Genomic DNA, 144179 nt, shown 5'->3' on the forward strand with positions numbered 1-144179 from the left:
CTCTGACACTCTATAGACACATCAGACTGTAAGCCAACAAGGTGCAGTGAAAAAATTTAAAACAGTCTCCAAGGGGATGACCCCATGTGACCGTAACAGCTGAGAATTTCACAACAAAGGGAAGAAAGAGGAGGAACTGGGGGAGGAGGATGGAGGGAACAGGGGAGTATCTGAGACAGAAGAACGATGGAGGGGAAGTAAAACCACATAGACATGGTTGTTAAAAAAAAAGTGTCCTTGTGAGAATGTGTCATTCTGCTTGTGGGGTAGTGTCTCTGACCATCAGGTCACCTCGACTCCTGTTGAAGACCATTGCATTGGCTAAGGAGAGTTCAAGCAGACAACTTCTTGAAACGAAAAAAAAACAAATGCAATGGCGCTCCAGATCAACACGTAAGAGCATGTTGATCTGATGCTTCCTTCAGCAGGATGACATCATTTGTTGGTTATGAGCTCATAATGCTATGCTCAAGGTTTGGTTAAGTTTAAGCAGAAAAATAACTTGGTTAGGGTTATGGGAAATTAATAGTTTGGGTTAAAATAAGTTTAAAAAAAAAAACTTTATTACTTACTTCATTAAGGTAAGGAGACCTTTGACATCCTGGTTGTAATACTTAACAATCGTTGTCCGGGTTAGAAGACGTTAACGCTGACTGTTGGAAATAAAGCAGCAGCAAACAGTGATCTTCCGTTCTGAAGTCATTTTCATGTCCCATCCATCCACCCTGACCTCCTCCATCTGCTGACTTTGTGGCTCAAAAGAAAAAGTCACCCAGCTTCCTCCTTCTCTCCTGAGGGGCAAGAATCATAATTACTACAGCCTCTAGAGAGCTTTGTCACTTGAACATAAACAAATATTTTAGGCGCTTACTGAAAAAATGATGCTGTCATTTGAGGACAAGCTAAAAAAAAAAACACAGGTTTTAGGCAAATATGTCTAACTGCAGATTCATGTGACTAAACCTTGTACACACCCACACCAAGGCAGCCGCTGTCATTGTTTTTACAGTTTAATGCTTGAACAAAGCCACGGCAGAGACCAGGAATATACCTGGAAGCCTGAGACACTTGGTGGAGATTTAATTTTTGGAAGGTGGCAAACAAAGCTTCTGCATAATTGATGGTATAGTGTATTAAAACATAAAGGCAATGGCAGCTGCGCAACATATTTGGCGTTCCAGGTTTGTTCTGTTCATATTTAAAAATCTGTGATAGTTTCTTTTGTACTTGATCTATGGATAAAAGGCAGAAAGGGAAGAGTGAACACCTTATGAAATCTAATGAAAGCCACAAACACTATGTTTCCTACTGTACTTCACATGCAGCTCATTAACCGCAGCACGTCCTGATCACACCCATCTTTTTTCCATAAACGACTTACTTCCTCTTTCCTCTTCAGTTGTGGGACTTCTCTTCTCTGCCACGCAAACACACGCACACACACAAAACCCTTTCTGTTAATCCTTATAGAAAAAGTGTGAGTTAAGTTAAGGCTAGTGTGTGTGCGTGTGTGTGTGTATGTGTGTGTGTGTGTGTGTGTGTGTGTGTGTGTGTGTGTGGCATTGTTCCCAGTGTGATGACTGCTTTTGCAGTCAAGGCTTAACTTTTGTGCTGAGTAACTCTGTGACCAAAATCTGACCTGAGTCCATTAGTGTGTGTGTGTGTGCGTGTGTGCGTGCGTGTGTGCGTGTGTGCGTGTGTGCGTGTGTGTGTGTGTGTGTGTGTGTGTGTGGTGTGTGTGTGTGTGTGTGTGTGTGTGTGGCATTGTTCCCAGTGTGATGACTGCTTTTGCAGTCAAGGCTTAACTTTTGTGCTGAGTAACTCTGTGACCAAAATCTGACCTGAGTCCATTAGTGTGTGTGTGTGTGCGTGTGTGTGTGCGTGTGTGCGTGTGTGTGTGTGTGTGTGTGTGTGTGTGTGTGTGTGTGTGTGTGTGTGTGTGTGTGTGTGCGCGCGCGTGTGTGTGCGCGCGTGTGTGTGTGTGTGTGTGTGTGTGTGTGTGTGTGTGTCTGTAGACCACTTGCTGAATGGACAGAATGTGTCTGACTTCATGATGGGCTATCTGCTCAACTGAACACTGCGTGTGAGTGCGTGTGTGTGTGTGTGAGATTTGACAAGTGATGTCATTGCTCATTCGCATGTATGTGCACACAAGCACACTAGCACACAGCATTTAGAGTTAATGATATGAGTACAACCCACAGTTTTATTAAGGAGATGCTCAATACTTATTACACATACATCACTTTTAGCCACAGTAATGTCGGTCTATTGGTCAGACCGCCACGGTGGTTCAAACTAAAACATCTCAACAAATGTTAGATTGACTGCCATGAAATTTTGTACAGACATTGATGATCCCCAACGGAATAAGAAAATAGTTCGACATAAGGATCTACCTTATTTGCTTACTGGTGAAGACTTAGATGGGAACGCCGATACAAATCTAATATGTGTCCATTAAATATATCGCAAAAAGGTTGAAAACATAGGAACTATTTTTGAGCACTTTCCAACCAACGGAGACTGAAGGAAGCTGTTGCTCCCAAGAAGTAGTTCAACACACAGCTTCCTGGAGACACAATTTAAAAAAACAACATATAATGGACTAAACATTGAGCTGTAGAAATGCTGGTAAGATGATTTTATTTCCTTTGGACAGAGCCAGGATAACTGTTTCCCCTGTTCCCAGTCTTTTGTGCTTTGTATCATATATGAGGGTGGTATTGATCTTCCGTGTGGAACTTTTGTTTCGTTTTTAGTTTGTCTATATTCCATTGTCAACACCAATGTCCTCCCTGCAGTGTTTTCATATGTTTACACCTCACTAATCAGGTTCGGCACTTTTCAAACACAGGTTAGTTCTGGTGGAAAATCTAGTTTCTTTTCAACCACAGTCTTGTTTTCATCAGTTTGGATGTCCATTTATTTACTTTCTTCAATTCTACAAATATGCAGTACATAGGTTATCTAATATATATGTTCTGCATACACATGGGCATTAACGAGTTAAATAAAGTCAGTGAAATATTTAGGGTTTTTTTTTAGATTCAGTATTACACACTCTCTCTGTCTTTTTCTATTCAAAGAGCCAATATGACCTTTTTAGCACTTCCATTAAAGGGTGTGGAGAGGTAGAGGAGGAATACCAGAGAAAGAGGAAGGATATTATAGCTATTTCAAAAACCACTCCTACAGACTACAGCCTCCAGCTGTGCTGTCGCTTTTGTCTGCTTAGACATTCATGTAGCCTCGAGGAGTGAATTACACACCTAATGACGCCCTTATCTTTGCTCTCTGTCTCTCTCTTTCTGTGCTGCAGCCCTTGCTCACTCTGTTCATGTCTTTGTACGTGTCTCGCCGTCTGTCCCTGTCTCTCTTTTGATGTCTAATTTAAACGTTCTCTCCCTGCTGTCACTCAGGGATTTTTCTCATTGTTTTTGTCTTTCTTCATTGGAAACATCTCTAACTCAATTTATAACTGCCTCATCTGTAACTACAATCAAGGACAAGTTCATGCAGCCATGATATATCAGACATGTTTTATGGAAATTTGTCAATGTAATTTTAACTAATATTTACTACCTGTGTTCTTAATTCCATTTCTAATCTTGAACATTATCTCTACCCATATATCAGTGCCCAGAAACACTGTGCTCTAACAACCTACCACGAATGTGAAAACAGTGATAAGCTTGTTCATGGCTCGTGTGAATAAGTTTGCCAGTTAGTGATGGCTGGGCTGACACAAAGAAAATATCACATTACACTCTTGACAGGGCAAACAGCTGGGGGGGAGAGGGCACTTAACACACACAGACACACACTTACACATTCACACAGGCGATTTAATATGTTACACACAAAGGGAGAGAAATGTTTATGAAGGAACATACTGACAGACATTTCAGAAATCTGCTCATGCTTTTATTGGATCAAGGGATGTTTTAGTCACACACATAATGCACAGATGTTCCTGAACAGACACACACACACACACACACACACACCCACACACACACACACACACACACACCATTCTTCTTGGGTCCCCTCCAGATCACAGCATCATCAGGGCTGCCGAGCAGGAAACCAATAGACATGACTGCCAGGTGACACACACAGGTGCATCTACCACTTCTCTTTGTTCTCTGATTGCAAAGCCAGAAAACTGATACTCTTCTGACCAATCACCATTTTCTAAAATGCCAATAAGCCAATAAAACAGTTTGTTCACAAAGTTTAAATGTGTTTGAATAGAAACAACTGTGGACTACCAAGACCCACATAAAATGATATGCAATACACACACACACACACACACACACACACACACACAAATGAAATGAATGAAAAAAGAAAAAGTCAGAGAAGTGGAGAGAGATGCCACAAATTTAACACATTGAAGATGTTGTGTGCATTTCTTTAATTAAAGAATCATTCTTAACCTGTTACCTCATCTAATTAAGTAAAATGTTTACGCAGCAGTAACTTATGCCAACTGTATTGCTGATACTTCCTGAGGATATTACTAGCCTTTGCTCTTTACACTTAATGTTCTCTGAGATCCCCCTAAATTGCTGAATTCCTCACTTTTCTAAATGTTAGAAATAAAATTTCTAAGATCATTAATATTTCCATGAATTTTAATGACATATTAATGATGTTAAAATGCCAAATAGAGCAGCTTTAAAATGTTATATATTCAGTTCAGCAACTTTAATTTCAATTTCTATAAAACTTGAATGTGTATTATACAACCCCCCTTCTCCCTGATTCTTTCCTTACCCGTGTGTGTATGTGACTGGAACTTTTCCAGGCATGACTGAATCAACAGCACCCCCCAGTGGGAACTCAGTCATCCGGCACAGATCCGGCTGAAGTGCGATCCGACTTGTTTTCGGAGTCCAACAACCCATAACCAGGTTTGAAGCACACACGGACAGCCATTACTGTTCTGGCGGTGGGCCTGAACGGCGTTTGTTAATTTCCTGCTATTTTCCCCATGCCAGCCCTTCCCTTAGATGCAGGATGGAATCTGATTACATAACATGTTGATTTATTAAAAGACTGCTCACATTCTCATGGACACAGAGTAAACCGGCATGAAGTCCACAAGCAGCAGCAAAAATCAATAAACTGCAGTGGTAAGTGAAGGTAAACTGCAAGTATAAGTCCAACAGCAGCTGTGCACGAAGTTCAAGTTACTAATAAATAATAATCACAACATTCATAAACATACAGTTCATTAATTTGAAAACAATTTTGACTAATTGAAAGGCTTAAATGTCACATATGGTACTCCTGGGCCCAAGGTCTGAATTATCTGTCCCAAAGCTAGACATCAGAGAGAATCCATAGATTAACACAAGGGGCACTGACTTTGTGAAGAATCAACAGATGTGTATTCCAGTAAAATATTGATTAAATGTCAGAAGTGACAAATGAAAATGTGGAATCCAGGAATTGCATTACTCTTCGGCTAGTAGTCAGGCTACTGAAGTTATGTAGCTGAAATTACTTTGAGCCACTAGATTCCCTCACCAACCCCATAATCTATAGTAGCTGTGTAGTGTACCCACTAACAGATCTCATCCACATTTTTAATTGGATATAAAGTTTAAGATTTGAAACACTCATTTTGATGATAGCAATGTAATTTACAGTACATGTTCAGAGTTGTTAAGACATTTACTCTGCGTTGTTGTGGATCCATGTCTGTTCATTTAGAGCAGCACATATTATTATGGTCTGGATTTAAATGTAGATTTTTCATCTTAACATTAATTCTTTGAACTCTACTCCAGCATAGTGTAACAAAAATAGCAAATTCATTCCCCACCTCTGTCATCAGACAACTTATGCCTCTTTTTGTGTGGCAGTAGTGAAAATTAGTCATTGTCAAAAGTGTTGTGGTTTCAGAATGATGGAGACAATTAGATTCAAAATATGATACAGGCTTGGGATGATTTTTTTTCCTCGGCAACTATCATGTTTTTCCCAAATGATGTACAAATGGATTGATGCAGTAAACAGTGCATGTAGCTGCCATGAATGGGGGAAAAAATTCCCGGGGGAGCATGTCCCCTGAATACAGACCTAAGTTTGGGCTAACAGGGGCGGAGCCAGACATTGTTTACAATGGCTATTTCTTTAGTTTATATTATAGGTTCATTTCGTGTATACTTTGATATACTTGGACATTTGCAGAAGCGGACTGAAAAGACTAGAATTAACTGAATAAAGCACCGAAAACCAGTTTAGTTCGGCTGAATCATAAATGTAATGAATCGTATGAGCCTGACGTGTTTACTCTTTAATACATTATTATCATGTTATTTCACACAGTCCATGTCTCAAACAGATGCGTTGTTGCCAGAGAAGGAGGTTTATAAACGACGCCACAGAAGTTTCCTGTTGTGCGTATCCGGAACCATCAACGAGGGAAGACTTTCATTGACGGACGCTTGTGTGAAGATGTCGGACGTACCAGATAATGCTAATGAACGTAAGATTTTTAAAAGTTAAATTTATGTGGATTGTATCTACTAGACCATAAACCTATTGGTTCGCGATTTGGCGTTTTGTAATAACGTCTCACTGGTTGTGGTGTGTTTTAAACAAACGTCTGTTTTACTGTTGACAAGACTACACTTAAAATATTCCTGTTATTTTCCAGGGTTTTTACATCCAGGCAGGTTCATCAGTTATAATATCGCCACCTGGACGTGCAGTGCTGGGACATTTTAGTCAGAGCGAATAACAAATTGCTTCGTCAATTGTGAAGTTCAGTGACGCAGTTATTAAAATGTTAGTTAGATAGTTAGATTAAATTAGATAAACATCAGCGGATTAATGCCAAAACAGAAATTTGTCTGGACAAGTACTAGTAAATAGTAAATACCGACGGTCAGTTAAACAGTATTGAATGAGTTTGTAATGAAGCGCCACAGTGCTGCCTGAAATTGTGCTGATTCACTGTGACACAGTTTTCAGGGTCCAGAAACACAGTGAAAAATGACCACCTGGTGTTTCTCGATAGAATACCACTTTTAATCATATTAATCTGCAGTATGGAATTGTATAATAAAAGCAGCTTCCCCTTTTAATTGACTTTGTTAAAATGATCATATTCCTCTCTAATCTGTAGCTGTGGGATATCTGCACAGGGTGAAATATTCAAACCCGAAACCTCATGTTTTTGATGGCCACACCAGTCCATCAAATGGAAATATTCCAGATGTTTTCTGCAAGATTTTTTACACATTTCCTCAAGATTCTGTTTGGCGCGTTTAGTGTGTTTGGAAGCTAAAATATATCCTCTAGAATCAAAAAGAAAGTCATGTGAGTTTTTCTGCACAGCTGGATTTTGAAATGACATGCCAGTTTCCAGGTGGGTTAATGAGGTTAAAGAAAAGAAGCTCAACTGTAGAGTTGGGTTTTAGCCACCTGAACCAGGCCCAGAACATACTTTGGGTTCAGATTGTTTTAAGATGCTCTGATATAGCCATCACAATAATAACTGGATTCCTATTACTCCTTTCAGATTGTCCAGGTACAACAAGTGAGCAAGCAGGAAAGACATCATCATGTCAGGGCTGCCCCAACCAGAAGTTGTGTGCTTCTGGAGCCACCAAGGCCCCAGACCCTGGTAAGATTGTTAACACACCTTGATATTATGGTAATTTGATATATACATTGGGGTTAGACAGTTCAACAAATCCACGTGGGATTAGTGGGGGACTTAAATTTGAATTTAGTGACTCATGGTGAAGCTGATTCAAACTCAAGAGGAAAAGTGAGGAGTCTTGTTCTGCTGCTTCACACATCTCCATCTTTCAACTCCTCCCCCTGTTTCTCATCCCAGCCATAGCAGAGATAGGACTGAAGCTGTCAACAGTCACACACAAGATCCTTGTGTTATCTGGAAAAGGAGGAGTGGGGAAGAGCACATTCAGTGCCCATCTGGCCCACGCCCTGGCAAGTGACAGCACAAAGGAGGTAATGTTTGTGTTTGCATTTTACATCTCTCTCAAGCGTCTCTCTGTGCTGCCTGTGCTCTAGTAGCTACTAGCTCAGTGGCAGAATGGCCACTTGGTCTTGTGTAGTTAATAAAGTTAAAACAACAAAAAACAAAGGTTGGATGGTGGGTCCAGGTGAGCCGTGCTATATAGCTGAGGTGGTGACAGTTTCGTTGTGACATCACAAAGTTACAGAAGTCCCAATGGCTCTTTTTAAGGCAGTTTGTGAATATGAGCTGTGTGGATTTCTCTGTGGATTGAGCGCTTTGATACTTTCACAGTATTTATATAGAACCTAGACCTGCTTTGTAATCAAAAAAGACATGGAAATCTCAGTCACCTTCCTTTTTTTTTTTTTTTTTTTTTTTTCGGGCTATTTGTGCCTTTATTGATAGTGCAGTAGAGAAAGACAGGAAATGGGGAGGCAGAGAGAGGGGGAATGACATGCAGCTAAGGGCTTGTCCGAACCGGGGCCACCTGCAGCGAGGACTGTAGCCTCTACACATGGGGAGGATGCTCATCCAACTGAGCTACTCGACGCCCCCTCACTGTCTACTTTAAGATGCGTTTAAAACTGTGTTGTTTGTGTCTATTTACCTCCTGCTGTGCCTCGTTTACACTGGCTGAGGTTTAGTCTAAACTCAGTCGCCTTGTCCTGCAGAAATCATCAAAGTGCCACTAGAGGTCACTGTTGACATGGTTCAAGGGCATCAAGTTAAGCATAAGGGAAGATTTCAAACCACATTATTAATTCATTATTAGTTTCTAAAAAGTTCAAAAGTCACCATGTATAAACTTATTAAGGCAAAACTTTTACCAGTGTGTCACTACTTATATTGTGTAAGTACATTTAAAAGATGCCACATCTGCATCAAGAAAGAGGGTTATTGTCTATTTGACAAACTGAAGGGGTCAATTCAGAACAGCCACACACTGTATGAGTCACCTGAGGAGAAAAATATTATATATAGAACATAATGTATTTAACAGATTGAATTGCAATAGGGTCATTATTGTAGAAGCAATGTTTCCAGTAACAGGGTTTAAATTTGTTTTTGATTAAAAAAAAAAAAAAAAGTGTCTTTGTGATAACAAAATGTGCAGCTTCCTGATAAAACCTCTGTAGGCTCTGTTGTTATTCCTGATTTCTTTCTGTAGCACTGACTAATCTGTTCTCTGAACTGCAAAATTAGAAAAACAGTTTGTTAAATTGCCATTTACCAAGTTAATGTACAACATTACCCTGTACCCAGATTAGCTGCTGTAAATCTGTGGTACAACAAGTTATAGTTTAGCTAAACTGCAGCTAAGCTAATCAGTGAAATGGCAAGAGCACCATTCAGTTCACTGTTTAACTTAAGATAAGTCAGTGTGTATTGTGGACACAGTTACTGTAAACCATAGACCTTGGCTAGTTTTAGGATGGAAGGCCAAACCAGTTCAGATTTAGCTGTGTTAATGTGAATAGGAAAAACACCTGTGTTTTTCTTCCCCACCCCACTGTCCTGATGTTTACCACATTCCCTCACACTGTGGGATGTGTCACTACTTATCAGTAGAAGCGAACCCTTCACAGTGTGTCTTGTTAAAACTACTTGTGTGCATAACCATGTTCAGCTGTATAAAAAGCTGCTGTAGTTCAAAGACAATGGATAAAACCTTGTCAGTCCTCCTCCTCTCTGATGTCTTCTTTGTAGCCTTTAAGACATTTCAAGAGGTCAGCGTCCTCACCCTCAATGCTTGTTGCAGACAGTTGTTCAGAATTAAAAAACTGAGCCTGAGTCTGTTGCAGACTCCACTGCACTAGAGACTAAAGGGGGGTTTGTTTTTCTGCTCTCTGCTCTTCTCTTTCTAGGTTGCCCTGCTGGATGTAGATATCTGTGGTCCATCCATTCCAAGGATCATGGGCTTGGAGGGAGAGCAAGTAAGCTGTGGCTTAGTTAATGGGAAAATGAATAATAGTACAGGTACAACACATAATAATGAGTAAATATCACAAATCTGTGCAAAGGACGGTGTCCATGTTCTTCATTTTACATAAAGTATACGTGGTAAACTTTTTTCCAACCACATATTGTATTAATTCTTTGTGTGCATATCTTGTTTTAGTTTGTTTTTTGTTTTATTTTTTTGTGTAATCAAGCTTTAACGTTGGACTACACGTGCCTAATCTGTTGTTTTGTGCGCAGGTTCACCAGAGTGGCTCAGGCTGGTCTCCTGTGGTGAGTCACTTCAAACTATGCTGCTGGAATTTTTTTTATGTTTAATTCTTCGAAGAAATTATTGTTGCCTATATCATAAATATGTGTTTGTGTGTTTGTGTGTGTGCGTTGCAGTATGTGGAAGACAACCTGGCAGTCATGTCTATTGGTTTCCTGCTCAGCAGCCCTGATGATGCTGTGATCTGGAGAGGACCCAAGAAGAATGGTGTGTGTGTGTGGGGGTGTGTGTGTGGTGGGTGTGTGAGAAAAAAATTGTTTTACTTTTTCCATGTCATGCCACTATAAATTGTGTGGTGTTCGTCTCCAATCAGGGATGATCAAGCAGTTTTTGAGAGATGTGGACTGGGGGGAGCTGGATTACCTCATTGTGGACACGCCCCCTGGCACCTCTGACGAGCACCTCTCTATTGTCCAGTATCTAAGCTCCACCCACGTTGATGGAGCTGTTATCATCACCACACCACAGGTACACACATGGACAAGCATATAACCTATAACAGTTGCTGCAGTAACTAACATTGGGCCTCATTCACCAACCTCTCTTAAGAAGAAACCCAGTTACACACTTTTTTTACGAAGATTCTGACTTTCACAAATGTTTTCTGATTTGGGATTTGTTTCTAGATAAGAACAGAATCTACGCACACTTAAGATCACTCTTAAGCACATTTGAGTACTGAGATTTTTGAGCAAAATAAGTGGTTATTGCGTTTTCTTCTGTTCTACAATTATATATTATATTATTTATAATAAGATAATATTTTTGTCATTTATAATATATATTTTTTTAAATAACCTTTGTTATTTTATAAAGCATTATGGTCTTTTAATATAAATTAACATTACATTAACACTTAACGGCTCGTTTGCAGCTCACCTCCTGCAGCAGTACCTCCACTTCAGAACTACTAAAGTTCATTTTGCGTTTTGATTCCGGTGCTCCATCTTTAGATTTTCATTTTTGGCATTTTCTCAACTTTCCCTTATGGTATCTCTTTGTGACGTCTGTCTGTGCCTGCACAATTCTGCAGTTTAAGAACATGAACCTGATCTACAGGTGCATTTCAATAAATTAGAATATCATGGAAAAGTTCATTTATTTCAGTTATTCAATTCAAAAAGTGAAACTCATATATTATATAGATTCATGACACACAGAGTGAAATATTTCAAGCCTTTATTTCTTTTAATTTTGATGATTATGGCTTACAGCTAATGAAAACCCAAAATTCAGTATCTCAGAAAATTAGAATATTACATAAGACCAATAAAAAAAAGGGATTTTTAATACAGAAATGTTGGCCGACTGAAAAGTATGTTCATGTATATGCACTTAATACTTGGTCGCGGCTCCTTTTGCTTGAATTACTGCATCAATGCGGCGTGGCATGGAGACAATCAGCCTGTGGCACTGCTGAGGTGTTGGAAGTCCAGGTTTCTTTGATGGCGGCCTTCAGCTCGTCTGCATTGTTGGGTCTGGTGTCTCATCTTCCTCTTGACAATACCCCAAAGGTTCTCTATAGGGTTCAGGTCAGGCGAGTTTGCTGGCCAATCAAGCACAGTAATACCATGGTGATTAAACCAGGTATTGGTACTTTTGGCAGTGTGGGCAGGTGCCAAGTCCTGCTGGAAAATGAAATCAGCATCTCCATAAAGCTTGTCAGCAGAAGAAAGCATGAAGTGCTCTAAAATTTCCTGGTAGACGGCTGCGCTGACTTTGGACTTGATAAAACACAGTGGACCAACACCAGCAGATGACATGGCTCCCCAAATCATCACTGACTGGAAACTTCACACTGGACTTCAAGCAACTTGGATTCTGTGCCTCTCCATTCTTCCTCCAGACTCTGGGACCTTGATTTCCAGATGAAATGCAAAATTTACTTTCATCTGAAAAGAGGACTTTGGACCACTGAGCAACAGTCCAGTCCTTTTTCTCCTTAGCCCAGGTAAGACGCTTCTGACGTTGTCTCTGGTTCAGGAGCGGCTTGGCAGGCCCATGGCCTGGATACATCTGTGCGCGGTGGCTTTTGATGAACTGACTCCAGCCTCAGTCCACTCCTCGTGAATCTCCCCCAAATTCTTGAATGGCCTTTGCTTCACAATCCTCTCAAGGCTGCGGTTATCCCTATTGCTTTTGTACCTTTTTCTACCACACTTTTTCCTTCCACTCAACTTTCTATGAATATGCTACAGCACTCTGTGAACAGCCAGCTTCTTAAGCAATGACCTTTTGTGGCTTACCCTCCTTGATGACTGTCTCCTGGACAACTGTCAAGTCAGCAGTCTTCCCCATGATTGTGTAGCCTACTGAACCAGACTGAGAGACCATTTAAAGGCTCAGGAAACCTTTGCAAGGGGGTTTTCTGTTAATAAGCTGATTAGACTGTGACACCGTGAGTCTACAATATTGAACTTTTTCACAATATTCTAATTTTCTGAGATACTGAATTTTGGGTTTTCATTAGCTGTAAGCCATAATCATCAAAATTAAAAGAAATAAAGGCTTGAAATATTTCACCCTGTGTGTCATGAATCTATATAATATGAGTTTCACTTTTTGAATTAAATTACTGAAATAAATGAACTTTTCCATGATATTCTAATTTATTGAGATGCACCTGTAGAGTTTTCTTAAGAACAACTTATGAAAGTTCTTAAGAAAATACTTAAGACGATATTTGTGAATGACGCCCACTAACTGCATTTACAGCAACCGTAAAGGGGAATTCTGCCATAACCACCTGGATTTGTTCGTTTAGTTGGTGGTTTTTACCTTAATCTACAGAGTAATAGTGATAGTGACACTAAAAACCACAACGAGATTATTAGACAACAAACGAGATCTGATAATAAGATCTGATGCTGCGGTTAAACACGGGTATCATGCCATATACTCAAAACGCAACATTGCTACAGCTGCATTATATTTTGGCATCTCTGTTAAACATTAGGTTTTGTTATAATGTCTCTAGTAATCAAAAGCAAAGACCTTATGTCTAGAATTCACATCAGAATATATTAGCAATCATAAAAGAAGAAAACCAAAAAGAGAAAAAAGAGAGGGGGTGACTGTATAATGGAAGACCATGATAGAGTGTAGTAGTTTGTCACAAGTGGAAAACCCCTCACTCCCCATACTCCTGTAAGTGTCACCAGTCGTCTCTCCACCTACATGTGTAACCCACAGCTAAATGCAGTAAGTAGCCAACCATTGGGGGTTAGTGGAAAATAATTCTGAGAAGATTGAGAGAAATTGGCACAGCTTTCAAAATGACATATTTTGTTGGTCATTGAAGTGAAATGAAGTAAATTTAATCTCTGCAGCAAACAGACATTGAAAAAAACTGTTACTTTCTCCAGTAAAATCCAACTGTATTTGTGGCATGTGCAAAAGTTTGAACAATTTGCTACTTTTAAATCATCGGAACTTGAGGAACTCATTTAGCCTTAATTGTCTTGTTACAACTTGTTTGCTGATGACATTTCCAGAGTTGATAAATTCTCTGACTCTAAAAAAAAAACCTATGCCCAACTGAGGATCTGAAAATGAAGCTAACTGACTCCTACAAAGAAGGAGCGGTTATTAAAAAAAACAACCATAGCACTTCCAGTTTGAAATGGCTACTGTCTGAAATGGCATTATGAAATGACAGTTAAGGGGAACTGTCTAGGCCAGACAAGATCTGAAAGATCAGGAACACTTACAGAAAATAAGACTGCATATCTGCTGTGCCGAAAGGCAAAACAAAACCCCCATATGACTGTAACGTATCTGTCGGACACGCAAGGGATGGGGTTTTAAGTTTGATGAGTGTTGAAGCTTGCTGAGGGACATTTTTCTTATTTTAGCATAAGGCTGCAACATGACAAAATGTGAAAACTTTGATGATCCCTGTAACTTTTTTGATAGTGCTTTCATTTCACACAATGTTTTTACCAAATGGCAACCAACAGAGGATGCTATTTTATCATGAACTCATAAAAGTTTAAGCTCCACTGCCCACACTAACTGCCATGGCACAATATAAAGTTGTTTAATAGTTAAGTACAAAACACAAAATTGTAGCAACACCCAACATGAAATACAGAACAGTTAAGCAGAAAAATAATAAACCCTGTGGATTTGCAGGTGTCCTCTCCTGAAGTATACATTATATACTATCAAAGCTATAGGTTGTATATAGATGGTATGTATTCATTTTACAGACACGCGTATAAACCCAACACAATACTTTGAGGCTTGGTTGCTGACTGCACATTATTTCACACCTGCTTTGATAAGGAATGCTGGTTTGTTTGTATGACAAGGACAGACTAACGTTGGTGTGTGGACTAAATTGGCTACAGACCTTTCAACACACTAATACACACACATTGACCATCTTATAAATATAGACATACACACTGTGAATTAACCCATGTAATCTCCAATTCTAAGACAATACTCAGTGGTCCTTTGAGCTAATACTGGCTAAAATATGAAATGCCATACTGAAGGTTCTTCTGCAGTTTATGCACGGTATCAAGCAGCAGCTAACGTTAGCAGTTCGCCATTATCATTGTAGCTATAAAGAAGTCTTAAGTGTGTCAGCATGCCAACATTCCTGTGTGCTCAGGGTAACGGCTAACTGTGCTTAACCTGCAGTGTTTTGGAGCAGACTTTGGACTAAAGATTTTTGAAAAAAAAATCTGTTCTGCTCTTGTTTAAGTTGTTTGTCCTTTTCATTCTAAGAAAATATGACACTTAAATGAAGTCAGGACTTACGAGGTCAGACAGCAGTTGAATCATTTCCTCATTCCATCAGCTCTCGCTTAACCAAAAGTCACCACCTATGAGGTGGGAATTACCCCTGGAAAGAGGCCAGTTGCCTAGCTCTTGATATCAAAGAGTATTTTTTTCACACTCTAACAACTAACACATTTATATGTGAGAGCTAAACACACAGCTTTTTCTCAAGGGAACACTGATAGCAGACGTGAGTGAAGGGAAAACAATATTAATGGATCCTTTCTCTTTCGCTCTTCTCACTCTGTTTCTTCCCTATCTCTCTTCTCTCCTGTCTGCCTTCTACCTCACCCTCGTGTCTTGCATTGCCTTTCTTTTTCTGTTTCGCTATTTCCGTTTCCTCTGTCTGGTTCTCTCTCTCTAGGAGGTGTCGTTGCAGGATGTGCGAAAGGAGATCAGATTTTGTCAGAAGGTCAAGCTGCCAATCATCGGAGTGGTGGAGAACATGAGCGGTTTCGTCTGTCCGAAATGCAAGGTCACTGACAGATTCACATGCACGTACACTTGTAAAGAACATAATGTCATGGCTCTCTTGAGTTTCCCGTTATTTCTACAAGTCTGATTTTTCTCTGATAGAGTGACTGGAACAGATACTTCTTTGTCACAAAAAACATTCATGAAGTTTGGTTCTTTTATGACTTTATTATGGGTTAACAGAAAAAATCATCAAATCTGCTGGGTCAAAAATATACATACAGCAGTGCTAATATTTGGTTACATGTCCCTTGGCTATTTTCACTTCAATTAAGCGCTTTGGTAGCCATCCACAAGCTTCTGGCAAGCTTCTCGTTGAATCTTTGACCATTCCTCTTGACAGAATTGGTGCAGTTCAGTTAAATTTGATGGCTTTCTGACATGGACTTGTTTCTTCAGCATTGTCCACATGTTCTCAATGGGATTTAAGTCAGGACTTTGGGAAGGCCATTCTAAAACCCTAATTCTAGCCTGATTTAGCCATTCCATTACCACTTTTGATGTGTGTTTGGGGTCATTGTCCTGTTGGAACAACCTAACTGCGCCCAAGACCCAACCTTCGGGCTTCTTCATTATCCCATTTACTCTCTGTAAAGCACCAGTTCCATTGGCAGCAAAACAGCCCCACAGCATAATACTACCACCACCGTGCTTGACGGCAGGCATGGTGTTCTTGGGGTTAAAGGCCTCACCTTTTCTCCTCCAAACATATTGCTGGGCATTGTGGCCAAACAGCTCGATTTTTGTTTCGTCTGACCACAGAGCTTCCCTCCAGAAGGTCTTATCTTTGTCCATGTGATCAGCAGCAAACTTCAGTCAAGCCTTAAGGTGCCGCTTTTGGAGCAAGGGCTTCCTTCTTGCACAGCAGCCTCTCAGTCCATGGAGATGCAAAACACGCTTGACTGTGGACACTGACACCTGTGTTCCAGCAGCTTCTAATTCTTGGCAGATCTGCCTTTTTGGTGGTTCTCGGTTGACTCTTCACCCTCCTGACCAATTTTCTCTCAGCAGCAGGTGATAGCTTGCGTTTTCTTCCTGATCGTGGCAGTGACAAAACAGTGCCATGCACTTTATACTTACAAACAATTATTTGTACTGTTGCTCTTGGGACCTGCAGCTGCTTTGAAATGGCTCCAAGTGACTTTCCTGACTTGTTCAAGTCAATGATTCACTTTTTCAGATCCATGCTGAGCTCCTTTGACTTTCCCATTGTAGCGTTTGTGGGCGTTTGTATCCAATGAGCCCTATTTAAATGGCCTCAGAGAAGTCCCCAGCTGTAGTCACTCATAATCACTCACAAGAAGTTAAGAGGCCTTGCTATGAAGCTCATTTCATTGACACAACTTTCTAAGTCACCAAAATTGCTAATTCATGTTGCTGTATGTATATTTTTGACCCAGCAGATTTTGTCACTTTTTCTGTTAACCCATAGTAAAGTCATAAAAGAACCAAACTTCATGAATGTTTTTTGTGACAAAGAAGTATCTGTTCCAGTCACTCTATCAGAGAAAAATCAGACTTGTAGAAATAACTGAAAACTCAAGAGAGCCATGACATTATGTTCTTTACAAGTGTATGTAAACTTTTGACCACAACTGTAATGCTCAGACACACTTGTATACAAACACAATCAATCTGGATGAAAAGCATGGAAATGTACAGTACATGAACTGGGGAAGCATCTGGGCAAATCATGCATTAAAAAAAAATTTAAATATTAGTCATTTTTATCTTTCTGCATCATCCCTCATTAAAGGACACGATTTTTAAAGTACTTAAAGGGCCACTCCACCAATTTTGCACATGGACATCAGTTTATTTCTTTTGAGGTGTACTGCTCAGTCTGTGAAAACAGTTGTATGAATAACCCTGATGATGTCATAGCGATGTCATTAGGGTCGTCTTGGATTGGTTTTATGTGTTTAAAAGACAGTAAGAAAGAAAGGGAGCCTGTGTTTCGCAGTTGGGAGGTTTAGTTTGACAGATGTCAGTATTTACCAGACAAGTAAGATCTAACAAAACACACTACAGAGTTGCATTATGGGAAATGTGTTCCAGTAGCTTGACTCATACTAGGGACTTAAAGTCAGGATATATTGGCCTCCAATGCCTTGATTTTGACCATTCTCCTTTTTTCATCTGTCCCATAATAAGCCGCTTGAACAGAGAAAGAAACATTTAAGTATCAAACCGCTCCAGATTCAGAGCCAATACTATATTGAAAACACTGTTGAAGGTGATGTTTTTCACAGTTACACACAAGTCAGACTCAGTTTTACTGTTTGCACATTCAAACCACCATTGTGATTTCATTTGTTATTGACATTAAATGATGAAACAGACTACAAAAAAAAAAAAATTCATGGTGATTATGACAGTGACCTCACAATGAAAATGTGAACATCTAATCTAAACATTTAAATATTTTCCGTTCCTGGACTCGACATGTAAACAAGCAGCACCTGGATCCTAGGTCGTTTAGGCCCCCTGAAAACAATCTGAAAATGCAGCCAACAACTTTGGTTTTTCTTTGTCCTCTCTCTTGCAGAACACATCACAAATCTTCCCTCCCACCAGCGGAGGCGCTGAGCGAATGTGTGCGGATCTGAATCTGCCTCTGTTAGGAAAGATACCTCTAGACCCTCGGATTGCACGTAGCTGCGACGAGGGCAAATCTTTCTTCAACGTAGTACCCGACTCTCCTGCTGCTAAAGCGTACCAGAGCATTGTGCAGAGTGAGTGTTTACAAAGAATCCATTCACAACACAGACATACACAAACATGTCCCGTGCCCATTTGTCCACCTCTTTCATCATATTGTGAATTTCGATAGATTTCTGAGTAAGGGACATTTGACGCGCGACGATATATTTTGACTTCCATCGAAGTCCCTCCATTGTTTTTGATGACTAGATGGTTTACTTGTTGGTCCAATTCCTGATTAAACGTAATGAAAGGGGAAGTGATATCTTTACAAATGGGAACCAGTCTCATAAAGGGGAAGAAAGGTTTATATCGAAATTAAATAACTGTGCTGCATGAGATTAAAGTTGAAGCATCAAATTTGTTTTTTTTTTAGTAGTGGATGAGTCACCAGGGCTTTTGCCTCGTGCATGCAAACACAAAGATAAAAAACAGAAGTATAGTTATCTGTTTGGAAATCTTAAAAAGTTAATCAAAACTACTATTTTCTTTAACACTAGCTCCTCTCCTCTGTCCTCCGCCAGGTATCCAGGACTACTGTTCCAACCATGTGACAGAGGAGCAGAGCACCACCTGAAGACCCTCTGATGGCGGCCATACTGAACCACAGCACTAGATAGATATGAATATGCTATGGTAGATATGAAACACGCATAGGAAAGCCCATAACATCAGTATTGCTACGTTTATTAAAGCTACAACATAATTGTAATTCGTGACAGGCAGCGACGTTGGTATTAGTTTGGTGAGGTGGCCAAAATAAGCACTTCGGTCCATTCTTCATTTTCGATTCTTGCATTACAAGTTGTTCCTACTGAAGATGTAAATCTCTGAAAACAGGTTGCAAATATAGAATTTAAATTTCAAGGTGGAATAAATGATTTTCCTAAAACAGCTGGGCACTGTAGTTGTTACTAAACATAACTCTAACAGGAGAAAGTAGTATATTTGTTGGGGAGTCTTTTCAGCTGCGGATTAATACACATGTCCTCAAGTGAGTATTTACAGCTGCAGAATAGTGTTTATGGGATTGACTCAAAATAACCTTCAGTGCCCACGTTAATGGGTAATAGTAAAGGAACATGCCACCCAGTTTAACGGTGTTGCTTATTGATGTGTTAACAGCAAACAGCAAAATAGAAAACAAAGCTCTATGGCACAGAGGGAGAAGATATATTAACCCTGGGTTACACGGAGAGTGATTAATCATGGAATCAATTCATTGTCTGTTTTTGTCTTTTTATGGGATTCATTGACGATAAGAGAAATATAGAATATCACCAGACTTATCTTTATGTAAGTTAAAGTGCAGGCGGGGGACCAGTGCAGTGTCAGAGGCTCAATTTGGCACAATCATACATATAAACTATGTGACTTCCTTTGTAAGATGATACTGGCAAATACTGTCACTACTGTTAATACATGGTATTTGGGGAAGTTAAAGCTTTGATCATGTACTAGTTCAAGCAGTGGAGACGTTTAACCATTTCGCACAAGGACATTTTTCGGCTATCAATCCACTGGCCCTCATTGACCCTGGTTGCACAGAATCAGATCGTTCCAAAGTCTGACCATAAGGAGGAAGAGACTCACATCCTTATTGTGGAGGGCTTCCTGCTTTACACCTACGGACCATTGATCGACGTGCTGAACCAACGTTACTTTATTTCCATCCCATATGAAGAATGCAAAAAGAGGAGGTACTCTAGGAACTACTTGGTGCCAGACCCCCCCGGTCTGTTTGATGGCCACGTCTGGCCCATGTATCTGAGACACAAGAACAGAGAGTCAAATGTGGCACCAATAACTGGGGATTGAACCCATGTAGGTTAACCACTGAGCACACATTTGATTTTGCTCTGTCGTTGATTGTAATCATTCCACCTTTCAAATCAGCAGAGTTTTATAGAGAGATGTTAACCTTCCATCTAAAGTTAAGTTTACATCACATTTACATCACGATTTGAGCGACTCTTCCTCGTATAGAATAAATATACCAGCAACAACATAACTTGTAAAGTTGTATTCCCTGTTTTGAAATACTGTTGTCTATGATTCCATTGATTTTATGTTAAAAAAATTATTTGGACAGATGTTTATGTAACGTACATCACGTACGTAATAAAATACCAAACATGAAATGGCCTATCATGATTTTTCTATTCATTTTACTAAACCCTCACTGTAGGTTTGTTTTTGTATTGTTTATCTGCTTCTAAGTCTAGGTTCTGGGTAAACTTTAATGTTAAAACTCACAGTTTCATATGTATTGATGATGATTGCCTGTGTGCCTGTGCGTGCGTGTGTGTGTACACACGTGTGCACTTACTCATGTTGGGGGACATAAATTTGTTTGCATAATCAAATTGTGAGGATTTCATTTTAGAGTAAGGGTTGAGGACAAGAATTTCCTGCTTGGTCTAAAGGAACTGAATATAAGTCAGTATAATGTCCCCTGAAATGATGGAAATCAACTCTGTGCATGTGTTTGTCCTCGTGTACTTGCTGTACATGGTAGTTCCTTCAGGCTTCACAAAAAAACACATGTGAAACTGCATCTGTATCCTGCTAACAGACAAAACAGCGGCAGCCTCAACCACACAGACAAGTGTTTTTCACACATCAGACTGCAGGTCCCTTGAAGCCTTTTATTAAAAAAAAAATAAATACAGAGAGAGGACAAAGGAAAAGCCTGGATAAATGAGTGGAGAAACACAATGAAAGCAGGTGCTTCCACACACGAACACCGCATGGTACAATGAAGCAGTTAACATCGAGTCGTGCCCTCGGCAGGTATAAAAATTCTGAGCAGGAGCTTCAGTCACAAAGATACTCAGCTGGACAGCCAGTGTTTGAATAGTAACTAAAGTGACATTTAGATCTATGGGAAAGACGTCAGTAAACGGGGTCCGAAGTTATAGTCGACCCTACATTTGAAGGAAAAACAGAAGAGCAACACTTCCTCGGATGATCAGCCTATGTCAGCAAGAACAGTCCCGTCAGTCACTTAAAGAGGGGTATTATAGTAAGGTTGCAATGGAGACGAATGCACTTTTTCAGACTTCAGTGGCACTGCTCTACAGAGATGTAGAAAAATGTCAGATGAGTCATTGTTCCCCATATTTTAGAAAAGCGGGCGAGTGCATACGTGGCCCACACCAAGAGAACGGTACGGGCCTGAATGCTTGGACCCTGCACTGAGGCTTACTTCTATAAAGGCGTTGTGCCTAAAAGATTCAATGCACGAGAAACCTCATACTGAGGCTACAAAATAGGTTTCCTCTCTATTTATCTTTCCTTACATGGTTTCTCCTCCATCGATATCCGTCATTAACAGATAATCTCTACTCATTTTAAGGTGCAGGATGTGTGGCAAGAGCCGTGGTACAAATCAAAAGCAAACCAAAAATGGTGATACTGGTTATAGCAGTGTGGCATGCACCGTGTCACCGAACCAGTTCTAACGCCTAAAATACATAACAGGTGACACATGTTTGATCATTAGTATTTTAGACAAAGCTTATAACGACACACTGTAAGTCGTGAACAATTGTGGTGTAAACAAGAAAGTCTGGGAAAATGTTCAGTCAGACTCAGATAGAATAGGGGAGTGGTATTAATGAATGTGTTTCCTCCCTCATATTCTGTTACACAAAGAAAAAGTTGCTACATCAGTGAAACAGAGTCTTCGTGTGTTTGTGTGTGTGTGTGTGTGTGTGTGTGTGTGTGTGTGTGTGTGTGTGTGTGATATTGAACGCAACAATGTGTGTATGTCTTTTGTCTATTAAATGATCAAAAATTAGGTGCCATTAGACAAAATGAATGCACATCAATAGTCCCACGTAAAGAGCTGGAGTGATTTTTTAATTTGGGATGTGTGGTGACGAGAATGTGAAACTGAAAGCCTGTCTCCCGTTTCCCCTTTCCCTTGTGTGGGCATTTAAACTCACTTCTTAATAACAATGATATCACTACCCCCCCCCCCCCCCCCCCCCCGGAAATAAAAGTCTCTCTCACATACATTCACACACACACACACACACACACACACACACACACAAAAAGGCCTCCCCTTCAGCCACACACACACCTCCTTTCCATTAATGTGAACGCCTCTTGAGTAAAATCATTGCATCCCTTTAAAAAAAACAAAACAACTAAAACTCAGTCATCCCTACAAGCAGCTGTCTCTTTTGCCAGACCTCAATGTCTAGGGCGCGGACGTCGTCCTCACCATGGCGCAGTTTGAGGAGGTTCTGGGCGGCGTGCGGCTGGCTCTGACCTGGGCCTGTCCCGCTGAGATCCAAGCTCTGCTGGAGGGTTTGGTGGAAGAGCGGATCATCTCAGAGGCCTACAGCAAGAGCCTGAGTCTGCATCGGCTCATTAAAGGGATCGAAACCGGGTCTGTTCACAGCAAACCGGCATGGGAAGCAGGATCTGATCAGATTAATTCTCGAGGACCAGCCACCCACCAAGGTCACCTCGGCCAGGTGTGGAAATGTGGGTCACCGAAGTCGAGGGAATCTGCCATCACGTGCGATGATCAATACAGTTTCAGATTCAACGATGAAATCACAGAGTTGCTGAGAGGTGCAGAATCAGTGCAGAAGATGATAAGTGATAATGAAAGAATTGGTGAGGGGAATTCAGACGATGAGAAGGAGTGGTTAGAGACAGTAGAGGAGGTGGCTAGGAGGATAGCTGTTCCTCTATGGCAGCACTGGGACAGAGGACAGAGGATGTTGCTGCCTCTGGTTTCTTGTATGATGACTGGCTGTGCAATAAGTGAAAGTACAACACTAGACTGTGAAGCACAATGCCCTAGTTTGAATATGGAAGAGGAAACAGAGCTCACAATTGCTTGCAGGACGCTGGATTTGTACAGTGATAAATTTCATTTTAGGGAGGCAGAGGATACAGACACAAGCTTCACACTGGATATGGAAGGAGCCACTGACTCACTGAAAGGCTTCTGTCTCTCTGCGTTCAACAGCGCGGCGACCGCTGGATTGAACATGGATCACGTTGGGAACGTTTCACCTGTCGAGGCCTGCACAGCAACAGACACTAACAACAACATCGCAGACACCTGTCTGGAGGGCCATCTCACTGTCTGCTGCTTAGCTGACGGGACAACAGACACAACAGACCACCTGATGTGTCTGGCAGGAGACACAGATGCTGGATTTGATGAAGATGACTCATTTTACCCAAAAACAGATCACAGCATCGCAGCAGGTGTTCTAGAAAACTTAGAAAATGTTTTCAGGACTGCTTATGGCGCGGCAAGATGCAGCATCGACAGCACAACAGACTTCCATGAGAAGAAAGAGGAAGAGAGAGTGGATCCACACTGGGGTAAGCTTACACTCATAACTAACACTATATACATATTACATATCGATACTTTCAGTGCTGTCTGTTCTTCTACATTCTCTTTACCTCTGTAACTCTCCATTTACATGAAATGTCTGGGTTTACAGAAATACTCAAAGCTTTTATCTAATGTGCATTTGGGCGTCATCACAGTCCTGAAAGAAGTGTTGTTGTTTATTCTAGGTGCTTTCCATTTCTAATACAAAACGCTAAATGAAAGTAAAGCTCCATCTGCTGCCTGAGATAAGTTGTGACTTTTCAACAAGTCCATGCAGCCAATATTTGGCCCCCCTTGTTTTGGTTAGTGCCAGGGAGTGCCTTGGTAGTTAGGGAGGACGCTACTTTCAGTTTCACTTTGGCATATCCCTAGGCTCATATTTCTCCAAAAGCCAAACAGTCTCAGTATGCTACACTGTATGCCATCAGTACCCAGCAGGGATCAGGGAATAAAGAGCATTTGAAAACATCTGATAAAGAGCAGTGTTTTGAGGACGGCTCAGGAGTACAGGTTTAGATGGGCAAAATAGTCTTTTCTTTAAAATATTCATAAACTGGACATTACAGAGCCATGGTGCACACCTGCTATCAGCGGGCTTTACATAACATACATTTTTGGAAGTGGACGAGAATGTTGTTTAGTTCTGTGGAAATTATTGCACTCAGTTACAAGGGTGGAGTTTTCCTTTTTACAGTGCATCTGGATGTGATCTATTCTGGTCTCCCATACCAACGTTATTATTTATCTGCTAGCAGTTTTCTAAGTCCAGTTTAAGAATTCTGTGTGTGTGTGTGTGTGTGTGTGTGTGTGGTGTGTGTGTGTGCGTGTGTGTGTGTGTGTGTGTGTGTTTGTGTGTGTGTGTGGGTGTGCGTGTGTACGAGCATGTGCATACTTTTGGTGCATGCACAATCATTGTTTCTAAAGTCAATACTCCAGTATCATATAACCACACAGGAAAACTGGTATTAATGGCATGGGTGTGTGTGATGTAATGTGTCATAATACATGATGAGGGCTTAATCAGACTGGCACTGATGAACAGGTAGGGCAGGTACTTTCCACTTTATAACCAAAACTCCCCGTGTTTCCTTGCGCACATCAGTAAGTTTAATGTGTGTTGATGTTGTTTTTCAAACGTGGTGGTGGTCACACAGGAAGTCAAGGGCTCAGTAGCAGAGTTCAAATAATACTGTATATGCCAAAATTATAACATTAGAGCATGTTCATGCCAACCAACTCCAGCTGTTAAGTTTTACTACTGAAACTTGTCACTCATTACAAACCGTAGCTGCAATATTGACAACATAACTCGTTTTTGTAAGTAAATGTTCATGATGTAAATGATAACCGAGTGTCAAAGACAAATGCAGTGGAGAAAAGGCTTCTGAAGAGATCCAAACTCAAATATACACATTGACATACTGTACTGGACAAACTGTGGTAAGGCTGCGTTGGATAGAAAGGAAAGAAGACGTTAGAAATGAATGAATGGAATGGAACATGAGCTGACCTGGGACAGTTCTCAAAAAAAAAATCAATAGATTACAAATAGAAACACAGCTGTGTGCAGACTAGACATATAAAACAATTAAGCTGCTAGTAGAGTTAAGTATTAACTGATCTGTCAGATGATTTTCGAGTTAGCTGATAAAATGTGTTTATGCTTTTGGTATGTTGTTTCCCACGAAGTCTCCAAGAGATATGTTTCAGCCATTTAACTGTTAAACAGTCTGGGAGAAATCCATGCAAAAATGTATCATTAATTATGTAAACTCCATGAGCCAGAGCAGACAGGGGTTTAAGGAGAGGAGAGATTAAAGTCTAGCAGCAGGAATCTGGACTGAAAGGTTTTTTTCTTACAGACGTTTGAGCTGAGGATGCTGAAGAAGTCTGGGGTTGGTCACAAACTCACATTCACACATTCAGCAAATCCCTTATTTTGAGCAAGTGGTCAATGTGATGGTGTGAAGATAAGTTGCATCTTTGATTTTGCTCTGTTACATCTGCTGCTTTACTTTGCTTCAAGTGATCACTTAAGGCGTGATGATGGACTTTGAATCACTTTTCAAAGTAAATCATAACTGCAGCTTGTCCCCCCCCCCCCCCAACAATCCACCTCTTTCAGCTTGGCGTGTCAGGAGGCGCACACAGGCAAAGTGAAAGTAAAATACTTTTTGACAGCAGGTTGTGCGCGCACTAACTGAAGGCAGTGTAGGTCATTTGAGGACACAACATATACAGTGGTTGATGTAACTCACCGCCTTTGGGAGTTTATCGCTCAGGGAATATACAGGAGTTGAGCGGACCGCAGCATCATCCAGCGAGGCCGGTCACACAGGTAAATGATATCCCGGCTCTAAATGGGCATCTTGGGCACGTTTATCCAAAGTGCGCAGGCATTCTTATGAAAGGGATTTCCACCCCCTTCAACCACACTTGTTTGTATATGAGTCATTTGGTAGTGATTTTAAATTGTTTGATTGAATTCTGTGCAGAGATATAGTTTTTTTAGGTTATATCTATGATGTGCATCATAATAGGTGATGCGCATAAACAAAAAGAAGTTCTAAAGATGTTTTTTGGCTTTTCTGCCTTTAAATAACCTTAATTGTGCAAATGTATTGATACATATAGCCTTGGATTTCTTTGTGTCCTTAAACTATAATGCGGGTGAATTCCTTTACGCATGTGTGTAATATGGCTTCTCTCCACCAGCATGTCCCCCCAGCGTGAACTGTTGCATGAGCAAATAAGTAGTTTTCAGGGAAGTCAGTGTTAACATTGTATTTGGGGGACTTCCAAGGAAGTAAAAGAAAGTAATGGCATTTCTTAGTATCAGTTCAAGTCCAACTTCTTAAAATCACTGCTTAGGTCAGCATGTGTGAACGCTGCAGAACCAAGGAATTTCAGTCTTTGATGATGAATGTTTGACAATATTTAAGGCTTTTCTTTGTTTCCTGCAATTTTTTTTTCTCTTGCGAACATACACTGTGCTGCATGTGGCCATTGGTGCCTGTTTTTGCTGGTGAAGTTGTTGTTTAGGAGGTCATATTGCAGCGAGGTGCTGTATTTAACTTGGCAAGTTCCTCATAGCTGAGACTCTTGTTGTGTGTGTGATCAAGCGTCAAGCCACTGCCATTTCTCTTGAAAATGGATTAAAATAGCATGAGCATCTGGTCTACAGTCTTTATCATTACACTACATCGCAGAAAAAATGAAAAATTTGACAGTAAGAGTTCTTTCTCAAGTCACGGTGTGTGTCTGGAGTCATTGGACATAGAGGGGTCCTCATTTCAGTTGGTTGCATCCACGACCTGCTGCCATAATGTAACCGGAAAGGACATCAAACAGTACTGTATATCTGCTATTGCAATGACAAGGAGAGGAAGTGCCGCTGCTGCCATCTGCATCCCTGACCCATTTATCAGGGGTGGACAGTAACGAGTGACTCATTTACTTGAGTACTGTACTTATGAATATATATCTTTTGGAAACCTTTACACCACTACACTTAAAGGACAAATACTGTACTTTTGACTCCACTACATTTCTATGAAGTTACTTTGAAGTAAAACTTTTAGTCTGTGGAATGAATTTCATACTGCAATAGGCCATACAATGTGTGTGTCATAGTATAAACAACAGTCACAGCCAACTCCTACGCTGTCAATCATGTTGTGTGTGTGTGTGTGTGTCTGTGTCTGTGTCTGTGTCTGTGTCTGTGTGCGTGCTTGAACAGCTCAATGTGAACTCGGCCACAGCCTAAAGACAGCTACGTTCGACAAAGACGAAGATTCTTCACCAGAGCATCAATGGTCTAGATAGATAGATACTTTATTTACCCCCTAGGGGAGATTCATGTCAACTGTGTTGACATTAAAAAAATGTACTTGAAAAAGTATTTTTACAGTACTCCAGTATTTTAACGCAAGTAAAAATTTGACTGAACTACTATTTACTAGTATTGGAGCAATATTTGACTGTACTAGTCTGACGAGGTCAGACTAGTGCGGACTAGAGAGACCAATACATAAGAACTGATGAAGCCGCTTGGATAAGAGGCGAAACGTCTTCCACAGACAAATACAAGTCCAGTTGCCTTCGATTTAATCTGAGAAAGAGATAACAATGACCTGGACGAATGAGAACTTGCACAGACAAGAACCAGTTATCTGCCAATCACAACCACAGACACCATCCAGCTTCCTTTTCCCGGATGAAATAGGTCATCGAACAATTTTAGAGTTTTATTGCGAGGTGTTAACTCGTCGAATCAAGCATTTTGAAATCCTGTTCATACCAGGACTAATGCATCTAAAGAGCACAAGTCTGATTATTCGCCGTATTAGGACACGCTGGAAATGGATCATCACAGGTGAAGCTGGGTGTGTACCTGAGGAGCCTCTAACCGACACCAGAGTTGTATGTCCTCATGTCGAAAGGCTTTGTGTACCATTCAAGGGGAAAACAGTGTTGTGGTTTCCAGGCATGGACTGAGTGAAAAGGAAAGCAAACCTCTGAACAGGTTTGCAGTCTTACACCTCAAAATAACCACACCAATAGGTGAAAGTGCTAACCACACAATCACAGTCCCAGTGCTCCCTATGTATTTCATTCATTCATTCACTCACTAAACATTAGGGATTAGCTTCATGGGTCATTTTAGGTTGGCCTTAAGAGTTACACCATCTGGTTTGATGAGTGTATGATGAGCCAGGGCCAGTCCATCTCTGAATTAAGCCTACATCTAAACAAAATAGCCCCATTTAATATAACTTTCAAAGTTACACACTGTATTGTGTATTGTGAACCAGTCTTTCTTTCTTTCTTTCTTTCTTTCTTTCTCTCTGTCTGTCTTCCTCTCTTAATTTCTTCCTTCCATAGGATCTGTAACAACACAAGTTGCGTCTATTTCCATGTAAGTCTCAGGGCCTCAACACTGAACTCCACAGCTATTTCCTTTGTCCTTGCTCACCTTCCTCCTCCCCCGTTCCTGTCTTCTGTGCTTTCTGCCCCTGGATTTTATATTATTATTACTTAATTACCTCTTTATTAGACAGTGCCACAACAGTGATGAGACTCAAATCACTATAGTTTTGTGCCTCTGAAAGACCAACGAACAAACAAATCCATATATAAGAGTCCGGGGTCTTTATTTATGAAATCACTTACAGTCAAATTCTTGCATAAGTGGCAGCTACAAGAAAAAATTATCCTCTTTTACTTTTTCTGTCCTTACTTTATCTTACTCTAGCTATTTTTGTGCCTTAAAACACTCTAGAGGGTTCTCAAGCTGGTTGGGAGACATCTTTTTACCTCCTGGATAGCTGCAGAGACAGCGGCGAGCACACACCCGTGACATGTTTTGGAAAGACTGTACAACGCAGCTTCGGTCGTGACGCGCACGATTCAGGGTAGGAAAGTTTTAGCTCAACAGTCGAAGAAGTTCCTTTCTTGTAAACTGTGATCTCCTAGGGGTTATAACCCACAAAAATAAATCCGGCATTGATATTGTTGGCTCTCTCTCCATGCATGTTTTTGTATATACAGGGGAACGTGTCTATGTTCCCACAGCCCTATGTTCCCACAGCCCTAACCCTAATTTTCAAAAATTTCTGTGAAAAAAAAGTTCTAAGAAATGTGGGAACATAGGGCTGACCCCATATACATTAGGTGGTAATCAATTGAGAAATTCCACCTAGTTTGTTTTTGTTTTTGGCCAGTTTCCTTCATTTTACATGTTAATTGCTTCGGGGGAGGTTAGACATTTTATTCAAATGAAACTCTTTGTTATTCTTATTATTGTAGTCATATACAATAGGTCGACATGTATACCTGTAATTCATCACCGAGCAAACTCGAGCAGTCAAGTGATGAGTTAATAATTGCTTCTTAAATGACACCGCCTCCTCTTGTAAGTCAAGGCAATGCTATTTTATTTATATAAGTATATGCAAACTCAGTGTTATAAGTCAAAATCCAGAGTGCAACAAGTTACATGTATAGAAGATGTAACAATAACAAAAGAAGGAAAAATATAAGACATAAACAGATATAAACCACAACCACTGGCACACACACATACACACACACACACACACTGGGACAAACTTGGACTGTTTGCTCGTGGCATTCATTTCATAAATTGTTCATATCACCTCAACGTGTTTGGCAGAGCTGTCCTACCTTATGGCATTTACTGTGTCCTCTATATCTTCATGTTGGGAGAGACTGTAAAGGTTGTGAGACAATTTTGATTTTGTGGAGCACAATGATACCTTCATTAATATAAACCCATTTTACCCCTAGCACGACACAAGCAGCACGTAGAAGTGATTGAATAAATAAGATGTGATTCAGAGGATTACATTTGCTTCAAGTAAGTTTCTCCTCATGCGTCGTTTCAGAGAACAATGCAATGAGCGTGGTGTTTACAGTGAGATTTGGAAATGAGGAAATCCTCAAACTTAGCATGGGAACAAGTGCAAAGCTTGGTAACAGAGAACTGTGGTGGCAGCACTGACTTTTGAGCCAGAGTAGTACTCCGTTATTTTATTCCTCTTTCATCAATATCTTCATTTCGTCACTCAGTTTGTTTTCATGTTCTGTGTGTTTGTGTGTGTGTGTGTGTGTGTGTGTGTGTGTGTGTGTGTGTGTGTGTGTGTGTGTGTGTGTGTGTGTGTGTGTGTGTGTGTGTGTATGTGTGTGTGTGTGTTTTCAGGTGCCAAGATGCATGAAGTAGATCAGGACCAATTTATCACCTTAGAGCTCGGAGATCTGCCAGGTTAGTATTGTTTGAATTTGAAAGACCTGTCTGGATTGTAGAAAGCAGCTCTGCAGAATTGCTCGACACAAATAAACACACTGATTAGATGTTAAGCTACTATAGTTTGCTTCATAAAACTATTGGAACATCACAAACACATGAAGCTCACCTTTCGGGGGGGGGCGGGGGTAACTGGAGAAATCTCCTTAAGAAGCAGATAAAAGACTAAAAGTTTGACAAGAAAATCTCGTCTAATACAATGTAAAACCATTATAATTGACACGAAAGCTGTATTTAGGAAAGTAGCACCAAAGGTTTACAGGTTTTTGAAATTTGAACCGGTAATCAGCTGACTGACTCAAATGAAAACTGTAGCCAATGTTTTGTGTGATAATACTGACAATGTGTGTTTCAGACGATTTATCTGAATTCATGAAAGATGATTACCTGCCGTTGATCGGTAAGTTGCTCACAAACCTGAACACACACTTTTACATTTTGACACACACATTCTCACTCAAATACAGTATGGAATAACTTAATAAAGGTCTGTTAGGTGACTTTCACACACAGACTCACATTTTCAAGTGTAAATGCAAAGGTGATCTGTTGTCTAATTCCCTTCATGCATTTTCTGACCTAGACACAGATGTGCTCTTCGGCGATGTGTGGTTGAATGGAGAGGACTCCAACAACTTCAGTAAGAATCTCTCTCTTTTCATTTTACAACCACTGATACATGGCAGACAATAAATGATGCTCAGGCAGAAAATGAAAAGGTCCAGACAGCAGCACAGAGATTCACTTGGTTACTTTGCAGGAAAAAGCAGGATGGTTGTACTCAATGGTTGTAGAGATCATCTTTAATTTCAGTCCATTTTGTCAATAAGGTATATTTGCAGCTAATATGACCCCAAGCAGATCAAGAGTGCATCACATAATAAGCTGCAGCTTTTTCCTGGTTTTGTGTAAATTACAGAAAATAAATGACTTTAGGCTCCTATAAAGGACAAGAGCAAAAAACATACCTGAAGAAAGAGATCAGTGAGACCCCAAACAATGAGAAATCAAAACACGAGGGCCGAGAAATTATGATTCAAGTCACAGTTGCCTTATATTTTACCCTACGTGCCACTTCCGTCTCTGAATCCTCAAGATGTTTACAGAAATGCTTCACTATCTTGATTTTCAGTACTGGAATGCATAAGAAGGGGGACTATTTCTGGTTACTGTGTCTGCTAACTGCTTCGCTGACTCCTTTACTTCCTCTTTCTTGCACTACAGGTGATGTTGCTCTGCCAACAGAGCTGCCGTGCACAGGCAGCCACCAGCAGAGACAAAAGAACAAAGTAACGGGCAAAACAAACAGTGGGAGAAAAAGAAAGAGAGGTAAATAACTAGAACTAACTAACTAGAACCTGCCAGCTGCGGCTCAGTTTGCTGCTGCTCAGTTTCTGTAAAAACTGCCCTTTGTCATAAAAAAAAAAAAACCTTTTTGGGATTGCAGCTACGACGATCCTCAAGTCTACCCGGGCACAGCGGCGCACTGACGAGAACACACCATCCAAACCAAAGAAACGAAGACCTGCAGGTGACCTACCCAGACTGTTTGTTTGGATTTCTGGTTTTTGATTATTTATAACATTTGTGCTTCAAATGCGGGTCACTGTGAAATATATAACCTGCGCGGTGTCCAGTTGGTCACCAGTCCATCAGATAGCTAATATTTCATGGCTTTGTTTTTATCACATTTTTATAGTTAGTTATATCGTTCCAGAACAGAGTCCAGGTTCATGTAATTGCTCAATGTAATAAATCCGCCCATAAAAATTATGGTGAAAACAAAAGATGCGATAAAGAAGATGACAAACATGAATATTATTCCCTTTTCTATTTGTTATTTGTTCAACAATCTAACAATAATAATAAATATTTCCCACAACATTTAAGCATTTAAGGTGTTAACAAGCTCGTAACAGTGGTTCTGCGTGTTTGAGCCCATTGACGACGAATCATTTGACATCACAGCTCCCCGAATTTGTAAACAATGTTTTGCTGGGTTTAAGAAATGTGAATGTATTTGGTATGGTATCAGTATGTCCTGATATTCATTTGGCAGGCCGTTAAACTGCGCGTATCCCATCACAGTGAATCATCAATCGTCTTAGTTTGGTGTTAACATCATTGTTAGAAGGTTCAAGAGTCTCATAGTTCATTTTCATATTGTAGGAAAGGATTATAGAATATGAATGGCTGACTGGAACAGTAGGAAAAATTTATTAAAAAATAACACAGCATGCATTTTAATCAGCAAAAATGCTACGATGCTAACATGATTTGTAGTTAAAGGTGTAGGACTTGCTAACACAGTGGTATTATCCTTAAAACAGCATTTTCCAGTAAGATGTACAGTGAAAGAAGCATTAGATAGAAACATAGAAAGGCTATTCCAGTGATTCCAGGACCAGTTATCACCTTTTAAATTAAAGTATAATGATTCAGGGCTTTGTGGCTGTCTTCATGTGAGGTTACCCTAAAAGTCACATCGTAACATTTATACTTCAACTTTTGCAGATAAACCGCAAAGGACAGATGAACAGCATGAGCCAGCTGTCACTCAGAGTAAGTGTCCATCCATCACACTTGCTGTAACTTGACGCAGCTCTTTGGAGAACGGACGTTTAACATTTAAAGGGGCATTATGAAAAAGTAATCTGCCTCAGAAGAGAAACTCTACAGGGGGTAATTCAAGTCACTGTTATTCAGGGGCTGGGAGAAAACACACCATACTACAGTAGTAGCATTAGCCTCATGGGTGAGTGTGGTGATATTGGCTGGTCTTGCTTAACCTGTTTCCTTTATGGCACTGGAATGCAGATCAAGAAACAGGATGTTTCATTTTGATGTCGTGAGATGAAAGGTCACATCGATCAAACAAAAGAAGAACCGTCACCTCAACCAACCTCCTTCTTATCGATTTGGTGCTTTTTAGATATCAAATTTAGTTTGTTTTCAGACAGTTATTCCAGATAAGGTGTTCATGGTTACTTACATGCCCTCACAAGCCCAGCATGGTCACTTGTCTACTGTCAATAACTGAGCACAGCAACTGAATGTTAAACAAAGCCGCAACACAAAAACAAATGAGACACTGAATATAAAATAGACTTAAGTTGAAGTTTATGGTCTACAAATATTTTCAAGTCTTAACGTCGACGAATTTGAAAGCTTTAGTTGTGAAACAAAATCTTTGACTCCAAGTCCCGTCTTATTTTCTGGGAAACCAAACTAAAAAACTTGTTTATATTATTTCATCCTCCCGTTCTGATATGGCCATGGTTTACAAAGTCTCTCCAGGGAATGGTAATAATGTTGTCTCTGGTTGTTTTGCAGGCACTGGCACAGGATTAGAGCAAAGTCCTGCTGAAGCAGCAGGCCTTACCACCACTCCACCAAGGATCCTTCACCTCCATCCCCCCATTCAGTTTATCTTCCCAGATTCAGGATATGTTCAGACTCTGAGGCTCTCTCCTCCAGTTATTGGTCTTCCACTCCTGCTTCCATTATTAGGTGAGTTAAATATTGACATACAGAGTTATTCGTTTTTAGGTAAATTACTAATTCACTCCAATACAACTGTAAAAAAAAAAAAAAATCCTGTTTGTGAAGCTGAGAGGTCTTGATTGTAAATATCAATTAAAACTCATCAAGCTTATTCTAAGATGTGATTAATAACCACACACCTATTATTATAATACTATTACGTTTAGACAGTTACATAACTTCTGACAGGAACTACTTTGTCTCTGTCAAAAGTTATGTAACTGGTGACATACCAACTTGACAACATCAATCTCCTGAATCTGTTTCCGGAAGCATTTGAAATTTTCTGATTTTGGCAACTCCTAGTGGTTGTAGAGAAATGATGAACTTGTATAACAGCAAAACACAGCAATCTGCATTTTGTTACTATGCAACACAGACCTGGAAAAAAGCTCCAAAAGGCAAAAAAAAAAAGTTTTCTCCTGCACTGAATGTTCCCAAGAGCACAGTGGCCTCCATAATTCTTAAATGGAAAGCGCTTTGAACAATCAGGACTCTTCCTAGAGTTGGCTGCCCGGCCAGACTGAGCAATCAGGGAAGAAGGGCCTCAGTAAGAGCGGTGACCAAGAACCCGATGGTCACTCTGGCTCCAGAAATCCTTATGCAGAGATGGGTGAAACCTCCTTTAGCATAAGGCTGCAACATAACAAAATGTGAAAAGATTGAAAGGGTCTGAACATTTTCCAATTGCACTGTAATGTCGTCTCTGCAAAAGTACTATACACGTTGTCTTGCCATACCTTGCCCCCTCATGAATGTCCATTTATTGCACATATATCAACAGTACACACTCTAACCTCTCTTTCTACAGTTCCTGCTGCCTCAACGCCCTGCAAACGCCAAGTGCACCCACCCTCCCCAGGTGAGTAAAAAAAAAAAAAGATGTGTTAAGTTTTCTTATGGTTCCACATTTACTGTTTTAGTTCTGCCTTTTAAGCAATAACACGGAAACCACTCCCTACCAAATGCTGTAGTCTTTCTCCTATTGTGTTTGTAGTGGACGATGCAGTAGCCCCAGTCCAAATGAGTTCATCGCCACCGGGATCCATGTCAGACACTGCTAGCAAAGCCATGCCTCCCCTTTGTAACTCACCTGGCTCCCCCAGTAATGGTGTGTATCAGTACCTGTTTTATTTCTTCCCCGATGTGCGTAAATTACCCAGTAGAGTTACTGCCATCTTATAAATATCATGACTTTGTTTCCTTTCAGAGATGTCCCCATGTAAAGAACCACCTCTACCTCAGTCCCCCACTGTCCTTGATATTCCACGTAAGTTACCACGTGCTTTAAATCGGCTGTTCTGCTTCCATCTAAAATGTCCTCAAAGTATAAATCATATTTCGAAGAGGGCCAGCTTGGTATTCAATTGTGTTTCTTTTTCAGAGGTTGTCCAGGACTACATTCAGGAAGTCAAAGCCCACATGAGCCAAATTTGCCAGGATATGGAGGAGGGCCTTACCCTCAGCTCTCATTATGTAGATATGCAAGTGAGCCGGAGAGAGATTCTTCGCTCTGGAAAAAGTGCAAACAAATGCCTGGACAAGGAGCTCATCATCATGGGAGATACAGATCGGCAAAAAAGCTTGTTGAGGCAGAGTCAGGTAAGAGTTCTTTGATGAGAAAAAACAGTTGTCATCTAGTAATGTGATTTTTCAACACACAAACTCAACACTATGAAGCTGAGTATTTTGATCTCTTTATATGACTTTATGTTGATGTTTTTCCCCTCAGATCTTCGAAGGCTCAAATGGCGATAAATCCAAACACTGCATATTGCTACTTGGAAATGCGGGCATGGGAAAAACAACCCTGATCAGGAAGCTGTGTCTTGACTGGTCCATAGACTGCATCCCACAGTTTGACTTTGTCTTCTTATTAGACGGCAAAGCGCTCACTTTAACCAAGCCGACCTTTAGCCTTCAGACCCTCCTGTTAAACCTCTCCTCTTTTGCCCCTTCCTGCATGGACCCCGAGGCAGTGTACGCTCAAATCCTTGCAGCCCCGAAGCGTGTGCTCATTGTTTTTGATGGGTTTGATCAGTTGCGGGACTACGAAAGTCTACTCCAGACTCAAGAAAAAGACTTGATAGCATCGTTGCAGAAAGACAGTAAAGCACAGACCTACACAGTAAGACAGTTATACTCTGCCATCCTTCAGAGGGTGCTTCTTCCAGGATGCACGCTTCTCCTCGCTACACGGCCAAGAGGCACCGCCAGCCAGCTTCTGCGGCGGGCAGACAGCTTTCTGGAGGTATGTGGCTTTTCTCCCACAGATGTAGAGACATATTTGTCCCAGTACTTCACCGATCCTGCCCTCAGAGCGTCTGCTTTGGACTGGTTAAAAAACTGCACTTATCTACATCTCCTCTGCTGGAACCCTGGACTATGTCGGCTGGTGTGCTTGGTTTTGGAGCAGTCCAAAAGTTTGGAGGACCTACCGAGAACTTTAACCGGGCTTTGCCATCAAGTGCTTCGTTTGAAAATGGACAAGGACAATAGGAGCACACATTCGCAGGCTGAAGATCCAACACAAATATCTTTGCAGGCTGAAGATCCAACACAAATATCTTTGCAGGCTGAAGATCCAGGACAAATATCTTTGCAGGCTGAAGAAGAAACCCAGACACAAATCTCAAGTAATATTCAAACAAAAAGGTGTCACAAAAATACTCAGAAGAGGTCCAGAGCACAGGTTCGCACTCGCTCTCGTACCCAAAGAACAATGAGGGCAAAAGAGAAGGAGGAGGAGGAAAATGAAGTGGATGGAGAGGAGATGAACAGTGGTGGAAGGGAGGCAGATAGGACAGAGGAGAGAGAGTTGCTGTCCCAGCTGAGCTCTTTGGCCTGGGAGGGGGTCAAAGCCAACTCATCCATCCTTCCCACAGGACGAACCTTATCTGACAAACTCAAAGCTTTCGGCCTCAGAATGAGGCTCTTCCTCTCTCACCCCCTGAGGACAAGACTGGTTGTGTTAAGTGGTGAAGGGGAGGAAGGAGGAACACAGGACAAGGATGAAGTGGGAGGAGGAGAGAAAAGAGACAGGAAGGGAAATAGAGGTGGGACGGAAACTAACAACTTTGATGCCAGTGATGTGTTGTGGGCCGACCCTTTCCTTCAGAGTTACTTGGCAGGTGTCCATCTGTCTTTGTCGAGGTAAAAACTGTTTTCTTTGATGTTTCCATTAGAATAATACTGATAAAAAAGAATACATTTACATGTGGTTGACTGTTCAATTGTACTGAAGAGCTTGATGGAGATTGAAATTAACTTTTAAGATTGCATAGTGTTCTAGCCTGTTTGAATTTCCCTAACCCACTCTTATTTCTCTTTCCCTAGGACTTTGTCAGACCGAAATTTCCTCCAGACTCTCCCTTTCCAGTCAGGCCCGAAGGGACGTCGGCGACCTCAACGAGAGGAGCTCGAGCTCACTCAACGATTTACAGTCGGTCTCCTTTTCCACAAAAGAACAGAGCTGCAGAGGCTTCACTCAAACACAGAGACATCCTTTAGAAACATGGTGGTCAACAAGCAGGCTTTAGTTACAAAACACCTTGAAGGTCTTTCTCATGGTGACCTGAGTCCAGCCCAGGTCCTGGAGGCATGTCACTATGTTTATGAAGCGAGTTTCACGCACAGCAATGGAAGCGGAGGCACTGGCAGCGCACGATTGATCACGCAGCTGGCGGCGATTCTCCCAGAAGTCCTGACATTTCAAGGAGTTCCACTCAACCCACCGGATGTGTTCACCCTGCAGAATGTTCTGGAAAGGGGTGGAACTGAAGGGAGAAGTTTCTGCTTGGATCTGGAGGATTCTGGGATACAGGTTTCTGGACTGAGAGCACTGGTGGGGCTCAAGAGCATCAACACATACAGGTACTGCTTCCAGTCCAGATCTCAAAAAGCTGCTTGGAGTTCTCTAAACCCCCTACCCCAAAACATCCATTGTCCAGTCATTGCATAACAATCCTAAGAAGGCACATCTTATCTGTTAAGATGTAGCAGGGGTGGGCGGGACTTAACAAACGGTTATGTCATATTAAGTGCCCTGATTTTCTAAGCCAGTGACTCCTTCATTAATGTTGATATGAAATGTCAGACACATTGAAAATTAACCTTTGCTTGCTCCCTCCACTAGGGCATGCATTGCTGATGTTATCACCCTGTGGGAGCAGCTGGAGCAGAGTGGTGAGGAGGGGCTCCTACGAGGGGCGGTGTCAAAGTTAAATATCCACCCTCTGAAAGCCACGCAGGTCTGTCATGTGGAGCACCTGGCAAAGCTGGTGAACATACATATGCACAAGAGGCTGTCGGACAGGTAATATACCACACACACACACACACACACACACACACACACACACACACACACACACACACACACACACACACACACACACACGCACGCAGATACATCCAGTTGTACTTTGCAACAATATGTGTCTGGCTGTTGAAGTGTGCATTGTGTTTTACTTGTAGTTGCAGCCAATCAGATTCCATCCTGGCAGAGGGAGTGCCAGCAGTCAAAGAGCTACACAAGCTGGAGTTTGAGTAAGACATGGCATTTGAATTGATGATGATGATGATGATGATGATGATGATGATGATGATGATGATGGTGATGGTGTGTGTCTCTATAGGCTTGGTCCAGAGAAAGGTCCACTGGGTCTTCCCAAACTGTGGGAGCTCCTGCCAGGTCTACAGAACCTTCAGCACCTAGAGTAAGTAAACACACACCCTCACTTCTAGTTCTCTCTCAGTTGCAGTGTTTGCGTGTGCTGCTAGTGACAGTTGCTGTCTCTCTCTCTCTCTCTCTCCTTTCAGTCTAGAGAACAGTAAGATAGGGGACAAAGGCGCAGAGAAGCTGGTTGATGCGTTAGCCTCACTCTGTTCCCTGGAGATTCTCAAGTGAGTACAACTTCTTGACCCCCTCTGCTCATCTCATCCTAATTTTAATGTCCTCCCTGGCTGGTCTGATATGAAAAGCACAAAAAAAAAAAAAAATCATCTAGCTTTTGATATAGTGAGATCTTTATGCATGTGTGTAAGTTTATGCTCTCTCCTTGTGGTTTCCAGTCTGTCACAGAATTGTATCGGAGACAACGGGGTGAAGAAACTGGCATCCACGCTGAGTGATCTGCCCAAGCTGCACTGTTTGAGGTGAATAATGTACAAACACTTACACCTACTACACTTAAACAAAAATAACCACACTGACGCATACTGTAAACCCACAGAATTTCACTTCCCTCCCCCTCCCTCCGTTTTTTCCAGTCTCTACAGTAATGTGATTTCTGACGAAGGGGCCGAGAGTTTAGCAGCCGTCCTCCCACACATGGCGTCTCTCACAGAGCTGGAGTAAGTCTGTGTTTCTCACATTTTCAGTAGATGTTTATGGCAGCTGTGTGTATTTATATATACAGTGTCTGTTTGTCTGCTGCGACAACTCATTTATGACTCCATATGTCAAACATTCAGCACATGAGTTGACGTTAAAAGAGGAGCCGCTGAAATATGATTAGATGCAGGTGGATGTTTGGAAGGAATTCAGCAGTGTGTAGAGAGATCAGTTGGGGTATCAGAAGAAACCATTAAAATCTAAACTTCTTTTCTTCTGCTTGACAGTGTGAAGTATAACAAGCTGACGGATGTCGGAGCCCAGAGCCTTGGAGCCAGTCTGAGAAAATGTCAAAAGATAAAGACTTTAAGGTGAGAAAACTGTGACAGTTTATGATCACCGTTGTGTCCCCTTCCTCCGGATATTTCATTGCTCTACTGCCAAAACAAAAACTTAAATATTGTTATCTCATTTTTTCCCTATCAATTCATTTTACTTATTTTTTTAACTGTCCAAATATCATTTTTTCTCACCTTGTTTCCTCTTTGCTGTCATCTCATCTCAGGATGTGGAACCAGTGTATTCCATACGGAGTGTTTGAGCGTCTTCAGCAGCAGGACAGTCGGATCCTTTGGCATTAGAGCAAAGTGAAACCTCTTTACTACAAGGCTATGAACTTTTAAAAAAATTTTTTTTTATCATGCATCACAATGCATACACATTTACACTACACAATACATTTTCCAAAGCATGAATGCTTAAGAGCAAGAACGAACGAACTGAGTATGAGGAAGAGTCATTTGCTGCTTTATTCAAACATTTATCTTGTGAGGTTCTTTCTAAGATTTCATTCAGTGTGAGAAATAATGAATCCTTTAGCGCCACCCAGTACTGCACTCAGTGTAGGGGTGCGTGGTAATGCTAAAACCAAAAATTACAAGCACATTTGCACTATGATGTTTGCTAGTTTTTTATGTTAACAATTATAAACGTTTTTTTTTCTGTCTGATATCATTTCCTAAGCGGTATTGAGTTCTGTATTTTTTTTGGACACGTGTGTTCGTGGAAACAATGCCATATCTGTTTACATGCTTCCTGTCTGTACAGTTTAATAGGCTAACAGTCATCTGACATTTAATTAAAGGGTGTTATGCTGTCACCAGTCACATGTTTCTGTCCGTTCCTTTTCACTAATCATTTCACTTGTTTATTAAGTTCTTTTCACTTCCTTCCAAATAGGTTTCTGTTCCTTATTTTGATGGCAACCGACCTTTAACTCTTAATTCTTTCACTCTTCGTAGATGATGATTACAATGTTTGATTTGCTTTAAGCCATGTAGGTCAGATGGAACAGAGTTAGGACAGACTTTGATATTGAAGTAAAATAGGGGCAAAAACTAAAGTATACTGACAACATAAATATTTGGTTATTACTAGTAGTGTTCCTTATGGTGACCTATGGTGTCTCTTGAGATTTACATTACCCTTAAAGGGGTACTCCAAGAATTTTACATGACTGTAAGTTTATAGCAGATAGTTACACTGCATCACATCTGGTGTCATTTGTCAATCACAGACATTTTACAAAATATATCCTTTGCATTCTCTAACAAAACTGAGGACCAGAACATCCTGTCTGGTTCACTAGCGCTTTCCTTCAGCGAGCACCAGCGGTATCTCCGGTGCTCTGCTGCCCTCTTCTGGACAAAAGGTTGTGGCTACAAAAGAACAGTCTGAAATGAACATATCCACTTCAAGTGCATTCGTCTAATGCAGGATAATCCACAAACGCACAAATAAAGAGACAGTTAAATCAAGAGGCAAAAAACTGGCATTCGCTCAAAGTTTATTAAATAGACACATTGGAAAATAAAACTCTGTTACGATCCATAGCTTATTACAGCATTTGCATGTCTGCAAAGCAGCAGATGTGGAGGGAGGACACAAGCAACTAGGTGAAGGTTATATGTTGAGGATGATGATGACGACACCCAACAAACCAAGCAAAGACTATGATCTGTCACAGTCCTTTTCAATGAATCAAGATGCTGTGAGCAGAGTGTTAACCAGAGCCTGGTCAATGCAGTGCGACATCATGCCTGGGAAATGGCACAAACAGTCTCACTTGCTACTGATTTCCCAGTACAGGGAGTGGCTTTTGCATTACCAAACTCATCTGCTGACATTAAGCTTTCGTTAAAAAAATAAGATATCGGCCTGTTAACGTCGTCCATTTCCAGCATGACGCAGATCGATTACACACTTTCTCAAGTTTGTATTAACTATTCACTGTTAAGCTACTGGAAGCCCTTGCCTGATTCTGACTATTTGATCAGATTTCATACAAGCATGTTTTTTTTTTTATATTGATATTGAAGAACATTAGTATCCTGAGCTTTAGAGTCATGTGGTCTTGTTTCAGAGGAATTTCTACCTTGCCAAAAATAGAATTATGGACATACTGATTTACACAAACAAATTCAAACATTGTAAATGTACCATAAAATATTGCTTAATGGCAGCCTTGATAAAAAAAATGAAGAAGGAATTTGGTTATTAGCCATCAGTTATCCATATCGGTTGAACCAACTCTTGGAAAAACAGTCTTGCATGGATTAATGGATAATGGACGATTCAGATGGATGAAATCTGTGCTGCATAATCAATGTGTTTAAGTGTCTTTTTTTTTTTTTTACCTTCTTGAATTTCACTTTTTTTTTCTTTTGAAACCATTACATTATGTGGTAGCAGATAATTCACCTGGCTATGTTTAGTGAAGCATTTAAGCCGAGTCGGCAAAATGTTGTTCGAAATGATATCAGAGCAGATGCACTGAGTACAGTTAGAGCACAGTCATGTTTGTGAAGGTTGTCTGGTGGAGCGTAATGTTCAAAACACTGGTGGTCAGGCAATGAAATTTTGGACTAAAGCTTGATTAGAGTATGAAAAGTGTGAGTACAAATATTTCAATATGGTTTTCATCTCTACAGCTTTGGTTGTTTGGTGAAAAACAACCATAATGCAATGATTATTATGCATAAGTTGCTTATTCTGGTTGACAGGTATAGTATGCTGTGAGAAAATACTGGTTCCTCTGTATTGCAATGTAAATCAATGTGTAGTTAATTAGCAGGGCTGTAAGTGCTCTTCACAGACCAACAGTATGTACAGAACTTTCAAGGCTTACAAATATCTAGTAAATCAAGTGAACTGTCCCTTTACTGACACGAGGGTTTTCTTCCACCCATCTACAACCAAATCTAGCCGACGGATGGTATAATTACCTGATTCTATGCAACACATCATTTGTTTAACCATTTAATTGCCCCGTTGCTTGAATCCAGTTTATTATTGCTGCCAAGAATACACATTTTATGAACTGAATTCTAAGTTCATAACAAAGTAAAAACAGAAGAAAGTGCGTTAAAGAATATTTTGACAACTAAAAATAAAACCAACACAACCAATATCATGCGTTGAGTCTTGTCTATGTGTCTACCACACATTTGTAGAATTATAACAACAAACATGTATGCAATAAACAGAGAATGAACATGTCAAATATCTTTTGAGGTTTTCTTCCGCATGAGGTTTGAGCCTTTGACATTACTCATACTGATATAATTTCGGCACGTTTGGCCTGCTGTCATAACTAATCTATTACTGTTAATTGTCTAGTGGAAACTAAATTTGCAAAAGACCCCAATTATCTAATGTGACATCGAGACATACTTAAAAACTTTCTGCATTACAGTGAAAGAGTGTGACAAGTGCAGTATGGTGTTCCTGATTTATAAGAGAGCTTTAAGAGTTTAGGGCTCCCCTGTATCCTATAGTTTCACAGCCTGTGTCCAGTGTCAGTGTTATATCTCGCAAGTTCCTGACTGTGCTCCTGAGAGTGTGTATATCCCTTAAATCACACCTCTGGGATGCGTGAGCCTGCAAAGCAGCAATGCATTCTGTTTTCTGAAAACGTAAAAATTAAACAAATTGCTCTGTGAGTGATTAAGTTTGCAACAGACCTACAGTGCACATTGTTTTCCTGCACTTCGCCAGTTCTTCTGAGATGTCTTACCACACTGGGACTGCAGTGGCAAGTGTATCATTTCATTTTCTTCTGCAGTCAGCCACCAGAGATCTTACAGTCTGGATAACTGGTGGGTGTAAATGCCAGGTTGCTGTATCTGAACTGGCTGCAATGGAGACAACCTGAAACATGCCCCACACCTCTGATATAATTCTATTTTTTTTTCTTCCATAGGGAACAGCTTTCTCTCTCCACCTGCAGCACATTGTGCTTCCTTTTTATCTTCTATTGTGTCCACAGTGAGGCACACAGATGTCAGTGCGACCCCACTGGTGTCCAACCAGAGTCAAATGCTATTAGACTGGCAACACATTGACTGACAGCTGATCCAGCACAGAGTGCTCTTTCCATGGGACAGTCGCTCATCATGCAGCCGGCGGTGCAGGATGTCTTCCTCAGGCTACCTTCTTTTGAGCCGAGACAACCTGGAGACATGGACACACAAGTGTTACTGATAGTCACAAAAAAACATGCTTTGGAAAAGACTTCTACAGATGTTAAAACATAACATAAAAATGATTGAGCTTTCTGGATAAAATTGTTTTTATTATCAGGTGTTTGTATCAACATCTGTTTGCCCTGTAAATTAACCACTGGGTTTACTACATAACATTGAATCTCAGCAACGTATTCTGAGCATGAAACAGAAAAAAACAAGTCATAAAAAACATAACTTCTTTCTTGCTTTGCTTACTTTTTCACCGATGTGTCTGTGTGACAGAAAGGCAACAACAGCATCCGATTGGAAGGATTTTTTCCCCACATCACTGACCAGGGAGTGTTCACGCTGACCCAACCTGCGCCGGACCTCTGCATCACCACCACCACCACCTCCTCCAAAAATGTCTTTTTCTTCCTCCGGAACGGCCTTGTCATTCAAGATAGCCTTCAAACACATCCAGCTCCGTGTCCGTGTCATAAGGGACAGAGGCAGGGTCGGACAGCACCCCGAGGTCCACCAGTGCCTGGTCCATGTCCTCAGGCAGAAATACTATCCCCACATTCAGGACGATGTACTCCATCAGAAAGGCATAGTAGAGGATCAAGACGTTCACAAAGAACAAGCCCAGATAAAACATATATGGAAGATCGTCCAAGAGCGATTCCACCGAATCTAGCTGGGCATAAATTTGGTGTGTCATAGAAAACAAAGACAGCCACGGTTTGACTTCTCGGGATTGTGCGAGGCCAGGATGTGGCGGACTCGAGTTTCTGGTGTCACCGCTAAAAATCTGTCTGGGGTGATGGGGCTGGGGCGTCCATTTCGCCTTGTCCCGACCTGCAACAATGTTTAAGGCGCAATTACTGAGTGGTTTCTATCTGTAGGGTCCAGAGGAAAACCACAAGAAAAGAGCTACACTTGAGGGATTAATGTTCATAGCTAATAATGCCGACGGACAGTATCAAAATATCACGTTAGCTAGCTCAACGCATTCTTGACATTGGTTTCTTGGGTTTGCGGAATTCACGCCTTGCCAACTGGCTAGGGCTAAAAACAGTGACATGCAATGCTAGCATAAACAAACGTGAACATTTCTGGAAGCAAAGTACTCTTGTGAGTTTTCTTGTATACTCATCCGCACCTGGAAAAGCATTCATAAATACACGCTTCTGGCGATGTTTCTACAGCTAAAGGTCCCTTCTAACATTTTTGCCAAATGCATCAAAACACTCCTGACGACAAAGCGACAACTGAATCCTCGGCATGTGATTGGCTCACCGCTTAGCAGGCTCTCTTGTGATTGACCTTTAACGATATCAATCAACATACTGAGCTCCACCCCCTCCCCTTGCAGGATGTGTCGCGTGCTTTATTCGTCACTGCTAACGTAAGAAATTAATGTTGTAGTTTTATCCACTTGCTCTTGTGCGCCGTATTAAGTATCTGGTGTAGGGAAAGAACTACAACTCCCAAATAACACATCTATTGAAGCTGTTACGTAATGCCCCCCCCCCCATCAGCGCTGCTATCGCCGCCTATCACCTTCTGTTTGCTAAGTAGCTATCTGTACGGGAAAGTGGGTGTAATGGATAGATGCGGACACTAACCTTAGCGAAATAACGCGCCTGGCAAAACATTAGCCCCTTTAAAACCACAACCATGTTTGGCCGGTCGCGGAGTTGGGTTGGAGGACAGGGGAGAACGAAAAACATCCACTCCTTGGACCATCTGAAGTGAGTAGCTAGCATTAGATAAGCTAACGTTAGCCTGTATGATACCCGGCTGAGAGCAACTGTCAGAGGTAACATTAGCTCACTTATTAACAGCTAAAACAACAGCAGCTAACTAACCGTAACTGTCCAGAGGTCCAGTCAGCTATAATTGCCTCTCCTGGCTGTGGCACCCCTATTCTGTTTGATAACGTGGATAGGCATATGAGCTAGCTTGTAATTGTTAGCTTTACAGTGGAAATCCACCCTAAAACTGAACTGCTGTCCCACACCCCAACAGGTGTACCAAAGTAACAAGAGAGTAGGGTGGATGTCAGGCACACTCAGTCTGCACACGCCCACAGAGTCCTGAGGTTTAACCAGGCCGAATAAGTAGAAACACTTGTGTGGGTGTACATTGTAGGGGCTTTCGTCTGGTGGTAATTACATTACGCTATTTGGAGATAATCCATCGACTCAAATTAGAGGCCATATTTATGGGTTCATGGCAATTGTTTTGACAACCAGATGAGTTTCATTTTAATGCAATGTCTACAGTTGTCAATCACACAATTTTTCTGCAATTTGTCTTTCCACTGATAGGTTTAATGAATTTTAGGTTTAAATTTTTACATATTCACAAATTAAAACTGAACTGTACATTTACCACTTTCTTCCTCACATTGTCTCTTCACTCATGTCTCTCCATCAGGTATATGTACCATGTGCTGACCAAAAACACCACAGTAACAGACCACAACCGAAATCTATTGGTGGAGACCATCCGCTCCATCACAGAGATCCTCATCTGGGGGGACCAGAATGACAGCTCTGTGTTTGAGTAAGTCCCAGTCAATGTCCTCATATCAAACCCCTCAGATTTGACATAAAGTGCAGATGTGATGTACATGGGAATTAAAGTGACAGCTTTGTATTTACTTGCAATATCTTTTCATGTAGAGATGGTTTGTTAATTGTGTTTATAACCTCACATCTATGCATCTTTGAACAGATGTACACTTGTAAACTAATGAACAGTGCATTTGTCTTGATGCAACGTCTTGATGTCAGCTACGGAAGATTGCTCCTCATTGATTTTTACAAATTATTTTTGATCAGCTGACCTGGAAATCTTTGAACAAACAAACTTTGACTTGCTTTGACTAACAAAAAAGGATAATCCTACTCCACTTTAATCTCAATGGTAATTTTATAGTTCTACCCCCACCTTCTTTCTCTATAGCAACATTGCTAAGAACCGAGCCACTACGCTGTCCTTCTCTCTGACTGCAAACCATTCAAAGCTAAGCAAGACAGTGTGTGTATCAAAGACAGTTCTGCTTTGCTTCCTGTCATGCTGACTCTGCACACAGTAGAAGAGTGTAAAAATGTTTTGTGCTCTTAAGATGCAGTTTTACTTTTCAAGAGATGAATCTATTACTCTTGAAATGCGTTTCAATCTATTAGCTGCTCAAGCATTTCGAGAGTTTCTTGGGAAACCATAGTGTTTTGTTCTTAATCAGAAGTAGCCATGTCTGGCTTTATAATCTGAAACAGGAAACAGATTTGAAGAGCAGAGAAGAGCAGAAAAGCCACAGAGGATGTTGGTGCTATCAGGAAACCCTTACAATAAACATAGACATTAATGGTCCCTTTATAATTTTCTAGACTAGGAGCTATTTGATATTTTGTTTCATTGCCTATAGAACTTAACAGTTTTTTTCAGAGTTGAACTGACATGTCGTGTTATATGTCGTGATCATGATGCAGTAGAAAAGAAGCATTCTTTATTTTGAATTGTAAATTATAACTATATATTTCCAGATCAAGTCATGATCAATCCTGTGTGTGTTTGTGTGTGCACTCCTGCATGTGTTCAGCTTCTTCCTGGAGAAGAACATGTTTGCCTTCTTCCTGAACATCCTACGTCAGAAGTCGGGACGCTACGTCTGTGTCCAGCTCCTCCAGACCCTCAACATTCTGTTTGAGAACATCAGCCATGAGACGTCATTATGTAAGCCTTTGGTTCTACACTGATCAACTGAAAAAATGAAAGTATGATGTATTGCAATGCAGTAAACTAGCCCTGCAAAAAATCCCAACATTTTTTGAGAGTATTTTTTTAAGACTGCTGCTTTACTTGGTATGTTTTGAGGCTGTGTTAGTTTTATGAACACTTTTCAATATAATGCACCACCATTATGTGTTATTTATTGTATAGTTTTTCTAGTGTGTAGTGTGTGTAGATGTGTTTGTGCATGTTTTTTGATGAGTTATGCAAGCTGAACAATGCAAGGCGGGTTACACTGCCTTTCTTTGTTGAAATATACAATGCATAGCAGCCTGCAGCATTTTTTGTTGTTGCTGGATAACGGACGACTCAGCAGATGATATACTGTCATTTATACAGTGGGCTGATATCTTTTATAAAGTGAGCAAGGTTTGAATTTCGATAAATTGTAGATGCGCTCCATAGTAATATAGTGTCAACAGGAATAACATTCACTGTATACAGAAGTTCGAGCTCATCATTGATATAATAACAGTAGAGCAAAAATGAAACAAGCATAGTGAAGCTATCCAGCCTCAGCTGTAGATGCTTAGTGTGTTCCCTTACAAACGTCTTCCATTGCTACAATGTTTTCCATGTGAACAAGCCTGATCAGGTTGTTTATTAACCTCTCCTCTCCTCTCCTGCTCAGATTACCTCCTATCGAACAACCACGTGAACTCCATCATCGTCCACAAGTTTGACTTCTCAGACGAGGAGATCATGGCCTACTATATCTCCTTCCTCAAGACCCTGTCACTCAAACTCAACAACCACACGGTGCACTTCTTCTACAATGAGGTGAGGCCTCGATGAGGTGAGGGATGGGGTGTAAGAGCGAAGAAAGAGGGATGGAAAGGATGGTGAAACATAGAGGATCTATGATTCAGTGTCAACAACCCTTACTGTGCACTCTATGTGAAAAAGAGGAAGGAAAGAAGAGATGAAAGATGAGATGAGTGGCTGAGAATGAAGAGAGTTAGTGATTGAAACGATAAGTAAAAGTAAAAGATAAATGAGGAGGCTGTTACTGAAACTGTGCAACTTTAATACTATTTATATCTCAAAGTTGCATAAAATTATTTTATGTACATCATTGTTGTGTCCAAAAAAATCTACATCCAGTCAATAGATAAAAAGAAATCCAGATGTTGATCTTTCACTTGAATTTTGTGCCAGTCCTGCTTGTACTTATCAGGCCACAACCATCTGCCAGTCGTGGTCAGGCTGCACATTTCCTATGTCAAAACTTCAGCTTCCTGTAACGATTGGTTGATCATGCAGATCTTGTGCACAACAGGCGTCTTTCTCTGCTTTAGCTGATACAAACAAATAAGTGTTGATGTTACCTTCATTTGAGGGAATGTTTTATTTATTATAGTAAAGCCAAAGAATGGCCATTGTGTTCACAACGAGACCTTGTTTCTCTTAAATGGAGTTTCAAAGCTGTTGTTATTCTTTATTCAAAAAATATATAATATCATCATCAATTGTGTGTGTTTGTGGTAATGGATGGTAATGCCAAAGGCTACTGAACACCTGAATAATCCCGGATGATGTTGTTGCCCTTCATTGTTTCAGCAGTATCTGTAGTCCTTTTATTGGCCTGTGTGTGCTGGGGAAAGTTATTGGTGTACTGTCGATGGTAGCTTTACACCTGAAGCCAAAACCAGACCCAATGTGTAGATCTGAGAACCTGTGTAGTTAAATCATCTATAATATTTATATAATTTACTTTGTTATTTATTTCTGGATATAGAATCTTACAGGATAGGTTCATACTTTTGTTGTCTTAACACAATTCTCACATATCCACATGTACATTGAAACAGTTTGTGCCTGCTGTAACCATTCCTTCTGTCCTGTTGTTAAAAGATCACTTCCTGACATACCCCCAGTGAGAGAGATGTAGATGGTAGAGAAAAGTTATAATTTATTTTTACACAGAACAAAAACTTTGGATTTTGTCAGCCTTCACTTACATTAGAAGCACGTTATGAATGGATCTCCATTTAGCCAGAATCAACAGGAGGAATGATTACGGCAAACTAAAACTGCTTCAGTCTACATACAGTATGGGCACCTGACCATTGTTGTCAGACTTGAAAAATTTAAGAAACTAAGCTGGTATTAGCCAGTCTGATGGTAAAACTCTTTTAAAATGCCAGTGAAAGTCATCACAACCTTTTCTTTCTTCAAAATTTACCATAGCAACAGGTCATATTTATAATTCATCTCTCACTTCATTTATTATAATGAATTTATAAGTTGGTGATTTATTGTTTGTTACCCTCCAGAGGGCGCCATTGGATAGCTGTTGAATTTGGTCTCTTCTGTTCCTGTCAGATCTACACATGTCACATATATAAAATTAGAGTGGGTTTGGGTTCGGTGTCAGGGTCAGATTTCTTCATTTGCTGTGACCTCAGGGTGACTGTTTACTCTCTGACCCTCAACTGTGAATGGTTGGAGGTCGCAGTGACTGAGGAATGGTTGGGTAGAGGATCGGGCACTGGCACAGAGAGAGATGACTGTAAGATGCAGAGTTGCCGGTTCATCATACCCAGATTACTAAATGCAGCATTCTGGTATGTTAATACATGATGAGCACTGTCGCTATTAGATTGTTTGGAACAAATGTCCCTTTACATTTACATTTACTCATTTGGCAGACGCTTTTAATCCAAAGTGACTTTTACTTGAGACTAATAATTTATAAAAAATGCAAATTCTTTAATGAGTCAGACATTCATGATGAATTCTGTAGGATTTGTATTGGTCCACAAGCTTCGGTCTTCTTTATTATCATGTGGTCTTAAACACCTCAGATTAACTTTGACTTTTATTATTTGCCCAGTCTGTATTTTTGTGCAAAATAATTAAGCCCTTTCTTGTTAAAATGCTATGCTGCCCACATGGCAGCCTACGTGCTCTCTCTCTCTCCCTGACTGTTTGTGGCCTGAGCCCCGGCGGCACAATGCCGTGCCTTGCTCACCGGCGCCCCCTCTCTGTCTCCCACACACAGCACACTAATGACTTTGCCCTGTACACCGAGGCCATTAAGTTTTTCAACCACCCTGAAAGCATGGTCCGCATCGCAGTCCGCACCATCACACTCAACGTCTACAAAGGTGAGTGCCAGGAACTCGCATGCGCACATGCTAACCATGCACACACGTACGCATACACACACGCACACACACTCACTCATGGGATGTTGAGACTGCCTGCCGTCTCTCTTTGTACTCTCTTCTTCTTGCTGCTGCTTCTGGTGCATGAGCATGACTAACAGGTAACGCTGTGACAAACACACACAAGTACACAGTCTGCTGAATTTTGGCCTGAAATGTGTTGTTGCCTTCTACTGTAAGTGATAAAACATCAGTCTGAATAAAAGAGAATGTAATGTAGTCCAAATATTACCTTTTAATGTATCATTTAACACTTTTTGTTAAGTTTTCCAAAGGTGCTGCAACTAATCTGTTCATATTTACAGCACCGTATTAAGAGTCAAAGAATTTCAAATGTCTCTAAGTGGCACTTAGAGCAGCTACAAGTGTTTCTTGCTTTTTTATCACAATAGAGTGATATCCCAGACAGCAGGTCTACAACACAGACTGGAAATTCAGTAAATATTTACTTATAACTTGACAGATGAAAGCTGTTAACCCCTAACACTCATCTGACATGGCAGAGTTATATAAAATATGTAGAAATATTTTAAATTCATTCAGATTCTCGGGATCTTGTACGCACAAGCCACTCAAGCCACTTTCGTCATTATATCAGTAACATCTGCTTTTTGTTTAAACATTTTCCCTTGCTTCTGTGTGCAGTCATAAGGATATTCACCCATGATTGTTTTTTTTAAGTTTACTCACAAATCACAGCTGCAATCTATTGATTGTCTTGTCATTATGATCTTCTCTTGTATTATTCTTGTTAACTCCTGCTAAGTTACTGTCATTACTTTTATACTTATGTCATAAGATTGAGATGTGGTTAGTCCTTTATTTGTCCCACACTGGGGAAATTTGCAGTCATGCAGCAGCAAAGTGGACAGTAAAAAATTTCAAATACTAAAAATTAAAAAAAGATAAATAATAGATAATGATGTTCAAGTATGTTCAGGTCAAATATTTAAATAAATCAAAAATAGCTGAAATTTATTGCAGTTGGTGTATGTTAGGTATTGCACATGGTGAGTTTGTCAGACATAATGAATTCAGAAGTTAGTTGTCATAATTCAACCACATATAAATCAGCAGGCACGTTTTTTTTGCTAGTATAGCATAACCACAAGGTTCAGCATCACCGCTTCACTGATCTCACATTCGCATATCTACTAACTGGAAATGAGCTAATTCTTTAGCAACACTAGCCAGCATGCAAATGGTGAAATCCTCTCACCAGTAAATCTGTTGGGCATTAGCACTGCAAGTATTTCAAGCTACAGTAAATGTTGAGTCTGCAGAATGCAGCAGCAGTACAGCAGTGACGCTGTGGGTCCGTAAACAGCAGGACGGTTCCGATGGCTGCGTTGCTTTGTGCACTGTGCTGTGTCAGCCTCTGCTTCTCCTTCCTGCCACCTCTCTGCGCTCCTCGAGGCCTCGGAGCTGGTTGCTGTCACTGCTGGGGAGGCGGGTGGTGCTTTGGATGGGTTTCCTCTCACATCACGCTTCTCTTCACTATATATAACATAACATTGCCCCAACATACAGTCACTGCAGCACATCAACTACGGCTTCCTGTCTGTCTATGTACTTGAATGTCTCGTTCTGCATGTAACACTTACTGTACTGTACAACCTCGGTTTCTTACATTGTCCGTAAAGTCTTGACTGTGTTACTCCCAAAAGTGACGTCATTACATTTGGCACAACTGACTTTTACCACAGTAGAAATACAAGTCATTAATGAAGTAACTTAGTGGTGTGGGGAATACTGTATATCATTGCTGGGTTGGCCATTGGCTATGCTATAGTAAGGAATCTGTCTAAGAGGGAAGCATCAACTCACTGCCGCAACCCTGACTGGTGGTAAAGGATACTACACTGCTGAAATGTAGAATATTAATTACATTGTGATTTTATGCAAGTGAAAGGCAAGGGAAGTTTATTTTTATAGCGCAGTTGGAAGTGCTGTACAGAAGATAAAAAGACATACAGATATAAAAGCTGCGATTTATTGTGGGGAAAAGTATTAAAATAATAATGGAAAAATAATTCATCTTTTTTTTAAATTAATCCATGATGTTTTCGGCATCATAATGTTAAACATGTCACTGTTTGATGCTTCCTACTGATTCCTTGGGACATTGCACTGCAACAAATGACAACCTGGAAAAGGATTTTATTCAGCATCGAGACTAATTAAGAGAGTGTCAATATATTTCAGTCCAGTTATGCTACCGCATTAGGTTTTTATTTCTGGTAATGTTACTTGTTTAATGGCACTTCCGCGGTGCAGTGATTAAATGGTATTTGAGAGGGTTTCATGTGTTAAGATGTCAAACATAATCAGCTTTTTTTTGTTTCGTGTTGACATTTTACAAAGAAAATACATTGCAAAAATTCTGAAATAAGTGCAAGCGTCACGGTGACGTACGTATATATTCCTTTTCCTTGTGTACCATTGTTTGCAGTTTGTTTGTTAAGATACCTACAGGGTCCTTCCCAACCACCACCACCCCCTCCCTCCCGCCCACCCGCCCCCACAGCCACCCCTTTACTCACATTAACCCTGTGTCTGTTTCCCCCCCCTCCCTCCTCCTCTTCAACAACCACCCCTCCTACTCTCCCTCTCCTTGTCTCTCTCCTCCTCCCTCCTCCCTCTGCGCGCCCCATCTGCCTAACTCCAGTTTCATGTAAGTTGGTTCCATTCATTCAGTCTTTATCTTAGGGCTGGGTATTGTAAAAACATGTTTTGTTGTTATTTTCTTCGTACCTTTACCTGTGGTTCATACAGTATATCGATGAAGATACAATTCTACTATACTCTATTAGCCTATACACCTGTGATGTCAGTGTTTTTCTAAGTCAGCTGATTAAATATCAGTTGGCGTTAATAGGAGCATTGTCATATGGACTGATTTTAATGCCTCCAATTGAAAGTTATTACAAAAATTAAAATGAGTTATTATTAAGCATCACATGTCTGTTTGTTGATACCCAGCCCTATTTGTTCCTAATGGTGTATTTGTTATAAATGTACTGGTATGAATATCCTTGCAATTCTTGTTCTTGTAGACCATTCTGTATCAGCCAGCTACATACACGCAGAAAAACCTGCATGCCTTTTTAATTTGGTTTTTCTTGGGTTAATCTTTCCACAGACTTAAATTCAGCTGAGCCGCACATGTTGCTTGTTATTTTGGTGATGGATTTGACAGTTTTGGTCACTGGTCACTGAGCCAGTGTCTCCCTCTGCATCAATTCTCAGTTCATCCTCCAATGGATTAAGCTGGAATGAAACTGTGACTCTGAGTAGTGGCAGCTTGTGATTTGTCCATTTGTTTTCTGATATTATGTAATTCAATTAATTTGATTCGGCTGCTCAATTGTTACTTGTCTCCGTTTGACCTGTGTGGCATTGTGAAATTACAGCCAGCTTTTATTTGCAGTTGAAAGTGTCACTGCACCAGGGCTGTTCCCAGTTCAAGTCAGTTAAGCTGCCGGTCACAGAACGCAAGTGTCAGAATCTGGTTCTCAGATGTCTCCTGTGATGGTCAACACTTTCTGGTTTTCCCTGAGTTGCCCTGTGTGTTAAACTAAAGTCGGCTCTTAGTCCAGACAGATTAAAGAAATGCACTGAACTATACATGTCTCAGATATTTCTGCACCGTAGTTTTACTTTCATAAATGTTCTTGTAGTGTGTCTTGCAGGGATTACTACTTGCTACTAACATTGACACCTTTGCAAAAACAACAAATTTGGCCTGTTGATATTAGGGCTTTTAATACTGTAGACCTTTGTGCAGCGTTGACCTTTGCACCTGTGTGATTTTATTAAATTTTTTTATATTACAATATGACCAATCTTGTGAATCTTAATACAACTAGTGAAGTTTTTACTGTTACTAATATAGGACTAAATCAGGCTCAGATCTTTCTCCTGTCTAAGGACAGCTCTGTTTATGAAATCATCAGTGGGTTTGACGTGCTGGTGAGCGTAGGCTTAGATCACAGGCAAGGAAAAATCAGTTGGTAAAACACTTGTCTAATACAGGGTGAGAAGCCCGAGTCGCGCTGGTCAAGCTGTTGTTTCAATTTAAAACCAGACTGGCTTTCCTCTTAATCCCACTCCACTGGTATTCCCTTTTATTTTGTATCAAAAAATTGGATTGACCCAACCAATTCCTGTATTTAATTTGACCTCATGTGCTTTGTTAATTTTCTTAATTTGCCTCTTAATTTAAATGGTTTTTTGTTATTTGAATCATATTTAAGTGTCACATTCTGGTAATTCTCTGGGATCACTAAGAGTGTGTATATATGAGTATGTCTGAGTGTGTATGTGTATCTGTATTCGACACCATGGGCAGCTTTCATAACACCTTCTCTCCCTGACCCTCCTCTCTCCAGTGGACAACCAGCACATGCTGCACTACATCCGAGATAAGACAGCAGTCCCATATTTCAGCAACTTGGTGTGGTTCATTGGCAGCCATGTCATCGAACTGGACAAGTGTGTGCAGACAGATGAGGAGTGAGTGCCATCTATCCATCTATCTATCCATCTATCTTTCTATCTTTCTAAGTGTTTCTCAGTGTGATTCTCACTGCAGCCTCTAGGGGTCAGGGCTGTCTCTTGTTTTATGCTGGTGCACATTAGATGACATTGAAATACAAGGGCACGGTGTATGATTATATATTAGTTGATTGTATAAACTGTATTATTATATAGCTTTATTATATATATATTATATTGGTGGCCATTTATTTTCTATTCGTCGTGAAATCATTCAATATAGACTTAATTTCTTCTTATGCAGATTTAAAGTTAGAAAAATCTATTTTGTATATCTGCATGTACATAATGATTCCTTTTTATTGTTATAGCTTCACTGTTACATTCTCTCTCTCTCTCTCTCTCTCTCTCTCTCTCTCTCTCTCTCTCTCTCTCTCTCTCTCTCTCTCTCTCTCTCTCGTGTCCCAGACATAAGAACAGGGGGAAGTTAAGTGACCTGGTAGCAGAGCACCTTGACCACCTCCACTACCTGAATGACATCCTCATTATCAACTGTGAATTCCTTAATGACGTTTTGACGGACCACCTCCTTAATCGTCTGTTCTTGCCCCTCTATGTGTACTCTTTGGTGATCCCCGAGACGGTGCGTTACCCTCATGTGCATGTGTCTAGATGAATTGTGTTACACTGACGTCAATAGCAGAAAGCCTTTAGGGTGTCAATGACATTCATTTCTAGACCTTGTTAATACAGACTTCTTAGTAAATGACGTGTAATAACACATTTGCGTGTATGTGTTTCTCCATAAGCTAATGTGTTAAACACACGTCAGAGAAAGTGTGTCTTGATGTGTCAACTATTTTTTTTTTTCCACACGTGACTTTTTTCACGTTTTTTCTTCATTTGGGGCTGCAACTAATGATTGTTTCCACTGTTGATTAATGTGGTGATTATTTTCAGAAAAAAAAGCCCCACTATAAGGTGACTTCTTGAAATTACTTCTTTTGATACAGCAGCAGTCAAAATCCCGAAGATACTTCATTTACAATGATATAAAACAAACAAAAGCAGTCAATTTACATTTGAGAGGGTGGACCCAATGGATGATTGTCATTTTGCTTGATGAATGACTTCAAGGACCATACCAGTAGTTGTTCCGTATGTGCTTACAACTTACTCCACAATGCTGACATCCATTTTCCAGTTCATGGAGATGACGCTGTAGTTTTTAAATGTGTTTTCCCGAACTTCCATGGGCCCACTGGTTTCATTTCATATTAGCACACTATCAAAATCAACTTGCAGTGCCTTGAAACGTTCTCAACAGAGCTGATTCATCATAATGAAACACACTGGTTTTCATTAGTTACTTTGTTATAATAATGTTAAAATCATGTCTTTCCTCATGGTGTGTTCACATGCTAAAGTGATGACAGATGTTTGCCATTCAGGTTCAACATAGCATTGCATTTATAAGGTATGATCTCTGGAAACTGAACAGGGATTGCAAATAATTATCAGACATGAATGTCATAAAAACCTTTTACAGTGTGTTACATTGAATAGTTTACAAAAATAATTTTGCTGACCTCACGTAGTAACACATTTTTAGCTACTCAACAGTACATAAATGTACTTATGTGACCTTGACTGGCCTTTATTTTTTCTGTTTTTTCAGTCTGAGGAGCGAAAAATCAACCCTCAGGTGTCCCTCTACCTGCTGTCTCAAGTAAGCAACACACACAAATAGATCATACACTTTCTGCCGCAGTTTTATACCGATGATATGGTTTTTACATTGCTCGGAATGTATTTTCAGGCTGAGTTATTAACTTCGCTGTACGTTTTCTCACATTGTCTATACGACATTACATTCAGTTCATCAGTTTAAGGTTCTTGTTTTAGAGTTTTTTCTGACACAGTTAAGACAAGTAATTCAAGCTTGTCTTTGTGCTTTCCAGGTGTTCCTGATCATCCACTATCAGCCACTGGTCAACGCCCTGGCTGACGTTATTCTAAACGGGGACCTGTCTGTCTTCACCCCACAGACAGACATACACAGCACACATAAGAACACGGTAAAACACACACACAAGTACACACTTAGAAAAAACAACTTCAAACAAGCTTAATAACACATTGTACAGACCATCATGCAAAGAAACACAATAATATCTAGCACACACACACACACACACACACACACACACACACACAAACACACACACATACCCACACACCCACACACACACACAGCCGACTGCACATTGTGATATAGACTCCCACCGCAAAGGAGCAACCAACACTCATACGCTGGGAGTACATCACACAAACAAGAAATGCACACAAGTACACCTACGCCAGAAACCACATGGATACATGCATGCACGCGTGTGCATGCATAAGCATACACACACTAAGAGGAGTTCCAGAAGTGCGTGTAGGTGGTTATGAGATCGCGGGGTCATGGTTTTCTCCATGATTCACCCACATCAAGGCAGCAATATGCAAATTACTGACACTGTTTTTTCATCTTTCCATTATTAAAACACTATCTTCCTCAAGTCCAGCTTCTCTTCTGTCCAGGCCGTGGATTGAAACATTCTGTCTGCTTTTTCCTCTCTGTTTTCTAACATCTTTCTCTGAATGTCCCTTTTTATCTACGTTTGTGTCATGTTATTTCCCTCTCCTCTCCCCCTTCTTACCCCTTACCTTCCCCATCTGAGTCCCCTCACCTCTCATTTCTTTAACTGTCTCCTCCTCCCATTTTTCTCTCCTCCCGTGATTCAGTTTCTCTTCCTTCATCCCCCCTCCTCTGCTTCTTGATTTTTTTGACCATCTGTGTGTAAAGCCAGGTGGGTGTACTGAAGTAGTGAGCGTTTCTGAGAATCATTGTGGTTATTCTCTGTGCTGAGTGTGTGTGTGCTTATGTATGTGTGTGTCCTAGACCTGTAGCTGTTGTAAGAAGCAGCCTACCTTTTCAGTGAATGTGAGTTGAGGTGTGATGTCTTGGCAATGTTGGCCTACCACAACAGGAGGCTGCCAGATCCAGACTAGTGCGTGCCAGCTATTCACTCAGCAGTGCTTGTCTCTGCATTTTGTGGATGTTAAAGGTGCCATGTTGCATTTGTAACCATTACTGTAGCAGTTTTAGAAAGATTAGAGAAGAAGTACACAGAAGCCATGAATTTTAGGAAATAGACTTGAGATTGTTTCAGTCATGGTTTTCTTGGTATAGCTAATCCTGCTCATTTTTCTACATTAGTTCCTGTGTCTTTTCACCTTATTTGTTCTTTACTGCTTTTCTGCCAAGCAGCCTGCGTAGAGACTTTGATGGCTTGACTTCCTCCAAAGGAAAAACAACATTTAACAGGAGCCATAAGTTAACTTGAATGATTCCTTTTCTCCGTTTAGGAGCCACATATGGTTTTCTCATTGTCTGTTTTTGTGTTCATTGCTTGCATATGCTCATACATCATACATACATTCGTGCTGCGTTCACTTGCATGCATAGTTCATGTGGGCAACAGGTTACCTTGCATTAGTGCAAAATTTCTTGTGAAAAAAAAACAAATGACAGTTCCTGGTGATGGTGAGATTTTTTACTGTGTGATTGCTGTGTTGTGTTTGCCACATCAGATAGACGTGCTGTTCTGTTATTGTTTGATTTATTGTAGATGAAACAGATGAGGCATGGGTGCTGTTTCTGCGCAGGTGGTCAAATGGCACTTCCTGTTTGTCTGTGATGTGGCAGGAAATTAGGTCACATGATGGAACACTGAGCTGGCTCACCTAACCCAGATCTCTTTCCTGGAAGAAGCGTTTTTTTTCTCTCTCTCTCTCTCTCTCTCTTTCGTATATGTGTTTACTTGCAAGTGCACCAGTTACTTATATGATGTCAACATTTGCATGTGTGCACCACAATCTTTTTTTTCTTTTCTTTTTTTTTCTTTTTTTTACCCCCAAATTACATTCAACTGTTTTTAGTTGTATGCATTTAAAGTTTATCTTTGACCTGCAAATGGTTCCCTATTTTGATGTACTACCAGGTGTGTTTGTGCAGGGGTTTGCCTGAGCATGTGTGTAGGCTTGTCTTACATGCTCCCTGACCTCCATTAATTTCTCAGCATTGGCTCAGAGTGTGAGCGGTTTACCAGAACATAGTCAGCTAACAGGTGCAACACACACACACACACTGATACTAGTCTGTGGTTTATGTCTGACAGCATACACACTGTTTTCAGCAGCAGCTACAGTACAGTCCTGCTCAGACGTACCTAGTGATACAGAGAGATTATACAGATGTCTATGTTTTTAGAGTGTGGCTGGCTGGCTATTAAAAAGACTTCTAGTTCTTCTTCTAGTTGTCAAAATTAGCTTGCTAAGTCTTTTCTTGTAACCTTATTAGGAATAATAATCTAAAATTAGGATTGACCTAGTCTGAGCCACAAAGCATTAGGACATATTTGTATATTTGACAACCACTTTCCTGTATTGTCTTATTATTCACGGACTTATTAAAGAATATTTCTGTGAATACTTCTCTAGAGACTGAGCTGAACCTTTAAATGAGTTCTTTAGTGTTTATTCCTTTCAAGACAAAGAGAAGCACAAGGGGTTGTGTAATGTAAGGTAACTTTTGGTTTTGATTCAGGTGGCACACAGCGAATGTGGATACTGAGAAACTGCAACTGAGTCTGTTCTTGGCAAAAATTTGAATAAGGAGGTTGGGACTACAGCTTCTGAGTCCGTGCATTAGGTGTGCATGTGTTCACCTGCGTATGTGTGTGTTTGGTGGTTTGTGTGAGTGTAAGAAGTTCAGTGAAATAGGGCCACTTAGTTTCCGTGTGAGATACCTGATATTCTTCCTCTTTGTGTTCTGTAACAAAGGCTTTTTATTCAATCCCCTTATTTTGCAGCACAGCTGGACAGTATTTATGTGTTTATTTGTATCCTCAGTGGTCGTTCTTAACATGCACAGCATTACATACACAGACAAATGCGTACATACAAATACATGTTCAATCCGATAGGTAATTAAATTTAAACCAAATACAGTTGCAGTTAAACAAATCTACCAACCACAACAGATTTTCTTGCTGGTTATTCCGACATCCGCACAACATCACCACATTCAGCCACATTTCTGTTTTGCCTGAGCATCTCAGCTGCATCAGTTTATGGTGTTTGAAGTGCACTGTTCTCATCAGCTGAAATAATGTTTTAATCAGATTCTTGTAGAAGTTAAATTGTAGAACAGTCAAAGTTAGAAATTACTCAGTACTATTTGCTAGACTACCAGCAGTCTGTGTTAAAGCCGGTCTAGAGACAATTGACTCAAGGGAAGTGAATCAAACTCTAAATTGCCTGTGAGTGGAAATTGTATTATTAGAATAGCCGGTAGTGGTTAATAATATTATCATTGTGATTACTCAGTTTACTGTAAGTCACAGTATTGATACCTTTTTTCGGCAGCTTATCATATACAGCTGTTTCCTGTGTGTGTATCTGTGTTTTGCTGCTAGCATGGGAAATACGGTAAGGGAATGAGGTGGAGGGGTTATTGGGAAGGGATTGGCGTAGGGGATTGTTAGGAAGAATGAGGGGGGTAGGGGAAGGAGGGAGAGGGTTACTTCTCTCCTCTTCTTCTTCTCCTCACGCTCCTTGTCTTTCTTTCCCTCTCTTCTCTCTTTCCTCCTTTTCCCCCTTTTCTCTTTTTAGTTTTTCCTTCGCTTTCCTATTCGTTTTTGTCTTTCCCCTCCCTCCCCTCTCAGTTTCCAATCTCTTTTCTACCTTCTTTGCTTTTTTCCCTCCTTTCTCCTCTTCTTCATCTGCCTTCTCCTTGTCTTTTGGACAAGCGCCTGAAAACAGACAGAGAACATAAAGTCAGGTTCAAAAGTGTGAAGCCACTTTCCCATTGAGTGGTCTTAGACTTTTGGACTGTACATAGTATATTGAGTATTTTCCCTGTTCGAATCAACCATAAACAAGCTGTTACAATTAGTAATTTTCCAGAGCAAAATTATCAGTTGATGTACATGAAGCTCAGTGCTGTGCTGCCTCAGGAGCTTCTTCCATGTGGCTCACTTTATTGAACCACTCTCCCCTCCCCCTGTATTGTCTTGAAGCTTGCATCCTTTGCTGCCAGCTCACACTTCTGCTGATCTTCCAGAGCCTTGAGTTTCATTTCTCTTGCTTCTGACTGAGCTCTTTGTTGGCCTTCGGCTCCTTCAGGGCAGCTTTTCCTGAGACCAGCTCCCTGTTTCGTTTTTTTTTTTTTTTTTTTTCTCCCTCAGTATTTTGACGCAACCTACCTACCTACTTGACACCTGCCCCTGCAGTTAAGATTTTGTTAAAAGAATAGTTCAGCATTTTGGGAAATCTAACCCTTGCTACCATTCTCATATCAAGGCAAACAGCCAGTGAGGTACTGCACAGAGGTGCACGGATGGATAGATAAAGTTGTTAGCAGTTGCTAGTAAGTGTATTTTTTAACTTTGGACAGAGCCATGCTAGCTGTGTTCCCTGCTCTTAGCTGTAGCTCCATACCTCTATCACCTCGTCTAACTCTTTGAAAGATAGCAAATAAGAATATTCCGCAGACTGTTAAGTTAGTTGTTTAAGTGTACAAGAAACAAATGTTGACTGCTCATGCTCAGTGTTATGGTCAAAGCCTGTGTTTCCACGCCCCAGGACTCTACACCAAGTTGGAGAATGCAAACTAAAAACCTCCTTCTCTCAGGTCCACTTGTTTTAACTTTACGATTAATCCTGCCTGACGTTATTTCACCGTCAGGCAGATTGTCCCTGCAATGTAATGAAGAGTGAGTTAAAATCTATTGGCGATTACCACAGAGGCTGTGAGACAGTGCTGTGTAAACTGACTAATGAGCTGTCAGCTTGTGAATGATTACAACACAGTTATTGGGAAGGACACTGTAGCTCTCTAGTTGTGTTATGAACTTTGCCCTAAGATGACTGGAAAAGGAGAGGTTTTGATGCAGTGTGCTAAACTGAATATACAATTTAGCCTATGTGTGTGCGTGCGTGTGTAATTGATGGTATGTGATAGTACAAACACTGCATCAGTTTATTGGGTCATTTTGGCACCATGTGTGTGTACATGCGTTAGTGTGTGTGAGTGTGTGTGTGGTCATTCTGTCTGATAATGTATGTCAGGGAGGAAGTGACTTTTGTGTTTTAACATGATAGTGCAGGAAGGATTTACTGTAAGGCACCATGTTTGTGTGCATATGTGAGAAGGTATAAGCACATCAGTTATATATCTGTGTTTTTGTGGTTGCTTGTGTCTCTTGCGCTCTCATGTGTTCTGTTTTTCTTTTTACATGCACATCTACCGGTAAAGGGTTGCAGTGATATTGCTTTCTGGAAACTGGACGGTTGTTATCTTCTATGTATATCAATAACTGACAAAATCAACCCCTCCTTCTCTCACTTGTTTTGAGCCATGATCTCTCTTGTGTATTCATCACAAAAAACCTCTTTGAAAGCACATAATAAAAAAACACTTTCATGATTTTATGATAAGCTGATTAAATAATTGGTCTGTGTCCCTCACTTCCTGGCTTGTTACGTCTTCCTGTCTCATACCCTTGCCACGCTAATTCTTCTCTGTCGTTCTCCAACCTCCCAGGCCAGTGCGGGAGGCGTGCGTCGGTTCACCAAGCCCCTGGAGTCTCTGGAGCGCTCCCTGGAGCTGTCCCGCCACCGTGGCCGCAAGAGGACCCAGAAGAGGCCGAACTACAAGAACCTGGGCGAGGAGGAGGACGATGAAAGGGCTGGGGGAGGGGGAGGAAGCGGCGGACTTGGAGGAGAGGAGAGCTGGGATGACAACGGCAGAGGAGGAGAGAGGGAGGGAGGCCGGGAGAGGGAGAAGGGAAAAGGTACAGAGGGAGTAGGAGGAGGAGGAGGTGGGAGTTCTAAGGGAAGCAGAGCGAGTGGTGAGACGGCGGAAGGTGAGTGTGTGTCTCACTGGACACAGCAGTACAGGACTGTGTTTGTGAGTGTTCCTTTACTCCCATCAATCAGACACAGTCTCCCATGATGCACCCTGGTTACCCAACAGCTACCACAGCAGCAGCCCTCGTCTCCAAACAGAAAAGAGAGAAACTAACAGAATAGCCAGTAAAGACAGAATAACTTAACAGCTGATAGCAATTTACCTTTTACTGTAAATATGCTCTGCTTTTCTGCTTTGGCATTTTAAGTGTTTAATTCAATGTGCACATGACTGTTGCTGTCACTAGCATGCATTTGCAGTGTGTTGCAAAATTCAAATGAGACTATGCTGCCTCTTCATCAGAAGAGTGTTTAAAAAACAACTTTTACCTGTTTTTAGAATGAAAACCTGTTACATTTGAGGTTAAAAGAAAATGCAGAAGAAAAACATAAAAATAAAGAAAGTTTAATTCAAAATTCCTCTTTGGCTAGTTTTGAGATGAGGCCTCCCTCTTTTTGCTGCTTCTCGTGTTAAGCGCCTTTTAATTTCCCCATGGTTACCATGGCTACCACTGATCACATGTCCAACACAATCTCCATGGCAGCCGACTGTCCATTTCCACGGTGACACACCATCCATCCTGTGCTCCTCACCTCTCCGCCTGTCTCTCACATTTGTTCTGTGTGCATGTGTGTTTGTCAGTATCCGTCTGTGAGTGTTTGTGTGTAAAGTAAAAAATGTGATCATTTCAATCATCTGAAATGATTCCTTCTTTACTTTGACTGATTAGACTTTGTTTCAGAGAAGAGTTTTTGTGCAGGGCTACATGATCTTCACAAACTGACGCCTCTGAAGGTTCAAAGGCACAGACTTGTTTTTGACAGCATGGGTATTAAAACAAAATCGTGGGCTGCAGAGGAACAAACAGTTTCAAAACAAAACATGTACCATTTGTGGTGGAAAATGACACCTACCCTTTTCAACTGATCGATAAGCAAAGAGAAACTTTTTGCAGGATAGATGATAACTTCTAACTTAGGTGGCAGGCTGTTGGTTGAAACATTACCAACACTACATGGTTCCTCTACATTTGAATGTAAAAATCAGATAGTCAGTTTTGTGCATTTTGTTCTCTAATCAGTATTAAGCAGACATGTGATCAGTATTGCTGCTTCAATACATTTGATCGCTTTTTAAACCAGTGAAGGCTGAGAAGGAAGCACTTCAGACTGTACATTCATAATCACTGGTGAAAAACAGCCCATTTTTTACTTGATAGCTGTGATGTACTGTTGATGTGTTTCTGTTGAGGGTGTTTGATGTGAATGTAGTATGTATTCAAAATAAGAAAACAAAAAAACTTCATGTTTATGGACACTTAATTATGCCATTTGTGTGTGTGTGTGTGTGTGTGTGTGTGCGTGTGCGTGCGTGCGTGCGCGTGCGTGCGTGTTTGTGTGTGCACGTGCAGAGATAGAGATGGTGGTGATGGAGAAGTGTATGGTGTCAGAGCTGACAGAGCAGAACATCACCGATGAGGAGAAGACCGCTGCAGCCACCCGCACACACGCACAGAGGAGCAGGTAGATCGATGCACATATCTGAACACACTGAAAGACAGAAGTGTGGATTGATAACTTGACACTTTTTCTCTATCTGCAGGCCATTCTTAGACATGGTGTACAGTGCCCTCGACTGCACCAGTGATGACTACCATGCCCTGTTTGTCCTCTGTCTGCTTTATGCGGTCTCACACAGCAAAGGTTAGTCTTTCTGTTCATTTCTACACATTGATTCTGTTGTTCTACTGTGCTGCACTTGATATAAAATAAAATAAAATAAAATAAAATACAGCGGCAGCACAGTGGGCAGTTACTTACCATATGATAATCATGTTGTAGGTCCATGACTGTGCAGAGGATCTACTTAATTTAAGGAGGGTTTTTTTTGTACTGTTCACTTCCTCTCTGATACCACTGATACTAATCTATGGTCCGGTATTCCATTGCTTAAGTTCTGTGTAACCTAATATACTTTTACTGGACCTGTTATGGCTCAAGGTAGAATAGGTCATTGACTAATTACAGAGTTGAATTGCTAGATATATAATGCAGTTTACCTAAGAGTTTTAATGTGATCACACTGTGATGCTGTTGTTGGCTGTTGTAAACATTATATCTGCAAAAGGGCAACAGGAAGCTAGGCTAGCTAACTAGTCAAGTTACACCTCAGATGATTTTGGGGTAGACATCAGGACTAAAGACGAGACATTCTGCTGTATCCCACTAACATCTATTTTGAACAAACCTCCAAACGTCACAGTGTTCAGTTTTTTTAAGAGTAAATGTGCATGCAACATCTGCCTGCCATGTGCAGGTATAAACCGTGATCTTCTGGAGCGGCTGCAGCTGCCAGTTCCTGACCAGGAGAGGAGCTCCTATAGCCTAGTGCTGGTAGAGAGATTAATCAGAGTTATGAGCCAGGCAGCACAGCCAGGTAACACACACACACACACATACACACACACACACACTTTGTTTTGATAAGCTACTATGGAACCACAGGTTAGTTAACCTCATTACTAACTCATGTATTTCTGTGTATATAGATGGTAAAGTGCGTCTAGCTACTCTGGAGCTGAGCTGCCTGTTATTAAAGCAGTCTGTGCTGTCTGGAAACCACTGTATAATCAAAGACGTTCATCTGGCCTGCCTGGAGGTACAGCACACTCAAATATGTACATGATTCCCCTCATACAAACCATCCCATCAACATATCACTCACACACAGACTCAGTCATTTAACAAAAAGAATTTCAGGTATCAGTGGGTCAGACCAGGCAGGTTAAAAGTTGGATCTTGTACCAGAAGTTTTGTTCCGTTGCAGTGAAACGGCATCTTTCCATTTAACATTATCGCTTCCTCAGAATCCATAGCAGCAGGTTTTCTCAGCGAGTGCCCATTTGTGGTTATGACCCACAACATTTTTCAGCATATAGTGTACAGTTGATGGTTTGAAAACGTTGAATAGTCGGACCTCCCTTTTCCTCTCCTTTGTCCTAACCACACATGGCATCTCACCCAACTGTCGTCTTCTTCTTTATTTATTCCCTCTGACTCCCTCTCCTGCTACTTGCTTGAGCAGCACTTGATTTTTCTTTCTCATCCTTCTGCGAATTTTAATTTCACTTCATTGTAATCTTCCCCACCCTCTCTTTCTCTGCACTCCTTCATCCTTCCTTCACACAGTTACAAGAAATAGGTGTGCTAATGCATCTGTGGTTTTTTTTTTTTTTTCCCCCCTTGGTCATTTTACAATCATTTTTGCTGACAGGTCTTTCGAAGTCTTACCTACTGCTATCAGTAACTAACATTTATGGGGGTTTCTGCTGAGAGAATTTAAAACCTTTTACACCGTTAAATATTTCCAGGTTTGCAGGTTTAGTTTATTCGGTGTAAATCACAAACTGCTTCATTGTTGAAGGATTACCATATCTAAAAGTAGTTTCGATATCACTGTAGGAAGAACATTGGTTTCACATAACCATCCTTCCTTGCCTCCCATAACACAACAGAGAAGTGACAACATTACTTGGCAGTTGAATTACATCATATCCGATTCCTATTGAGTGAGAGATTTGCCATTAGTTAGAATATCACTGGCCAGCCTTTCTCAGGAACAGCAGTTGGTTAACAAGATTCACAGTAACTTACTCAATTACCTACTCTGAATAAAACTTTAATGGTAATTGGCCTGGTGTTCAATGAGTCTGTTGGCACAGTCCACAGCCCACAAATTGAATTGCAAATTTGGCATTTCTTTGTTATTTCCAGTGATAAGAATTGTGGTAATATTTCATGGAATAGTGCCACATTATGGGAAAATTGCTTATTTGCATTCTGGCACAGAGTTGGATGAGAAGCCTGATATCACTATCTGTCCGCAAACAGTAACTTCCATGGAGTTGCCTACTGCTCAGAGACAAGAAATGGAAAAAGTCAAATTGTGGTTTTCACATTTTGGTTTTTGTATGGATTAAACGAACGCAATATAATAAATCAAATAAATTAGTGAGTCGAACTTTTGCTTCAAGGAATCAAAAGGAAAAATGTGATTTGTATAATATGTATTAACTTCCAGTAGAGTAAAAGTTGAAATCTAAATGTATAAAATCTAAAATATGTCTGTCTCGTGGTGCATAAAACCATAAGAATATAAAACAAAGACTGAGCAGAGAGTTCAGTTTAGGTATAGGGACAATGTTATTAGTTGCATTGATACCATTGACAAAGTTCTTTTGACTTTATTTTCAACATTATTATTGGCGATTTCTTCCCTGTTCCATGATGTAAAAAATGTACATTATATTTAATGAAGATGAGATGTGTTTATTTCTGAATATGTGCCACATGAATTATGGCTTATATGTCATGTTTGTGCTTGAAGGGTGCAAGAGAAGAAAGTCTGCATTTACTGAGGAGATTCTACAAGGTGAGTGTACACAGTAATATAATTTAATAACATTTTTCTACCCAGAACACACGCACACACACGGCGAAAACACACTCAGAGAAGCAGACTGACACCGTCATAGCAAGAAAAACTTGAACTTTTGCTGTTCTGGCTGCTCAGACATTGAGAACTTGCCTCTCTCTGGGTGTGTTCAGAGACAGCAAGCAGGCAACCACATATACAATAATTTAGGGAGAATAGAAGAAGAGAGAAAAAGGAACTAGATGGACAAACAGACGTTCTGGTATTCTAGCCAGTGCTTCTCCAGTACCGTGTCACAAAAAAGGTGACTCATTATCATCTACTGATTATAATTGAAGCCATTTCCCTGAAGTTGTTATAGGTAAAACCGAAAGTATCTACTATATAATGTCGGATTTGTACACATAGGCAAAAGTTCAGTCAGGGCTTTCTGTTTCTCTTTGAGTGTGTTTAGATATCGGTTTTGGAATCAGTCACAACTGTTCAGTCTTGCTGACTTTTCATGGTCCAGTTGCGTATATGGACATAGTTCATTTACACCATTTAGGAAAATACCTACAGTCAATATGCTGACTCCAAACATTTCTATTGAAAAAAGATCTGGTAACTAACTTTATGTTTTTAAACTCTTTCTACCAGCAGGTTAAAGAGCTCAAAATAAATGTTAAATACTGCTTTAAAGTTAAGAAGGAGGCAGTAGTTGCGGTAGTTTCATATTTCCAGGAAAGAAACTGTCCTTATTTAGCAAGTCTCTGGTCTACTGTGTGCAACAAATAGAACACACAGATGACAAATTAAGGAAAAAGCAACATTATTACGACAAGTGTCATAGTAAGATGTTGGGCAATCATGTGTCACCAGAATAGCTTCAGTGTCCCTTGGCATTGATTCTACAAGTCTCTGAATTCTACTGGAGGGATGAACATCATTTTTCCAAAAGATATTTCCTAATTTGGTGTTTTGATAATAAAGTGATGGAGATTGCTGTCTAACCAAAATCCCATAGGTGTTCAATTGGGTTGAGATATGGTGACTGTGAAGGTCAGAGCACACGATCAGAGGTCATTGGAGGCATCTGCATTTGCCGTGTTTCTTCACTCATTCATCAAGTTTTTCCTTTAACTTGTCACCTGTCTGTACATCATTGTCCCCACTGAAAATGAAACTTGGCAGAATGTGTTGTGCAAGTGTACATACTTCCATACACCGCGTTTACACCCTGCATGTACAGGCAGATGAGTCAGCTGAGTGTTTCATGATAGTGTATATGACAAAAGGAAAAGGAAAACATGAAAGAGCGAGTCCGGGCAAATAATCTTTTGAAGACACAACGGCAGCTTGTTAAGGATCATCAAAGTTTCTGCATTAATGTTCTCTTTGTATGGAGGTCATGATTTGAGAAAAAATACATTTCCATATCTAGACCATGATTGGCCAGTAATGTGTCATCATTTTCTGTGGTTGTGGCTGTTTTTACCAGGGCAGCATGATGTGAGCCCATGACAACCAGCAGAGGAGTGGGTACACAAAGCATATATGCTCAGAACAGAGTCTACATGGAGATGTGTGATAAGACACAAAGGATGTGTCTGCACTTTTTTGCCCTTTTTTCTTAATTTATTTTTATATAACAATGAAATAATGATTTATGTTAAGGGGATTTTTTTTGTCCCCATAATGTGCTTGTGTGAACAGATTTAGGTCCCCACAGTATGAGTAATACCTGGACCCCACACACACACATATATTATTATTTTTATTATTATTATTATTTCATACGAATGCATCTGGCCTGTTTAACTTGAGAGATATGCTTTATGAATAAAGGGGGTGGAACTCAATACTGTGGGTTATGTTTAACTGGCTTCCAATTTCCTATGCCATGACAGGGAGAGGAAATCTTTCTGGACATGTTTGAAGATGAGTACCGGAGCATGACGGTTAGTTGGCCTTCATCCAATGTTTGTTTTCCTCCCTCTTTAAAATTGAAACATGTCATTGCTGCTATTTTGTGTGTGGATTAGGATGGTGGTATGGATGTTGTACGTGGGCTTGTCTGGACTAATGCACATGTGTGTATGTTGCAGAGTAAACCGCTGAACGTGGAGTATCTAATGATGGACGCCTCAGTACTGCTGCCACCCACCGGCACCCCTTTGACTGGAATTGACTTCGTTAAGAGACTGCCCTGTGGAGACGTGGAGAAGACACGCAGGGTGCGTCCACTCACACACTCGTACTCATCCCATATTCCATTTATTAGATTCCTGGGAAATCAGACCGTATAGCTGAAATATGAGTTTCTTCTGGAGGCTTTGAATCCAAATTATTTTTACTTATATAATAATAACTGACATTTTCAAAGACTTGTGTTGCTGCATTGTTTTGGTTTCTTGCTCTGCCAAAACCAACGATTCTATAAACAAGTGACAACAGGATGGAAGCACGCCAAAGCTCAGATGAAAGATGAAATGTATTCACCTGATTCTAACAGTGATAAGAACATTTATGTTTTTTTCTAACAAGTTCTGTTGAGTCGCTGCCGTTCTTTTATTCCTTTTCAATAGTTTGTTGTAACTGTCAGTTTCAGACAGGATATTTGATTTAACGTGACATTTCTGTGTGTGTTTGTGTGGGACCTCTTCAATCACTGCACAGGCGATCCGTGTGTTCTTCATGTTGCGGTCACTGTCGCTTCAGCTCCAGGGAGAACCTGAGACACAGCTGCCTCTGACCAGACCTGAAGACCTCATCAAGACAGACGATGTCTTAGACCTCAGTAAGACACACACAGAGGAACAGAGGCATGCTTTGCACTGTTAGTCATAAAAGCAATCTCTCATCAGCTCTCATAATCAGACCACAGCTGATCTATCATTTTTATCCTTTTGGGAAATCGAGTGAAACTTTAGGATGGGTAAGGACAACATAAAAGAAATGTTAGAAAATTAAATCTGATTAGTGCGGTAAAAGTATGATCTAAGAAGGTTAAAGGAAGAAAATTACAGACACTTTCCTCCATAACTACAAGAGCAGGGGAAAACAGTAAGAACCAATCCTACAATTCACCAAAAACAACTTCTATCAACCTACAATTACAGCATATTTATCTGACACATGTCAGGAATTCTCTCTCCCTTTTTCTCTCTCTCTCACACTCACTCTCTTTGAAACACAGGCGTATGAGTACAATCTTAACAATACCAAGACACGTGCACATGCAAGCACTGACAACCACAGTGAGAGGAGCATACGGACACACTCACAAGCATCAATGCACACAGCTTCCCACACACCACGATAACCTGAACATTCTTCTCTTAATGTACACAGGTGTGTTGATGTTTTGGAAACTTGCACGTGGTTACTGCTGTCAGGCAGGATATCACAAGTACGACTGCACAGTAATGTCAACCAGAGAGAAGGAACTTTCTCACACATGCACTGCTCAAACTTTGCAAATCCGTTAAATCTTTTTTTTTTCTTTTTTCTTTTTCTTTTTTTTCGACGTGCATGCATGCATTTTTAGCTCCTTGATGCGATGAACTGAAGTTGTGACTACAATTGAAAATACAGGTGTAAATATTCTACCTTTTACCTTAAGATAGGGCCTGCATATTAGATTTATTATTATGAATATTTTTGCCAAAGTCTGCTAGAGCTTACACCTCCATGCCAAATAATTTTGGGCTTCATCCAAAGGTTGCGTAAAAACAGACGTTTTGAGAGAAAACAACTGACACAACCACAACAACCAGTACAGTTAAAAATGTGCTGAAATATAGCACTGTGCAAAGGTTTTAGGCTCTAAAAGTAATGTGAGGATGCTTCCAAAAATAATGCCATGAATAGTTTTTATTTGTTAGTTAACTTTATGCAAAGTGCAGTAAACGATAGTAAAACTAAATCAACTTAATACTTGCTGTGACCATCCTTCCTCCAACATTCTCCTCTACAAACATACATACAGATTTTAGGTACTTATCAGGTAGCTCCCTTGAAAACTTGCCTCGGTTCTTCTTTGGATTGAAGGCATCTAAGTATCTTCTGTCTCTTCATATGATCCCAGACTGTTGAGATCAGCACCGTATGAAGGCCAGGCCGTCTGTTGCAGGTCTCGTAATTCTTCTTGTCGCTTGTTTGCGGTGTTTCACCAAAACCACCATCAGAACTTGTTGTTTCATAACATCTCAACCTGCTCCTTTATGAATACCATGGCCTTGTCATTAACACCATGTCAGTGTCAGGAAAAGCAAGATGGCAGAAAACCTTAAACCTTAGAAAAACACAATTTATAAAGGATAGTTTCAACTTACTTTAAACAGAAATTCAACACATTGGGATAGGAACTTATAGGAACAGTGGATATCAAATCAGTTGATCAACATTAAATATTTGGTAGTATTTTACAGCGTGTGTGTGTGTGTATCATGTGTTTTAAAAGTTTTTCTTTATCTGAAATAGAAGTAGTTCAAGAAGTAGCAGCAATGTCACATTTGAGAAAATGAAAGTGCAGAATTATCTACAGCAGCAGAAAAATGTCTTGTGTAGATTAGAAGACAAAAATATCAACTGAATATCAACATAATCATAAGTACTCTTTGATTATTTACTGGGAAGTGACTGTTGCTATGACTCTCTCAAAATAATAATTATCAGATATTGAGATAACATTTTCTTGGAACAGAGGAAAGACAAAACATGAACCTAATGTCCTGCTGTCTGACCTTTCTTATTCAATTGCACTTAGTTACTGAGTGACTCAGCGTAATAGTGTTTATCAAAAACAATGAAATAAACAGTTAATTTCTGCTAGATCTCTGAAATTGGGTTGGTATACTTGGCTTAAGACACACTGGTTAGACGAAGTGGCGAATTACCTGTAGGTGTGAATGTGGATGTGTGAATGGCTGTTTAAATGTGTCAGCCTGGCAGCCTGTCAACGGTTTGCCCCACCTCCTACACAATGTCAGCCACGGTAGGCTTCATCCCGCTGTGACCCTGCACTGGATGAGTGGGTATTTAGATGATATCCAGTGGTAGCCAAAACATTTATATTACTGTTATAGTAATATATATGTATATGTATGTTTACAACTTCATAATTCCAGTATAAAGTATACACCATTTGACCCACTGCTTACACTCTGAGAGTAGAGTTGGAGAGAGTTCTTCTCTTATTTGAAATGAGCCCTCAGTTTTATTTTAAGTGTTCCTTTCTTAGCAGAACATCTAAGAAGGAAAGTAAAGTTTGCCACAAATTTCCCAAAGTAGAAAGTGTCACACAGTATCGATATTAGATGTATCTTATGATGCAAGAAAAGAAAGTCTGTATTGTTTTCCTCTTTCACACTGTCTTTGCTCTCCTTATGAGGCTTTCCATCTTGCACCATCTCATCATATTTTGTAGTTATCGGTAACACAATTGTCAGAATGAACATTTAAAAAAAATCACACGTTTTTATTAAAAGATCATTTTACTTGTGCTTCCACATAAGGAAAATATTCTGTGTTTTATTTTCTCTTTACCTACGTTATATATTTCATGTTGTTTGTGATTTTAAATGTTTAATATGTCATAGTATACCATTAAAATCTTAGAATCTTAGAATACACAAACACAAGAGTTGGTCCACTGAGTTGTTTAGTTAGCAGTGATGACTGTACAAACTGAGGCAAAGTTAGATAGTTGTAGCCTTATAAGAGTTATCATATTATCTGTGATGACAGAGCTGCAGTTTCATTATTTCTTGAAAACCCACCTGACTTATGTGGCCTGATGAATGAATCAAATCCATGACACACCAGTGTGTGAGCCTTCAGATGCTGAAATCATCAATCAATCATCATCAGATCCTGTTTGTTTTTAAAGTATTAGACTTTAATTACTGACCTTGTTTTAAATCTTGATGGATTTTGTACTCCTGTGATGGATGTGTTTTGTGTTGTAGCTCAGCTTTCATGAAGCCTTTTTCATTTTTTCAAAACCCAGGTGATGAAAACACACCAAATTCTTTTCTCAATTTCTCTCATTTGGGAGGGGAAGTGGGTAGCTCTAAAAAGAAATCATTTGACAAACAGAGGGAAACATACCTGTTGAAACCAGATGTCTCACTTCAGCTTTACTTTCAACTCTAAATCAGCGGTTGAAACTGTGACTGTTTTCATGATTCCAAATGCCAGTCGAAAGAGTTGGTGGCCGATGTAGGTAATGATAGTCTTAAAGAGCTGTCATATGAGGTGTGACAGGGCTTCCAGTAATTTTAGACCACTTCAAAAGGTCATTTTAAATAAACCATTTCGTAATTATGACTATCTGTATTTCATTTAACTAAGGCTCTTTTTTTGTTGGCTTTACTCCTCTGTTCTTTTCTTTTTTTTAACCAAATCACTGTCACTTTCATTTAACCAAGGTGGTTGACTAAGAACACACTATTACAGAGTAATAATGGGGAGAGGGAGGGTTTTTCCTCATTGGTTGGGGGATTTAAATCTGCCATCTTCCACCCACAAACTCCTTTTTCTGACCATTAGGCTTCCATTGCCTCCATTTCACCACATCCTCTGTAGTAAAGTTGTTGAATTACAAAGCATGTGCTAAGCAAAGCAGCAGTCTGTACCTGTACATTGTGTCAGCGGAGTAGTAAATTTGTGGTTGCAGAGATGGTCTCTCAACTGGAAGGTCATGTTGCATTCAGCAGGAAATTTGCCTCAATTGTGAAAGTGTGATTGAGCAAGGCTACCTACTCTTGGTTGCATACATGTGACTCAAAGGAGCAGAGACACAAATTCACAATGTTACTGTTTAACATGGGAAGTCTGCGTTTTGCTGTTCGCTGAGTTCAACATTGGCGTTTATTGTTTGAGTACTGATTTATTACATGTTACATTACATACATATTGCAATACCAACTCATTTTACAGTGCCTATCAAATATATTAGCACCTCCTTGCACCTCCTTTTTTGAGTTGCTTTTAATTGTAAGTAGGTGAAATGGACGAACTATTATAGTTGTTCAGAAAGTCACTGTTGATGAACTTGATATTATAAATTTCTATTGAACATGCCTAGGTAGCTAGTTATCTCTTGAGGATGAATTGTTCAAAGGAGCACTATAAACACAAATGTTGCTGACTGACTGACTTACTGACCGACCAATAACGTTACTCCATTGGTTGGCTGGCTGAGTGTTGTTTCACCATGGTTCGTTGCTCTTTCAACTTTTTGAACAAACCTTAGCTACTCTCTTTAGAGGAAAGTTGCCTTTATTGCCCAGTCACTTTCAGTCAGTATTTCATATTTGTTCCATTGTCTGGCAACAGAAGCAGAAAAACATGAAAATCAGAACAGCTTTATTGGGAATTTGTCTGTGTGATAATACTGTATATGTCAGCACAGAGAGTAAGAGAGAAGCAAACACATAAAGGGCTGAAACCGGCTGACACTAGGCCGCATGGAAATAGCTGCAGTCCAGCCTTAACTAGGTTTTGACTAAGTCTTGTTTTTTTTTCTCACACCAGTAAATACAGTCACTCCATTGTCTACCTTCAGTAAGGCATGTGCAACCTGGCAGGTTAATAAGGGACACTTGATAGCTGGAGAGAATGCTCTCAGGGACAGGGAGTGCTGAGCGCATACACGCACTCTAGGCTGAGAGCTGCTCACTGCCCTGTTGTCTGGTGCTTGTTACTGAAAAGTTTAAGTCATATCTTGCTTGGTTACAGATGAAAAAGGAGGATAGGGGGTGTACTACTTTAGTCAGTTACTTAGAAAAACTGAAGAACCATTTTTTGAAGAACTCCTAAGAACTTGTGCAATACAAACAACATTCACGATGTATTTGCTGAATGATGTTTAATGATAAAAGATAGGGAAAAAAACTGCAGTATGCTTACAATACTGAAATAGTGTTTAACATAAGTTAACTTAAGTTGAACATAAATGCTTTTTTCTCAACATCTTTCCTCTGGGGATGGGAGGGAATCTAAAAACCTGACTAATACTTAGAAATATATTCTACACCCTGAAACCAATCTTTCATAGAAAGGTGCTTCCCTGCAATGTTTCTGTCTGAAAATAAATCCAGTGGTTGAAACTGTTCCTGCTTGAGTGATCCCAAAAGAGCTGCTGGATAGAGTCAACTTGTTGTCTATTAATTGCCTCACATTTTGACCAGGCAAGTTGACCCACCTCCGCCTTCTGTAGTGAGAAGTTAAGTAGAAGTTGGGGGTGGAAGGGTTTTTTCCCAGCTGGTCTTAGGATTCAATCTGTAAGATTTCCCCTAATTTCTTTGACCATTTAGCTGTTGGAGTCCCTTTGCTACCACAGAACCGGGGACTACCTTTCCAGCTGTAGGTACTTTTCGCTGTTCACTGTTTCACCGTGTAAAGTCAAGTTCCTGGTAACCCCCATTGATCTTTTAATATTGGTTAAAAAGAAAGTCATGTAAAAAGAAAACCACATGTATAATTTACACCAAGAGCCGCCACCTGTGCATCAATAGCTGTCTGACACTTAGGAAGAACACAGAAAATAGTGAAAGTAGAGTAAGAATGGTGTTCCCCCAGAGCTAGTTAAACCAACAAAAAACTATAGTGTACTCCAGTACACAGGTCCAGCCAGTTTCACATGAATAACTGGTTTAAAACTTGATTGGTTAGGATACTAGAACAGAAATCAAGAAACCAAAGAAGAGGAATATTTAAAAGAGGAAGGGACATGTGTGAGACTGTATAAGAGATGCACATTAGTGTGGTGTTACTGCTTTACATTTTAACCAGTCAGGGTGGGTGATATTTAAACCAAAACCGGTGATGTCAAATCAGGTCATGATCAGTTCCATATTTCACGTTTACTTTGCAGTAGGTTTTGTGGTAAACTAAAGTGAAAATGCTGAGATGTGGGCCTATCGTCTCTTCATCATGCTCCTAGACATGTGGGAGAAAAGAGTCTTCACTGTCCTTTTAAGTTTGTCTAGCAGTCTGTCTGTTCTCACTTACTGTGTGTTTGTCTGCTGTGTGTGTGTGTGTATATATATATATACATATGTATATATATATATATATATATATATATATATATATATATACATATATATATATATATATGTATATATATAGGTATATGTATATATATAGGTATATGTATATATATAGGTATATGTATATATATATATAGGTATATGTATGTATATATATATATATGTATATATATATATATATATATATATATATATATAATATATATATATATATATATATATAGGTATATGTATATATATATAGGTATATGTATATATATATGTATATATATATATATATATATACATATATATGTATATATATAGGTATATGTATATATATATCTGTCTGTTCTCACTTACTGTGTGTTTGTCTGCTGTGTGTGTGTGTATATATATATATACATATGTGTATATATATATATATATATATATATATATATATATATATATATATATACATATATATGTATATATATAGGTATATGTATATATATATGTTTTAGAGAGGTGTTCATCCAACTGCGTTTATTTTATGTGTGTGCATGGCAGCTGATGTGAATGGGCTTCTAACTTTCTCTCTGACTGATAATTTTACAAGTAAATATAGCCGAAATCAAAGCACAGCCGTTTTCTTTAACTTTTTGTGTTATGTTGTTGTAATGACATTGTCGTCATAACATCAGGATTTTAGCAGCAGAGCAGCAGCTTGAAAATGTAGTACGTGTCTTAATTGACCAAGTTTCAGTAACTATTTCATAAAATAAATCAAACTGGCTGACACTAGGCAGAACGCAAATAGCCTGTGACGCAGTCCAGTCATATACAAGGTTTTAATCATGTCTTGTTTTTTGTTTTTTTGGCCATACTGGACATTTCTATTTTACACTGAAGTATTTCTAAAGAAGATGGATCATTGTATTGTTCAAGTTTCATTTGTAACATTTTTAAGTAGACTGTATGAAGTGAAAACTTCAGTGTCTTAATAGGAGACTTTCACATGCTGTAAGGCAAGAAGTTGATGGTCATTCCATGTCTATGTGCATTATGTATTTTATATTTAATTATATATTTTGCTTGTCTTCTCAGCCCCCCCCATGTTTATCTCTGCAACCATTGTTCAGACTTTCAAATGTCAAAAAGTATTGAAAAATTGCCCAACTTAACTTCCCAGTGCTCAAGGTGATGGCTTCGAATGTTGTTTTTCTTTAACCAAAACTCCAGGGCCCAAAACTGTTCTGTTAACAATGATAAATGACAAAGAGAAAAGCAGGGACTCCCTCATTGGAGAAGCTTGACCCGGAGAATAATGTCAGTATTTTTGTTTGGAAAATGACGAAATGATGAAAATGATTAAATTCGTGGATTGTTCGAGACTTGAGGTGCCCATATGGCCATACCTTGACCTGAATCGCATAGCAGCACGTTTTGTTTCATGTTCATCATCTTTTTCAGATAACAGTGACCTAATAGCCTGTATGGTGGTCAGTAAAGATGGTGGCCAGGCCCAGAGGTTTCTCGCGGTAGATGTGTACCAGATGAGTCTGGTTGAACCAGAAACCAAACGCCTTGGATGGGGTGTCGTCAAGTTTGCCGGACTTTTGCAAGTAAGAGAAAAGTGGTGTGTCCATGTTTGTGTTTGTTCATCCTTTTTTATTCTGATCTTTGGTTTATCTCTTAATTTCTTCTCTGCCATTCCTCATTCAATATATCATTTATTTAAAGCTGCCTTTTTTTAATTAAAAAAAAATTCAACTTGTTTTCTGCCTCCTCATGCCACCAAGTTGTCCTCTTTGTTTCTCCCCCCCCCTCCTCATTATGTCCTTCAGATAAGCATTTTAGTCGTGCCACGTAAAAGTCACAGTGTTTTCTGCAATGTCAATATGACATCAGATAAGTTCAAGTGATATTGTGAAGAAGTTATGAAATGTGAATTGCAGAATATACAATATGTTCCTTGTGAAACTGATATTGTGAAAGTATTACAATGTGTTTCTTGTATATTTTAAATCTATTACATGAAATAAGGTTTCCTTCCTCCTTTATCAATGTCATGTTAACTTCTTTTATTGGGTCTAAGTTTTTGAATGTAACTAAGGTCGTAATTTATGTCCCATTTATCTGTCTCTCAACTCACTTTCCATGCATTTGTATCTTTCATTCCATTTTCTCGTATTTTCTTCCCCTCTAATTTCCCTCTCTCTCTTTTTCTCTCCATTTTCTGTATCTTTTTCCATCTCAACAGGACATGCAAGTGTCTGGCGTTGAGGATGACAGCAGAGCGTTGAACATCGTCATCCATAAGCCCAGCTCCAACCCCCACGCCAAGCCTCTGCCCATCCTGCAGGCCAACTTCATCTTCGCTGACCACATCCGCTGCATCATCGCCAAGCAGAGGCTGGCCAAAGGTCGCATCCAGGCCCGGCGCATGAAGATGCAGAGGATCGCCGGTAAGTAATTAGGAAGCCTTTTAAGCCTTCTGTGCTCACTCAAACGCTCAGCATGACCGTTTGTCTTTACACACGACTTTTCTCAGTCTGTGTGTTTCAGAAGCTACTTTGAAACTATACAGTAGAGTAGTTAACGGCAGAAATCACATGAGATGTTAAACAGAAAGTAAGTGAGTGAATATATAATAGACACAATACTGAAATATAACAATGAAAAGTCAAATCAATCAACAGCTAACATTACTTCCAGCAAATCTGTAGGAAGTCAGCCAAAGGAAAACATCCACTTATGTAAAAAAGCTAAATCAAAATCTGTTTCAATTGTTAGTTACTTTACTAATTTCAGTTAAAGTGAAACAGATGTGAAAGCTAATGTCTTCATGAACAGTTAAATAGTATCTGTGTTCAGTATTTCCTTGAATCAGGCACAGTTTTTCTCCTCTTGTCATTCATTTTCTTTAAGTTTTAAAAAGATGACTGTCATCTTTGATAATTGACAGAAATGTTGTCAGGACGCTATATTTAACCACAATTAATGGTGGGGAGTTTAATGAGTTTTTTTTCTTTCTTACTGTTCTACTCTTTGCTTTTAAAAAGTATTAGCCAATAGTAAATCTGTATGTTTAAAATCTGTTGTAAATATATATAATATATACACATGCATATGTCATTGTCCACTGGCCAGATAATGTAGATTCATAACATAGATTCTGACAAACTTACCCACCAGTCATTTGTACTTCCCCTCCCATTGGTCTGTTTCTTTAGAATTACACAGTTAGACAGATATGTGGAATCTTGCTAATGCAGCAAAGTCGACGAGGATGTGAATACTGCAAAAATAGACACTGCAGTCACAAACCCTTTTTCGCAGTCATAGGCAGCAACGGTCACTTAACATTTCTTAGTTCCACTGCATCCAGTCATAGTAAAAACAAAATACCCAGTTTGACATGCTCCTCTAAAGTCTCAACATAAGGCAGACACCACTCTCTGTAATTTTGATTTCAATCCCAAAGCTAAATCCACTGCAGATTGCTCTATTCATATCCCTGTGCTTCATGTGTATGCAGCTTTGTTGGACCTGCCAGTGCAGCCCAGTGCGACAGAGGTTTTGGGTTTTGGTCAGACGGCCCATGCTTCGCCCAGCGGCCTGCCTTTCAGATTCTACGAGCAGTCAAGACGGGCCCCCAACGACCCCACGGCAAATAGATCAGTCTTTGCCTCGGTGGATAAAGTACCAGGTAACATACAGTTCATCAGAGTCCACTGCCTGTTCACGCGGCTTTAGTCTTCCTACTGCTTCACAGATCTACAAGCTCATCTCTTTTATACTTTTTTCTTGTCTTTAAATCTAGACATAGTCATCATTACAGAAACACCTACCCTCCTGATATGAATATCGTAACACAGTGGCAGTAAAGTCAGAGCCCTAGTTTACACACACTGGACACTTTATGAGAAATATTATAGTAATCAGTTATAGAACGTGAAGTACTTTTAAGACTGTTTTAAGACTTTTCTTTTTGAGTCTTAGAGGAAACTTTTTGAAAAAGTTGTTCTTATCTTCAAACCAACTTGTGATAGAGTCTGAGTGGTGGAAATGGGTTTGTGATTTGATCTCTAGAGTAGAAGTGTAACAGTAAGTCAGTCATGTTTCTACCAGGAGAATTAGATTAGAGGTTTTGTGAAGAAACACAGCTCCTGAGGACACGGCATAAAACTCTGCTGACCCCTGCTTTTATTCTTTTTTAATGTATAATTCCTTTTATGTTGAATAAAATTTTGTTATAGAAACACATTAGGTGAACATTCTGTTGCCCTGTCTGTCACTGGTTTGTATTACCTGCTGCATTTCTTGCACAGAGCTCCTTGTTCGTCTCGGCAAAGAAACTGTTCCCCCAGAGATTACTTTGATATCCAGGCTTCAGCAATGTAAAAACGCTATTGAGATTTTATTGAGTCAATATTTATTGAAATTTATTTTCAGCTTAAAATGTTTTTGCTTGTTTCCACCTAATGGGCCAGTTTCTATGGTAACTATACCTTTTCTGCTTGTTTTGGGTAAATTACAGTAACATGAAGTTATAGGTTTTAGTAGATTAAGTAAAGTGGTTTAATTAGGTTAATTCAACAATAAATTAAAGCATAGTTTTAATTAAGTGTGCGTGTGTGTGTTTATGTACGTGTGCGCCATCCCCAGGTTTTGCGGTGGCTCACTGTGTGTCGCAGCACAGTCCCTCACCCCTCTCCTCCCCCTCGCCTCCCTCCAGCGGGAGTGGAAGCACAGGAAGGTGTGACTCTGTTACTGCAAGCACTATATCAGCTCAGAGCCCCACAGGTAGCACACACACGCACACACACTACATCTAACTACATACAGAAACAATGGAGCACATTTGGGTCATAATACACAGATTCTGGATTGTAATGTAAATCAGTAATCTGGGGAAAGTAAAATGTCACAGACATAAACAGACTACCAATATTTCCATTACCGGTGTGATGTCTGCACTGTACCATACACACCTACCTGCTTATGTAGAGGATTAGGTGCTACCAGGGTACAACTACATATATGCACACACCACAAAAACCACAGTGTCATGCAGCGGTGTCAGATGAGTATGTAAGAAGTAGCACAGGGCACATGTAGTATGTACCCTGTGCTCCTTCCATGACTGGGTCTTATAGGCGTCTAGGTGTGTTGTTTCTTGGTGTCACTGAACCCCTCAGACCTGTTAAATAGGCTCTAGACTCTAGAGCCTGTTTAACAGGAATTTACACGATAATTCAAGTGTGTCCGGACCTCCGCGGCGGAGGCTCTGCCGAACCCCTGAGACCGACTCACCGAACCCCTAGGGTTCGATTGAACCCAGGTTAAGAACCACTGCTCTAGAGGAACACCATGTCACTATAGATTCTTGCTATAAATTGTATGGGATGTATGAACAGCAAGCTATGTTTGGAGTAGTCAGTTACCTGAGTAGGTATAAGCTACCCCAAGAGGAATGAGAATTTAGGAAAGTTGAGTTTTGGATCTGATTGTTTTGATAAAAATGTAATGGGTTTCCTATAGTTTCAGGTGTTAAACCATGTCTTTGTTTTTTTTGTTTTTTTTTACATAATTACACAAATATATGATTGAATCCTGTACATCAATCAAATAGAAATGTTTTGTCTCTGTTTTTCAGTCCTTTGTATATGTGTACAGACAGTGAGCGTTTCACACAATTGCTCATATCTGAATGGCTTCATAACTGCAGCGTGTACTCCACCATCAATAACTGCTCATCACACACATTTAATGAAATTTAATCTTGTTTATATTTATTTCCACATAGAGGAGAGTCGCATCTTTTCAAATCTTGTAGGTCACATGAGTAAAATGGTCTGGACTGTTTTATGCACTCCCTTCAGTTTATACCTCATTAGCATCAAAATGCATTAAACTGCGTGAGTGTGCTGTGTTACAGACCTCCAGAAAACAGGACAGGGTTTTGTTCTAATGATTGTTTTGAAACACTTTTTGTACATCTTTCATCTTTCATACTGCACCCTTTCAATCTTACAATGTAAGTATGATTACATAGTAGTTGATATAGTATTGCATAGTTTATGTTGTAGTTCTCCCTGCACTGTTAGATGGCTAGTACTGCTTCTACTTATGTCTCATTCTCGTGTACTGTGTTCATCCTCTGCCTCCTCTTTTCTTCTTCTTTTCGACACCGATGACACATTTGAAAAGAGCTGAGCCTTGTTAGAAGGAAACTGTTTATTCTTTACATTATAATCAATGAAAGCAGAAGGAGGTATGTCGTGAATACAAAGCACTGTGTTACTCATTTGTCTGCATGTGCCTGTCCAAACACGTCTATGGAGCCTTTTACCTTCAAAGATTCTTGTAGTAACTACATAAACCTTTCCTGACATGAAATTCTTTGCTTTTTTTTTTACTTGTTTCACTTTTTTTCAGTAGTATTAGATAATTGGCCACATTTAATCAGTTTTTCCTCACAGCAAATTTAATAGGAAACCATACTTTATCCCTTTTTAGATGTTCTCTGTATATGAACATCCCTCATTTTGTCCTTTCCTCTCCACTAGATGATGGTACATTTTTGGAGCACACCCCACCCTCCTCCTCGGGTGGAGAAGGGGAAGGAGGAGGTGGAGAAGTAACGTTGGTCTCCTCTACTCCTTCGACCCCAGCCCCAGCTCCGGCACTCGCCCCGAGCCTCACCCCTGCCTCCCAGCCCACCATCTCCCTCCTCACGGACAACAACGCCGACACCCTCACCGTGGAGTCTCTCACACTGCTACCTCCTGCTGACTCACCACACCTGCACCCATGCGCCAGCCACATTCCCGCCACGCGCCCCCTCCAGAGACCAGACGCCTCAATCGCAGAGGAAGATGAGGAAGAGAAAGAGGGGGATAGCAAAGCAGAGCAAAGAGAAGAGGAGGAGCTGCAAGAGGAGGAGGGGTCGCCGATGGATGAGACGGAGACGGATGCGACAGTAAAAGAGGAATCCACCACGACGGAGTTGATCACGCCCACTGACGAGGCCCCGGAGGAAGCAGAGGGAGGAGACGAGCCAGAAGGTGAGGACACACCTCTACAGGTGGATAGAGACCTGCTCTCTGCTGCAGAGCTGCAAGAAAGAGACGACTCTGTAGAGAATACAGAAGACGCAGAAACACACACTGAAACACCTGACTCGCCTGAACTGGATTAAGCAACACACACACACACACACACACACACACATTCATCTTCATGCACTTAAATTAGTATTTAACACACACAGAGGACAGTGAAGAGTGATAGTTAAACTATCCAGCTTGGCTGCAGTATATTTTCATGTTGCAACCTGTAGGTTAGTGTGTGATGTGGATAATCCAAGAGGCTTTTGGAGGCATCTCAATATTTGTGTTTGCACATGAAGAAAGACTCTTCTCACGTACAGAGAGGACGAGAGGACGAGACAGACAGACACTGGTCGAACTCAAGGAAGGCTCAAAGCACATTTGGGTTTTTGTGCACTCGAGTGTGTCTGGTTATGTGTATGCAAGTGTTTTTAGCACGTGTGTGTCAATGCGCACAACCAGCAATGTTTTTTACTCATTCTGATCGATTGTTTTTCAGCTCACACACACACACCTACACACACACATACACCACCCATCTGTTGTGAGCTGTGACTTCTGAGCTGTTTATTCACTCTGTCCTAAAGACCTGTCCTATTTTTGTGTCTTATGTTCACATAACAGTTCACAGCTAATGTTTTGCGGTGGTGGTCACTACTATGCTAACACACACACACACACACACACACACTGTACATACAGTACACACCGAGTCAGCTGCACTAGCCTTTTAACCACTGCATGTCAGACCCATTAGCAGTTACTGCCACCTATAACTGCCACTGGGTGGGTGTGTATGTTCTGCATTTGGTTTAGTTTTCATTCCTTCACATGTAAAGTAATGATCCATTCATTTCCCATTTACTAATTGGTGTCAATTATAGAATATGTATTAAATCACCTGCAACATCTTGAGCCAGGAGGGAGCAGGTGTCAAACTGTAAACATTCATTTAATGATAACCTAGTTTTTTGTGGTCATCTTGTACCCTGCTGGTAAACATTTGGAGGATTTCATGTGGGAATGCAACATGAGGTGTGTGAAAGCTGCCTTTTAATCTTGATCACAACCAGCGCGCAGCTGGAATGACAGTTTAGGAAAGTTGGATCCACATATGTTGCTTGCATGCAGCGTGGAGAAGCATTTTTTTTCAGATATGCAACAGAAATCAATTAACTTTTTGCTTTTTACTTCAGCTTCCATTACAGATCAGTCCCTGGTTTCAAAAATCCCAAACATTATGCAATAATTTGTGTGTGGATTAGATAATGTGCGTTCATTCGCAGAAGTAATTCACCTTTCAGCTGCCCGACCTGCAGAATAAATGGTCTGAAAGATCTTAATGGAGCAGAGGCTGCTAAGTAAGTGGTACAGTAGTGATGCATAAAGCAGAGCATTCACTGAGTAGTAGTAAGTTTATCTTGAGTCAGTCCATGCATTGATCCGTTCATTCATTCATTTTAGCAATTCAGCCTGTGTCAACATTGCTGTACTCAAATATAACACGCTGTTTTACTGGTTTGAGAATGAAGGTATTTCAGGTATTTCATTTGTTTGATATATTTAGAAAAATAGATAAAAAAGATAATTTTCTTGATTAAATGAAACTCTGAAGGCCTCATAGTGATGAGTGGTGATACAGTGTAATAGCGATCTGTGATGTTAGACGTATCAACTTTAAAGAGTCATGAGAAACATTTGAAATAACATGCGTGTCTTGGGGTCTGCGCATCATCACAACAACCCTGGGCTGAATGTATCTGCTAGTTGCCCCTCAGGTGCTGACCTGAGCTCAGTTTTATTCTCTATATACCTGGGGATGGGTTTAAGAAGATAAATGCTTTCAACACCACAGTGACTGTTAGGAGCGTCCACTCTGAAATTTGATAAATTGTCACTTGTCAAAACAAGTTATTGTTTTTTTTCCATCCAGCTGCTGGTGACCCACAAAGTATCTCCAGGAAAGAAAAGTAGGAGGATAATGTGGTTAATACCCCCCCCCAAGTAACCTCAACAAATTATTGAAGTCATAATCCATATAAAACAACAACAACACTCTTGGAAAAACCAACATTAGGATTAATTTCGGGTTTTTGGAAACCAGATGCTGCCCTGGGGTCCGCCTCTGGGGGCAAACCCCCCCCCCCCCCCCCCCCCTCCCGCCTCCTTTAAACAGCTGAATAAAGTTTTTACGGCTGCAATAATCTTAAGAGCTTACCAATGAGGGGAGAGATGAATGTAACAAACAAGTTATCTCTCCAAACAGCTGTGTTGTTTGATCAGTTTGGGAAAATGAGATCAGTGTATTTTAACCTTGACTTGGTTTGTAACACTTAGGAACAAAGCACACACAAACGTATTTTCTCCTTGTGTCCTAATCTTTATTTTTTACTGCTTTTATTCTTGCTGCTTTTCCTTTCTCCTTTGCTTACTCTCTTCTTTTCTGTGCCATCGTCATACAGCTGAAGTCTTAATGCTCGGTCATTCTTTTTTTTTTAACTGTACAGTCATCAACAAGTTTATAAATGAAAAATTCAGAGCAATACTCTTTTTTTGAGTCAGTCTCTTAGTATTCCCATCTTGCTGCTGTAAAGAGCAGGAGAATGATAGTGATAATCACTGACATGCTGAAGGGGCTTGGCACAATTTGTAGAGCTGATACTGATGGTTTAGAGGAGCATGCCGCCATGTTGAAAGACAATATGTCGACGTGTTCCTAATAACCATGACAACCTCTACCAAAACATGCCATCACAAGCTTCCATTATTGAGTCTCTGATTGTAGTGTGTGTGTATGTAATATGTTTGTATGCTCTGTAAATGCGTTTGGCTTTTAAAACCTGTAATTATTGTTAATGAACTAAAACAGAGGAATAAATAAAGAACTGCAATAAATTATTCTACTTAACAACGGTGAGACTGCTGCATGAGCTTTGTTCTTGTGTTTGCAGACTGAAGAGTTTTTTTGGGGTTTTTTTTTCCTCATGATTTTTTTTCTTATTATTTTTTTCTCCCCTCTTCACAGAATCGCGCTCTCATAGTATGAGCAGAAGATGTTCTCCTTAGTCTTTAAGCAAGAAAACCACAGGAAATATTAGAAAAGAACTGCCAGGCCCGGGAGCGCACACAACCCCTTGTTTACTTCAGTACTGAGTGTGTGCAGGCTTCCACTGATTGTGTTTCGTGATCACAGTTACACAATTTTAGGGGTAACTGAATACACAGAAGGTTTCATAGAAGATCTGTAAGGGCAGATAGTGCTTGATGCAATTTTATTGAAAATAGAAATGGGCTCGAAATGCTCTCATTTCTATATAATCTTTCAAATTTCTACTGTCCTAGAAAAGCTTGATGTTGAAAACAGAATCACAGGTTAGAAAAAGCTGTAAACCCCTGATCTACAGTGAGGATGCCTCAGGTGAACAAACACCCACATGGTGACCTTCAAACTGCAGCATAAAAGATTTCTGTGAACGAGAATGTGTTACTTCCTGCACTGCAGCTCTACAATCAGGTGTAAACCTGAGTTTGAAAGCATTTCTGCAGTGTAAAAATGATGCCCGTATTTTGCTTCGGGCCTAAATTTGCATTTGTGTGTGTCAGACAGACCGAAGGCTAAGATCATGACACTGCCTTTACACTTTCTACCTTTGCGTTGTGTTCCTGTGGCTGCTGCAGGAGCCCTCTGTCATCTTGTGGTCTGTACGTGTTTCTTTTATCGCGGTTCCTCTCTTCAGGGAAGTCTGGTTGTGTGTGCGTAAACATGTGAATGGGTTCCTGGTACTGCAACGACACCGAAATAGTTATTGTGTGTGTGTCGTTTTTTTTTTTTTTTTTCTGTGCCAAACCACAGTCACAGCATCAAATTGAAGTTTTGTCGGTACAGATCTTAGATGGATTCGAAGATTTCTCTCTGCAGTCACAAGGCATGTCACAATCACTGATGAAGATTTTAAAACTAAATGGCACTCATTTACAGTTTTAAATGTTAGGTTAATAACATATACTGTGGTTTTCTTAGAGATAAAGATTCTTTGTGTATTTTGTAACCTGCAGTGTTTACATCCATGTTTACATTGGCTAGACATCTTCCTATTTACATTTGCAGGTACATTGTTACATTTTTTGTTGCGTAGACTCCACCACCTGTGTGAAACCATTGCGTATCGCTTCACTTGAATGCTCGTGCATGTACATATGCGTCCGGGTCCATGTGATAGCAGAGATTCAAACAAAGCAAAACGAGGCTCACAGATCAAAACATTTGCTCCATACTGCCACTATTGGCTAAAAGCTCCACAGGCTACCTTTATTGTCTCCTGGAATTTGTTAAGGGGACCTTATATATTAAAAAATGTTACACTTTTTTGCAGAGTTAAATAAGAAGATTAGTAACCTAAACATTAAATGTTAGGGTAAGTTTAGCATAGCTCGGCACAAAGACCGAAACAGGGGAAATGACTAGCTTGAGTGAGTCAAGGCTAAGCTTCCTGGCTTTGTATAGGCCTACCAGCTCCTCTAAAGCTTAGTTCTATTGACAATGATGTAAATTTGTCTTGTACAGAGGTTTTTTTTTCTTGGCTGGGAGCAGTTGTCGAGCAGCCAGCGGATAATTAATTGATTGCAACCAAGTAATAATCTAGCACACAGCTATCCATAAAACAGCAAATTGTTGTTGTAAATTAGGTACAATTTTAAATAATGGTGAAGAAATAGAGGTGCTGGTAGGCAGATTTTGTTGCCATTTGACAGAGCTAGGCTAGCCCCCCCCCCCCCCCCCCCCCCCCCCCCCCCCCACACACACACACACACACACACACACACACACCTCCTGTTATATTTAACAGACAGATATTGGAGTGGGATCAACCTAACTCTCTACAGGAAAGCACATAAACATAGTTCCCAAAATGTCAAACTATTCCTTTAAAAAAAAAAAAGAATTGTTCGACAGTGTGTGGGATATTGCTGATGTCAGAAAGTTTTAAAATGGTAGTTGGGGAATTCTTTGAGCCATGATCTAGTAGCTATTAGAAAAACTGTCCGAAACCAGAAATAAGCTTTTCCCACATCACTGTGTTGTCTGCAAAAAAAAAAGGGACTTTGACTTGCTCTCTGCTGAAGGAGAAACATTGTGTGATGTTGTTACATAAATATCCTGAAAATACTTTGTCTTGTGGCTGTTTGGTGAAGAGACACACTCATTGTGGCAAGTCTGTTTCAAAACCCATTCTTCTTATGTGATGACCATTTCCACATAATTTCCTGCAAGTATGCCATCATCAAATGGTAAATTCTGATAAACCCTCTGGCAAAAATTAGTGGGAAATCAAATCTGATGAAGTTTGTAAAAAGAAAGAAAATTGGTGACTAATGATGGGATTCAGGAAAGTACGCTCCTACATCACATCTCAATAACAATTGGTTTACAAAACACTCATGAACCAGTGTTTGATCACAGGAAAGTCTTGATCAAGAACCCTAACAACACCAGCAACCAGTTAGGCTGCCAGATTCGCTAATAGTCTGAGGAAAAGCTAATATCCCCCACCACAGGAGTAATCAAGTCACATACTGCTGTTAGGACCTATTTCATCTGAATTCACTGAATAAGAGTAAAACAAGATCACAATGCCAAAAGCAGCATCCTCTTCACATCAAATCTCATCCTTTCTCACTGTGTCCACAGACTTTTTATCTTTCTCTTGAGGAGTCATTCATTTCTTACATAGAAGGGGGTGTGTGTGTGTTTGTGTGTTTGTGTGTTTGTGTGTGTGTTTAAAGGACAGAAAAGTCCAAATGGAGGATTCCACAGAAATCAGCTGATAAGCGCACACAGTCACAAAAGACCTCACTTCACCTTTCACTTCTCAAAATAGTCTGGAATGTCCTAAAAACTGAGAAGCTGTGAATGAAACTGCAGCGTATGATTCAGCCCGACAAGAACTCAATTTCTAGGTAAAGCTTCAAAAAGTAAGGATTGATAACACCTATAAAAACGAAGATATTACAATCATAGTGTTTATATCACCTACTCATGTTCCACTGTGGTGTATCTTTGTGTGTGTGTGTTCCACCCCTGCTCAACCTCTTCCTCAAGCTGAGATCATTATATCCTCAAACTAGTCAGGCTTTACTTGAATCAAGCTCAGGGTATTATATTCAGTATGACTCAGCTGTGTGTGTGTGTGTGTGTGTGTGTGCGTGCGTGCGTGCGTGCGTGCGTGCGTGCGTGCGTGCGTGCGTGCACATCTGTATAGACCCAAAAGAGTTTTTAAAAAAAAAACCCCAAACAACATCACAAGGCCTTTGGTTTTTGCATTGGAGTTTTGGTTAGGTATGAGGAAGGGGTTGGAGGCTAGTTCAGGTTACAACCTCAGATTAGAAATAATAGAGTGTACTAAATACCATCTGAAAAAGTGACACATACTCTCACAAATGTCATGAAACTGCAAAATTACACCAAATTGTGAAGCCTTCTAAAGATAGTCGGGGTCTATGCTAATCTTGTCTGTCACCATCTAGTTTACAGTTTCTGTACCTTCTAAAATATTTGTTGTAATTTTTATCTTTGCTTTTTTATTAGCATTTTAATTTTTACTAATACAAACGTGGGGATAAATTTGCTGGAAAAGGAACAGTTTGACAAATTAGAAAATGCACATGTTCACTTACTTGCCAAGAGTTAGATGGAGTGATTGATAGCACTCTCATGTCTGTGTGCTAAAGTTAAATATAAGGTTGAAGCTAGCAGCCAGTTAGCTTAGCTTATAATAAAGACTGGAAACGGGGAGACAGCTGGCCTGGCTCTGTCTGTACACAATTCAATTACCAAGACCTCTAACGCTCACAAATGTCCTTTATTTGATTGGTACAAAAAGGAAAGTGTAAATCAGCAGAGTTACTGTGCCTGGTCAAGAAATAACATTAGCTAACTTTAGTCTGCGCTGGACTTTAGCTAAGCTTGGCGTAGCTTAAGCGTAACATCCATAAAACCACAAGTGTTACTTTTATACTCCAGTTTTTGTAAGGATTAAACAAACTTTAACACTAGTGTTATTTTTGAAAAGATGCTGGGAAACTGTCTAATAACACAGAGGCTGAATACTCATTTTAGATGAGAGGCTACGCTAAACAATGAATGCTACACCACTTTACATTACAGGTGATAATTAACTGTATAATGAACAATCGCAGGCTTTTAAATCTCTTCTTCATCTGCTGCCTCACTTTTTATAGATTTGCTTTTATGTGTAGTAAATTTTGCTTTATTCCTTTGACCTGCTTTTTTGTATTACTTTTATTCCACTCTGCCAGTTTTAGTTTTAGTTTATACAGACATAAAGCTTATTATTCATAAATCAAGAATTAAATGAATTGTGTGACTCTAAGCCTGACCTTGATCTAACATGTCTGTCTAACCACTAACCCAAAAAATTTCCCACTTCCTCTTTAGGAAATTTTAATCTGTGCTGGGTCCTCATTAAGATAACAGTACTACACACACACACATTTACACAGACACAATCACATGCTTCATTATGTGTCACCTCTGTCCCTGTTTCTGGTAAGTGTGTGTGTTTCTAAGCGTAACAGTCCATTTACAACCAAAGTAACCCCACCCACCTGTCACTTTACCCTACACAGATGAATCACTGTGGTGACGATACTGTACTCTACCACGTCAGACTTCCTGTCTGTCTCTCTGTCTGTCTGTCCTATTGTCTGTGACTTAGTTTGAACAAAGTGTGTGATTGTGAGGGTGTGTGTGTTTGTACCTCCCTCTCACTCCACCCCTTTAAATTCCTACCATGACACAATTTGGGGAACAGTACCACAGTTAAAAAGTGACTTAATACCAATCCAGAAAGGTCAATTTAAATACAGTTTATTTCAAATATAATGGCACAAAATACAGTACAACTTCACACCAGACTGCATGACTTCAGAGTACTCAAATTTCACTAAAAGATATCAAGTGGTTTTTGAGCCATCAGTGCTGGCAAACATTCATGTGTGATGTAAACTTTCAAGAACATTAGAGTATTCAAACCTGCTACAAAAATAAATCCCATTGGAACCACCGATTGTGATGGTTTCAATCGTACCCTCCACCATGCCATAATATTTTTATAAATCCACTCTGTTGATGCTCTTATTGTCATTCCACAATCCACTTTTAAATAGTTTTGGGCCTCTGGTGGCCACAAATTGGCACCAGAAGACCCTATACTTTCCAGTATAACAGTCACAGTCGACCTCGCCAGGTCTTCTCTCTCTGGTATAGCGCCATTTTTTCTGTAGTTTTCTCTTAATGCAGCATTTTCCAACTTTTCATGCTTCCTCAAAACCAAAAGGTGCTCTGTCCGTGTGCAAGTGGGAGTTGAGTCTCTAGAGGTAATGTATGTTGAAATTTTATGCATGATTCCTGTCCAACTGGAAACCACCTCTCCTTGAAACAACATGCAGAGATTAAGCTCAAAACAGGGAGCTGATTTGAGATTTAACAATGGAAATGCAGTCTTAACCTTCAGCACATGATGGACCGGCTTTACTGACCCCTCCAGTTCCCTGTTACTTGGTAAAAACTGCCTTCTTGAAATCAAAAACAATACTGTCAGAAGTTTACATGGCAAACTGGTCACAGTTTGTAAGGGAATTCCAACAGGAAGTCTTGGGCAACATGGGTAACTGGCAGCTCTGAAACCCTTCCTCTGCCACACAGCTCCATGATGCGCTTCCTGCACAGTTCCTGCAGCGTTGGCTCCCATTTCCTGTACGGGATGCTCAGGCTCTTCTTGGGAGAGTTGATGTAATGCTCCAACAGGGCGAAGAGTGTCGGGAAGGAGCGCTCGTTGCCCGCCAATGAGAACTTTTGCCGCTTGTAGTCGATGCGCACGCTGACCGGCCCGCTCTTGGCGTGGTAGGACAGTGTGAAGAAAATGTCCTTCTGCCGGCTGTCGCGGATGAGGAAGCTGCCCAGCGGAGCGTCCCGCAGCATGCGGTGAGCGTCCTCCACACCCAGTGGTCCCCAGTAGAAGCCACTGCGCTCCAGCTTGGCTGCTGTGTCTGTGATGATCCTGCAGTCCTCCTTGCAGGAGAAGGTGGGGAAGTGGGTCAGATACACAGAGGGGACAGGCACTCGTCTCGGGATCGGCTCTGGAGCGGCCCGATGCTGAAGCTGCTCCAACTCTGCGTGGAGTGACGATGATGAGGACAGGGAAGATGATGAAGACAAGGAAGAAGATGAGGAGAACGATGAGGATGATGAGGATGATGATGATGTTGATGATGATGATGAAGAAGATGATGACGACGATGAGCTTGACAAGCAGTTCTTGTCATTGCCTTCCACTGTGCTGTCGGCTACCATCCTACAGGGGAGAGAGGCCCCAAACCCTCTCCCATCTCTAACCACCACACTGTCATCCTGAGAGAGACAAAGAAGAAGAACGGTTATTACTTTAAATACCATCATCTATTTATATTAAAACAAGTGGCATCACTTTCACAGCAGCTTGAACAAAGTAAATAGTTACAGTTAAGAAACTCTTTACGGTCTGAAAAATGAAAGTGGAAGTTACACAACTTTAAGAATCAAGTCTCAGAAATGGACCATGTAGGGCCCTGTAGCTCTAAAATTAGAAAGACTTCGGTGTGTGTGTGTGTGTGTGTGTGTGTGTGTGTGTGTGTGTGTGTATGTGTGTGTATAATTCAGAGAATGTCTGTGAGTGTAGGTTAGAAATTCATTCTAGTTTCCATTGAGCGGTACTTTGCTTGATATGACTGGAATCTGCGGTTTGGCTGGAATTCAGCTGATGTCAGCGGCAGCCAAATTACTGTAGTGTGTCTGCAGACACACACACTCACACAATAAAGTTTACTGTGCCTCCAAGGCGTATGACATCTTTCATCATGACTGAAAGATTAGGTTGTAATCAAACTTATAAATCCTATATTCTTCTCTATGATTTTAATACTAAACTGATATGACCTCTGGAGCCTTGACTGAGCCTGACCCATTGGATGTGGTAATTAATCTTTTCCCTGCGTAGTTCAATGTGAATTACCTCACATTTGTTCTAGGAGTTGATCAGAAATGCTTTAAATTCGAGGAAAAGTCGTGATTCCACCCCAAAAAGTAATGATTAACAGGTGATGATGTGGGTTGTACTTTTTTTTTAATCTTTATTTCCAGGCATCACAATCACATGTCAAGGAGATGGATGAAATTCAAAATATAAACATATTTGTGATAAATAAACTATAGAGCCCGTTTTCATGTGTTGGCTCATTAAGTTTCACTCTTATCCAGCCCAAGCTGCTGTTCGGGAATCAGCTGGACACCACCTAACACAATCCATTTTTGGTGCAAAAACACAGTCCATGCACTCACAGACTCATATTACACAACAGATCAACTATTTATCCTACAACCTATTTTCCAACTGCACAGGGCGCAGGAAAAAAAAAAACAGACATTTTTGACTTGAAACGCCAAACTGCACAGCATGAATCAACAGATTGGATTGTCTTACCGTTTTGTTCTAACGACAGCGGCGTTTTAAAGATCCGTTTCACTGTAATCCCAAAATGCGACCTCTTCGCTGAGACCAGTAAATATCCTGCACGTAATCCGTGACGCAGCGCAGGGTACACGGGGGGAGGGGGCTGAATTTGACAGCTCGGAGGTAACTTTTTGACCTGCTGGCTGTATTTCCCACCCGTCAAATCATACTCTTGCGTGTGTGTAGTATGGTAAACACTGCTCGAGGATTTATAGAGCTATCTGCTGGCCCCGCCTCTGAGCGTTAGCCGGGCAGTTTCTCCTAAACAGAATCGAAAGTGAAACTTAGCTGAGAGCTCTGACACACGGCCCCTTTGCTTTCTCACTTCTTTTGAACTCTGTTATTATTTGGAGAATTTCAAGAAAACCGCAAAGCCACATGACTATAGGACTTTTACGGAAATACAGGTGGCGGATTCGAGTAATGACACCATTTATTCGGTCTTCTTCTTATGCGTGTTTTTAGTGGTATTTTTATTCATGTATTTATATATTTATTCATTCATTCTGTACGTTTGTCTCTCTCTCTCTCTTTTCCATTCTCTCATTCATTGTAAATGTAAGTAAATTCAGTTCAATTAAACATCAGTCATTCCAAAAGAGCACAGGATGTGCTCAGTTTATGGTGTGGGATGACCTCGCCAGAAGTTATGGTTAGTTTGTCAAGTGACATATCAAGTTAAATGTCTTCCACGTCTAGCTCTGACCGTAGTCTCTGTTATCGTAGATTTGCATGCAGATAAAGTTCCTGATAAAAATCCGCTTCACCACATTTCTTAACCTTTGCTCAACCAGGCAAGTCCCACTTAGATAATGATCTTCATTCCATCAAAGATGAATCTGGCCAAACAGTTACACAGTAGTTGCTGTCGGTTATAACATTCATGCACAGTATCAAACTGCATAAGATGGAAATTTTAAATCTGTCTATTTACAGTAAGTATAAAAAAGCAGTAGTGAGCACATTAGAGTGAAATCAGTCCAGTGCTTCTGCTGCACTTCTTCATTTGTTGTTAATAGTCCGCTCTTCTGCAGAAAAAAGCTTTTCACGGGGCCTACACAGTTGAGGTGATTCATCTCAGATATGTTCATATTGTGACTTCCTCACCAGTCATTTCACTATTTTGGTTTTCAACACTTTATTCCATCTCAGCCACATTGGGCAATTTCCGCTGTGAATCCCATTCTTATGATATAGTATTAAATATTAATGACATTCAGATGACTAGTGTATTTCATATTCCTCTTTAGCTGTGGTTATATGGTGATTATTACATGACTTTTCTTCACTATTCAATGCTTAGACTCAGGTGTGTTGTATCAGAGTAAGTGATCATTTCACAACTCAAATCACCCTGCAAATATAAACTGCTATGCTATTCTGGTGATTTATAATTATACCATATACTATAATTATTATAAGTCGAACCAGTTTGTACCAGAACGACAGCAGACAAACATAGCACACTCAACTCATGTTGGAAATATTTCAAATATCACTTCAGCTTCAGTCTCATTTTAGTACTATATGTGAAACAGAGTTGAGTTGAGTTGTGACGCAAAACACATTTCAGAGGAATTTGGCAATACAGTTTAATGTAATTTAATTTAATTGAGTAAAAGATTGAACAGAAATCTATTCAGGCTTGTTGTGCTTGCAGCATTTGGTTACCTCGCAGTGTTACTGCACCTTGTTTCAGCAGATGGTCATAAATGTTTCATGCATTTGGCACATAGCTGTGCAATAAGTGTTGTGATACACAATGAGGCCATTGTTAGTCCATCCTAAATATATCTGCACAGGTTAACTGCCCTTAAAGTACGGACACTCTTCATCTACTACAATGTCATGTTGGCATTTTAATCTTCTCAAGCACAGCTTTACAAGATGAAGAGAAATGAAAGTTATCATAAGCTGCTGGCAAATGTGGGCATCAAAGTTCATGGATAAATAAAGCATCACAGATTTAGAAATCTTAGGTATACTGTTGCATTAAACCCCTGGTTGTCATGATGTCTGGTTACAAAAGAGCAAGTCAGAGTAACTGAAAGTTAAGGAAAGACTCAGCTGGCAGTGCTTAAGGAGGCGGAGACAGACAGACAGACAGACAGACAGACAGACAGACAGACAGGCAGACAGACGGCCCCGCCAGGTGATAGCTATTATGAGAAAAGCTGTGTGAGGCCATGAAGTCTGTCATGGTTAGTTTCATTTTATCAGTACTAATCCTACTCAACTAGGACTCAGAATTGCCTGCTAGTTCCATTATGTGTATCTGATAGTGCTAATTATGCCCACTTGAACTTTGAATCAGTCATGTCACACTCACAATCTTCTTCTTCAGGTGATTGTTCAGATGTTTTCCCCTCCTCCCTCATGAAGCCCCATCAGAAACAGGTTTTGTCATGATCTGTCACTATGCGAGTAAGGCTGGACCCAAAATGCAGCCAACACAGGGGGATGGGGTGCAAAAAGGTTTATTAACTTAAAGAGCTTACAACACAGGTGAAGCACAGGGAAACACAAGAAACTTAAACAACAGGCCAAAACACAGGGAATGACAACAGGAGGCAAGAACTGGCAACATGAACGGACTGAGGACAAACCAGGCATGAACCGCTTGAGGAAAACCCAGAAATCAACAGACAAACCGACACAGACAAAGGGGAGCACAAAGACTATATAGACAAGGGAGGCAAGGGTGATTGAACACAGGTGAAACACATTAGAGCGGGGCAGACAATCACCACACAGAAACAGGACCAAGACAGGAAGCAAAAACATTGAGACAAACAAACAAACAAAAAGTGCCTGCCATGGCAAACCATGACAGGTTTACAGCCCATCAATTCTGTGTCCTCTCCCACAGCTTGAAAACATGGGTGTGGGTGCTTTTGTTGTATGCATGTGTTTTCAGGATTCTTTATGATAACTGATCATTGTCAATCATTACTTGAAGTATGTCCTTAAGTGATAACATATAGAAATGTGCAGGGACCCAGGCTGAAGGAGAATTGAAGGTGTCTTTTAATGTTCTAAACTTTCAACATGTGTTTTAATTTTTGCTGTCAGTTACTTTTAGGAGCGGGTCTCATGTCTCTTTGTGGAATAACTTTGTTGCTGTTTCCTGTTTTTATCATGATTTCCTTTTGACTTGATATCATCTATAATATATGAGACGCATTTCAAGGCTTCATTTCTGTTCACACTTTCATCAGAGTGTTTTTTGTGGGTGGCTTTGAAATGTAATGTAATTTATTTTTTTTCTTAAACTTGGGTTTTTGAGTGTTATGTTTACAATGGAAGGAGGGAAAGAGACAGACAGGCTGAAAGACAGAGGTTGGACAGTGTTCACTGCTCTGATTGGCTCAGCTCTATGCAACTAGGTTAGTAATACGCTAATTGTAAAACTGGATGTTTGCCACTGCTGTCTCTGCTTGTGTTTTATTTACTTCTGGCATTTCCTACATGCACTGCAGATACTGTTTATTCTAAATCACTATCATCTCATACTGTGCAGTGTAGTTTGAAACCGTGTACCTGCAGTATGTGGACGTGGCTCTTGCATGCATATTATTATCCACTTGGTGTTTATTTGCATGTGCGCATGCTCCATGAGTTTCATTTCTGTGAAACAGGGAGAGAAGCAAGAGACTGAAACGTAGATAGCTGAACAAAGTGCCTGTTGTGTCTCATTGCAGACCCTTGCAGACGGTCGAGCATGTGTGTGCATGTGCGAATGCAGTGGTTCATTTGCCAAACACGACACAAAATATGTTCAACACATGCAGCTACATAAAAAAATATATATACATAAATATGCATTCAGACGCAGTTCATTTTAATTTATTAAAAGACGTTGATGTTGCCGTAGTCACATGGAACTTTGGTAACTATTGCTTATTGTTTTTCTCTTTGTTTTTTTGCACTAGAGCGTACAGTGTAGCATGGTTCATCAATGGATGACAGATGGATGAAAAATGCAGAGCAGCGAAAATCCATTTTTGTTGTTTGTAGTCCTGCAGGAGCCCTTTGTAGTAAACCATATGAGCTTTGTCGGAGTCTGTCGTTGTTATGTTGCATGCTAAGTACTGTAGAACATCCTGAGACATGACTGTTGATTATTATCATTAATATTGGTAAATGAAACCACATGAACATGCCACAGCAGACGAAGTTTCAGCAGGAGCAAGCCAATGCTTTGATGCTATTATTTTTAACCTTTAACTAATGGGATCTTCAGAACTATTTGTATCTACTACATTCTTACACACACACACACACACACACACACACACACACACACACATACAGGTTCTACATGCATATGTATTGGAAATACAAGGATGTGTGGCTTTTGTGAGGTGTCTGCTACTCTAGCTGATTCCCCCCACTATGATACCTCCTCGTTAAACTCAACACGTTTCAATAGACGTATTCTGCTAGTGGGCATCACTGCTGCCATGAAGATACTGGTTTTACACTGGAAACCTCCACATGCAGTTACGAAAGCTCACTGGATTGACACATATATTAATCATTGTATCAGTTGTATGGAGCTATCAGTTACGAGAGTGCGCGGTGCTGGTACTATTTAAACATGGAAAACAATGACAGGCAGAATCAAGGAGTTGCTGTAATCACTATAAGTTAATTATTGCTACATTTTGGTTCCTTGTGTCCTGCAAATATAATTATATAGAGATCTATGGGAAATGGGATGATGTGGGGGGATCACCAGTAAGTTTCATGTTCTATTGTTGGTGTTCTTTTGCGTATGATGTATGTATCTGGAAAAAAGATCAGATAGGGTTTCATACACCTTGAAACAGTACAGACCGATTTTAGATGATGAGCAGGGCTTGCGTGTCTGTGGGTGTGTCCTCTCGTGTAGATCTGGTAAATTTCAACTTTTGCATCCTGGAGGAATTTGGTTACTTTGGCTCACTATCTAACCACACCCGTCTACAAAGAGATTCCTGCACTCTGAAGAACGGGAACTTCATGTTCTTGTAAACTTATTTGTTTTTATGTTGTATAGCTTAACCTTTGCACAGTTACAAGCAGTGACAAAGAAAGTCGCTGATGGGAAAAGAATGTGTGTTTGTTGATTTCCACCAGTGTTTAGTATGTCTTTGTCCACCTTCACACCCCACTGAGGTTTCCACGCACAAGTATTGTGTTGTCTTTTTAATTCATGGTTTCATAACAACCCACCCCAACCCCACCCCCCATCCCCCACCCCTGAAGTCTACATGCAGTCATGAGGCCTTGCTTCATAGCAGAATGTACTTTCAGTCTGAAACGTATGAAAAATTTGTCCAAAATTGCTTTATTATCTGCCTTTGTCTTCACTTTCTGTTTTCTTTTTATGTCCGGCTTATTCCGTGTTAGGGATCACTGCTATTGATAAGGCATGAATGATAGCTTCAATGAATCAATATGAATTATCTCCAAGTAAACATTGTAAAGCACACATATCTGCCATGAGACTGCCATAAACCTTTTGTGGTTAGATAGTGAGCCAACAACCTCTAGTTGTTAAGGTAGTGTGTCCTGCTCTGTAATATTACAATATAATATAGGAACTAAATCACCTTAAAAAGTAAAGCAAAAGTAATTGAACACATTAATGAGATGTAAACATCTCAACACATTTGTAAACAAAACAAGCCGAGGAAAGTCTGGTGAAAAAGGTATGATGTGTGAACTTTTAGAGATGTTTTCTTACATGATTTAGCTCGGATTTTGCTTTGAAAAATAACAAGCATAAAAGACACTGCCTAATTGGTTGGCTTTTTTCTTCTTTTTTTTGACATAGCCGACCACCATGTCAGGCTCATAAAGAAGTTGAATTTGAATTGAAGTTGAATTTTACCATAAGTGAGATTTGGTCCAGAACCAGCAGGAACTTGACTCATTTCCAATCCAAGTTACTTTAATCCAGAAATTCCTGTTTCCCTCTGTCAAAACACAATTGAGCAGGAATGAAAGTGGAAGTAGAGTTGCAATGAAATGAGTGGTGTTTCAGCGAATCTTTACCACTTATAATAAGGAGGTACTCAATTCATAGGGGCATTTATGACTTTCTGATTGACAAAGCAAAAGAACACAGTCAAATAAACTTGCCCTATCTGTTTTGCAATCTAGACAATATGCAGGCATGATAAGAAAACTCTAAAGCTAATTCTGCTTAATGTGAAAGTACAAACGTCTTCCATGAATTCCTGATGTTTATGGGAAGCACTTCAGCCTTTTCAGATTACTGCTAGCCAATAAAATCTCTTTGGCTTCAATATTTTCCAGTGCTGCGTGTTGCAAGGAAATCTCTGCTCAAGTTATTTACTCCTAAAACATCTTCTCAAAAATATTCAAAACAGTCACTTTGCAACTTGACTTCTTCTTTTCTGCTTCATTTAGGGATTTCTTCCTTTTTATAGACTCCTCTCTCCTTAAAATAGATACTTTTTACAACATATTCATTATGTCTTCCATAAAATACAAATTTACTTCAAAATCTGGAAAACAGTCTGTTCAAAAAACTCTAAACCTTTATAGATATATTCAAGTCATCATTGTGTTGAAGGGTCTTTGTTTCCTGTGTACTCTGACAGAACAATGACATTTTATTGTTGGCAACTTGATCCTTTCAGAAGCAGCAGGACACAGCAGAAAAATTACTCTGGAATTGATTCATTGTCCTGCTCAAAGGTTCATCTCTGACACTTAGGGTCATAGAATCACGACATCTCCTTAACTATAAATTCACTCACGCATTTGTCAACAATAAAATCAGAGTTGCTGGGCAAAGCCCTTTGTTCAACATGTGAAACAGTTATCAGTAAAACAGTGAAACAAGTTTTCTTGGACAGTCAGAGTGACTCTGTGAAACCAGCCTGACAGCTGTACTGGTAAAAGTCTGAAAGGAGCTTTCCTATCATGATATGAAGCTTCTGATGAAGCATACGCCGAGAACCACAGCCACTGTCTGAGCTCTGAGGAAATGCTTCATTTCTTATTAATGTGGTGCACACATTGTGCTGGAAACACGCACCAGTTAGCTGTCAAGGTCAGAGATTAATGTTGAATTATTAGTGGTCATCAGAATCTCATTGTCGTACACAATACGGCGGTGATTCCTGACTGCAGGCGCATAACTCAGCTGACACAGCTGGCAAAGAAAAGTAAACATGAATGAGTAAAACCAAGTGAACAGCCCCGGGCCTGTCGAGGAGCCGTACTGAGCTCCGGCTTGGGTCATCATTATTATTCACACAGGATGACATCAGCACCAGAAATCACACAGAGCGCCTTTGGAGGAAAGATGTGTCTGATATTGTCAGTGACACTTTAATTATGGGTCTTGTTGGAGCATTTCACAATTTTCAAAACTGCACTGAATGACAACTGATACACAGAAATCATGTGAGCTTGAGGAGCAGTGTCCGTGACCTCACGAATGACTCATTTTTGGCTTTTTCTCTCTATATTCTCAGTGGTGGAGGAAGTGTTCAGGTCTTCACTTGGGCATGAAGTGCTAATGCAACAATCCTGAAAAATACTACCAGTAAAAGTCCTGCATTTAAATCTTACTTATATAGGCTACTATATAAAAACAAAAGTATTACTGCATACAAATAATCCCCATGAGTGATGTATTATGAAATATAACATATATATTGTTGAGACTTATGCAACACTTTATTAACAGTTAGATCTTCCATTTCCAGTCCAGGAGGCAGACATGTTTAAGAGTAGAATTAAAACTTTCCCGTTTCATAAAGCCCATTGTTAAGACAAGTTCAGGCTTGCTTGAACTATCCCCTAGTTATGCTGCTATAGGCCTAGACTGCCAGGGGACTTCCCATGATGCATGATCTTTACACATTCTTTTGTCTTATTATTACTTCTATTACTAGTCCTGCTTTTTTTATAGTCTCATTATTATCATACATCTTTATTTAGAGCCTGTATTAGGCTATGTTCTCTCTCCTCCTGGGGGAATGTTGGGTTTGTGTAAGTAATATTATAAAGAGTACCATCCAGATCTAGACCTGCTCTTTATGAAAAGTGCCTGGAGATAACTAACTAACACAAAACTCCCACTAAAACTGACATGACTTGACTCGACTAGATAGTTTAGTCCAGTGATTCATAAGCTGGAGTAGGGGTCAGGCCCATCCAAAGGGTCACAAACTAAAAGATAAAAAAATAAAAAAGGAAGAAACTGCTACATATTTTTTATATTTATTTTTACTGCTTTGCTTTTTTTGTGAAGGGTATTAACTATAGGTACTATAAATGTAGTGTAGAGGAATTAAAAGTACAATATTTGCCTCTGAAATTTAATGGAGCTGTGAAGTAACATAAATTAGAACTAGATGGGACGCCCCGGTGGCTCGCCTGGTTGAGCGTGTTGCTGCATGTCGTCCCTCCTCGCTCTCCCAGACTTTCCTGTCTCTCTCTCACTGCAAATACAGAATTAAAGGCAAAAATGCCCCAAGAAATAATAAAGGAAAAAAATGTGAAATACACAAGCAAAGTGCGACTACCTCAAAATTGTGCTTGAGTTGAGTTACATTCCACCACTGGCTAAAATGCACTGTACCAAGAAATAACATGAGATAACACTATGTTTATGCAGATGAACATGGACAAAGGCATTTACTGTATGTGACTGAATGTGTGATAAGTAATGATGTGATCATAAATTAGACTTCAGATTCATAGTGACTGATCACATTGTTAACATTGCATCATACTGTTACTGAAGTCATGATGTGTTGAATGCTCTGACCTTTGGCTTCCTTGTGTAAAATCAATACCTTTATGAGTAAAACCATAATGAATAGGTAAGAAATGAAACTCACACCCACAGGTTATTGTGACAATTTAATCATAGTTCAATCTTTATCAGAATGATTTTTTGTTTCCTTCATGCTCTTGATTAATTATATGAATGATAATCTTAGCGTTTTGATAGTTACATACATCTAGTGATGCACTTGAACACATCATCAATAATAGAACTGGGTCATTGGGTGGTCTTTCAACTTCAGACACCCTGAGACTCATCCGAGTCCACAGTTTGTCCTTCCTGATCCACAGCCATCTTCAAGCTTTCCCTGCGGCCTCTGAATCTGCTGGTGGCTTTTCTTTTACTTCACCAGAGGTCAGATGGGCTGGACCTTTGCTTCTCAGTGTGGGGTCGAGTCGTGGCTGGCATCTCTGTATCTTAAAGCTGCAAAGATTTTCTGGATCCCCTTAATCCAACCTGGCTCGGATTGTCCTGATTACCAGGCATTCAGACCAAAAACAGCACTTTGTTTAAAACCAAAACAAAACAAAAGAAACCACCGCATGCTGGTGGGGCCTGTTGCTTCAGGCATCAATGACACAATGAAATATCATCCAGTCGTCTAGTTTGAGTCATAAGTCCCTTATTTTCAAAGCTTAGCAGATGCCAAAACATGACACAGCAGTTTATAGGGTTATGAAGAAACAGCTTACAACTCTGGAAAGATAACACAACAACATTAACTTTATCCTCTCAGTCCTGGTCTGAACATTATTCCAATTGCAGCCCAAATGCTCCAGTTTATTTAAAGCACAGATCTCTTGGCACTCCCTGTTATTTTTCTCATGTGTCCTAATTTGCTATTCCTGTACTATTCACCCAGCCGCTCATCATCAGGCCTCTCCTGTAGTGTACCAGCACCTCCAAGACTCTTGAATCCATCCTCCTGCTGCTATTAAAAACATCCGGTTCTTGCTTTATGTCTGCATTTGGGATTTGTGGAGAATTACTAAAATGCAGGGTGTATTATACACAGTACAATTTCACCTATTTCTAGAAAATTAGCACAGTTAGTATAATGTGTTATACTACATTAAACAACTATAATATATATTGCTACATTTTGTCATGGTTGTTGGAAGGAAATATGAAATGCAGTGTTATCTGACTCTGCAGGAATTGCACACTGTTTACTCTTTTTGTGAAAAACAAAATCCTGTAGCCTGCTCCATCACATTAAGGGTTAATCCTCGCTCAGCTCTGTTTGGCAAACAGTGCAGCAATGAATCCCAAACCAAGTAAGACTAACTCTGACCTATAGCTAATGTCATACTCTATATCACACTGGAAAATCTGAATGGACTGGAAAGGATGTGACTCATTCTCATATCTTGCTGACAGCTCCTGTAGGCTCTGTTGGGTTGGTCAGTCAGCAGCACTGCTGTTTTTTGTTTAAACCTGGCCTCCTGCCCTGCTTGTAAATGAGATACACAACCCAAAGCTATGTAACCGCCAAAGCAGATGTTTAAGAGAAGATAATGTGGGACACAAAAATATCTTGGGTTTACAAATTGATGCTTGTGGACGCTACTGTAGTGACAGCTGTCTTTTGTTGTTGATTCAGCATCAAGATGTCTGCTGATATGACGTCTGCCTATAGATTCATGTTTGGTAGCTGCAAGGATGCAAAGCAGATTCTTGGGTTTAACGCTGTTAAACAAAAGTGCATAAAAATACTAAAGCTCCAAGGATGCCTTCCTACCATCTGCCAAAATACAAATATGTGTGTATTGTTGGTCATAATGAAACTGAAATCTAATCAGCTGACCAGATCATGGGTCAAAGTTTGTTGAGATGAAGAGATGTAGCTTCCTGTTCTTCCTCCACTTTCTGGGAAAACAGACTGCACGTCAAGGAGTCTAGTGTTGTTTGGAGGAATCTTGTTGTATACAGCTAATCACTATAAACACACTAAAATAATGATGATAATGTGATAATAGTTGTAGGCAGTTGAAGTACAAATATTACACACGTATTGTAAATGCTCCTTTTTCTAGGAATATGAAAGTGAAAGCTGCCAGACCACATGAGATCAGTTGATTCCAGCTGTGGAATACTATGATTGACTGGTTGGCTTTTTCTCCATGCTACCTGTTTTAAATGTTTTCACTGTAACTTTTATTTGTCAAAATTTTAGGTAGGTTTGCAAATTATATAATACACATTCAAAACATGCACAGAAGATCTGCTTGATAATAAAGCAGCTGTAGAAACAGTATCAAGTTTCAGATGTGAGACAATTCATTTGCATCTGCAGTGTTGGTGAGTTTGCTATTCAATTAGAACATGAACAAAAGGGAAATACTATTTCTTCTGAAAAGACACTGTCACAGTTTATCTCCCTTCTCTGGAACAGTGAGTTGAAACTAAAGGTGTTTTGGAGGATTTGTAATGCCTGTGCAAAGTAAAAACTCAAGGGAAAAGGTGGAGTTTCAGCTTGTTTGGAAGAGTTTTCTTGGAACCACAATTCTGCTGAAACACTCAGGAGAAGGTATATCTGTTAAAATGGTTATCTGACACACACTGTTTAACAGTGTGTCCTTCTGGAGGGGGAATTTCAACCCACGAAAACCTTTAACATATCAGTGTCCAGTATATATCAATGTCAAGTGATTGCAAATATCTTCTATATATACCTCATATATTCTATATATATATCTTCATATCCTCTTGCAGTATATATATATATATATATATATATATATATCCAATACTTTTGGAGGGGAGTGTATATATATATATATATATATATATATATATATATATATATATATATATACACTCCCCTCCAAAAGTATTGGAACAGTGAGGCCAATTCATTTATTTTTGCTGTAGACTGAAAACATTTGGGTTAACTATAGATGCTATATATAAAAACTATAAAATCCAAATCTGAAACTGAGTGTAGACATTCAGTGCTATTAATAGTTTGAATAATCAATGTAATAGGACACACCTGGGCAACAATACACACCTGACAGTCACATGTTCCAATACTTTTGCTCACATGAAAAATGGGTGTGTTCAAAATAAAAGGTTCTATCTTCTAAGTTGTGTATCAGATCCAGATGTAAATACCTGGAAATAAAAGCTGAAATGTTGATCTCTTGTCTCATATTCATCTTTTGGTGTCAAACCCAAATGTTTTCAGTCTACAGCAAAAGTAAAGGAATTGGCCTCACTGTTCCAATACTTTTGGAGGGGAGTGTATATATATTATATCTATATCACAACACCATATTCTGTAGCCTTGTTGTTATTCCTTGCTGACATCAATGCAACATCCTGCTCATTCAAAATAGAGATGAAAGGATCCTGATTTCACCTCTTGTTTGATAACACAAAAAACTCGCTGGACAGTTTGCAATGCATTGTTCACTACACGTGCTTGCAAACACACAAGCACAACGTCTGCTCCCACTCTCACTCTCATACTAGATCTAGAACTCCTCCACTGGTTATCCAGTGTAATGAGGCTATTCAGAAAGAGGATTACTTCTTCTGCTGTCAGAGAGAGTGGTCACATCCACAGTTTCCAGATTGCAAACCGTTGTTGAATTTGTTTCATTCAGGTTTGCTCATGGAAACAAAAGTGACATATATTTGCATGTAGGATATTACTGGTTTTAAGTAAGTCATAAAAAAGTAATAGTGTAGTAAAGCAAAAAAAGTCATAGTATAGAAAGGCATAGTAGGGCATTAGAGTCGCCAATTTACCTAATGTGCATGTCATGTCTTTGGGCTGCGAAGGAAGCCAGAGTGCCGAGGCACAGGGTAGTGTAGTATAGTAAGGCATAAAAACGTCAAATAACATCATATTGAAGTAAGGCATAAAAATGTCAAAAAACTACATAGTATAGTAAGGTATAAAAATTTCAAAAAATGTCATACTATATTAAGGCATAGAAAGATTAAAAAGTCACAGTATAATAATGCATAAAAATGTCATGAGGCATAAAAAAGCTAGAAATCTATAATCAAAGGTCCCATATCGGGATTCAAGCCATGACCTTCTCAGTGGAAAGCAACAGCTCTAACTGCTGCTTCATCATGATACACAATACGTCAAGGAGATTAAACAATAAAAAGACCAAAGTATATGAAGGCATAGAATCTTCATAGTATGTAAAGCATAAAAACACCAAAAGACGTCAAAGTATAGTAAGGCATAAAAATGCCAACAAACGCCATAGTACAATAAGGCATTAAAACACCAAAAAACGTTATAGTATAGTCAGGCATAAAATGTCATACTACAGAAAAGCATAAAATTCATAAGTTACCAGATCTGGTTTTGAATCATTGACCTTCTCAGTGTAAAGCAAGAGCACTAACCACTACACCACCATAACACACAACATGTCAAATAGTGTAAATCATAAAAAGAGCAAAGTATAGTAAGGAATAAACTCATAAAGTATGGTAAGGCATCAGAACGTAAAATAACATCATATTATAGTACGGCATTAAAACGCCAAAAAACCTCATTGTATAGTGAGGCATAAAACCTCATTGTATAGTAAGGCATTAAAACAACAAAAATGTTAAAGTATTAAGACATGAAAACGCCAAAAAAACGCCATAGTATAGTAACCAGAAGAAATCACAGTATAGTAACTCATAAAAATGCCCAAAAATGTCATATTATAGTAAGGCATAAAACATCATAGTATGGTCAGACAAAAAAATGTAAAATAACATCATAGCATGTAAGGCAAAGAAACATCAAAAAACATCATAGTACAGTCAGGTATAAAAATGTCATATGGCATAAAAAAAATTGAAATCTATCTGAAAGGTGCCATATCTGGATTCAAATCTCTAATTCAAAGCTCTAATCCCAGCACCACCATGATACAGAACACATCAAATAGTGTAAACGAATATTGGTCTGTACAAGTTCCTACTGTCCATATGCAAACCTACGCCCTTGGGCTTGGGAAGCGATTATATTTACAGGAATCACAGTGCAATTATTGCATGTGTAGAGACGCCAACACCATGGCCACAGTTCCCTCTTCCTGTTTTCCTTCAGAAGTATTGTGTTATATTTCATTGTTGAAAGAGGGACAAGCATACACAGAGAGTAGTGTTAGGTCACCACAGTGCAGTAGGGATTATCACATATCATAGTCAACATCCTGCAAGAGTTTGTGTAGGCTGGAAAAATTATGTGGACCCTTTGACTAATGACCTGAACAAAAGCTACCTGGAGCCCAGTCAATGAAACAAGATTGGATGTGTGGGTTAGAGCTACTTTGACTCATAAACAAACATTCAAACATTTTGAGTTTGCTGTTCACAAGAAACATCTGATGTGAACCATGCCTTGCTGAAGAGATGACGAGTCATGATCAATTTGCATAAAGTTTGAAAGGGAAAATTCATCTCAGAGATATTCATCAGTTAATTTACCCAGAATTCATGGCAAATTAGTCCAACCTAGGATAGACAGCTTTGTTAAACAGATTAATTGAGATGTCTATCTTAAGTTTGACTGCCATACTGCACCATCAGCACACATTATCAGCGACACGTTATCAGTGACAGGAGGAGCTGCTATCATGTGTAGCAAATTCTCCACTAGTACTACAGTTATTACTTAGTACTTGAAAGTCGCTTTGGATAAAAGTGTCTGCCAAGTGTTTGCTTATTACTCGTATACTACTGCACTACTTACCACATTTGCTGTACTGTTGCTGTAATTACAGTTTCTACTAATCCCACCACTGCTGCTTTATGTGTTTTTTTTCTATATGATGACCTAGGTTATTTTTCTAAGTACAGATTTAGGTTGCAGCAAGCACATCTAAGCTCCGCCTCCACTCTTGACTATCAAAACCAGTGACTTACAGGAATACACACACACACAGACACAGACACAGACACACACACACACACACGCACACACATACACACACACACACACACACAAGTTATATGCTTACCGTACATAGTCCTAATCGTTATTTTAATCTTTCCACTAAACAGTCTCAGTCATAGGTTTACACTCAATAATCATACACTAATACACCAACCCCCACCCCCCCCCCACCCCCACACTCACACACTCACACACTCACACGCATACGCCAACACACCACAGCTCTGTGGTTGTCCCTCTTTCACATTGACTCAGTTTTATGAAGTCATGTGACCTCCTATCACCTAGTATTTGGTACTTTGTATTATTTACCCTATAGCCCAGGAAACCATGTGTGTGTGTGTGTTTGTGAGTCCATGTATTTCTCTGCATTACAGCCTATTAAAAGAAACACTCACGCATATACACACTTGAATTATGTGAGTTTTTTTTCCTTAGCTCATGTCATCCTGTCAACCACCAACACTGACTGTGGGGTGGATGTAGTTTACCAATTGTGCCAGACTTGTTAACCCACTTGAAGTCCTGTTCTAAAAACAGAGTCTGCACAGAAACCATTTGTGTGATACTCCTGGAATTATGCTTTTCACTTTCAAAGAAACAAAATGATGAAATGAAAGAGAATTCAGCGTCATACTGCTGGCCGTGTAACAAAAAAAGGGAATAAACAGTTACTAAAACAATGACTCTTTAAAGTGGTCATGTTTGTTCATACTGTGTATGTGTGTTTGAGTTTGTTTGGGTGTGAAAAACTATGAAAGAAGGAAATGGGACTTCTCTATAATAATTTTGCATTTCAGAAGAAGAGGATCTATGTAAACCATTTACAGTAAGTACAGATGCAGAATCACACACACGCACGCACACACTCACACACACACACACACACACACACACACACACACACACACACACCAGAAACTTAGATTTAAAATAGAGATATTACGTCCCTTAAGATGGCTCTTCTCCAGTTTCACTTCATTAGTTAAAGCTGGATCAGATCCCTTCCCATCCAAGGCAATGACAATATCATTCACAACCAAAGTGATGTCAGATACGCCGATGTGCCTAGGCCTGAACCTGGATTGATTGATTGAAAAATTCCTTGCATTGACAAGTGATGCTAGAATTTTAGCTTAACAGGACAATATGGATATTGGTCTATAGTTATTTGGATCACTCCATTCTCCTCCCTTATGCAAGAGTGGATGACATTAGCAGCTTTCCAAGCAATAATCAGATTTATCTTTTCTCATGGTGGATGTGCATTTACTTCTAAACTTTGTAAAGGAACTCACTGGGTTGATAGTTCAGTGGAAGTCCATGGACTAGATCTATTTTCACTCTCATTTTTGAAAAGTTGCATATTTATCCAAACCGAAAGAAATAAAAAAAAAATAGAAAGCTAATTCAAAATAAGATGGATATACTGTAAGATGAATGTCGCTATCATAGAGGTCATTTAGAAAAGCTTTCTACATTTCTCTTAACTATAATTCATGATGAGGTTCTCTTCAGGTGTGCGTTTCTCATGCATGCAATAGGACAATAAGCACTAATTCCTAAATCGAAAACCCCACTTGCAATGGTTTTGTCACTCCTACCTCCTTTGCCACAGGGGTGGCCCCTGATGTATCATCAGTGTGTGAGTGTGTGTGATAAAACAGAGCAGTATGCATAATGTATGAATGTGTGAGTGAATGGATGAATGTAGCTTGAAGTGTAAACGCATTAAGTGGTTAATAACACTAGAAAAACACTATATAAGTGCAGTCCATTTACCATTTCTATTAGATAAACTTAAATCAATTAGAGTAGATCTTGATTCTTTAGATTGCACCAAGTGGCTTCATTGATCAGTTGAGATAAATTGAGGCTTGAGGAAACCTCCTTTCAATAATCAGAAGCATTAGTCAATCAATCAATGTTAAAATCTCCCAAGACTATCATTTCCAAGTAAGTATACAGAGAGAGTAACTCGGTATTCTCAAACAATCAATAGACCTAGAATCAGCTGAAGGAGATCTATAAATCCAAAAGACAACAATGCCATTGTTAGACTCACAATTTACCTTTAGTGCAATGAATTCAAAACATGCAGGCATGGTAACAGTGTGTAGAATATAAGCAGAAAGACAGAATTGGAGACAGGATCCTGTACCCTCAGGCCCAAAACCAAGGAGACCAAGAGATCAGACTAGCAAAGGGAAGTTACACTGAGTTCTCAACTTACGACTCTACACATTGTGTCACATTGTGCAATATGTCTATATCATCCGTCACTTGTTCTTAAATATAAATACAATCAGGCTGTATATACTGTACATAGACATGTTTCCATGCACGTATGGTACATAATCACCTATTGTATTTGTATAAAGTAACACACACTATCCACTTCCAACCTTGCACCACCTATTTCCTTCTGGTTGACTTGTCCATTGTTGCTTTTTTCTATCTACATGTCATTCATGGTTTCTCTCGGAAAGGACACAAAGATGGCAAGTAAACATCCAGCACTGCTGCTCTGGAGCTATCTGGACAGGAAGTCTATGTCACATAGACACAAAACAGAATAAATTATCTTTTACTGGGCCTCTACTTTGTTTCGTTTTCTTATGTCATCACTATAACATCTTTCCTCTATTTTCTCGAAGAAATTAGCATGTTTATGAAAAACCAAAAATCACTTAATCTGAGCCTGAAGCTAGCTGTTTCCCCAGTTTCTAGGCTTTGTGCTAAGCCAGGCTAACTGGCTATAGAGGAATGTTTGCTTAGCAGACATGAATGGTATTAATTTTCTCATCTAACTTTTAGCAAGAAAGTGAATAAGCATATCTCCCAAAATGTCAATGTTTGACAAACTGTTTAGCAATGCAAGAATACGCTTGCCCTATTAAAGTCATCCCCCTGAAGGGATTATTCACACAGAGAGTCAGTGTGAGTTTAAAGTGTACACTCCCATAGGGAAAAACAAAATACTTTAAATTAATAGTTTGTGCCTCATTGAACGTGCACATGCATGTGCATTGGCAGCTGTACTCAGTACAGGTCACCAGTTTAATGACAGGTGAAATAGAGAGCCCTGTGTGAATGAATGGATGGTTTCTATGTATCACCTGACAAACAAAGCAAAGCAAAGCTCACCTCTCCTCCTCTTTTTCTTCACATGTAACTACATGTCATTCATGGTTTCTCACGGAAAGGACACAAAAAATGCAAGTAAACATCCAGCATTGCTGCTCTGGATCCATCTGGACAGGAAGTCTCTGTCACAGTCACAGAATAAATGATCTTTTACTGGGCCTCAACTTTGTTTCATTTTCTTATATCAACTACTACTCCATTTTCCTCTATTTTCTTGAAGAAATGAGCATCAAAATGAGCAGTTTATGAAGCACTGGTTTTAGTTTCTTTTTGAGTTTCCAGTAACAAAGCTGCTCTACAGCTCCATTGAAGGACAACACAAAGCCTTTCATAATCAGGTCCCTATCTTTGCTCACATGTAGTCACCATGTGGTGCTACTGTTCAGTGAAGAAAAAAAACGCTCACACTCCACTGGGTGTGTTGTCAACACCGTCCCATACACAGCAGGAATTTGTTCACAGATTTGTGGTTTTGGTTTACCCATAGCATGAGTGTTTCTGTCACGGTCACTCCACAGTAAAAGAACACAAAAGCTTATCTGTTTTCTTGAAGAAGAAAAAATGGGAATGACATTTATATGAATACTGAGATGTACACTGAGCTAAGGCCCTTGGAGAAATGTTGGAAGTCCCAAACTCAAATACAGTAAAAGTATACAAACAGGTTGAGAGAAACATGAACAAAACAAGTTCTGAAATAATTTGAACATCACAGACTAGGGATATATAATTAAACTAACTAATTATTTGAGTTTGGGTGTTTCCAAACACACACACGTGTAATGGGAGTGTTACCTGCTCCTATTATTCACATCAGTGAAGTCTGTGTGGATAAACGATGATTGCAATTAGTAACTCACACCTAATTCCAAGCAGTTTGGGTGGAGCTACTTAAGTACCTCTAAAGTATCAGAGTGGTTTTACTGGTGTTGCTGCTGAGTATAAAAAAGCTAGCAGAAACACTGGCTTTCAAAGAAAAGCCAAAGTAATATATAAATAAGTTTTGCTATAGCTACTAGCCAACATTAGCATTGACTGTTTACCTACCGGTCAAGAAGAAATGTTGAAAGGTTAAGCATCAAACTTCATTACTTTACTTACAAGAGGTGGGTTGTCATATCAAAATGAATATATGATTGTGTCAAAGATAATAGAGGAAGGCCCAGATTATTCATATAGGAATGGTGTGGCTGAAACCTGTCAAACATATTGGTAATGTGTTCATTTTCTTGATATCTTGATTGTTTTACACATCATCATGTAAAAAAAAAAAAAAAAAGACATGAAGAGATGAAGAAAACAAACAAATCCCCACATGTGAAAAACCCTCATATAGCATTGTTCTTTGATATGGTTGGAAGATTTAATCATTTTATTTGTATGCACAGTCATAAGACAGTTTGTTTGTTTGTTTTTTTGCATGGTGGAGTGTGAAACCAAGGAAACTGAAGAGGAAAGAAGGTGGACAAGTACAAAAAGCTACAGTGCATGAGAAATTAGTGTATTGAATATACAACTTGCAACCACTAGAGTTCACCATTTTATCATTTTGCTTCAATATGTGTGCCTCTGAGGAGAGAGAAAGCTGAGAGACTCACTGTAGATGAGTGAGAGACTGTGAGTATGAAGGCAAGAGAGAGAGAGAGAGAGAGAGGAAGAGAGAGAGAGAGGTCATAATAAGGTGCTGTGTGGGTGTGTTTTGCTGGATGAGAGATGGAGATCGCCACCAAGCTGGAGGTAGAAAATCTCTCACTATTTTCTTCCTCTGCTCCCCCACTCTTACTTTATTTCCCTCCATCTACATCTCTCACTCCCTTCTTCTGTCTCTCCCATGAGATACAGTCTTTCATATATAAATAGCAGTCCTGCATGCAGTGTAATGAGTCTTTTTTTTCCTGGTTTCTCATGGCTTATTTGATGTTCAGGGATGAAGGATTTCTTCAGTGTAGTAATTATTGTTACCATACACATGTATAGTGTATGTATTCGTGAATGGCCTATAGAGATGCAATGGAATAGATGCTTTCTATTACTGCGCACTATACGTCCTCCTAAATAAGATGCAAAATAAGCAGCTCATGTAACATTGTTGTCTTGATATACCTGCATTTTGAGTTAACTTAATTTAACGTAATGTCTAGGTGTTCAAAATTTGATCTTTTAGCTTGTGGCCTAATTAAGACATCTGTAGTCCCAGTAAATGAAGTTCAGAGTAAAAGCAAGTGTTCACAGGTGGGCCCATGTTCTTGTCATTACACTAGTGACCCCTACAGGTTGTTGCAGTACCACACTGTTGCAGTATTTGGACAGACGTGTTGTTCTGCTTTCATCTTCTGTTCACTTCATCCTAAACCAGGTTCATGGGCTTGAAGTCTGGAGACTGTGCTGGTCTTCCATCATTTGAAGCCAGCGTCTGGTTCTTCGTTGTGTTTTGGGTCCTTATCTTGCTGTAGGATAAACCCAACCAGTCTGTCTTCCTTCGTTACTTGCCTTTTCTCATCATGCTGATAGCAATATACAGTACTACTTCTTGCAGTACAGTATTGTCCGATTAACGCATCAGAGGGGTGTTGTAAGACAGTTTATTGCAACACTGCACCTGTAGAAATTGTTTGCATTAACTTTCAAGGCTTCATTTACTTCCATTGCAACAGGAAAGCTACACAAGTTTCTTAATCCATGAAAAAAGGCCTGTTTTCCATCAGATTCACATGATTTTTCAGTTTTTGGTGACCTAAACCTTTTTTTTCTAACCTTGGGCAGTTTACTGCTAACCTTTGTACCGTTCCAGGTTTTTCACTGTGCTTGAGCTGCGGAAATTTTAATAAAAACTACCAAAACTTTTGACTGGTAGTGTATATGCATGTTATTTGGCTGGCTGAAGTCCATGTGCATCAGAGAAAGAGAAACAATGTTTACACCCTCCTCGGGCCAACAGTGGGAGTCAGCTGTAACAAGAACCGCAGTGTGAGGGGAACCGGCTGCTCCAATGTGGGAGAAAAAGGGAAAACATGCTGAAATACAACACTGTTACATCCTCTTGCAAAACACCAAAACAGGTGTGCTGAAACATTAAGATGCACACACATTCACAAACAGGCTACCAGTTACTGTTGATTTGATTTTATTATTTTATTTTGCATCAAATCTCCACTGTCATTTTGTTCCTTACAGAAGGAATATGATTTCAGTGCCGGAATCTGATCTGCCTCATGTTTAACAGGATAAGTTTGTATTTTTTAAATTGTTGTTGTGGATGATATCTAACATATTTTATAATTGGAGAAATATATTTATTGTAATAAGAGGTAGAAAAAATGAAGAAAGAAACTTGAACATTGTACAGTATTATAATATTTGTAGATCATCTCTAGCAATAACATTTGAAGATTGCATTTCAAAACATAATATAGCGCATCCTGTTTGGAAAAAGATACTTGAGATTCATCACTCATGAAAACAGGGTCCTACCCTCATAAAGACAGTTGTTGTGTAAGCAAAAGTTATATGATGACTCATGACCCAAACGAACCAAATGTGCTCTTTTGTTTGTTTGTTTGTTTCAAATGTTGTTTTAAAAACCTGATTTTACAGTTGATGTAAGTTGATTTTAGTTTGACTAAAAGACTCTCTCCAACGCTTTAATACTTTCTATCCAAGAATTACACTTCTATTCAAAATTTTATACTCAACTTGTAAAAACCAACCCTTCCCTTAATATTGAGCCTTTCATCTCTGGAACTTTCATTTGAGTATGGTGTGTTCATACATATGTTTGGGTGTTTATGTGTATGCATGTGTGTGTGTGTGTGTGTGTGTGTGTGTGTGTGTGTGTGTGTGTGTGTGTGCATGTGACCAGCCCTCATGTTGTACCTCGTACATAAAGTGTAAACACAGTGTATTAACATAAAGTGATTTCAGTCTTGTGCACAGATCAACAGCTGACCTGTTTGTGCTGCTTAGAGGGAGTAACCAAGATTTCTGGCAGTTTCTTTGACCTCATTAGTAATGAAGCCGTCATCCTTGCTAATTAATTTAAACTGGAGGAAGCACAGCTGTCATTTTTGTAACCATAATTTACCAAACCATTAAATTCAATGTGGAATGACGAATGACACGAATATTACCTCAAAGCTGCAGTGCCAAGTGTGCTGATGGGACACAAGAGGTTAGCATACTAATCATATTTATGTGTACACAATAAATTGCTTTATCTGGGCAGTTAGTCATCTTATCCAGTATTTAAGAGGTTATCGGAGGTTACATAACATATGTGATGTATTATGTTCTCCAAAAGTTGCAAAAAATGTGTCATTTCAGCACCCAGATATAAAATGCAGATTCCTTACATGGGAGTTTTGAGCCATTTTCTTGCTGCAAACACACACTCTGTAAAAAGTCAATTACACTGCAGCCTTTTACACAATTATACAGACCATTTTTACTGGAACACACACCATCCACCCCTACGCTGCCTGTGCGGCTGGAGGTGTTAAAACACAAAAAAACAAAACATGCAGACACAATCACACAACTTCACACAACTTCACACAACATGCAACAGTCATGCAAAATAAACCCATTCATGCAACCACACACAGCCGAAGAAAGAGAGAGACAGTAAAGTGCAGATATGTTAATGTAATGTGAAAGCAGAAGAATTAACTCTGTGGTTTCGGACCGATGATATCTGAGGTGTATTTAACCGGCCTTAAAATGAGAGAGAGGGTGAGGGGTGCAGAAAGGGAGAGAGACAAGACAGAGAAGGATAGAGGGAGCAAAGGAAATATAAAGGAATAGAGGAACTTGGTAAATCATTAGGGACAAACAAAAGTTACATAAGTGAGCTAATTGTGCCTGTTAGTGTCCATTTACTCACTTACCTTTCGCTAAATATATCTGTCAGCTGCTGTTATTTATAGTGGAAATCTGGTTCATAGTTTGTCCCCAAAGAACAAAAAGATATTATTCCCCAAAACACATTCGATGACCACGTCTTTCAAAATTCATGAACTGATTTCTCACAGAGACTCAATCACCACCAAAATTATGCACTTACACTCTATTTTCCATGTTTATATACTATATATATATATATATATATATATATACTGTGTATATATAGTATATATAGTACTGTGTATATATATATATATATACACAGTACTATATACTGTTTTCAAAAAGTTAAGCTCTAAACTTAGCATAACACAAAATGACTGTAAATTAGACTGTGATTTTTTTACTTTCTGCCACATGTAAAAAGAAGAAAGAAATGCATAAACCGGAACGTCGAGCACATCATTTCATTCCTTGATGACTTCTATGAAATCCTTTTGCTAGGTGAGACAGGTGAAGCCGACTCCAGAACATTTTGTAATTGTATGGGATGATGTGGTGTTTCACCATTCTCTTCTGGTCACAGAGTGGCTAGTCACTTTTCATTCCACCATTTTTCAACCCCATTGAGGAATTCTTTACCTCAAGGAGGAGGAATGTTTATGATCACATGTCCCCCTTGGACACAGTGAATGCTGCATGTCGGTACATACCTGCAGAAGACTGACAGGGATTGAGTAGACTGCAAAAAGACTGTTTCCCAGGACAGGGTTGAGTAGCACTGTTGTATTTCTACATCTGTCAAGGTTCTGTAAACAAGATTTTAAACAATAACATAGTGTCATGTTTTTCAATGGCAGACACTTTTTGTTAGTTTTGTTTTGGACTTTTCGCACTTCCTGTTTTATTTTGTAATTTGGTTCCTTGTGTGTCTCAGTGTTTTTGCTTCTTGTCGTGGTCTTGTTTCTGTGTAGTGATTATCTGCCCCACCCTGATGTGTTTCACCTGTGTGCAATCACCTTGCCTCCTGTGTCTATATAGTCTTTGTGCTCCCCTTTGTCTGTGTTGGTTCGTCAGTTTTGTTCTGGGTTTGTTCATGTCACGTTCACGTTTGTTAATAAACCTGTCTGAACTGTTCTCCCAAGAGTTGGCTGCATTTGGGTCCTACTTACCCCTCAAACCTGTGACACATAGCAGCAAACAACTATTTTCTTTGTAGAATATACTGGAGTAATGGTGTCCTGAGCAGAGAACAAAGTTACACTACCTCTGGATTTGTTGTAATCTGAGATTCACTGTTCTCCATTTTGGTACCCGGTCTGGCAGTGAGTGAATGTAAGTGCGTGTGCATGTAAGTCCTTCCTGTTAAGCTGTTGGTCCTACCTATGTTTATAAACGGACAGGCACCACCCACATGAGATAGAACAGTGCAGTACGCAGCGCTCTGGTGAAAGCGACCTTCCTGAATTTCCTCCACCGCAGAGATCATGTTTTTTGGCTAAAAAGGCCTCAAACAAAAAGAAATAAGACCACATCACAAGCGGACTGGCCATGTGGCTCACCGGCTGAAATCCTGGTTAGCCTGTGGCCTGTAAAAACATTGTGTCAAGTAATTTGTGTGGGCAGTCTCATGGGTTAAGTCCAAGGCTGAATTTCTTTCCCAGTCTGACCAGCCAATACTGGTCTGGCTTTACCAAGATGGAGAGCCCTATGAGCTGTTATAGGACTCTAGCTTGACTCAGAACTGGCATTTCTTCTCCATGTGTAAGTACCTTGGTAGCTACATAATGTTACATGTCTATTTTCATAGACATCAGGTTTCTGAAGAGTCGTTTTGAAGCTCAGAATGGACTGTTTTGCCGTCGCCATCTTGGCAGTGCCTGACTGTGCCTGATGCCCAGGTAATCCAAACATAGGCAAAGAGGTGGGGCATAGTGGTGTGCATGACTTGCTGGCAGACATATTTATGTGTTTGTGGTGGATGTAGCTGTGTAACCATTACCTGCAGCTGTGGGCCCAGACACCTCATAGTTACACATACACAATCATACAGAGAAGTTTAAACACAGAGGAGTAACTATTCAGAAGTGGTGAAACAAACCATAAAACCTGCTTAGTCGCTTTCTGGTGGAGATCTTGAAACAGTGACACAGTGTTGTATAAACGTTTTAATTCCCCAAACTCATGAATTCTCTAAGGAACTTGATGCGTGAGCTAACAAGAGGACTGTTGGTACAAAGAAATCTAGTCAGGAAGAGTGTCCTTTTTGAGGAGTGTCCTTGCTTTTGTCTGTATGGAAAAAACAAACCCAACAACAACTTGGAAGTTCAAAAACAGTTTCTGTCAAACATACCCTGGGTCGACTGTAGAATCGATACTTCAACAGGGCCCTTTCTTCCTACTTGTTGGTGGCAGCAGGAGCGTCAGGAGCAGTGACACTGGTGACAAAAAGAAACCCAGAGGGTTTTTCTGTTGTTTATTAATGCTCAGAAAAATCATAAATTATTTAGAGGGATCATTTTAAGGGATTGATCACTCATGACTGCAAGGTGAATTCAGTAGTAACTGTAACAAGTTTTTAAATCTTTCATGGTGATCTTACTCAAATCCCAAGCCTCAAGTCAAGTCTCCCACAAGCTCTCTTCACTGAAGAGAAAATGTTCTTTACATGTAAACAACAATACCATTTGATAATATTTATGTAACAGCTAATGGAGCTGAATTGGATTTCAGAGCACTGTACTAGACATCTAAATATTTGTTCAACTATCTCGTGTGTGTGTGTGTGTGTGTGTGTGTGTGTGTGTGTGTGTGTGTGTGTGTGTGTGTGTGTGTGTGTGTGTTTCTATGAACTGTACTGCAGTGTACAATTCAATTATGTATAACTTGAAGGTAAATAAAGAAAAACGAAAAACTGAGTCAAGAAAAGCCATCAAAACTCAATAAAACAATAAGCCTAAAGCAGTATATTTAGTGTGTAAGTGTATCTGCATGCATTTGTGCAACTGCATTTCTGCGTCAGTGCGTTCTGTGCTGTAGTCAGTGGATGACGAAGGAAACAACAGGTTTATATAACAACTCCCTCCCTTTGAGGAAGAAAAAGATGAGAAAAAAGTCCATGGGATTAGAGAGGAAATTTGCTCAGAGACAGAGAGAGGCAGATGATGGAGCGCTGAAACAGAAAATGAGGAGATGGAAATCAGCTGAGAAAGAGAGACGAGAAGAAAGAGGGGATCTCTTGGAGGACACTAGGCTTCAGAAAGGACTGTTGAGGAAGGACGAAAGGAAAGAGAGAGAGAAAGAGAGAGAGAGAGAGAGAGACCCGCATTGTGCTGCATTAAATCAACATTACATATCACATTTTAGTTTATTAAAATAAATTTCCACCATTGAATACTCCTCACTGTTAGACATCCACATCCACACCACATTTCCCAGAATGCTTTTCAACAAACCCCAGAAAATAGGCATGAAGTTATACCTTTCTCATGGCAGATATTTTGATTGTAACACACGTGAAAACTAAAACACCACTGGCACTCCATTTAAGTGTGCTTAACTTTCCGTGGGAATACTCACTGGCCTATCTGAATATTATTAGTAACACCTGTGCTTCTCCTGATCCAAATCCTTCTTCCCTCGCTATATCTTGGGGCTGTATTATATTCTGGTCTGTTGGGGCTAATCTCATTCTAGAAGTAGCTAGACCTTTCTCACATCACTCTTTAAAATATTTTCACAACAGGTAAAGCACAGGTGGAACAAATAACCTTAACGATGGCCATGGAATTATTAGTCTAATTAGCTACACCTGTGTTTGCCACGCTAAGCTGTCCACTGTGAGAGAGATGTCATTTTAGTCTACCTCCTCTATGGTGGACACTGTAATGTAGCTGGAAGTTATAGCCATGCTAGCAGCATTTTCCCTATGGATAGCAGGGTCAGGTAGCTCGTCCATCATTTTACTTTATGACAAATTAGGCTACCCTCAAAGCTAACTACATCAGTCTGAGCTGTACTTTGTGTTTAGTGCTCCTTAGACTGTGAGCATTCTAACACGCTAAACGAGGATGGTGAACACGGTAAAAATTATACATCAGTAGGTAAGCATTGTCATTGTGAGCGTGTTAGCATTTAGCTCAAAGCTCATGTACAGCCTCACATACTGTAGCTGTTAGCATGGCTTTAGACTGTTGTGAAAAGAATGAGGACAAGATTTCTTAAGTGATTTAAATGTGACTTTTGTGACGATAACAGCAGTGACATACCTGCTCTTATCCACATCGCATCAGCCATTCAAGCCGACTTGCCAGCATAGACTCAGTTCAGTAGCCCTGGGGAATAGTTACATCAGATCCTGTGTATTGATGGAAATGAAAGAGATCAGTGGCTTATATACAAAATGATGAGTCACTGTGTCACAGTCTATACATATAAACACAGGCCCATTCAGGTACTCATGCAGGCAGGGCATGGTTACGTCACAACCAATGTCTCTTGATGCCTGTTACCATTGAAAATGAAGAGTTCTTGTCATTTTACAGTCTGCTGCCTGTCGAGACAGATTATGTAACAATGCAGGTATGTGTGCCTCTAATATTAGAGGTCGTTTGAATGAATAAGTGAGGTAACATGGACCAGAAAAGTTATAAAAAAATTGAGATCTGAGCTGGTAGCTAAATCTACAGTAAACCTTGTATTGATGAGTTCAGGATGAACTGCACACACTGTTATCTGTCCTGCAGCTAAATCAATCTCATCTAGGTCATTTACTGCCAGCTGACTGCCACGGTGTGCGTGTGTGTGTGTGTGCGCGCGCGCGCGCGTGCGTGTGTGTGGTTTAAATCAGTTGGGACTATGGTTGTCGCTGTCCTAAAATGAGATCTGTGGCCTTAAAACAGGTGGGAGATCAATATTAATATACTAGTTGTTAATATGTATTGTTTTTATCATCAGTCCCTACGTCACATATACAACCCTATACATTTACTATAGTGAGATGCAGGTGTTTAAATAGGTTTCTTGACTCATTCTATGAAGCATCACATTCACCAGTCAAATGACTCAGAGTCATATAATTGATGGGTTTCATTCCAAAAATACCTTAAATGTATCTTGGAAAACTTTATGACATGAAATTCATCCAACAAACACAGATGATGATCCTCCAAATCCTTTTGAAAGCAAAAGTCTTAAGATGAGTCAGAACTCAGCAACTGTGCTTTCTTTCAATGCCAGCACTCAGACTGTAAATGACGAGTCTGTGCTTTTTTCCTTTCCCAAATGTTGATATATCTTTTCTGAAATTAACTCAAAGTTTTAAATCCTGAGTCATTCCTTGTGTTTATTGTTAAATGTATATAATATTGGTGATGTAGAAATTGACATTTATTCTTACTCTACTTAAATAACTTAAAAAATAACATTTTATGCTAAAACTTAATCTTAAAATGGAATATGGTACATGTAAACAAAATTGCATGTAAACAATCAATAGACAAACCATTTGAGAACATATATTTGACATTTTAGATTGAATTGAAATGTGCTTTCAGACTGAAATCCTTGTCAAATCTGCAGATGGAGGTCTGTGGTAATACAGCTGTGTTTGGAGGTCTGCAATAAGGGAAAAGTTTTAAAATCTTAAGGATTTAAGGACCACAACATTTACCGCTGAAAACATGAACTCACAAGTTCCATTTGAAGACAATATAAACTGATCAGCTCTCAGAGACATTGTCTTAATGTTTATTATGTATCTATCCCTTTATAGCTCAGAGTGTATTAGACCTTTGTGGACAATGTTAGAAATCAATGATTGGGACTACTTTACAGTAGCTACTGGATTTTTATGCATCACCTTGTTTCCTAGAAATGATATTTAAAGTACAGATTCACATTTTGTAAGTCTACCATAACACAATACTGACATGCACATATGCACATCAAAACAGTTTTTGTTTCCTGTAATTATAATTTTCAGGATTAACCAAAACTGTCTGAGAAAGAAAGATTATTTAATCCATAAACAGTTTCTCATTTGATCAGACCTCCAACCTAAAGCACCATATAGGTCACTTTTCTGTGCCCTTGGATACAACCCACAGGAGCAGACCAGCAGCATGCAACCCGACGTCCGTCACCATGGTAACAATAACGAACATGGCTAATGTTGGGGAACAGTCATGTTGTGGTTACTTGATTAGATTTAAGAAAAGATTGTGTGTGATTGCGGTTGTTAAGAAATATGCAATCTACATCCATTAGAGGACCTTCAATTTCACAGTTACAAAACATGAGGTAAAGGTGTTGAAATGGCCATGTATAAATTAAAAGGTTTCACACAGGAAATATGGTCTCTGGTGTGAAAGTCCTGTTTTGTCGACCCATCCATCCATCCCAACCTCCATCTGGATTTTGTTGCTCTTTTTATAACATCATATGACTTCCTCCTTTGTTCCTGTCATTATTACGAAGGCTGCAAGAGGACACAGAGAAAAATAAATGTAACTGTGGGTTGTAGCTATAAGCTGCTGCTCAGACGACCTATACAGTTGTCTTTTACAGAGGGTCAGTCTCCCTGATAGGCCCATACAGTTTCACTGACGGCTAAAACAGAGGATTTTATCCAAATCACTCACTCATATTTGAAGGCAAAATAAATTCACTTCATTCAATTTTATCATAACCTTTAGCATGACATGGGAAATTGATAGGGTAAAAATATCCCTTCATCATACAGATCCTGTTTAAATATTTGATAGGCAAAAGCATCCATCAGCTTTGAGAATACCTGGTATTTCAAAGTCATATTTTAGTGACATTTGATAAACTCATGAAACTGCAATTTAAGGTAAACTGTGACAGAGCTTAGAGATAAATAAATTAGCTTTTACAGTTCAAACTCTCAAAATAACTCTACCTTTAATGTCAAGGTAAAGTCAGCCAGTTAAATCTCTCTGTCTCTCTCTCTCTCTCTCTCTCTCTGTCTCTCTCTCTCTCAGCTACTTTCGGAGCGCTCAGAAGAAAAGGAGGAAGCGGAGTGTGATCAGCGCAGCGGCAGCCAGTCTAATCAACGGCAGGACAAGATAACCAAAACCCAAACAAACTACCGAAAACTAACCATCAGCTGATCGCGACACCACAAGTCCGAACTCCTCTACTCGGAACAACACACGATTTTGCCACCTCAGAACCCCTTTTTTCGACACCAACAACTTCCGTTGGTTAGTTAAAGTAAAAATAAAGACAGCTGCACGGAGAATGGCAGACTCGGCGGCCAACAGCGACGGGGAGGATGGACCCCGCCAGCCCATGCGGGGCTTCGCGCGCCAGGGTGCCCTCCGCCAGAAGAACGTGCACGAGGTGAAGGACCACAAATTCATCGCGCGCTTCTTCAAGCAGCCCACCTTCTGCAGCCACTGCACCGACTTCATCTGGTGAGGAGCGGACACAGGAATGTAGCCTGCTGAGAGCCGTTTTTAACATACCTTTATTTTAGTTAGTTTAATGTTGTTATTGTTATTGATGCTATGAAGACAAAGAAAAATAAGTAGTCTTTATTGTATTTAGCTAACTGTTTGAAAAATAAAAGCCTTTTTAGTCAGAGGTGGGTGGACCAAAAGATGGAGTATAAAGGAAGAAGAAAAGGAAAGGACAAGTTTCCTTTAGTGCAGTCTAATTCATAATTTAATGAACAGGTTGAATGAGAAAAGCTAAGTTAGAGAGATGAAAAAGACAAAATGGTTGTAGACTCCAGTGTTTGATATTATTACATCATTAAGTTACAGCAGCAAAAAAGTGGGAGGGCTGCACTGGTTACACAGGTTTCTCAAAATAAACATCGATTTCAGCATTATTCTTGTACTTGTTGATGCTATATGTGTAAGGTAGGGCAGAAGGGAAGACAGATATGTGGGCAGCGCCAGTAAAAGAAAAAGGAATAGCTGCAGACCATTGTTTGATGGTATTAAGTAGGCAGAGGAACTGCGAGAGGGTGAGAAAAAATGAAACATGTTCTCCAAAAGCTGTGCGAAACAATGAACTGCAGCCAGAGGAAAAGCCTGAGTGGTAACAAAGTGTTTCACATGGGTCAAACACTGATGCTGCTGCTGACACAACTTCAGCAGTCCTCCTCCTCCCTTTCTCTTCATTTTCTCCTCTCAATCACCTGTTCAGACATGTCACCATGCAGCCCACCGGGTTTACTAGACAGTGATATGGCCCTGCGCTTGGATTATTAAATGAGTTTCTGTCTCTAGGTTGGCCTAATTTATCGCGTTTATTATTATCTGTGCTTTGCACTATTCCCAATACAACCATTATTTAAGTCCTGTGATGGGCTTTTTAATTTGTGAATGGCTAAATGATTTGACCTAGAAGATTGTGTGTGTGTTGGCGGGTATCTAATGGGATGGTCTCAGTGGTTGTAAATACCCCCAAACGGAGGAACACTGTGCACCCTGTGTAACTGATTGACCTGTTAGATTATCTATCCATCTATCTATCTATCTATCTATCTATCTATCTATCTATCTATCTATCTATCTATCTATCTATCTATCTATCTATCTATCTATCTATTTATCTGGGTCAATAAGCATAATGAAAAAGAACAATGAGAACACTGAGTGATTTCTTACCCCGAGAGATTATCTATTTGTAGCTACAATATGAAAATGAGCAGGGCTGAGTGTGTGTTGGCGTGTGTGTGTGTGTGTGTGTGTGTGTGTGTGTGTGTGTATGTGTGTGTGTGTGTTTGTGTGCGCGTGCACATGCACGTCCCAGCATTCTCCATACCTTTGACTAGGTGTGGTTAACCTTATGTCGCCCTGGGGCATCAACAGTCCTGCCCAACAGAACAGTTAGTATGGGTGTGTTTGTGGACCTAAGTTGACCTCAGTAAATAACTGTACTGTTTATACAATAATCGAATAATAATCGAATTTCCTTGCTACCTAACTCAGTGTGTGAGTGTTAGTGTGTGTTTAATATGTATTTGGATGGAAATCTTAAGCGCAGCACAAAAATGGCAGACAGTGTTTGACATTTGCCATCATGCAAATATCTTGAGGCAAAGAGAGGGGGTTTCAGAATTCTTCTCTCAAACTTGTGTGTGTGTGTGTGTGTGTGTGTGTGTGTGTGTGTGTGTGTGTTTGTGTATACACGCCTGTGCTAGAACAACATTCAACATGTTTTTTGTGTATGTTCTCTCCACAGGGGTTTTGGCAAGCAGGGATTCCAGTGTCAGGGTAGGTGGATTAAATACACACACACACACACACACACACACACACACACACACACACACACACACACACACACACACACACACACACACACACACACACAGGCAAATTATTGGATGTTAACTTTGTTGGCCCTACGTTCATTCATTGTTTTGTTTCTCTTTCTCCGTTCAGTGCTCTCATTTCAGTGTTCAGATTGCAAATATAATGTTACACTTCATCTCCCTAATCCTATCTTTTTTTTTCTTCTGTCCTGTCTTCATCACCTTTCACTCCCTTCCACTGCCTGCTTTTCCTTTTCATTTGCTTTGCTTCTTTCTTTCTAACCTATTTTATCTTTCTTCCTTTCATCTTCTTTACTTTTTGTCAGAGTGCTCAAGTGAACACTGAGTTTCTGAGCTCTTGTTTTTGTTCTTCTGTTTTAGTCCTTGATTTCAGAAGCCTCCAATTGATAAAGATATAGCACAAAGACACAGGACCAACACCGTGCTTTAAACTTCTTTTCCTTTGGAAGTGACTGCAGTTTTAAAAACTTACTCCATACTGGAGTGAAAGAAATACTGATAAACAGAAAGATTGGACAATAGTATTTTTAGGGATGGAATATTGTTAGATGCTAGAAAAGTGTTCTGTATCTTTGTTAAAGATAAAAGCATGTTGAAGTCATTAGGTAAAAGGTTTCAGCTTTCTTTAAAGATCAGTGGGAAACATTATAGAGCAACACAGGCAGGTCTGGAAGTGGAGGCAGGATTTTGGCACTTGATTCATAAAGTGAAGCATACTGTAGGTGTAGATTTAGTTATGTATAGCAGGAAGGTGACCAAGGCTCAGGAAAAAATAAATATTATATCTGTAATGCCTCCACTTTGTTCATTGACTGAGCCATAACACTCCCTGCTGTACCATCAAAAATGTAGTGAGAAAAACCCAAAACGAGATAGGATAGGATAAGATAGGCTTTTTTAGACATTTTGTTACGATAGGAAAAACACAGGTGTTACTAATAACATTATCAGTGGCTCTGTTCTAAGTGTCCCAGGGAGTCGTGGCAGGGGGCAGGGAGGCAGGAAGCTGAAGGAGCTAAATGGAATTCAGCCATCATTAGTTTTATTACTTCCTACTGTGACATGTCAAAATGTCTGCTGTGAAAAGGGCTTGTTGTATATGTAACAACTTTAAGAGATAAGTGAGCAAGAAATGTTCTGAGACAAACCTCCAAATTCAACTGCCTGGACCCAATGGAGGTTAAAGTTAGTGGTTGAAGTTTACTCATTTGGTCTCCAGTTCATCAACAGAGATATAGGGTTCACTTCCTGCAGTGACAAAGTGTAGCAAGACATCTGATTTTGTGGGTCCCTGTTGTCTTATCACAGGAAACTGATGAAGATTGTGAGTACTGGAGGATTCAGCATGTTTTGACACCATACTGAGAAAACTTGATCTCCCAAGAACATGTAAACAACTTGTAAAAGCATTGTTTAATTAAGTAAATGACTTTCCTTCTGTGTTTCTGTGTTATGTAACCTTGAGATGGCCGTGTTAAATAATTACAGAGATAAGTGGGGGAAAGGTTCAGACCCAGTTTGCTACTGTGCTGTCTTTCCTCTCTTCCCCCTTTGTCCCTTTCTCCCTCTCTATACTGTATTTTGTCCATCATCTTAACGCAGTAGAGACAGATTCAGCATCCAATTTGCTACAGGAAAAGACATAAACTATCATCATCTAGCTGACAAAAATGTGGAGGTGCTTAGAGCTTTTGTGCTTTTTTTTTTTTTTCAATTTGCTTGAAGTCTATGTTTTTTCCACTTGTATTAACAGCCAACTAGATATGTCCAAGGATTTGCACGTCTCCTAGCAACAGTGAAACATTCAGATGCAACTGTCTATATGCTGAAGGATGGAAGAAAAGCTGTTCAATACAGCAGTGGGTTAGCTGGTAATTAGCCTATGTGGATATGTAATAGGTCAATAGTGTCCTTCGGGGGATGCATCCACTGCACCATAGGGACCCTGATGGCTCTGGAGAGGAAGGGGTGTGTTGCAGGTGTGTGGGGCACCTGTACACTCTGATACCACAGCTAGGAGATGGCACTGGGGGGAGGACAAAAGGAGTGTTTTTCATCTAAAGTCTCAGATGTAACGCCAGCTGCTGTCCAAAATAACTGTAATATGTGTGTTTGAGTGTGTGCATGTGTGAATGTGAGTGACTTAGCACTTAGTAACAGTTTGCACTTACCTTCTTCCATCAGGTATGTGTGTTTGTGTGTATGTCCTGAGATGCTCTTGACTCATTTGTCCATTTGGAGCAGGGTATCATCTCCCAGGAGCTCAGGGAGAAAGGGAATTCCTCTGCAAGGTCATACACACACACACACACACACACACACACACACACACACACACACACTTGGAGGGAAGAGAAAGATCAGTGTTTGGGTGTGCTTTGCCTCTCAGCTTCACATGGTTGTGTTTGTTTGACAGTCACATAGTTCTCACAGAACTTAATGGAGGGTGTTTGTGTATGCAGCATCATTTACTCTGCTGTAGGATTTCACAGGTTTATGATGGTGACAGTTTTTCACATTAAATTGTGTTTAAACTTTTAAAAAATTGAAGCTTTTATTTTCGACATTACTGTTACTGACATTACTGACTCTTCCAAGCAGAATGTGAGAGACACAGTGTTTATGGTCAATGAAAGGTCAAACCATCGATAAGATCTGGCACGTTTTTCCTACAACACCTCTGTCGCTGGTGTGTTTATTAGCAGTTTGTGACCTGAATGGAAAAATCAGTGCCATTACTGTCTTACAGTAATCTATGGATCGATTGGGCGCTCATTACCTCAATCGGATCTTCTCTCCCTTATCATGTTTCACTGATCACACTAATGTGACGTTTTCTGTCTCATACCTCTCCCTACCTGATTCTAGTATCAGAGAGTTTTTTAGCTCTGATCTTTGACCCCCTACGTTTTGGTTGCTTAAGCTGTTGGTGATCTGGAAGAGGACGATCATACGCTCAATTGAATGTCTACACTTTAAATGTATCGTGCTATTTTGACCCAAATGTTGGCCCAAGTTTCCACATAATGGTTTAGGTCATACTGATCATATTTATCTATAAATTACGTACTGGGCTGATTATAATTTTGTAAATTAAATCAACGGCTTGTTTCTTGCAACTGTTGGCCTGAATGGTTGTAGATAGGCTGAACAAAGCCAAGCTTCATTAGCAGCATTTGACATTTGTTCCTCCTGGTTTTCATTCTGACTTCTCATGAGTGAAAAAACAATGTTAGATTTGGATATGTGGTACTTTTCTTTGCTTTTTGGAAACTAAGTGATGGGAAAAAAAAAAAAAAAAAATTGTAATCTTTGCTGTTGGTGTCCATGGTTTAGCTGTGAACTTCAGAACAGGTTTCAGAAAGCAGCCCTGGCAGTCAGCAACAGTTTGTGGTAGTTATGCATGCCCAAGAAGGATGTGGTGCAAACAGTAGTGTGTTGTCATCTTTTCAGAGTCTTCTACTGACAGTCAGCTGATGTGATACATATAACTTTGAAGTCATTGAACTGTATCGTTTGAGTTGAGCGAAAATTTAACGTTCCATCACACACCAGTCAGCGCCTGTCGTTTAGAGAATATGCTGTCCGGTGAGCCGTTTTAAGTTTTGGTGCGAGAAGAAAGGCATCAAAACTACCACAGGAAATTCTCACACCACTTCAGCAGCATAACCCACCGCTCCATCTGTGGGGTCCGTGTGCATGAATCTAACTGCCAGTAATTCAACTACAGCCACAAATTCTTTATGAAAACCAAGACTTTAAGCAGCCACCTCTGAAGCTTAAAGGATGTGAGTTTTAGATACTGAAATAGAAATTCATTAGGGGAAAAAAATGTCACTTGCCTGTCCATCCAATCTACACCTTAATTTTCATCAGTGTTTTGTCACTGATGGGAAATATAATAACATACATACATGAGGAATTAAAAAAGGAAGGTGGTTTGTGCAGCCTGTTACTGCCAATACAGGCCTCGAGGCTGGTTGGGTTTTGCATATTGTGTAACTCCACATACAGTATTGGTTGGAGCAGCTCATTGCCTCAGCGTTGTTTTTGCTGTAAACAATAAACTGTAATGCCTCAGTGGGATTCGGCTGTTTAGTTTTCCATACACTAGAAAGAGTGTGGGACTCAAAGGGCGGCAGCAGCTTGTATTATGTAATGTGGTGTTTCTAAGAAGTGTGTGTGAGAGTTTTGAGCATATTTTATGCTTCTTCATGTTGGGGGTTTGTGTGAGCGTGTGCATGTGATCCATGCTCCATTTAATGACCCGGTGAGCACTTATTTCCTTAATGGCTGCTTGTGCAGAACTGTGTGTGCTCTCCTGCTTCCATGTGATTGGTTTTGCGTGTGTGTTTATGCACATGTTCCTAAATGAGTGTGTTAATAATGAGTTGGGGTAAATTATCCCTTTAGAGAGCTTGAAAGGGATTGGAGAGCGGGGGCTGAGTGGCAGGAAGTGTAAGAAACATTGCAAATTGGGGAATAAGGAGGAAAATAGGAAGAATCCATTGGAGAAAAGATGGAAAATAGGATGATGAGATGAGAGATGACAAGGGTGGAGGGGCTCGAGGAAGATGGGGGTAGAATTCATAGGAAAAGGGAGGGACAAAAAGAGGAGAAAGTGAGTGTGAAGGACGTAGGAAGGAGAGGAGGATTACAAGTGATTTCCTTGGAAGTTCCAATAAAAGTAGCTCAGCAAGCACGGGGAAAAACAGATGGATAAAAGACATGTTACATGTCTTTGGGGACAATAACAAAAAAGTGCTGTTTTCTCTGCAGTCTTGTCATATGATATAATTTCAAACATAGAGAGAACATACTGTACAGTGTGTAGAAAACAGGGAAGAAATTGGAGGATAGGCTCGAAAAAAGGAGAACTGATGAAGATTGAGGAAGGATAGATCACGGCAGAAATAGAGGAGATGCATGCTACAATAAGTTCTCCATAATGTATTCAATCCACCATTCTGTTCAGCATCCTAAATGTAATCCTTTTATAGTGTATATGAGGTCTTGTGCACGCTGTAACATGCTGTGCTTTAGCTGATGATGCCATTAAAATGAATCGCGGTGCATTTTTTGTGTTCTGTATAATTTAAGAAAAGAATTTGATCATGTTGTGGATCAAGAGGATTGCACAAAAATCGAGTGGTCTGTTCAGTTACGTTCTGTATATTCTAAAAACCAGAATAAATTAACCAAGGCAGATGGTTGAAACTGAGTGAGAAAGGTATGCAGGAATGACACTCCAGCAGAGTGGTGGGTGAGATTTTTCTGCCAGGCAGAGGAGATAATGGACAGGGAGGAAGAGGTAGAAAAGAGGCGAGAGATAGAGGGAGAGATTAAATGGTGTAGGCACGGAGTGTTGATTGCGCCTAAAACAAGCCATAAAGGTGTTGTTTGCTGCAGCTATTAGGACTCTTCCAAAGGAAAAATGTATGTATTTTCAAAAAGCACAATTCAATCTTCCCTTTGACTGATGGCGTCTTTTGTGTTCAGGTTTAATCGGGTGTCTCTCGCTTTCAGCAGCAACCATCAAGCGGCAGTTGGGCACGGTGCCCACAGTTCCTCTGGATTCATATAATATGTTTTTTTCCTTTTCATGAGCGCACTCAGGTTCAAATGAGTTAGTGAACATTTGCAAACACTGATGTCTGTTGGCGGTGCCGAACGCAGCTCAGGTGCTTCTGCAACTCCAACCTGTGTGGGCGGGAGGTCTCCGGATCCAAAACCTCCCTCCCACACATGCACGCACGCACACACACACACACACACACACACACCACACACACACACACACACACACACACACACACACAAATGAATGCACACACAGACTTGATGTTGAGGTGTATCATTGAGATCCTGAAGCAAGAACAGTGGTTAAAAACCTATCTGACTCTGTCATCCAGTCTTTTGTTTTTCCACCTCCTCTGTGTTCTTTGTTTCCCCGATTTCTTTTGACCTACAACTCTCTTTTTCAATCCTACGCTCTCTTTTTTTTCCAGTTTTTCTCTCTTTTTGCTTGTCATCCATCTTTGTGTTCTCTTCCCCCTTTCCCTCCAGCTTTCTTTTCTCGATCTCTGGCCATTATCCTCTCTCCCTACCCTTCCTACTTCTCTTTCTCCCCATATTTCTGTTTCTCTCCCTCCTTGTGCCTCTTGGTTCCCCCTCTCTCCTTCTTCAGCCATTCCTCCAGCTTCCCACTTCTCCCTCCATCTCTCTCTCTCTATCTCCCCCTTTCTCTCCAGTGGCTGTGTGTTGGAAACTGTGGGCTTTGATGCTTTTATAAATAGCCTAAGTGTTCCACTGAGAGTACCACCAAATGGGATGGATGGATGGATAGATGGATGGGGGAGTGGAGTGGGGGATGTAAGAGGGGGGAGGACTGAGTGTGTAGGTGTGAAGGGAGAACATTGGAAAGCACCGGAAAAAAAGCAAGGATTAAAAAGCGACAGAGGCAGATAGAGGTGTTTATTGAGATAACAGACAGCATTGATCGGAGAATAAAGATGTTAAACTCTGGGGTTCTGGGGCTTGTAGGTTTTGAATATTTTAAAAATATTCAGCTTTTCTCTTGTTATGTGAAATAAATGCATACTACGGCATCAGAGAGCCACCATTTGAAGCATTAGAAGCCTATTATTAAAAAATTTGGGAAAATTTATTTTTCTTTCTTTCTTTGATAACAGTTATGTGAAATCATTTTATAAAACCTGCAGTGAAAACGTGTCCTTCGATTGCCTATTTCTGTGCTGTAGAGTATTTGATGAGAGTAATTGTTTGTTTTTTTCAAAACGGAAGAACAGGCTGGACTTTAAATTAATAGACATTTCTGGGCGCATTTCACATCTGCTTCATCAGGCTCGGTTGTCGATCAGAAGGTGTGATATTGTGGACTTAAAAAAAAAAAAGTGGAGGAGGGTGAGACCCTGAGTTGTGTGGAGGTTCATTAGTGTGGCATTTTAATGGACATTTTTATTGTCACATGGTTGCAGTGCTGTTTTCATCATAAGAAATTATATTTTGACTGTAACAGTGAAATTGAAGTTAAGTGTTCCACCATCTTATTATAGTATGTTTCCCTGCTAATTACCGAACAAGTACAGCTGAAACTGATGGGAATGTCATTAGCTTCGTAGCTTGGTCATAAAACAAATTGAATTGATGGCTTAAGAGGAAAGGTCAGATGATTACAATTTATCCTGACAGAGACATGGATGTCAGTACAAAATTTCATGGCAATCCTTGCTATGAGATATTTCAGTCTCAGCCAATGTAATGATGAGTCTGGCTGGTTGGCAGACCAACGGACAGACATTGCCATACCTAACCCATGGCGCTAACATGGCCAAAAATACCAGTATGAATACTGGTACTGGTAAATACCTGTCATGCATCCTTACTGTGGCAGCAAAACCTCCGATGCAGTATGTGAGTGCTTGAAGTCAGTCTCCTGATTATTGTCAGTAAAACAAGTGACCGCGTCCAAACAGCTTGTCAAGACTTGTCAATACAAGCATTTTCAAGAGTTCATGTTATACAGCACCATTGTGCAGTCCGTCATGCCAGCTGTTGTAGTGCATATAACAACACTGATAGCAAGCCTCCGTCAGCTTATTGATAGAGCCAAAAATATTGTAGCATTATAGTGCATTGATTTTTCCCTCAGTGCCCTGGTGCTTTTCAGACACAACAAACTTGCATCCTAAACAGCTTGTGCTCACGGCACACAACAACATAAAATGAATCATATGTTTAAGGTGGGAAGGCTCACTCTGATTATTGCTAGAGGAGAAAATGCTTCTGTGTAGGTTTTGAATGTTGTTCTACTGCTGCACCCCATTTGAAGCTCCAGATTAGAGCATTAGCTGATTCTGTACCGCATTAATGTAAATGTGATGCAAGTGCAGCAGCCCACATTTAATTTATCATGACAGAATTAAGCAGTGCAACCAAACAGTTCAAATAATTATCAGTGAAATTTCAACAAACTAATAAACAAAAGAAAAAATGAAGTCATTAATACAGTAATTAGGGAGGTAATGCAGAAATACAATGGGACCAGGATCTAAGATTAAACAGGTTGCTCTTTAGTATTTATCGGCTCTTCAGCGTTCAGTAAACATGCATGTAAACTGATACTCCGTTACGGCTTTGTTTATAGTATTAGTTTTCTGACAGTCATTCTACAGTAACACCTAGTGTGTTTCCTCCCCCAACTGCTTCCTCTTCTCAGTTTAATGTGGAGGGTGTTAAAGGGCTGTTGTGTGGCTTTGTGTCCGTGTGTGTTCATGCATATGTGACTATGACTACTCATACAGAGAGAATGTAAAACAGCCGACCTTAAAACAGGGGTTCTCACTGTTTCTGTTTATCAGCCCATTGGTGGTGGCTATCTGATGCATTTGTGTGTGTTGTTCCACAGGTGTGTGTGTGTGTGTGTGTGTGTGTGTGTGTGTGTGTGACAAAGTCTAATTTTACTTGTCAGTGAGGGCCAGCTCCTTTTTGCTCTGATCTACTTTCACACATCTGAAGAGTCTGATCACTGAGAGTGTGTTTGTTTGTGTGTGTGTGCTTGTACTCACTTTCAGCTACAGATTGACAGACAATCTCCTTCAGGGCTTGGTTGTCCTTGCTGCTGACATTTGTGGCAATAGTACACCCGTTGCCACGGTGACACCTTGGAGACATATTGGGACAGATCAGACAGCCAATGTGGGTCAAGCTTGTTTGACTTGACAGCCTACACACAGGCAAACAGAAAATGACTGGACACCAGCAACAAGTTCTTCCTCCTCAGATCGACAAAATTAGCAAAATGTGAATTATCACTGTTAGAAGGGAAGACGCTATCACAACTGCTGTTGTCACATGTCCTGTTAAATTTGTGAACTTAAAAACCAGATGAGTCTACTTCTTAGTTTAACATGCTAACATTGGTACAGTTGAACCTGATATTAATGAGTTTTTCTGGTATTTCATAATAAATCAAATTGTTGGATAAAATTGAAATATTAACCCAATGATAGGGCTAGATGAAAAGTCAAAGGCTGACTGAAATTATAACAAAAGTTAGTACATTTCATCTCCACTTTGACATAAATGTGTGTACCAAGGTCCATTCACTCAAAGACACAAATGTTGATCTCATGGTGGTTCTAGAAGTAAGGTCAGAGAATCACCTAAGTCAGTAAGATTCATCTTCTGGTCAATGTTGAGATAATTTATAGGATATCTGAAAACTCGGACCTTCCGGTGGCACTAGAAGAAAGATCACAAGATCAAGTCAGGATTCATCCTCTAGTTTTCACGGAAATCCATTGGGTAGTTGTTAAAGCATTTCGGAAAAAAACACGACTGGCTGACAGAGAGACTGAGATTGCTATGATGCTAGCATAGGATCTAGAGATAATAAGACCTACTTCTGTGCCATCAACACTCTATGAAACAGTCCTTAAACCTGCTGTGTTTCCCACAGGGCAGGCCAGTGAGAGCATGAATGACAGGCACACAGAATGGGACAGTAATAACTTTATGAGAGGCAGGAGGGGCTGAGTTAATCAATGTGCTACACACAGCTCAAAAATGAAATAAGACGTTACCCATTTGAAATTGTAAAAGATATAGAAAGTCAATGTGATGGTCAATGTTCATATTGTGGAAGCTGCCAAAAATAAATCAATGTATAGGAAACATTGTGTTTGTAAGTTTGAAAGAAACTGGGAAGAAGAACATACTCAATACTTCCTCTGTTCATTACAAACTAGCATAAAAATCAAAGGCTGTCCTCAAAAGAGACTGACAAGTGACCTCGTGCAAGCTTGCAAGTACTTGCTCTCCTCTCTAAATGGCAAAGGCAGAAGTAGTGGCATGACATGTTACTACTGTAAAGTCTTTTAGGGGGGAGGTACTAATGGTTGCATGACTCCAACACACTAGATATACATCAGACTTTGTAGGTTTCTTTTATTCTTGTGGGCAGTCTCCCTGACTAACCAAGTAGGTTTAGTTGCCTAAACTTACTGTAACTATAACCTAATCAGAGGGATTGCAGATCAGAAAACACAATTGAATCTTTTTTGGAGCAGTCATATAGGTCATTTTGGAAAGCACTTACAAAAGACCTACTTAGTCATTTAGGTGATCATCCTGCAGCTGACTAATGACTGGAACCAATTGACTCCTGCTTTATAGTGCACAACTGTTTGTCAGATAAAGGTAACTACTCTTAAATATTAAATAATGCTAAGATTGTGATATTCCAAAATGTCCGCTTGTTAAACCAGAATCTTGTTGGTTGTTGACATTTTTGCATGGTTGTAACACATTAACAGGTGCTAACTCACTGTGAATCCGTGCCAGTCCCAGAGAGTGCAATCGCCTACACTTAACACTGCCAATAGCTGCTTCCCTACAGCACAGAGGGGACATGGTTCAGTTTGCCTGTGGCTGGTAGATTGGTGACCTCTACCAGCTACTCTGGCAGGTAATGCAAGCATCAATAATGCTCCTTTGAGTAGGATATGAAAGTTTGTGATGCAGCACTGACGCTATGGGTCTCCTTTTTTTACCTGGTGTGAACATACATTGATATAGGCCTACAATATTTCACCAGTCTCAAAATAAAGTCACTCTGATTATAATTAATTGTCTGATAAAATAGTCTGGGCTGGCCTCAGTCTTTGGCCCTGTCATGTAGTTAATGTGAAGCAAAGAGCAAAGTCAGATGATAGATCAGAATGATAGATCAGAATGATAATTAGCATTTACAATACACTGCTTTGATCTGTGTCACAATGTTTTTACTCAACAGACAAGAGGAATTTTACTGGGAAATAACAGGACTTCGCCTGGTAAAGGGATGCATATGAGAGACTATCAAAATCAAAATATACATACAGTACATAAAAGTAGATGTGAATGCAGTATGCATTGTGTGTGTGTGTATGTGTATATACAGTATTAGATGATAAACAGGTGTTGAAGTTGTTAGTATAATGAATGCACATGGGGAAGTTTTGAAAGAAAGTACTAACATGAGCAAAATTGTTGAGTTTTAAGGCTTAAATGTATTATTCTTTTTCATGTGGTTCAAGATCCTGGATATGTTTGAGTGATGTTGCACCCTCACCTTGCATCTTGGGATTATTTTTGTGATACTGTTTCAGCATTATTCTCGTATGCCATCACCTAAAAAAAGAGAGAAAGTCCAGCAGCAGAGGCACCAGGTTTGTGTAATTCAGGTGTGAGTAAAGTCAGTAAAGGTGTGTTTCAAACTTGGTTCCACCCACATTACTCTCACCACAGTCACATCATATGCCCCTCTGCTTGTTATTCACTTTCACGGCACTTGTTTCCGACATGATCACTGCCACAGCACCTTTGCACCGATCTGTATTTGTTGTTTGTAATGAAGCCGATCTTTGAATTGAACCCGATCCATTGCACTCAGGGCAAATTGGTGTTGATGACGAGATGAGCTAAATGTCTAAAATGTGAATCATGGTGTGTAGGTGGGATGGCCCACCTGGATTACTAACTGCTGGGGCAGAGATACTGCTGTGGGTTTGAAAGTGTTCTTTGAAAAAAGCTGCAATCGTATGATGGGTTTGGTTCCAAACTGAGTATGAAACTATGATGTAATTTCCAGGACAGGAGGTCAGGTTCTGGACTAAATATTGTGTAACAGTGATGGTGAATTCAGAATCATTTTTCTGCAAAATGGATATCCAGTCACATTGGTTGGAGTTTCACACATGGTGGTGAAGGTGCTGCGCTCCCTCTTTAACCAGGCATAAACGACAATATAGATCGCATGTCATTATCCTCGGAAATGAACGGGAGGAGGGAGGAGCGTACCAGCTGAAGGTTGTTAATTTGTAGAGCAATTAGCAGCACACTAACGCATACCTCTTTGTTTTTAACCTCATAGTTCATGTCCAAGTGTTGTTACTCATTCAAAACCTTGGAACAAAACTGGAGTTTAAAGCTAAACAAAGTTTGTTGAAAAGTTTGTTTGGTTATTTTAGGGCAATTTATAGTTGTTGTTTTTTTTCAGTGACTTAATGATGTTTTTAACCTACAAGCATCCCTGGCAGTGAAAACCATTTATTTCAGGACACGTCTGTTTCTAGACTAAATAAGTTCTCTTAAGTTCACAGCAAGGAAGACTCCCTCCAACTTTGGACTGTCTGTTGATGGTGTGTTTATCTATGTGGTGTGTGTCTGTGTATTCACACATATTCTTAAACCAATGGCAAATCTAAATCTGAGTATGAGTAAACATGGTTTTCAAGGTTGCTCCATTTCTGTGTATTTGTCTACAGTGTGTGTGTGTTTGTGTGTGTGTGACGTTGTCTGATGGAGACCAGCTAACTATGTCACTGTTGCTCCTGAGATCCTTTAACCCATTCGTCTATAGATGGTAACCTAGCAACAGGGACACGAGCCGACAGGAGTGCAGTGATCCCAGACCTCTTTTTCTCCCTGTTCCTCTGTCTTTTTGACTTTCTGCATTTGACTTCTCCTTTTGTGTTGTTCCCTCCACACATCTCTTGCCTTTTCTCTGTCATCTGTCCCTTTCTCTCTCTTTCACTTTAACTCCTGCAGCCCGTCCACATTAGTTCCCTTTTATTGTTTCCTGTCCATCTCTCAGTCAGTTTACGAACAGAATAATGTTGCGTTTGTGATGTCTGCTCTATCACTAAAATAAGTACGAGGGTGTTTTATTTAAACATCATCAACCTACGGTTTCTTCACTTTGACATCATTTTCTTTCATTTCTTCTTTGTAGATGACTATAACCACCCTCCATAACCCCCACGGTGTATTTCCTGTCACAGCATTAAAGCACATTTACGTTTGAATTTGAACGAAGGACAAGAGAGATGGGCAGGACAATAGATTGTCCGTCGCTGAGTTGCCTGTCATGATTTCTACATTCGTTGTCAAAATATGTTTATGTTTTGCGAATGTGTGTGTTTGTGTGTCTGCACATATAAAGAGCAGCTGCAGCAGCCAGGCACCACTGGTCTGTTGCCAAGCATCGAGCTGGATGTTGTATACTATGTCCTGCCCTGCCCTCAAGCACACACACACATACGAGCTAACTTAAGAACTAATGTCTTTCTCCTAACACAGTCTAAGATTCACACACACGCACACTCACACATGCAATTTTCCTATTTATTAGCTTATTAGAATAATACTAGTTCTGTTTAATCGCTCTAGTTACTTATTATGCTTTTACTGCTGTTGTTTTTTGTTTGTTTCTGTTGCAATAATACTGGTAACTACAACAAGTTAGCATCAAACTGTATGTCCTGTTGTGTAGCTGTGACAAGGGAGATAAAGGGAGAAGCGAGAACTACAAAAACAGTTTCATCACAGTTGCGAAGTCACAGCTGCAAAGAAAAAAATGCACAGACTGTAGGCTGTGGAACAATATGATACACGACACACAACTTACCTAGCTAAGTTTATTGAGGAAACATTTTTCAGTGACCATTTCTATCTTTCATCTTACATGACTACACTTTAGCATCAGTTTAGGGCCTGATTAGTATCTACCTCTAGAGATTTTAACTGATCTGGGCATATTTTAATGGATTTTTATTGGCAAATAAATAAAACCAATCAGATTCTTTCTCTACTGTACCCTGCCGAGGTTTTGTGTGCGTATAATATAGGTAAAATGTGAGCCACCATGCCCTCTGCAACCTGGTGTCTCTGCTAGGGCTGTACAATGAATCGAAGCAAAATATTATCAAAATCACCGTACGGCCAAGTGCAATATCCAAATCGCAGGAACTTCTATGGTTGTCTGTGATTTTGCGTCCATCTCTCCGGAAGACAGAAGTCGCATTATCAAATCAGTCTTGAGGTATTGTTCCAGCATTTATTTTTCATCATGTAATGTACACCAGCATCTTTACAACTTGTATTTAGTTCATTATTTGGTATTCAAACCCGTTAGTCTCATCGGCTCTCTTGTTAATATCTGCAGCTCTCCACTCTCACCCCTCTGTCCTCTCTCTCCCACTCTCTCACTCATCCTCTTCAAAAAACCTCTCTCTCTCTCTCTCTCTCTCTCTCTCTCTGAATTAATGAGTAAATCGGTCGATTAGATAAAACTGCATGTTGAGGATAATGACTGTACTCTTAAGCAAATTAAATACCGTGAACAATCACATGCACATAATGTAGGCATTCAAGCCTCATATTTCCTTAACTTATACTTTCCTAGCCTCAGTTATTTTCTTGCTGTCTGGCCCAAAACAGCAGGTGATGTTTGCGGGGGAGTTGAGAGTGAGGGAGAAGGAGAGAGAGAGAGAGAGAGAGTGGAGAGAGTGAGAGAGGAGAAAAGCTGATGTACAGTACAGGAGATTACAGGGTTGTGTGTGTGTGTGTGTGTGTGTGTGTGTGTGTGTGTGTGTGTGTGTGTGTGTGTGTGTGTGGTGTGTGTGTGCGCGCGCGCGCGTGCGTGCGTGCGTGCGTGTTGGCTGGACGTGTTTAGCAGTTGCCTGTTCAGTTCATCTTGTGGAGGTAGATGTACTTCTGCCATGATAGGAAACTAAGAGCCCTCCACACAGACACACGGAAATAGAAGACAAGAGACGGCATTGTTGTTTGCGAATATTCAAATGAATCGCTGTAAACTAAATATCTTTGGGTCTATCCTTTCGTCGGTCAGACAAAGCAGTGCAATCTGAGGAAGCCACCTTAAGCCCTCTTGACATCCAGTGTCCGGTTAGACTCAAAGGCTTTCAATTATAATTTAGTGGTTTGTTTGAAAGATCTCACCAACCATTGACGGCTTGCCATGATATTTTGTAGAGATATTCATGGTCCCCTGAGGACGAATCCTAATGGCTTTAGTGATCCCATCCACTTTTCATCCAGCATGATGATGAGAGCAGTACTTTGATTTTTTTACCAAACGCCTGCAAATGAATGACATTAAGCCTCAGCCATACTTTTCGTTTTCTGCTAATTATCAAATTATTGGCAAATTAATTATCAAATGATAGCATTTAGCTTTACGCTCTACTGTGCTTAAGTGCAGCATCACAGAGCTGCTAGCGTGGCTGACGACTTCCGTTTGTACTACGTTATGACTTTGGATAAACTAAAAAGTATACGTTTTTAACTAAATGTAGGCATTGTATTGACAGAAAAGGAAATCAAACAATACCCTACTTGGAAAATCTTTTAATATGATTACGTTTAATCCCTATTTGTCACGTTTAGTCGAGGTTGCAAGTTTGATTTGGAAGAAATAGAGACATAACTTCTATCAAGGTGCCCAAAAGCAAGGTACCTAACATCCACACTGCAGTGAAGCAGTTCAGTTGCAGACTGTGCCTACACAGCTCCCGGGTCTGGAAGTTTACAGCTGTCTGAGTGCGAAACTAAGTGGGGCTGACAAAAAGTGTGTATGCAACAAAATTAGAGAGAGACAGAAAGAGAGTACGATGGAGACAGAAAGTGATTAAGTGTAACGGGAAATAGAATTAAAGACGGAAAAAAAGACTGATGAACAAATTAGACAGAAAGTGGAATGGAAGGAAAAAGACAAATAGAGAGACAGGAGGGATCTGACGGACAGAAATTGAGAGAAGGAGACAGAGTGAATGAAAGACAGTGAGAGGGATGCAGTGAATGAGACAGAGGGATATGGAGTGAATGAGAGAGAGGATAAGGGTGGAGGTGTTAGCTGGACCACATAAAATCATCTTGTGCCAGAATTTCTTCACGGCGCTGGCACAGAGCTGAAACTGAAATCAAACGGAGTGTGAAGCCAGCCAGACTGTAGTATCTCCTGAAAAGACAGAATTTTATTGTTTTTTTTTCTTCTTCTTTTTCTAATTGAGTGTACCATGGTACACCATAGGGAGGGATAACATACTGTGTCAACTGATACTCACAGGGGATGAGCAGGTCTAACTCTGTTAGAAAGTATCTCCTCTGTCTGTTTGAGACATTGTTCTTGGCTCGATGGCGATGCTTCTGCTCATGTGTCAGAAAAACATATTTTAACCTACACTCTTCCATGAGTTCAAAACTGAATTGGTAGGGGCGTCGTGTAGCGTAGTGGTTTAAGCAGGCGCCCCATGTGTAGAGGCTACAGTCCTCGCTGCAGTTGGCCCCGGTTCGAATCCCGCATCGGACGGCCTTTCGCTGCATGTCATTCCCCCTCTCTCTGCCTCCCTGTTTCCTGTCAATCTCCACTGTGCTGTCCATTAAAGGCATAAAAGCCCAAAAAAATATACTTTAAAAAAAAAAAAAAACTGAATTGGTAATAAATACAGTACATTGTGCCTTAATTTATACTATTTTGAGCTAAATAATTATTTGAATTCCACACAAGAGTTTTTTGAAGATTTGTAGTTCATCACCTTTAAAACATTTTAAAATAAACTGTAAGATTTTATTTAATTATACAGTCACTTGTACTCCTATACTCTTTTCAACTGACCCTATTTCCTTCTCGCTTGTGGCTGGGGTTATGGATTTTTGCCACTCCACACCGCCCTGTTGCTACAATGAACTGAGGTGGTAGTTGGTGGTAGCCTTCCAGTTGACTTCTCATTAGCGCTGTCAAAGTTGGCCACATGCCCTCGAGGTTCCACAGTTCTGCCGTCTACTGACCAAAATCCAAAGTATTTCCAAAGCAAGGGTTTCCAGATTGCTCGGAGTGCGAATCGCTCCCTCTGCGACTGAGTTGAGTTGTGAACTCTCTGTCGTCATTACCACACAGCTGTTGTTGAATTATTTAATCATTTTGAGCTTGAGCTACATTTCATTTTCAATCTGTGAAAGTGACATTGTTGGTCTCCTTTCTGTCATTCGGTACATTCAGTGCAAGACGTCACAAGGCAGACAGACGCTTTAGTGCGTAGTGCCACATTCACACAGCACTTTTGCCTACACATATTTCATTTTCATTTCATGCATTTTTCTACCATACATGCATATTCACACACACATACATTTGGGGCAATTTGGGGCTCAGTATCTTGCCCAAATACACACACAAATGTGGACTGGAAGAGCTAGTAATCGAACCACCGACCTTCCGATCGCTCTACCTCCTGAGCCACAGCTTCTCATGTTTGGACAAACACGATCCTGATGACGATGATGGCACACTGACAATTTAGTGAAAGTGTGGGCTTGTCCTAAGCTGAGTGGCTTAGTTACAAAGTTACTTAGCTATGTCAATACAGCCACAACAACTAAAGTAGTAGCTACTACTTTAGCTATTAGGTTAGCTATTAGGCTAGCAAGCAGGCTAATATGACTGTAAGAGCAGATACTCTTTACTATAGTTTTAATCCAATTATCTAAAATGGCTATCAATTTAGTGATAACATTTATTTTATCAAATAGAAAAAAAAATGAGACAATACTTAAACATATGAAATGTAGATTATTCTTGCTAATGTTGATGAGTGGTAATGCTACACCTACCAGAAAAGCAGGAAATATATACAGGTCATTATATTCTGATTATTATATATATTATGAAAATTCTTCTGAAAAAGTAAATGAGGTAGATAAACATTTTTTTAATACCTGGAATAGGCTGTGGCAATAAAATGAAAATAAAATAATAATAAAATTAAACTGGATAAATCCACCACAAACAGGCTATGAACATATTGCATGTCAGCTGTCAGTGTCGGCTAACAATTGAGTGCAACAAACACTTTAACCGTGTGTTCTGAGA

General features: G+C 39.9%; 6 protein-coding genes across 13 annotated transcripts in view; 4 read left to right on the plus strand and 2 right to left on the minus strand.

Moving 5' to 3' along the window:
- Window positions 1-6363: 6363 nt before the first annotated feature.
- On the plus strand, window positions 6364-20350 carry nubp1 (nucleotide binding protein 1 (MinD homolog, E. coli)). Its single transcript, XM_056401709.1, has 10 exons — window positions 6364-6508; window positions 7547-7651; window positions 7868-8001; window positions 9877-9945; window positions 10211-10243; window positions 10358-10448; window positions 10555-10709; window positions 15397-15507; window positions 18055-18241; window positions 18734-20350. The coding sequence occupies exons 1-10, from the start codon at window positions 6478-6480 to the stop codon at window positions 18784-18786; spliced, it is 969 nt and encodes a 322-aa protein (XP_056257684.1). The 5' UTR covers window positions 6364-6477; the 3' UTR covers window positions 18787-20350.
- A 2021-nt stretch (window positions 20351-22371) lies between these two features.
- ciita (class II, major histocompatibility complex, transactivator) lies at window positions 22372-40451 on the plus strand. Of its 4 annotated transcripts, none has more exons than XM_056402497.1 (23): window positions 23469-23567; window positions 28865-28997; window positions 30305-30367; window positions 30765-30809; window positions 30993-31049; window positions 31634-31738; window positions 31857-31940; window positions 32924-32971; window positions 33743-33919; window positions 34764-34814; window positions 34950-35063; window positions 35163-35222; window positions 35337-35554; window positions 35685-37105; window positions 37289-37825; window positions 38088-38267; window positions 38429-38500; window positions 38590-38670; window positions 38774-38857; window positions 39026-39109; window positions 39224-39307; window positions 39575-39658; window positions 39853-40451. In XM_056402497.1, the coding sequence occupies exons 3-23, from the start codon at window positions 30313-30315 to the stop codon at window positions 39926-39928; spliced, it is 3717 nt and encodes a 1238-aa protein (XP_056258472.1). In that variant the 5' UTR covers window positions 23469-23567; window positions 28865-28997; window positions 30305-30312; the 3' UTR covers window positions 39929-40451. The 4 variants fall into 4 exon arrangements, with proteins under 4 accessions (XP_056258469.1, XP_056258472.1, XP_056258470.1 ...); XM_056402496.1 differs by lacking the exon at window positions 23469-23567 and adding an exon at window positions 25796-25921; XM_056402494.1 differs by lacking the exon at window positions 28865-28997 and having other exon boundaries at window positions 22372-23567.
- A 649-nt stretch (window positions 40452-41100) lies between these two features.
- dexi (Dexi homolog (mouse)) lies at window positions 41101-45144 on the minus strand. The gene is made up of 3 exons (XM_056402352.1): window positions 44958-45144; window positions 44069-44653; window positions 41101-43799 (listed from the first exon to the last, which is right to left on the minus strand). The coding sequence occupies exons 1-2, from the start codon at window positions 44971-44973 to the stop codon at window positions 44247-44249; spliced, it is 423 nt and encodes a 140-aa protein (XP_056258327.1). The 5' UTR covers window positions 44974-45144; the 3' UTR covers window positions 41101-43799; window positions 44069-44246.
- Window positions 45145-45339: 195 nt separating this feature from the next.
- On the plus strand, window positions 45340-86754 carry clec16a (C-type lectin domain containing 16A). Of its 4 annotated transcripts, none has more exons than XM_056401227.1 (23): window positions 45340-45549; window positions 46238-46366; window positions 47406-47539; window positions 48228-48376; window positions 50601-50706; window positions 55158-55281; window positions 55732-55906; window positions 56942-56992; window positions 57225-57341; window positions 62918-63239; window positions 64695-64806; window positions 64886-64986; window positions 65600-65719; window positions 65832-65941; window positions 67670-67714; window positions 69607-69657; window positions 69805-69933; window positions 70376-70496; window positions 78193-78344; window positions 78983-79187; window positions 80261-80431; window positions 81391-81528; window positions 83295-86754. In XM_056401227.1, the coding sequence occupies exons 1-23, from the start codon at window positions 45476-45478 to the stop codon at window positions 83924-83926; spliced, it is 3468 nt and encodes a 1155-aa protein (XP_056257202.1). In that variant the 5' UTR covers window positions 45340-45475; the 3' UTR covers window positions 83927-86754. The 4 variants fall into 4 exon arrangements, with proteins under 4 accessions (XP_056257202.1, XP_056257204.1, XP_056257203.1 ...); XM_056401229.1 differs by having other exon boundaries at window positions 83400-86754; XM_056401228.1 differs by having other exon boundaries at window positions 62918-63167.
- A 5589-nt stretch (window positions 86755-92343) lies between these two features.
- socs1a (suppressor of cytokine signaling 1a) lies at window positions 92344-94648 on the minus strand. The gene is made up of 2 exons (XM_056400491.1): window positions 94376-94648; window positions 92344-93267 (listed from the first exon to the last, which is right to left on the minus strand). The coding sequence occupies exon 2, from the start codon at window positions 93208-93210 to the stop codon at window positions 92479-92481; it is 732 nt and encodes a 243-aa protein (XP_056256466.1). The 5' UTR covers window positions 93211-93267; window positions 94376-94648; the 3' UTR covers window positions 92344-92478.
- A 29497-nt stretch (window positions 94649-124145) lies between these two features.
- Window positions 124146-144179, plus strand: part of prkcbb (protein kinase C, beta b) — a 95040-nt gene continuing 75006 nt past the window's right edge. For both annotated transcript variants that reach the window (XM_056400781.1, XM_056400780.1), the window contains exons 1-2: window positions 124146-124571; window positions 126352-126383. In XM_056400781.1, coding sequence (XP_056256756.1) covers window positions 124396-124571; window positions 126352-126383 — 208 coding nt within the window. In that variant the 5' untranslated portion in view covers window positions 124146-124395. The remainder of the gene's footprint in view (window positions 124572-126351; window positions 126384-144179) is intronic.

The sequence above is a fragment of the Seriola aureovittata genome, chromosome 17, assembly GCF_021018895.1.
Source record: "Seriola aureovittata isolate HTS-2021-v1 ecotype China chromosome 17, ASM2101889v1, whole genome shotgun sequence".
Taxonomy (NCBI): domain Eukaryota; kingdom Metazoa; phylum Chordata; class Actinopteri; order Carangiformes; family Carangidae; genus Seriola; species Seriola aureovittata.

Coding starts and splice junctions, on each gene's coding strand:
- nubp1 (XM_056401709.1), top strand. CDS start 6,478: ATGTCGGACGTACCAGATAATGCTAATGAAC. Junction 10,244..10,357: donor GCTCAGGCTGGTCTCCTGTG/GTGAGTCACTTC, acceptor TGTGCGTTGCAG/TATGTGGAAGACAACCTGGC. Junction 15,508..18,054: donor TCGTCTGTCCGAAATGCAAG/GTCACTGACAGA, acceptor TCTCTCTTGCAG/AACACATCACAAATCTTCCC.
- ciita (XM_056402494.1), top strand. CDS start 22,445: ATGGCGCAGTTTGAGGAGGTTCTGGGCGGCGTGCGGCTGGCTCTGACC. Junction 38,671..38,773: donor CAGAACCTTCAGCACCTAGA/GTAAGTAAACAC, acceptor CTCTCCTTTCAG/TCTAGAGAACAGTAAGATAG. Junction 38,858..39,025: donor TGTTCCCTGGAGATTCTCAA/GTGAGTACAACT, acceptor TGTGGTTTCCAG/TCTGTCACAGAATTGTATCG.
- clec16a (XM_056401227.1), top strand. CDS start 45,476: ATGTTTGGCCGGTCGCGGAGTTGGGTTGGAGGACAGGGGAGAACGAAA. Junction 63,240..64,694: donor GAGTGGTGAGACGGCGGAAG/GTGAGTGTGTGT, acceptor GTGCACGTGCAG/AGATAGAGATGGTGGTGATG. Junction 64,987..65,599: donor TGCGGTCTCACACAGCAAAG/GTTAGTCTTTCT, acceptor TGCCATGTGCAG/GTATAAACCGTGATCTTCTG.
- socs1a (XM_056400491.1), bottom strand. CDS start 93,210: ATGGTAGCCGACAGCACAGTGGAAGGCAATGACAAGAACTGCTTGTCA.